At 43.6% G+C, this 144,179-nt stretch overlaps 1 protein-coding gene across 2 annotated transcripts; it reads right to left on the minus strand.

The window, feature by feature from the left end:
• Nucleotides 1-4,084: 4,084 nt before the first annotated feature.
• Nucleotides 4,085-86,338, minus strand: LOC149435358 (ovostatin-like). Of its 2 annotated transcripts, none has more exons than XM_089662739.1 (36): nt 86,211-86,338; nt 72,552-72,735; nt 68,523-68,679; nt 67,406-67,458; nt 66,485-66,505; nt 64,851-65,019; nt 63,177-63,261; nt 61,317-61,443; nt 58,898-59,006; nt 58,655-58,770; nt 57,689-57,847; nt 54,584-54,814; nt 53,702-53,759; nt 52,275-52,417; nt 51,347-51,496; nt 49,417-49,587; nt 46,570-46,672; nt 42,712-42,841; nt 39,762-39,993; nt 36,259-36,382; nt 35,733-35,851; nt 35,606-35,657; nt 34,704-34,790; nt 30,743-30,919; nt 30,400-30,475; nt 27,157-27,310; nt 25,568-25,639; nt 23,253-23,415; nt 18,116-18,375; nt 17,801-18,016; nt 17,134-17,258; nt 14,111-14,201; nt 11,499-11,570; nt 9,457-9,562; nt 7,079-7,138; nt 4,085-4,278 (listed from the first exon to the last, which is right to left on the minus strand). In XM_089662739.1, the coding sequence occupies exons 1-35, from the start codon at nt 86,285-86,287 to the stop codon at nt 7,089-7,091; spliced, it is 4,419 nt and encodes a 1,472-aa protein (XP_089518865.1). In that variant the 5' UTR covers nt 86,288-86,338; the 3' UTR covers nt 4,085-4,278; nt 7,079-7,088. The 2 variants fall into 2 exon arrangements, with proteins under 2 accessions (XP_089518865.1, XP_089518863.1); XM_089662737.1 differs by having other exon boundaries at nt 42,712-42,844.
• Between the last annotated feature and the right edge of the window lie 57,841 nt (nt 86,339-144,179).

The following is a 144,179-nucleotide window of genomic DNA, read 5'->3' on the forward strand; positions in this document are numbered from 1 at the left end:
GAGGAATAGTGCCCCATCATTGGTGTCAGTGGGAGGAATAGTGCCCTATCATTGGTGTCAGTGGGAGGAATAGTGCCCCATCATTGGTATTAGTTGAAGGAATAGTGCCCCATCATTGGTGTCAGTAGGAGGAATAGTGCCCCATCATTGGTGTCAGTGGGAGGAATAGTGCCCCATCATTGGTATTAGTGGGAGGAATATTGCCACATCTCTGGTGTCAGTGGGAGGAATAGTGCCCCATCATTGGTATCAGTGGGAGAAATAGTACCCCATCATTGGTGTCAGTGGGAGGAATAGTGACCCATCATTGGTGTCAGTTGGAGGAATAGTGACCCATCATTGGTATTAGTGGGAGAAATAGTACCCCATCATTGGTGTTAGTTGAAGGAATAGTGCCCAATCATTGGTATTGGTGGGAGGGATAGTGCCCCTCCCTCCTAGAGTGTAAGCTCGAAAGAGCAGGGGCCTTGAATCCATCGTGTTCTGTTTTGTTACGGTATTGTCTCATGTACTGTCCCCCACTATAATGTACAGCACTGAGCAAACCTTTTAGCGCTATATAAATACTGTATAATAATAATCTCTGATGTTGGTGGAAGGAATAGTGCTCCATCATTGGTGTCGGTGGGAGGAATAGGGCCCCATCATTGGTGTCGGTGGGAGGAATAGGGCCCCATCATTGGTGTCGGTGGGAGGAATAGGGCCCCATCATTGGTGTCGGTGGGAGGAATAGGGCCCCATCATTGGTGTCGGTGGGAGGAATAGGGCCCCATCATTGGTGTCGGTGGGAGGAATAGGGCCCCATCATTGGTGTCGGTGGGAGGAATAGGGCCCCATCATTGGTGTCGGTGGGAAGTGTGTCCCATCATTGGTATTAGTGGGAGAAATAGTACCCCATCATTGGTATTAGTTGAAGGAATAGTGCCCAATCATGGCAAGCAAAGAGCCACATCCAGCCCACAGTTTGAAGACCCCTGGACTATACTGAGGCTAATAAAACAATGGCTTAAAAAAGGATATATGTTTACCTTTGGGAACATGTTCCACCCATTTTTAGGGTGGAACATGCAACAATTTCCCATAGCCACAGCCTGCCACCCCCTCCCCCTCCCTCAGTCAGATAGTACAGAGAGAAGTCTTCCACCGTGGTAGTTCAATGAAGCTTCCTGTAAGAATCATCTCTTCTTGCTCGAACATCCTGTGAAGTCTTTTATACTCAAATACCTGCCTTTCAGATTTTTTTTTTTTTTTTTTTTTTTTTTTAAAACCACAGCCGATGGACCACAAGATTGCCAACTATATCAGGTCAAGGGCTGATACAAGCACTCAAGTTGAGGACCCCATGGATTATTGGTTGTTGAGACTGACACATACTGTTAGAAGTACTGGCCAGAGTTTTGACGTTCTCTGCAGCCAGTCTTCTGTCAGAGAGGGTCTTCCACACAGCAGCAGGTTTTGCTGCAAAGAGGAGTATCCTCCTGTCCCCTGACAATGTGGGCCAACACTAATTAAACCAGTTCCAGATTACTAATGATAATTTCTTTAGGGCTGTTCTGACCATCTGGCACTTTGGGTGCCACACAATGTTTTTGATACTAGACCAAAATTTGTAATGTTTGCTGCAGGATAAATCTTGCATTGCACCTTAAAGTTTGCAGCCTCTTCCAGTGTCCAAATATTATAATACCACTCAATGGTTCTGCAGCTCTGCTTCATCTGACAAATTTCTTCAGGGTAAATCAGCCATTTTGCCTCAAAACTTGCAGCCTATTTCAGTCCTGCGGCACACAAATATTTATGACTATTGTCTTTCAGATAATACACTGAACTGTTTCAAGTTAAAACCTGCCTGGTCTCTCCCTCTTATATTGCAGCTTAACCAAGCTGCTTACATACTGTCCAGCCACTGTACAATATTTGGTATTCTCCAATGATACGCTTCAATTTCCATTTTAAGATGCCTCATCGTTCCCTCATTTTTCAGCCTGACCAATGAAAAATGTTTGTGGCTATTGGCAAATTTTATATTGCCTGGGGGGGAAAAAAAAAAAACACACACACACACACACACACACACACACACACACACACACACAAAACACCACACAACAAACAAAAAACAGACCAGTCTGTTTGCTGCCTAATCCAGTGCTCGCATACTGCCCAGACGCTAGCCAATTTCTGCCAAGCACATGCCTGAAGTCCATATTTTGGTTATTTGGGGGGTTGGAAGAGTTCCTTGCTGTGTAGGGGGGGGGGGGGGGGAGGGGTAGTAGAGGATGAGGCTGTGGAGAGAAAGGCTGTAGGGGATGAGCGTGAAGGGGGGGGGGGGGGGGGGTAGAGAATAAGCCTATGTGGGATTGTGAAGGGGGGTTAAAAGGACCTGAACACTTGTGAATGGCCAACGGGTGTGATGTGAAGGATTGAGATGTAAAGGGGTTGTTTTTTTTTTTTTTCCAAGTGTAGGGGGGACAGAGGACACTGATGTAGGAACGCTATTGTTATAGAAGGGGGTGTGATATGAAGGATCATGTGATTCAGACCTCTGCTGAAAGAAATTTTTCAATGATCGGACCGCCATAATTTTTAATTCAATACCCCTGCTATGGCTTTTAGATCTGTTGTGGCTGCCACTTTCACTGATGGATTTAAAATTAAAAAAAAAATTATATAGATTTTTTTTTTTTTTTTTATTTTTTAATTTTAAATCCAAGTGTCTCAACTAAAACTACCTAAAGAGGTCTTCCCTTTCCATGCCAAGTTAAAATAAATCAGATTGATGTGCTGCCAGGCCAAGCTTAAGTGTAAAGGTTAGAACACACATTACTGTACATATCAGATTCAGCCATCCCAACTTTCTGAACCTGGAGCTCACAAATGAAGCTTTATATCAAATAACCTAACAAGTTTACCATAGTAATTGAGCTGAACATGCATACAATTACATACAGCAAGAGGCAGTCTTTATTCTGCTTCTATGCAGAAGTGACCCTGTAACAAAGTAATTTTTTAATCCATGTAATCTTTATATCATTGTTTTGCACTGCCGTTCTGTGAGCCAGAACTGATAAAATTGCCAAGCCCAAAGTGAAAGCTTCAGCTGACCAAGAAATCTTTGTGTAAAACTATGGGCCCATCATTAAAAATATGCACTGCAGCATTTAATTCTAAATGCATCTGTACTTAGAGTCCCTGGAAAAGTCACACAAATATTTGGTTGAACCTGCCAATGAAGTTCACCCAATCCAACTTTCTGTGACGGGTTAGCAATGAATTTAGAGCACAGTTACCGCTCATGTAGGCTGCGCCTGCTGGCACTACAGTGGGGTGAAAAGAGGAGACCTTTAGCTTCTAATTCATTGCGGTCAATCCATAAAGCAGTGGCCAGGACGAGCCATAGCCAGGCAATGTCTCTGCAGCTCATCAGAGGAGGGTTTCAGCAACAGTATATGGGAGGGGAACATGGTTTTTTTTTTTTTTTTCTTGTATACCGAGGATTTGGCTGTTAGGGAAGGTAAGTTTGTTTTTTTTCTCCTTTACTTGCTTCATGAGGCTTGTGTATCACATAAAAGGGCTCCTGTATAACCTAGACAAGTCTCAAATCCAGGTATTAAAGGGCCCTTTCGTACTTGCCTTCTACCCAGAGCAACCTGCTTTCCAAGTCCCAACCAAGTCACCGATTACTTAATGTTGTATTTTGGCGCAGTTAGGGTGGTTCAGTGGGTGGTGGCAATCTGGAAGCGGAGCAGAATTGGGGTTTGTGTATTAAAGCATGTTTAGCTTGTACTTTAGATCAAATTTGTAAGAATTTAGATGACACTTGAAAAGATCTCACTGCTGCTCCTGACCTTCAGTTGTCCTCCTCTGACCTACAACTGGCCCTCTAAAAGAAATCAACAAGAATGCAAAAGCATCTTGGTGCTGCTTAGAGGGGGAAAAAAAAAAAAATGCATTTCTGAAATAAAGATTTATCATTTTATGAATAAGATTGTAGAACTGCTTGACAGCCTGTTTAGGTGGTGCCTTTCAAATAGAAACTCACTTAATTCACTTAACTTAATTTAAATAACACAACACAAGAGGCTGAAGTACGGCTGATTTTATTTTCAGATATTTATACAAGTTGCACTCAGGTAAAAATATAATGCGAATACCAAATCTAGCAACATGGTACAGACATCATGAGCAGCGTACAGGCAGTAACAGTTATCAGGCAATGTCATTCTGAAACCAATTCCAGGATCCTCGTATAAGAGTAGGAGGAGTTCTTGTTAGCTTCTGTGAGGGAGAGAAAAAAAATAGTATTAATGGTCAGAGCAATATGCATCCACACGTGTCATAACCACAATATAAAAGGAGGAACGGGGCTAAATCAATGGGCTGCTTCACATAGAGACTATCCTCAAGTTTGTTACAGACTGTCAGGAAAGTCATGCTCAAGCCGATGCCCAAAAGGAATGCCCATGCTCAAGAGAATGCTCACATTCACACGCTCACATTAGCGTGCCCAAAAGGAATACGTAGAACCGTTCATAGAACTGTGCACAGTATTAGGACCCTGCATGCATCTACACAAGCCTGTGCACATGCTTGTTTGATGGACTTGGTGCCCAGTGATCCATTTAAAGCCTTACAGAATTCAGGTTAATTGCCGAGTGGTTGCGGCCTTCTTCTGCCTACAACCTGGTCCTGTGTTCACCTGTATCCTGACCCAACTCTTTGATCTTGCTTGCTCCTGAACTTCTTTTGCTGACTGACTTGTGGCCTGACCTTGCTTCCTGCCTGCTGTTCCAATCTTCTGCTCGCTTGACGCTGGCCTTGCTCTCACTCTGCTCCTGGTTCCCCACTCTGTACTCCTGCTGCCTGGTTGTTGCTGACCTCTGCCTACACATTCAAGGTCCAGTATCTGCCTGCTGCCAACTCATTTGTTTCATCTCTGCATCTGCTACCAACATAATTCGAACCAGATCTCCTACAGGCACCAGTGCCACTTTCCCCTGTGGATCACCCAGTCATCCCCAGGGGAAACAGTACAAGAGGTGTAAGGGCGGTCCTCTCATCAACTCAGCCTCAACAGGTATGCGACAGAGTTCTAGCAGTAATGGTATAAGACATCCACTGAACTAAAAAAAATTCATCCCTAGTACCATTTTCACAGTAAAGGGTAAGCAATGGCACAATTTTACAGTCTAACTTGACTAGAGTGCATGGTTTGGGGGTTGTCATCTTCTACATTACTGCCTAGTGAGTCCCTGACCTGGAACAAGCATATGCCGGACACCTGATCTGCGCATGCATGCTCTTGGTCAGTGGTCTTATTAGTGAAAGATGGATTTAAGTGACTATACCCATCAGGTTATGTTAAAGTTACAAAGTACAAGCATCTAGGAGGTTCCTAAACATACCTTTCACTGTTCTATTCTACCCAAAGAAGGGCTGTTCTGATCAGGCAAAGTAGCCAAAGTTCTACCACTTCCAGATTGTGCCAAAGATTGCCTGCCTTCCCATTTTTATTGGCCTAAATCAGTACCACTGGCTGCATCACTGGCCCACTGGGGGTATTTTATTTTTGACTACTAAAGCAGTAGAAATACTTTAACTGCGTCATGGACTTTTGCATCTCCATCTTTGACTTTCCCCTCCTAATGAAGCCACCAGAGATACTGGAGCATCCTAAAAGCCTATGGGGCACACACTACACATGCACAATAGGGCATCATCAGCGTGGTGGCTGCAAGAACCCAGAAAAAAAAAAAAAGGACTCCTGAGGATATCAGCAAAGCAAAAGGGCATGCAGGACCTGGGCATGTGGTGGCTTTCAGTGGCTTATCAACTAAGTTGACCATCAGCTAAGAGTTAGTTACATGTAAAATTACCCTGGTGGTAAAGGGTGAAGTTCCCCATTTAAAGAAACTCTGGGCAAATTTTTTTTCTCCCATGCAGTGGGGTTGTGCCCTCACTGCATGGGTTAATAGCTTGTTTTTTGTCTAGAGCAGGGGTAGGCAACCTAAGAGCCACAAAACTACAAGTTCCATCATGCCTCTGCAAGTCATAGCTGTAACTGTCAGTTTTGTAATCTTTGCAACGCCTCATGGAAAATGTAGTTCAACAGCTAGAGAGCCGCAGGTTGCCTATCCCTGGTCTAGGGGATTGCAGAGTGAAAATATACTTGTCTAATCTGCAGATCTGAGCACAAGACTGGACCCCACTGCTCTGGCCTCCCCTGCGCACTAGCAGTCTGGTGAATGGACTGTTCCTGAAATCATCACATAGCCTCCAAATACTAGGATGGCAGGAACAGTCCATCGCTGGACATGGGGAAGCGTGGTTTTCTGGTGAATTAAAGAATTAGGTGAGTAGAGCCTTTCAGTGCACCCCTAGACAAAATGAGCAGTTAACTCATGCAGTGCCGGTACAGCCCACTTCATGGGGGAAAAAAAATAAATAAATAAAAACTTTTATGAAGTTCTTCAAGCTCGAAGCACAGTCCATGGGACCAACCATGCTAGTTCCCCCTGTAGTGATAACTGAATCCCCCCCCCCCCCAATAAGTCATATGTCTTCTATTCATAGATTAATTTTGATATATAGAAAATATACTTTTACAAGTACTGGTAGTCCTGTCTAGTGATAGGCTGGTTCAAAACTCTGGACTGATGTCTGGCATATACACAGGAATGAAAAAATCAGAAGCTGCAAATAACCAATCTATAGAGAATCACAGAATTCATAGAAACAGGCATGGCTGAATGGCAGTACTCTGCAGATCAGATGTTAGGCAAGTCAGCTACTGGAGGATCGTCAACAGACCCCCAATTCTGAGCATCGATTCACTGGTATCCTACATGACAGGACGACAAAGTATGACCAAAAGGCGCAAGAGCGGTTTGCCTTAAAACGGCTAATTAACTGTATCCCCTTAGGCCACAACGAATACCGATTTATGCCACATGTTGCCCAATAATTGATACCAAATTATGTCCCCTTTGCCCTTAAAACTAAACTGAATTGTGCCCCAATTTTTTTTTTAAACAGTATATCCAACCATTTATGTTATTTGTTAAAAAGCATGACTTACCATATTGTTTTTATTGATGTTTTACACAGGGGTGCTCATATTCAGCATAGCCATTCTCGTCTGAGGAAGAGAAGATAGATTAAGATGGAATGAAGACAATGTAGAAGACTGTTAAAAGTAACACACAAGGGTCAGTCTTAATGGTGGACATCCAGGAGGTAGACATCCAGCTGAAATCAGTTTTATATATTTTTAGTCTCTGTATTTATGACCTCGGAAATAATAATTAAGAAGTGTAGAAAGAAAAAAAGAAAAAAAAAAAAAAAAAAAAAAAGTTTGCTTGAAACTCTAATGGTTAGCCTTGGTTCACACTAGTGCGCCTGGCCATGCAATTCGACAACTCCAAATTGCATAACAAGTCGCACTCGATTTGTGCTTATGGAACCGTTCAAAATCTGTGCCACTCCGCAAAGTCTTCGTCTCACCGACTTGAAAAAAAGGTTTCTGCATTATTTTTGGCATAGACCTCTGTGCATGAAGTCAGACAAGTGAAGTAGTGCGATTTCAAAGCTGCATTCAGTGTGAACCAAGGCTAATGGAGTCAAACTGAGGTTTTATTTGACTGTAGCGGTTAGAAAATTCAAATGTCACGGTAGAATTTTGCCCATTCAAAAGCAAAAATTTCCAAACTGTGAATGCAGTCTTCGTTTAGGAAAAATCAAATATGGTCATGAAACCCTTTACCACCACTGGGATTCTATGGAAATTGTCAAGTAGGAAACCCACGCAGCTTCCAAATATATTTAAAACCGTTATGCAATAGGTTTGCTTGTCAAGACCGTTTCAGTATACACAACCAATGGTATGAAACATAAATAAAATCCACTGGAGGGTCCAGCACACATGACCACTGTAGAAAAATAAATGTATAAATATAGCGATTCCATACATCTTTTGAATCTTCACTAAAGAGATATTTTATTCTATGCATAGTTTCATGCCATTTGTTATGTATACTGAAAGTTATGCAATATGCTGGATTGTTAAGGGTCTTTTCAGAAGGGTGATCCCGATCGAATGGTGGGCATACAAGAACTTGGGTTTTGGAGGAAGAAAAAAAATAAATAAAGAAAAAAAAAGAAAAAAAAAAAAAAAAGGAAAAAAGAAAGAAAAGAAAAGAAAAGAAAAGAAAAGAAAAAAGAAAAAGAAAAGAAAAAGGAAGAAAAGAAAAAAAAAAGGAAAAAAAGGAAAGAAAAAAGGAAAGAAAAGAAAAAAAGAAAAAGAAAGAAAAAGGAAAGGAAAAAAGAAAAAAAGAGAAAAAGACGACCTGTCTAAACCGAGCAGAAAAAAAAAAAAAAAAAAAAAAAAAAAAAAAAAGCAGTTGGTTGCAAACAGACTGGCTGTCCTTATTTACACCTAACCACCCATAGAGCAGAGCAGGCTATGTCCATGTCCGCTCCACATAAACTGAGTGGACACAGACCTGCCATCCACCTGTTCTGCTCAGCAGGGAGATCAGCAAACAGATCCCCTGCTGAGCAAAGCAGATTCCACCATATGTGAAAAAGGGGCTTAAGACGGTTTTTAGGATTTGTGGAAGTTGGGTGGGTTTCCCATTTTATGGAAAGGATACATGTATTAAACATATTTTATTTGGTTGCAAATTCATTTTTTGTTGCATGTGTTGAGCTTGTTGACAACCTCTCCAGTCTGTGGAAATGTAAGAGTTATATCTGAACCAATCCCTGCAGATGGATGTGATGGGGTGGACTGACCATTTGCAAACTCTGGCACTGCCTGAGGGCCCGGGGTCAAAAGGGGGCCCCATGAGATGCCCCTGGTACCTTTTTCATAGGCTTTTTTGAGTTTGGGCAAGGACACAGGGGCCCCATGATTCCCATATTGCCCAGGGGCCCCATGAGTTGTCAGTCCACCCATGGGATGTGAGCAACATTTTATTCCACATGGCTATGCAGTGTGGCAGAGATCATAAACCACAAGACCTAGCTGAACTGAGTTACATATTCTTAAGCAAATCAACCGCCATGTTTACATCATTCCCTGCTAAAGGCAAATAGACTGTGCACTCTGCAAGTGCAGTTGCTCCAGAGCTTCGTGAATAAGCAGAAGCTCTGCTGACCTCCATCATCCAATCACATGCAAGCAAAAGTTGTTTTTTTTTCTTGCATGTGATTGGGTATTCTTGGCAAAAGGGAAGCTTCATCTCATTTACTAAGCTCTGGAGCAACTGCATTTGCAGAGTGCACAGTATTTGCCTTTAGTAAATCAACCAAGGATTTAAATAGATTTAGCCCTCTACCCAAAGTTCCCAGTTATCTTGAGAAAGGAGGAATAAAGGTGGATGTTTTCAGGAGCAGCATTAGTATCTGAATTGAAATCAGAGCTCTGGTCTCATCTCTAGGTCTGATGGGGATTACCTGGTTCATAGAAGCCAAACACCATGGCGGAGCTCCTCTTCACATTCAGCACCCTCTCACCCATTAAAACTCTAAATGAGAAGGTGATAGGCTTGTCCTTTCTGACCTGAAAGATGGAAGGAATAAACAATGGATGGTTACCAAATACAGTGTTTACCAAAGGGACAGAGCCGTCTCTGGTTTATGGCTCTTTCCATCTTGTTCGCTCTCATCAGTGCAAGTTTAATAAAAATTGTAAAAGAGAATGGATCAAAGCGCAGTAAAGAATCATCCGTATGAGGAAAAAAATAGTACATATGCCTGAACACCCCACTGCTGCTGTGTTAGAACATATAGTGAACCAATAGCTTAACAAAAAGGAACAGCGCTGTGGGAGTGGCTACAGTTGAACCTCGCTGGGAGGTGTACCTTTATTGTAATACCGGTTGGTATGAATCAAAAGGCATGCCTGGGCCAGGATGGATGGCCCATCCGCTCAGATATGGATGGTAGACAAGGGGTTCTCCTGTCACTGGTGATGGACCAGGTGATCATGGCGTCCAGGAAACACGTCACCGTGGTCTACAGAGAAAGTGGGAGGGAGGATCCAACATTGGAACTCAAGTTAAGGTGGAGGCCGGTAACCTGGACAATGCGTTTCACACTCATGCGCCCTGTCAAGTTCACTTTTAATAAAGCTTTGTGCTGCTGCAGGCTAAAAAAGGTACAATTTTTTTTGTGCTCCCCAGTTTGACAACTAGCTAGCAAGTTTCCAAAAACTGTTGCTGCATGGGGGTAGACTAATCACGCAACTGCCATAGAGGCCCGATTACCCTTAAAATATTCACAGGTACACCATTCCCATAAGTCTGCAATTTGTTTAGAAAGTTTGGAGATACCGGATCTAGCCAGTATACTGCCCTTTAGACTTTCTGGTGGCCGCACTGTGGTCAATGTGAGTAGAAAATGCTTTGGTGTCAAACGGGAGTAAATGTTTCATCATTCGTAGGAGTGGGACAAATAGTGCCCCCTTGCTGGCGGCTGTTGGAGGCAGTCTGCCCCCTCGGTGGTGAAGTTAGAAACCAATTGGCTACCATGCACAGCAGCACCAGATTTGCACTCTCCAGCTTTAGACGTGCCCACCCTCTGACCATCTTCTGGAGCACGTCTGGCAACCCATGTAATGCTGCAGAAAGTTGCCACTTTATGCCGTTTATTTTAACCATTTGGGTCCTGGGCTTTGTTTAAAAATGGCACCTGCCCATCCCCTGGCACTATGCTGAAACCACCACCTGTGAGTAACAGCCAGCCGGGGTCCAGCACTAAACTCAGGAGCCGAAACCATGAGCTGCTTGACCTCTGGTGAAATGTTGCGTTTACATTCGCTTCTACAGCATGCACATAAGATCTATAGAAACATCATAGTATTTGTATCAGGAGATGAAGGGAGTTAGTCTCTGGAAAATGCGTTGGCCTACTCCACCAAGGGTCTACCGTCACTTTGGACAGTCATTAAGGACTCTGTCTGTTTTTATCCCCCTTTGGTTTGTGAGTATGCATTTTTATGCTTCCTAATAAATTCTTGGTTTACCAAGTTAATGCACGAAGAGGGTGTGTCCTGTTTTGCTTTTGTTCAGCAATAGATCATTGCTATAGAAACCAGTTGCTGGCTCAGCTGCATTGGTGGTCTAGATTTGGTCTCCACCGAGAGTTTCCCCCATGAAGGTATAAGGTTTACACTAATGGGACTTAACCATAGATGTGTTTTCAGAGGCATTTAACAGGTGGTGGGGAGGAGAATATATATCTCTCGCCTTTTCACACGTTTTAACCCCACACCATACTGTGGCCCCATTTGCCTAAAAGGGTTGCATTCAGCAGCAGTACTGCCCCCCCTAAACTAGACAGGGGTATATTTGTTTCTGTGACCCCAAAGCCAATGGTCATGACTGCCCCACATGTATAAAGAGAGGGTCCAATACCTCCAGAAAACCAGATAGCATACAGAAGTGTGGGACAGTGGACTGAATTCAAGAAATTGAGAAAAATGACTTATTACTCACAGATAGAAGATAGATTTCAAGTTCTCCCTTTGCGTTCTCCTCAGATTTGGAAATTATTTTATTCTTCTCCAACTTGAAAAAGAGAAAAAAAAAAAAAAAGTTAATCCTGTGCACCACAACCTTCATTTTACACTTACAGAATATGCAGACTAGAGTAAAGCTCAACTGAACGTTCAGTGTTAAAAAAAAAAAAAAAAAAATAAAATTAATTAAAAAAATTAATAGACATTCATATCATTCCATCACATATCACAGCAATAAAAGGAGTATTCCTCATTTAAGGCCAGTGGGCAGACCCATGCGAATCCAGAGTAGCGATTCGCTGGCGAGTAGGCCCTGATGAAGTCATGTGACGCATGGCGTAACGCGTGGGAGGAGCTGGGCGTTGATGCTGCAAGGATGCTGAATTGCAGTTGCACAAGGGATTTAAAGGTGCTCACCAGCCTCCTCACCAGCTGTCAAACACTCAGATCACTTTTCAGAAAAACAGTAGTGCTTGCTGCACTTGTGAATGAGCCCTTCGATGCATTCAGCAGCAGCACCCTTAGAACTCGTAAAATCCTGTGGTTGAGTGGAAGTTTAACTGCCCCCAATCCCTACCCCTTTTAGCTGCTATACAGATGCCACAGCAGGAATGAAACCCCATGTTTTTGGTGGGTGCTACCACCTGCCAATCACAATTCATTTAAGTAAAAGAGGGGCCACTCTGAAAGCGCCCCGCAACTGCATGCTTCTGTGGGGTCCAAGTGGTTACAGCAGGTGGTGAGAAAGCAACAGCGCAGCCTGCTTTAACCCCATCTTTGCAAGTGCCCTGCAACCTTGTGCAGTACAGCAGAGTGGATTCATTCAGTTGAATGGGTCATGCTTGGCAGGTGCTTCATCCAAATAACTCCTGCTGCATCGTGTACCAGGGGCGGACTGACAACTCATGGGGCCCCCGGGCAATAGGGGATCATGGGGCCCCTGTGTCCTTGCCCAAACTCAAAAAAGCCTATGAAAAAAGGTACCAGGGGCATCTCATGGGGCCCCCTACTGACCCCGGGCCCTGCCGAGTTTCCAAATGGTCAGTCCGCCCCTGATGTGTACAGCCCTGGTCACTGCAGTCAAAATGGGTGCAGTTGGGGTGGGGGTGGTAAAACATCTCAACTATGGGGTTTTACCACCTCACCCCCCACTGAAAATTTTAAATGACCCACTTACTGTTCTGGGCCCCCTCCCTATAAAGTGGCTTCCACATTGCAACCATACCGCAGCACAGCAGTGAGGTACCTGCAGCTTTGCTGTGCTTTTTCATTGACTTCTATTATGGATCTTGCAGGTGTGGTCAAAAGTGCACCAAAAAATTCTATTGTGTAGGTTTGGTGCACTTTCTGAAAGTGCATCTGAACAATGGCGTACTGTCCGTGATATTATTACTTTCTCTTTTATTTGTGCTAACATATAATTTTTAGAACAAGCTTTCGGGGTATGTCTCCTTAAAAAGGGTCCAAGCAGTACTATTTCAAAGTTTTAGCAGCTAAAACTATCAAAAATATATACACCTTAATTTTGTAAAAAATAACAGATGTTGTGCCGGATAAATAGAACATGTCGTGCTTTAAAACTGCGCATGCTCGTGGAATGGCACCAAAATTACAATACTTAAAATATCCATAGGCAACATTTAAAAACTTCTACAGGTTCTCAGTTTAGAATTAGAGGAATTCTGGTGCTAGATGGGGCAGGGGCGGACTGACAAATCATGGGGCCCCCGAGCAATAGGGGGCCCCTGTGTCCTTGCCCAAAAACTCAAAAAAGCCTATGAAAAAGGTACCAGGGGCATCTCATGGGGCCCCGGGCAATGCCAGTTTCCAAATGGTCAGTCCGCCCCTGGGCAGGGGGCGCTGGCAAAAAAAAAAAAAAAAAAAAAAAGAAAATTCAAGGGATAGTGTAAAAAAAAAAAAAAAAAATATACAAACTTTCACTTAGAGGTGAAATTTGGGGTCTCTCCCTACCTTTAAAAAGGAAAAAGAAAAAAAAAATTGATCTTTGCTAAAAATAAATGGTTTATTTTACCAGAAGTGACGCCATGATGTTGCTCTGGTTCTCCTAGGCAAAAGATGGGCGGAGGCCATCTTTCCTTTGCTCATCTCTATGCCCTGCTGCTGTTAACTCCAAATAGTTTCCTGAAGCTACCAATATCAGTCTCGTAAGTCTGGGAACCACTGGAATGTGGCGGCTTCTAAAAGTGATCCAGCGGCGAATCCGCCACTTGGATAACTTAACAGAAAGACTGGTGCCCGATGGAAATATTTAATTCGTAATTATGCCATCTAGCTGCAGTCATAACCCTGGTATTAGATGTCAAAGTAACGATGTATTTTCCCAGTTTCGCCAGCAATAAGCAGTTTTAAGCGAAAAAAAAACACACACACACATATTAAAATGTTAGCATTCTCTAACAATTTACCTTTGACAGCCACATGCGGAAGAAAAAAAAATACAAAAATTTACAGATTTAATGTTAGAACGTTCCACCTTAAGGTGACATTGTTTTCAGCTAAAGAGATACAGACCTACCCAGCTAATGTCAGCAGGAAAAAAAAAAAAAAAAAAACACAAACACCACTTGCCTCTCTCAAAGACCACAAATCTGCATGGTATCCAGACAGAATTCTTGATTTAAAAAGTGTCATGCCAGAGGCATTGTGGGATCCTTGATATCTATAAGCAAACAGAAAAAAAAAAAAAAAAAATATATAAACCAAAAAACACACCACAACTACTTACATTTTATTTCCCTAAAAAGATAAAAACCATGAACCACTTCACTGTGGTGCTTTGTTTACAGTGTTGCATGACCATGCAGTTACCAGTTAAATTATATATCACTCTTCACACAAATGGAGCTCTCTTGGTGAGATTTGATCACCATTGAGTGATTCTATTTTTTAGAATATAAAAAATAAAAGATCTAAAATTTAAATATCAAATCACAATATTTAAATCACAATCTTTTACTTTCTGCTATAAAATAGATCCAAAAATAAAAATTGTACCAGATATATACAGCTTAAAATCTCAGGGATCCCACTAAGGAAGTCACATTTCACATCTATAGTGACAAAACGTGTAAGGGCGGGACCCTGGATGATGTCATGATGCTTATTTGAAGTTGGAGATGTGGTAACCTGTAGCAGTTTTGAGGGGCGATATTGCACAAGATTGCCAAATCTGAGTTTTTATATTAAAATTTTTATATATTTATATATATATATATTAATATATATTATATTATAATATATATATTATATTATATTATATTATAATATATATATATTATATTATATTATAATATATATATATTATATTATATTATAATATATATAATATATATTATATTATATTATATATATAAATAAAATATTTATTTTTTTAAATTCTATAGTTATCTGGTGCAATTCACTTTTAATGCAAGCGTGCTTTATCCTTTATACAAAGGTCTTTCATGAACTGAATATATGTACAATTTCACAGTTTTTGTTTGCATGGTGTGGAGCAGAGTTGGTGATTATTAAGTTGGAGACTCATCAGCTGTACCCAAAAATTTAACATGGTCCGTCAAAAAGGGGCAAAAAGCGCAGTATGACTGAACACTACTCTGGAGGTCAGTAAAAGGAAGGCGAGAGCACACCTGGTGGTGGTTTATGCACACAGCACTGCTGAATATGGAAGATGCCATTTAAAGGGCAAAAAGGACATTACTTTAGAATTGTGGAGGGCATTAGGTTTTGATTTTGCTTTTACTTATCTCTGGCAGTACCACAAGTTTTAGATTTATAGTGATTTGATGCTAGCGCTGCACTATTTGTATCTGCCCATCTTAATCATTATGACACAATCCCTGGAATCTATAACCCCCGGTTCACATATATGCGGCCCTGCAGGCCGCGTTTTGCGTGGGCACAGAGCCCATTCATTTGAATGGACTTTCGTGCCCCAGGACACGCAGGGAAGAAGTCTGCATTTCTTCTGAAAACACAGCCTGCACGGGAACCTCGGTTCCCGATATGGCTGAGTTTTCCAGTGTGTGTGGTGTGCCATTAACGGCACCTGCCCGCGGGTCTGCATTCCTCTGTGCAGGTGGTGCTGTTGCACGGATTTTCGTGCGGATCCACAGCCGCACCACCAGCACAGATGTCAACCTAGCCTAAAATCTGGTGGACAGATTTTTGCAAAAGTGTTTCATGCAATCTTAAAGTGGTGCAGCACAAGCCAAAACCAGTCTAGAACTTGTACCTGAATTTGGAGCATGCTGCACCATTTTTTTCACGTGCAGGCAAGACTTTTGGTAAAATCTGTCCGCGTCAGTTTCTCTACGCACCAAAAGAAATTGTCTTTATCAGCTCCACTTTTGTAAGACATGAACTGCCTGTATTTTATTTTGAATTTGGTGTAATCATTGCACCACACTGTACAAGGGGCACATTTTAGAACGAAATGAATTTGGTTCACGATTCGCTGCGAGAACCAAAAAAGGGTTGCAGACTTGGAGCAATACATTAACAAGAGGGATGAACACCAAAAAAGTGTTGAAGCAACTTTATTGAATCATTCTCCCCTCCATGGGAATGGAGTATGTACAGACCAAACTTTGTTTTAGCCTTGGTAGTTTTGTGTAGGGAATGGTTAAAACCCTTCAATGGTTATATTACGCTGCCCAAGTTCCAACAGGCAGATCTCTTTATTTTCCTGTCCTGGAGACGCAATGGAAGGAAGAAAAAAAAAAAAAGAGGTAGGCTATGGTAAAGGGGGTGTACATATTGCAATACTATTGGAATGAATATCCTTTCCAGTGTGGGTAAGGGTTCAACCTTTTGTTTCCAATGAAAAAAAGTCACCCTCTGTCCTGGCGACCACTCACACTGAAACTTTATGGGAGTTGGGAATGCTGTTCATTTTTTTTTTTTTTTTATCTTCATTCCCTCCAAAGTTTGATTCTTGCTAGGCACACGTCACATATTCCAAGGTGCGTCATCTGCAAGACAGTGGCCGGAGGATGGAGCTGGTCATCAGGAGGCCAGCTGTTTGTACTGAACAGTTGGTTCCTATGCCACGGTCTCCGCTTCTGAAATAAGATGGTTCAGAGGGGAGTATCCAAGCAGGCCAATACTGGATTTTCCAGGCATGCAAGAATGTTTGAATATAACCCATCCTAAAAAAAGGTAAGAGGGTAATAAAACCTGGGAAAAGGGGGTGGGGATGGGTGTTAGCAAGTTCCTCTTTAGGTCTCTTGACTTGGGTTTCATCTGGCTCAGCTGTTGGACCTGGGGGCTCATCTATGCTAGGGTACTTAGGCTTCCCTACTGTCTTGCAAATTTCCAACAGATTGTTATATTTAATTTGGGCAGCAGAAAACACCTTTACCCCAGCATGCAAATTGTGCTTCTCTTATTTCCTCATGGTTATTTTGGGGGGGGGGGGGGGGGGGGGGAAAGTCAGGTCCCAGTTGAAGGAGATAGATATATAGATATCCCCATCCATCTTGATGTGTACTCCGCAGCAGCTGTTCTACAACCCCCAGGAGATCCTGAACCATCTTTGTTTTACTACCATAATTGGATTACCCTGAAAGGAAAAAAAGGGGATTACATACCCAAGAGTGACAGTCATGTTGAAGACCTTTACCACTCCATTCACGCAATTATCCGAGGTGGTGGATACGCTTAGGGAGTAAGCAGAATCTTCTTTTGGTATTGGGACAAAGTATTTGACGGTGGTCTGCAGGTTTTAAAAAAAAAATAATAAAATAAAAAAATAAATAAAAGTTACTAGAAAAGTTATAAGAGAATAGTTAGTTAACCAGTCCATGTAGGTTATAAAAGACTTGCCAAAAGCAGCCAAATTGACGGATTTCAGAAATTGAATTGTTTGGTAACATTTTATAAATTTTACTTGCTTAAAATAAGGATTCAGTTTTTTGGAAGAAACCTCCCCCCACCCCATTTATTTTTTTAAAAATTAAACGAAAAAAAAAAAAAAAAAATTGTCTTGTGCTTTCCATTGTATTTTTTGATTAATTCTATTTAATTGTTTATAGGTCTTATTCTGACCTTTTTGCTTACCATGAAAATAGGTAAACAGTAAAAATAAAAAAAAACCAAACATAACAAAAACCAAAACACCATTTAAGCCCAATGCACCCTCATTTTCATTTCTGCATTGCATTTTGACTAAATGTTGCAATTTGGGCAAAATATTGCTGTGATTTTCCATCACCTCAAACCTCAGTAAGAGTTACTAAACCTGTTTCTTTGTATTACCTGGGCCAGAAACCACCCAATTCCTTCAACGTCTAAGCTGTAGTCACCACTAGCTTCTGGCAAATTCTGTCTCTGTACCAGCAGCCGGTTTTCAGGAGTGATGTTAAGGGTACCAACATCTCCATTGCCGCCTTTGACCACAACAGTTTGCTGTGAATTTGGAGTGTACAACAATTTTGCAAAGCCACTGAGAGCCTGGAGGGCGACAACTGTGTCCTGAGAGAGAGACGGATTGTTAACAAAGATATGGAAACTTAAATGCACAGTTTACCCCCCGCACAGCTTTTTTGGACTTCCAAAACGTTCCATAATTACCTGTGTAGATGAGAACCCTCCATTGGAGTTCTGCCGGCGAACGAGCCATAGGGCTGTCTGAGCCATTACTGACAGGTCTCTTTGAGCGGACGATGATTTTGTGGTCCCCGCTTCAGGATTTTTTAATTGCTTGATCTCTTCTGTCATGCTTAGCAACATATAAGATGCGAGTTCCACCTCGGCTGGGGCGTATATAGGCAAGAAAAATGGAACTGGTCGTAACACAGGCATGTCTTCTCTTTCCCAGTGTATTGTGCCGTCTGGAAAGAAAATGTCATTGTAAATTTAAAGACAATCGGGATGTAAAAGGGACATTTATATAAATTAGTGTGGGCTCATTCACACTGATGCAATGCAGCACATACTGTAGAACCCTCCTAGTTAGGCTGGTAGGTAAATGTAGTTTTTATCTCCACTGTAGAAAGTGGAATGGTTGATCAGTTAGGTCTGATTGGGATCCCTGAGCTCAGAGTTGATTGCTTCCTCCTGCCTCTGGAAGAAGCTTCCAGAGCATAGCAAGGGAGATTCAAATGATCAATAATTTATCGTTCCCTGGTCAAACCCTGAAAGGAAGTTTCCAGAAGGTGCTCAGGCTTCCTGCATATTGATCACTTCCTCAGCCAGATTATTCTCTTCTTGTCGAGGAGGCTTCCAGTCTCCTGGGGATGTTGCCCCGGGCTATCACCAGAGACACGAGAGATTGCTGCTTGGACCTCAGTGGTGGTTTGGCTGAGGGCCTGAAAAGAATTACCAAAGAAGAACCCTTGCCAAAGGGCACTTGTCTGAATTCCGGACCAAAAGAGGGATCCTCCTTTCCTTCACAAAGGATTTGGCTGAAGATGCCGAGTAGAAGATAGCAACTGGGACGCAGAGTAGACATCACTAGGATTGATAGTTGGGCAAGTGCCAGAGAGAAACCAGTTGGCAGAGGTTGCTTTATGGACTATTACAGGGCAGTCAACATCCTAGCCGTACCTTGCCTCCCCCAGAGAAGCTGCTCTTGGAAAGAGTAGAGGAAAGTTTTCTTCTACTGTGATTGCTTGTTTTGGAGAATCCCATGACCCCTAACCTCTCTCCTGTTAAAGTTCTTCAGCAATAAACTCTAAAAAAGTATCCTCTAGACTAGAGCCTGAATTGATAGTGTGCATGGGTGACCAGCAGCCTCCATTATTCGAGAGACCCTGCATCTTCAGCAGCCCCTTTGTGGAGGAGGAATACAATACCGCGTGTTAATGTGATTTACATTAAAGCAACTCATTCAAAATTAAACCACAAATGAACCAAATATGGTAAATTAACCATTTCTGGCACAGCACCACAACGCACGTCAGTAAGGTAACATGGGTGCGCCTCTCAGAATGAATGGCACCAATGCATGTAACATGGGGCAACATATGTTACATGCATTGGTGCCATTCATTCTGATAACATGCATTTTACCGCAATAAGATGTTCTAATAGTACATTAATGTGAATGGGTCCTTAACTTGACAGTCAAACATTTCCTGCAGGCGAATCTTCCTAGTGCAATGCATTTAAAGTGACTGATTGGTTCACCACCAGTGAATGTTTGATGGACGCGACATTCACAGCTTTAGAATAGGACCAGAATATAATGCTTCATTGTTTTTGCCGTTTTTGTCTATTTGCAGGACTTCAACCATTTGCCCTCTTTGAAGCTCCGTAAGCTGACATGACTCCATACTACTAGAAGCACATACAGTGAATGGTGCATGTGAGGCTTCCCACCTGTTAGCTAGGGGTCTCACATAACAGAGGAAGCAATAGAAGGTTCCATCACTTCCGCTTTTAATGTGAAACATGTGGTCACTTTCACACCTGCAATCACACACCTCACATCATGTAGGGTTTCCATTTTAGTCTAACCCATATATATATATATATATATATATATATATATATATATATATATATATATATATATATATCTATCTATATATCTATATATCTATATCTATCTATCTATATCTATATATTCCAGTCCCACTGGGCAGCCAGCTAGACTGACAATTTGGAAGATAATCTAATGGTAGGTTGTAACGTACATGTAAGATTTGAGTAGCTGAGATGTGATCTGTAGAAATATGACAATGTAGGTTTAGCTTCAGTCCACGTTATAATATAAGATGTGTTCAGATGCTAATTGGTGACCATATGTCTGACTTAATTCTGAAGGGACAGAGCATCCTCTAGACTGGAGGCGACACCTGGATGCCAATAAGATTTGTCACCTTCTGGAAATGTGGAAGGAAAAGGTTCTAGACAGTTTGGCTTCATGACAGCAGGAGACCAGAAGTGGTTCTGATGTGTTTGGGAGCTTTGACGTATATACACAGATCAAAAGGAATATATTTAATCTCTCATGAAAGCTAAAATATTAGTTGCAGAGAGATGAAAATACTTCCTTCTGATTGGACACACTTTAGGCTACATCTGCATGTAAAACTATTTGTAGCCTCTGTAGAATCCCAGAGAAACACAGAAAAACGGTTATATAGCGCCTGATTGAGACAGCTGAACAGTGATTGGTACTGTCACGATCGGACTGATGCGCTGGTGTCGGAAACGCAGTCCCTAACTTCAAACCGTTCCTGGTCCAATCGACTTTGGGCACTTCAGTACCCAGAATGTCCTGTGGGCTGGTACAGGAACACCACCCAGAGTTGACTGGCCAAGGGCTAATGTCCAGCCTACGTCCATATTTCAATAAATTGAGGACCCTGAGATATGGACGGTGTGATTCGTAGGTAGCCAGTTATATTGACTGGCGGATTGCAGACTGACTTGCTCCAGTCACAGGATAAAAAAAAGTTTTGTTTTTATTCCCTTTTATTTTATAGTCAATAGCCAATTGTGTGTCTTTTTGCATTTTCTGTAATGGTTTTTTCTTTGTACATATTTTATGCACTGCCCACTTTCGGGATATTAAATCATAAAATTAATAAGTGACTTCTGGGTACTTAAGCTCGGGCTCATATCTGCAGAGAGATTGAATTGTATTGCAGTGTCTTTATATGCTCGGTCAAATTCATTGCCAATCTATATGCAGTTGCACTGCGTGTTGGCAGATTGCAAAGGTAACAGATCTGCCAGACAGTTTTATGCGCAGACTGGCCTGCTGGGCCACCACACATACACCGATCTCTGTTGGGTGGTGGCAAGCTACCATTTGTGGTGTGTCTGGTGTGAGGGTGTGTGGACAGTGGAAGAGGGATTAACACTGTGGTTCTAGCTTGTAGGATAGCTGGAGGAAGAGTGTGCAGATTGCTAGGCTGCTCCTCAACCCTTAGTGTGCATTAGATTGTATATAAGATTCGTATCTGCCTGTGTGGTCAGCCAGCTGGATTGGAGTGGAGTCTCCCTCTAGTGGTGGCCAGAGGTAGTGCGGGCTGTGAAAGTATATCACGGCCGGTCTTCTATACACACACACACACACACACACACACACACACACAGATTAAGTCCCCTTATTCCCTCTTACCCAAAGTCACGGCTGCACCTTGGTTAGCTAGTCGCTGTGGGCGTGTGGAGTGGATCCATGACATAGGTCTATGTAACATTATGTGGGGATCCTTTACCCATCGGAAGTCTAATTTAAAGTGGTTGTAAAGGCTAATTTTTTTTTTACCTTAATGCCATTAAGTTAAAAAGCTTTTACATGTTGCTCTCCCCCCAGTATAAATTACCTAAGCCCAGTCTCCATCCAGCGCTGTGCTCTTCCTCCTCACTGGACTCAATGAGAGCAGTGGGAGTCATTGGCTCCTGCCAGTCAAATCCAGTGACGAGGGAGCCAATAGTATGTCAATAGAGGCTGTCATGTTTCACATGACTGTCTTTTACCTTTAAGTGTTTTGTATTTTTGTCTCTGCTCCTCCCTTTCCTCTGGTTTAGTTCATGCTGAATAGATAGCCCAACCTTTTTCCCAGTAATGCATTTCAGCTTCAAACCTCATGTCATGAAGTAGATCACATTATGATCTTTGAGAGAATCTTACAACAATGAACATGGCATAGATCAGTTTATGGAATAAACTTCACAAGATCTACAAGGTGTCATCTGATAGAGTCACTGCCTGTGTCATTCAACTAAGATTGGAGTTATCGCCATCTCATCACAACTATAAGTTACAGAGATCACACTTTCAATGCTTAGATTGGAGAGACAGAACAGAGGCGCACAGCCCAGCTTAGGATCGAGCCTGCACAATAGCTCACATAGCTTGCTGTGGGGGCACTTGGAAGGCAGAAGGAGCCAGGAGCGCTGGCAAGGGACACCAGAAGAGGAGGCTTGAGGCTGATCTATGTGAAACCATTGCAGCTATGTTTGTCATAAGGAATAAAACACACAGTTTACAATCCCTTAAAGTCTATTTTAGGCAGTCAGGGTGTGTGAATGTGACTATAGGAGAGACTACATACAACGTGCAAGTGTCTGGATGCCCATAAGTGTTTTGAATGGCCTCTAGGCTAGCCTTCTAATCTGACACCGACCCCATGCATGGGGAAATGTGTGTTCAAGGTGAAAAATATGGGCAGGAAGCCCTTAACCACTCTGGTGTGTAGAGTACATTGCTGCAGGCTCACTGTTTGAAGCTGACCCATAAAAGGGAGTGTGTTTCTGGGGTCACTTTAAGAGTTCATATTTTCTAGTTTAACTAGTTAGCAACTTCCAAATCGCTTTTAGATGTTAAGGTTGCCATTTTCACTGGCCAAAAGCAGGCTTAAAGACCTCCCCCCCCCCCCCACCTTGTAATTTGTTTAATTTTGCCATAGGTGCATGTACCCACATGGCAGTTCCCAGCTGCTCACCACTTAGTTTTACAATAGCTTGCCTATTAACCTTACAAATGGCAAGAATTGAGTAACAAGCAGTCAAACCCACAGATTTCAATTGGAACTAGGCATGGACCAAACCCACCCATCCCTAGTGGTTTTTGAGAGTGCAATGAGTTTTAAAAGGCTCTTGAGAGTTTGTAAAAACTTTTTTTTTTGCAAAGTTTTAACCTAGGCAAATCGTGAATGTCACCAAAATCACTGCCAACCCCTAGCTATTAAATGCTGAAAGAACAGTTTTGAGGTTTTTGGTTCTATACCAATTAAAAAATGTATATAAATACCTTTAGTTATGGCTTTCTGCATGAGTCTGGCCAGCAGAGGTTCACTATATTCTTTAAGACCGGCCAATGTCAAAGCGTAGAGCATGAGGACTTCATTATTAATTTTTTGTGGTGTGGTTGATGCATTCTTTACACACTCCATAGCCCCTGCCAACAGAGTTTTCTGGAAAACAATGGAACATAATTATACACACAAAAGGCCATCAGCCACTAAAAGTTCAGTGCAGAAGGCAAAATATGATTTATGATCTGCAATGGAGGACATCTAGATCAACCAAACTAAAAAGGGTATCTAATGGCTTTGGATAGAGTAGGTTTACAAGCCCTGTTGTCTCTCCTCCGGAGACTAGGAACATTTTGACAGAAGGAGAGAGTGTCTGAGATGAGCTTAGGAGCCTGCTGCTTCTCTTTTCACTGTCCAGCCACAGGCTGGTGGTGGAGACAAGACCTACACGTGCTTCTCGTAGTGCATTTTCCAAAAAATTAAATACACCCACACGGATTTGCAGATATAGGTGCAATGCACAGGCTCCAACAGACTATTCCTCGAGCCGCAGGTCCATCCCGAGGAACGGATCTTCCAGCAAAGGGCTGGAGAAAGCATCAATGAATGAAGTTTAAATTTGTTTTTTTTTGTTTGTTTTTTTAGTTTTGAGTAAAGTGGCAAGGGATTAGAAGCCCTGGGTGCTTCTGCTGTCTGTGTACTCAGAGTGAATCTCCCCATTTGTCCTATTTATGGTTATCACCTAAAGTGAAAAGAAATTCCAAGTTTGGAAGATTTCCCCTCTATACCTGTTCTGATGACCACTCCTAAGTGGGTACTAGCTCTATTGACCGACTAGCAGGGATTTCCTTTGCTTCCTGTTCTCCATCTACAACAGGAAATTAAAGGGAAATCTCCCCAATGGGAGATAGAGGGAAGTTGACAAGGATTATAACCCACTCGCACTATCCAAAATGAATTCTTACGGGGAAAAAAAAAAGGAAGGGAGTGGGGAAGAAAATAAAGAACGTTTCACCAATGAAAGGGTCTGTAAATTTTTTGTTACACCTACCTGCTCTAGTATTTCACAGAGCTGCCCCAAACCTCCTACTAGGGTCCCACACTGGAGCCCTTTGCTCCTATCCTTTGTGCCCCACCATAGGTAGCTGCTTCCTATTGGGGCACACCTGCAGGCTCACTCCCAAGCCTCCCCATGTAATCTGTATACACCAACATTGAGTAGTCCATGTGACTAATAACGAGTGGTAAATTACAACCCACTGCCTCTTACATGACCACTAACCAGCTAGACACCACAGGAGTATGAGGTTTCCCTTCAGACAAGCTGGGAAAGAGCTGGGTCATGTGACTGTATATCGATTAGGACAAAAAAGGTACTAAAAAAAGGGGGTTTTTTATGTTTTTTTTTTTTAAATGACTGAACCATCTACATACAGAAAGAGAAGGGATAATGTAAATTAAACAGTAGTCAAGGCGAGATATAACAAGTGATCCTAAACACACTATTGTAACTCCCTCCTCAATCGGCCGACCTCATCGCAGGCTATCCCCTCTTCAGACTGTCATGAATGCTGCTGCCAGTCTCACCCACCTTACTAACCATTCCGTATCTGCCATCCCTCTCTGCCAATCCCTCCACTCAGTGCCCTCCATCCCTCTCTGCCAATCCCTCCACTGGCTTTCCATTGCCCAAAGGATAAAATTCAAAAAACATTAACATATAAAGCAATTTATAACTCTGCCCCAAATTACATCACCAATCTGGTCTCCAAATATCACCCAGTCTCCTCCGCTCCTCGCACGACCTCCTGCTCTCTAGCTCCCTTATTTCCTCCTCCCATGCTAGTTTCCAGAGCTTCCCCCATCCTCTGGAACGCTCTACACCAATTTATCAGACTAAATCGACTACTCTGCTCACTTTTAGGCGATCTCTGAAAACCTCTCTTCAGGTCAGGCTATCCTGCTCTCCACTAATAATGGAATCTTCTACTCCTACCAGTCCATCCCCCATAGTTACTACCTTTCGTACCACTAGCCCCTCCCTCTTGGATTGTAAGCTCCAAGGAGTAGGGCCCTCCTAGCCCTCTTGTATTGAACTGTATGGTCTCCCATTATATTGTAAAGCGCGGAGCAAACTGTTGGCGCTATATAAATCCTGAATCTGAATAATAATTCACTTTAATGCAGTAAAAAAAAAAATAATGTCTTGCATTTACAACCGCTAACTTTTTATTCTCCCTAAAAATCAAGTCAATTATCTGCTCTTGACATGTGGCTGGCCTTCTCTGCTTTGGATTGGATAGACTCTTACCCCCAAGCTGTAATCGGTTTCGAGAAGTGCAATGGCAAGGTAAGCTGTGAAATAAAGATCGTTATCTGTATCCTGTGAAAAAAAAAAAAAAAATATTAGGAAAAAGGATTGTTAAAAATGGTTCTCATCTACAGTGAGAGCATATGCAAATACATATATACAGTATATAAACAGACTGCATTTAAAATTTTGTTTTCAGCCTTAAACTGGGGAGGTACAGCCTACAATTAACAAAGCTTAAAAAAAAAAAAAATTGTCCTCACCCACCCCCACCCCTCCATTCTAACTCCAGTACTAGCTATCCTGTAAAGGAAGATGCTTATAATTGCCTATTCTCAGGACGCTGTGGCCTGGTCACATAATTAGCAGCAGCTTCAGTGAGGGACAGTTGACAACAGATATCCCATAGCAAGTCTGTGGGCGATATCGCTGCCCTGGCATTCCTCATGCTGTCGGCAATCTCTCCTCTCCTCTAAAGCCGGCTGCTGGAGAGATTATGTGACTGGACCAAGTTTAGACATCTTCCTTTCACAGGGTATTTAGAATAGGAGGTAGAAGTTAAGGGAACAGTTCAAGTTTAGTACAAATTCCACTTTTTTTGTTTTTAAAAGTACCCAAAATGCTCCATAGGCAACGCCTAAAAGCCTTTCAGTTTACAGTTCATTATGAATAATGATTGCCCCATTATATGGGGGAGCTTTATTTTTTTTTAAATGGTATACAACTTTTTTTTTTTCCTTTTTTTTTTTTTTTTATTTGTCGCAATGGGGCCCAACAAGCCCAAAAGGTACTAAAATATTGGACATGCACTTTTTTGAATGCTGCTCTCTGAAACTCGTGGCAAGTGTGCTCTGGTGCATGGTGTGTTATTGTAACAGTGCATTGGGGTGTCATTCAAAATGGAAGGAAATGTACTGCACCATGGTATGCATGTTTGGTTAAGGCGCAATAACAGCTTAAAGCCCAAACGTTTTCCTATGCAGTGGGGCTGACTGCTTGTTATGTCAAGGGGCGATGAGAAACCCTATACTCACCAGATCATCTGCTCCAGTGGCAAACAGCGCTCCCCCACGATCCACTGGTGGACTGCTCCCCATGTCTATGGACTTGATGAAGTCAGGAATAGTCCACTGCTCAAGACCATGAAGGGGGGGGGTGGAGTTGAGGTGCCACAGGGACAGTCTTGTGTGGGGATGAATGGAGGATCAGGTAAGTAGATCTTTTCTCCTGCCCCCCTAGGTAAAAACTATCCATTAACCCTTTGCCATGCAGTGGGGCTGTGCCCACACTGCAGATTTTTTTTTCCCGTCCAGAGTTGGGCTTTAACCGTAATGCAACAGTTTTAATTGGACCTAAACTGACCTCATTTTGGATCTAAATATTTAGAACTGCAGTGCCCCATCCATACACTAACTTTTACACTTTCCAAGATAGTTCTCACTTTCACACAAAGCACACTTAACCGATTCAGTCAGTTTCTCTAAGACATTGCAGAGAAGTCAAAATAAGTTCCCAAAATGTGTTTGTTGGTTAGCGATCTTTCGCAAATTGCTTTAAGCAGATTGGTGGAAAGCAGATGTTTGTCTGACCTGGACTGTGAACATTCTTCCTTTGGGTTTAAAGCAGCCATTGTCCAGCCTCTGAGTGTTCTCCAACCAGATGAGGGTCTGCTGCTGTTTGGTTTCATCAATCTTTATGTATCTCTTGGCTTTCTCAAAGACCTTAAAGGTGTACACACTCAGCCTGCAAGAACAACAAGGTTACAGCGTTACGTGGAAAGAATAAACCAATGTATTCAATGATTTTGACAAGCGGCTCTGTAATAGAACGGGTGAATCTCGCTGTGAGTTGTGAACGGGTGAGAAGACTGGCAGAGGGTGCTGGGGATAGGACAGGTTTCAGTATAGGTGTTACGATTGTAGCATGAACCTCCCTGGCGGTCTAACTAATCAATACTTTTGAGTGTCAAAGCGGTACATTGTGTTTCATAGAAAATTTGTTTTATATTGTAGGCCTGTAATTCTTAGGAATAACTCCCTTAAATCTGTCCAAACAAGAGTCTAGTAAACATCCCGGGCATGATATAGTTTGAAACACAAAATCATAAATTATAATACAATTAAAAATATAGTAATATATTCAATAATGTAATTAAACCAAACCAAAAACACTGAAATTTTAAATAGAGCGCCAAGTTCACACATCACTGAGCTCAGTTGCAGAATCGTTTTCAGTGTCTGATGAGGAATTTCCCCCACGAATCACTCAATTCTGCAAGTGGTTCTGATTTACTATCGCTGTTCTCTAGCCGGTCTAAAATCGCTTTTGACAAAAAAAAAAAAAGGAAAAAGAAAAAGACGCTTTTTGGATGCCATGGAGGGGGTTAGATAAGCGTTAACCTCCCTGGCAGTATGATTATTTCAGATTTTTGGTGCTAAAAGAGGTACCTTTTTTTTGCATGGAAATTTGGCATTTTTTATTGTAGGCCTGTAATTTTTAGGAATAACTCACTGAAATCTGTCCGAACAAGAGTCTAGTAAACATTCCAGGTAGGATAAAACTTGAAACACGAAATCATAAAATTATAATATAATAAATAATCATAAAAAAAATAAATAATAAAATTCAATATAATCAAACCAAAAACACTGAAATGTGAAATATAGCGCCAAGTTCGCACATCACTGAGCAAAGTCGCAGAACCGTTTTCAGTGTCTGATGAGGAATTTCCCCCACGAATCATTATCACTCAATTCTGCAAGTGGTTCTGATTTACTATCGCTGTTCTCTAGCCGGTCTAAAACCGCTTTTGATCTAAAAAGGGACGCTTTTTGGACGCCATGGACGTTTCTCAGTTTTGAGACAGAAAGAATAGTAAAAATGCAGGCAGGGCGCCAGACAAAATTTAGGTGAAATGGTTTGTAATCTTAGTATTACATTACTGTATCATTGTATTGTGTGTATCAAACTTTGACTTTGAATCCCCCACCAGTTTCTCCCCCCCCCCCCCCGTACATCCCGACGCTTGCAGGGAAGGGAACCCAAAGATGGCAGCCGGTGGTACACAGCGGGAGGACCTTACGGGATCATGGGACAAGGTAAGGCTCGAGGGATCGCTGCAGTGTAATCCCAAGTGTTGCTTGGGGTTACCGCTTTTGGTACTGAAATTAACCCAGAGTCACACTCAGGATTACCGCCAGGAGGGTTAAAGTGAGGTTTTAGGGCAAGTTAAAAAATTTTTAGTACCCATTCGGTTTCCATGTTGCAGTAATGCGCACATTACCATAGGACACGTAACATGCTTTAGTGTGTTGAGGTGCCATTCAAAATGAATAGCACTGCATTACAGTAGGGCAGTGGTTCTCAACCTTCCTAATGCCGCAACCCTTTAATACAGTTCCTCATGTTGTGGTGACCCCAAACCAGGGGCGGACTAACCATTCGAGCACTAGGTCACTGCCCAAGGGCCCAGGGTCAGTAGGGGGCCCCATGAAATGCCTTTTTTTTTTTTTTTTTTTTTTTTTTTGAGTGTGGGCAAGGACATAGGGGCCCCATGATTCCCTATTGCACGGGGGCCCCATGAGTTGTCAGTATGCTCCTGCCCCCAACCATGAAATTATATTAGTTGCTACTTCATAACTAATTTTGCTACTATTATGAATTGTAATGTAAATATCTGATATGTAGGATGTATTTTCATTGTTCCAAATTGAACATAGTTAAATCATAGTGATTAATCACAAAAACAAAATTATAAAATTCATGAAGTGTCGTTTTACCTCCAATACTGCCGCTCTCAACACAGCAGCTGCTCAACATGTGTGACTGGTCCACATAAGTACATTATGGCGCCAACCCTGTCACATACAACTGTGTTTGTTCGGGGTATATGTGATGTGGTTGGCGCGATGTTGTATTCACACCAGGTACTCGTATGTGGGTGGACCCACCTGGAGACTGATGGAAACCGAGACACCGCTCCTCTAAGACCATCGGGAATATGTGTTTTCCGATGGTCTTAGGCAACTCCTGTGAAAGGGTCGTTGAGAACCGCTGCACTAAGGCAATGTGTTGAAGCATTCAATTACAAAAAAAAAAAAGTTGCATGTGCTTCTACTTCCCCCATATATGTTCTTAGGCTACGGCTGCTTTCTAAGAAAAAAACAGAGTAGAAAGGCCTGTCCCCTGCCAACATGCTACAGAGAAAGCTTTGTCAGATCTCTGAAGAATGTCCACTGCTTCCACACATAAAAACACTCATTGACGAGTCAGAGCTGAATGAAAAGCTCTAGTTCTGACTCAGCAAGGGGCATGTTGGACCTCAGCAGAGAGACCACCGCTTCTACAGTGAGCAAGGATCCTCCTCGGCAGCATGCTTGCAGGTAGCAAGCTTTTCTACCAAGGATGTGGCTATTAAAAACACTTTGTTTTGATGCAATTAGAAGTATTTAGCAGATTTAAAGTGATTCTAAAGGCTTAGTTTTTTACCTTTATGCTGCTGTCAATCACAGCCAGTGAGCCAATGAGGAGAGAGAGGGGGCATGGTCGAGCCGTGGCTCTGTGCGTGAATGGACACGCAGTGCAGTGGCTCAGGTGCGAGTCTGCTAGAGTGCCCCTATAGCGAGCGGCTTGTTCTGCAGGCATTTGGTAGGAGGGAGGGGGCCAGGAGCACCGGTGGGGGACCCCAGAAGAGGAGGATTGGGGCTGCTCTGTGCAAAACCACTGCACAGAGCAAGCAAGTATAACCATTTTAAAGTTGCCTTTCATATCACTTGGGCTTTACATGTCTGCATCTCACAAAGATTTCAGGTTCAACAGCTGAAAATCATTACCATGAATTGAGGTCATCGGCGGTGCGGAATATTTTATAACCTGGTCCACTGGAATATCCAAGTTGTCGATAATATCCTAGGTAGATTAGACAGAAGTTAAAGGATAAGTTCACCTTTTGGAACAAGTTATATGCTCCACACATATTGAGGGTGTAAAATGCTCCAGCAGCGGTCACCTCTCCCCTCCTCCCTGTGAAAGAGGATCTTTTCCCCACACCCACTGTCACCATTTGAGAAAAAAAAAAAAAAAAAAAAAAAAAAAAAAGTAGTAATCTGCAACAAAGTTTGTTAAAATCCCTGCAATGTACATAGATCACCCAGGAGGGGATTTTTGTTTCCTCACCCTCCGCTATGTACTGCTGTCCCTTCTCCAGGATGTCATTTGTTAGCTGGCCTGTGCTGTTCAGATAGTCAAGTGCATATATAGTGGGAGCCACTTTCGCCAGACTTTGTTCAGCGCATCCATAGGGCTTCTGGACCAAATCCTGAAGGTTTTTCAGTGGAAGTCCGAACACATCACCTAGACAGAGAATACATTGAGATCAGAGGAAAGTACGGCAAGATATCCAATTCAGAATTCAGGCCAACTGCATAGCAGTAATGACTCAATTGCAGTGTAGCATCCTTCCAGATAGGTTGCTAGAAAGGCTAGGTAAAATTAGTCTTGGGCTCTCCTGTCATCAGTGGAGCAGTGTGTGATTACTTTGGGCTGTTCTGGGATTCACTGGCTGCAGGTTTGATTGCTTCCCCCTGCCTTCTGGAGAATTCTAGAATGTAGTGGGCTAGAAGAGGCAAACACAGTCTGAATACATGTGGTTCCTGGCCAATCCCCAGGGGAGGATGCCCAGTAGGTGGCTAAGAGTGCAAAAAAAAAAAAAAAATACTGGTCCTTGTTCAGGAGGAGGAGGAGACGTTCCCAGTCTGAAAGGCTGCTGCCCTTCTGGGCAGTGCAGCTGAAGTTCTTACAGGAGCTCATAGGAGGTGCCAGCTATGCTAGAGCTGGGGGGCCTGTTTGCTGAAACTTGTTGGAACTCACGGAGGATCTGGTCTGGAGAGTATGGTGGATATTGGAAGAAAGCTTCCAAATATCCAGAGATATTGTAAGTACAGACCTGAGTAACATCCCAGTAACGGTGTGCTGCTACTATTCCTTGCTCATCAGGGTCAGAGCTTGCTCAGATTGGGACAGTTCCTATAGTACCTCAAGATTTACTTATTCTGGAGGGATTGAATTGTAGCACTACCCTCTTGAGGGTCACTGGATTTGTCTTGGGTCCCCCTAAGCTCTGCACAGCAAGGCAACACATTTTCCACACTTGCGCAGCATCCGTAAACTGCTCGAGTTGGTTTATAGTTTTTATTAAAGGTGTTAACTTGGATGGAGTCTAGGGATATATGGGATGCCCAAGGAACTGCAAACTTGAGTACAAAACGTCACAATACTGTACAAGAAAAAACAAAACCCAGTGGATCAAAAATAGCAACTCTTAAGGAGCACTGAAGTCCCATTGATTTACATCCACAGAACCAAAATTAATCCTTCTCTTCACCCAGCTGCACTGAGGGTATTGCTGGGCAAGGGATTCCAAGATCTGCCAGTTAAGTAGTCCCAGATGAGAACTAGTTGCATCTGATCTTACTCTCCCTTATCTGACCCAGAAGGTGTAGAAGTACTCAAACTGTCCTGTCAGCTTGGTAGGTTGAAACTGCTTTCTGGCCTTCCGCCAGTCTGGCTCCTTGCCAAAAACGATAGTCTTACCACCCTAGGAGACAGTGGAGATTCTTCTATCCAGCAACCAGCCTGCAGGTAGGATCCCCTCCCTGGGGCCCCCTCCCAGAGTGCACAATGCAGTCTTCCTCTCAGTCCATCTTCCTCCCCTGCTGCTCAGGCTCTGGAATGTTTAAGCCTTGTCCTTGGTCACCACGCCCGGCCTCCTGCTTGGGGATTGGCCAAGGTCCCGCAGACATGCATTTCTGGGCCTCCTCCCCTTCCAGAAAGTTCTCTAGGTTTCTGGAAGGGCTCCAGAAGCCCTGACCTGTGGGGCCTCCCACCCTGTCCTGAGGTGAACTCACTACCTCACTCCCAAGCAGACTCATCCCAGGCTGCTACCCAGCCTCTGTCTAAGGAAAAGCAATAAAGTCTATCTAGCTTACCTAGAGATTGTTACAGAATTACAAAGCTCTGCCAAAGTGAAGAGTGTCCTCATATTACTGTACAGGGTTTTTGGAGCATCCCATAGCTCCCCACACCTCATTCAAGTTCTATTTGCCATAAAGAATCAAAAACACCAACCCCTATACTGTCCATTGAGCCAAAAAGAACCTTGCTGTGTGCCTGGCTGCTCCACACTTGTTTGTGAGAAAAACCTGTGGCAATTAGTGGTCCTTATTGGGAAAGTGCTACAGCAGAAGGGACATTTTTACAGAAACTGGTAAGATTAATGGCCAATAGAGGCTAGACCAAACCTTGGGGTTCAAGTGTATCCCCCATCAATACAAGTCAGATGCCATTGTTATGTTCTAGTTCCTGCACCAGCCTACCAAACACAACCACAAATTGCTCTACAAAACTGAATAGTTTGTGACTGGTGATACAAAATTACAGACAGCACAATTGGTTCTACAATAAAAAGTTACCAGATTTTCGAAATTAAATTCAGGGATACCCTGACTGGTCCCACTTAACCACATTCCCCAAAAGAACACCACCCATTCGTAGCCACACCTGCAAATCACGACTACATTTTTTAATGGCATCAGATAATGGGTCAGTGACTTTCAGAACAAGAAGCAGATATTGAAAGGTGCAAGTACAATGAATTTAAAATAAGACACCAAGATAGGCATGCATAGTTTGGACAGATACCTTGAAGGTATCAAGGAAAAAAAGGAAAAAAAAACCCCCACACATGCAAATGGCTCCAGTAGAGCCATTTTAGGTTCAGCACTGCACAGTACAACTGATGAGTTGGCATCAGTGCAGTACACTACACCTCTGGGTGGCCAGGACAGACTCCTTTAAAAACCGGGAATATCCCTGGGAAATGGGAACATATAGTAAACATATTCAACAACAGCCAGACCATGCAGATGAGGACTGGATATTTACTTCCCAAGCCAGTACTAATAAAACATGTTGGACTGGAGGCCATTCAGACCCAGCGTCAGTCAATTATACCTGCACCCCATTCAAACCTAGGATCACTGTGCCTGGACATGGGATGTCTTCTGCCACCAAATTCCTATGTGGTTCCGAAAGGTCATGTGACCAAATGCCACACAAGGAAATAAATACTGGAAAACGTAAAGCTTCATGGAACTATTTCTGTGGGTTAAAGAAAATGTACTGGAAAAAAAACGTAAAAGCTTCATGGAACTATTTCTGTGGGTTAAAGAAAATGTTCTATGAAAAGGGCCAGTTTGTTTTGTGCCACCCCTCCCCCAGGCCAAAAAGGTTCCCAGTCATCTGAGACCATCTGACATTCTATACGAATTTAACTGGTTCTGCATAGTTTAGACCTTCTGCCTAGTTCTACTAGCATGGATCACCATGTAACTAGTTTTAAATGCCATCTATTAATCCTTTTAAGCTAGCCATCCACATAGCAACACCCTTTCTATAGACTAGTTTTGTTAGAATCGTATAGTGTAAAAAGGTAACTAATCTGTACATTGGCATAGTGGTTTAAAAGCTGAAAGACTATAAAATATTGGTTCAAAACCCATCCCTGTTAAAACAGTTTGCCCTCTTTTCATCCAAACTATCTAAAGTCATAACGGTTTCCCCATTGTGGATAAAATAAAGATGGGTTAAATTCGCTGGCAAGATTTTCTTCTCGTCATGTATCCCACTGGGGAGTTTCTCTACCTCCTGTCCTGTAGATGCAATAGGAAATGAAAGAAAATCTGTCCAAAATGATGCAAATGTACTGTTCTAAGGACAAATAAAGAGGGTGAAGTTCTCTAATAGATGCACAGACAACAATGAAAGCTTGGAAGTCTAATCCTTCTGTATTACATCCATTACTGAAAAAAATAAAAAAATAAAAAAAAAAATTGTAGTCTTTACATATATGTACTTAGTTAGGAAATTCAAGGCATGTTGAAGATTTCTTCAGGAAAATGTTCCCGATATGATGATAGGAGGTCGTTACATCATTGGGATGTGAGAGCCAATTCAATTAGTCAACTTCTACCAAGTAGTATCTACTCAGTTTGGCCATCCCTTTGAACCTATGCAGTGTTGTTGGAATGTAGTGAAGGAGTCCTATGAAAGAATCGTACAGCTATCAAAATCGACTTACCAACAGTAGTCACATAAGCCGAGATGGAATCAGGCACCACATTGCTTGGAAGGGTTATTTTGACTGGCAACAGCGACTTAATGCCAGCTAAAGATGGGGGGGAGGGAAGCAAAAAAGGTATTAGTTTTAAAACCTCGGGAAAGTAGCCAACAGCCAAAAACATTTTCAGTTTCATATGGTTGATGTAAATTGGAACACATACTGTTGTATCTCTCAAGGCAGGATTTCTCTGGTTCTGAAATGCCAAAGCCATTAAAAAGCAAAAAAATTGTGGTGTTACAACCCCAAATAGATCCCCGTTCGTACAGAGAAAAGGGGAAATTTAGTTGCCAGATTGTGACTTCTTCATTATGGTCTTATAGGCAGACAATCTACTTCAGGGAAATATTGCAGAGAGGCAAAATTTAGGAAACCAGAGATTTCTTAAAAAAAAAGTGTATCAATTTTGGATAGTGTTGATTTTTCAGAGATTTCTTAAAAAAAAAGTGTATCAATTTTGGATGGTGTTGATTTTTCTTGAGCAACAGCCAAGTGGAAGATGTATTACAGGATTTTGTGCAGTGCTATCAATTTACAGCACCTGTTCTCAGGAAGCTTGCAATTGGAGGTTCCCATCTCAAGTGCACACAGGTACAAGGACAAATTTAGACAGGAGCCAATTAAACCTACCAGCATGTCTCTGGTGTGTGGTGGGAAACCGGAGTACCCAGAGGAAAGCCACACAAGCACAGGGAGAACATGCTAACTCCATGCAGGTTAGTGTTCTGGCCTGTATTTCAACTGAGGATCCCAGTGTTGGAAGGCACTGGGAACCACTAAGCCACCATGAGATTGGACCTCCACACATACAATAAAAAACCAAGAAAGGAAGACCAAAAATGGGGGGTGTCTTTTTCACTTACGTTTCACATAGACTAGATCGCTCAAGGTTCGTTCTTGACCGATTCCTTCAGGCTAGTAAAGAACAAGTTAAAAAGTTTAAGAACACATTTGGAAAATATATGCATCTTACATCAGTACCAACCTTACCTCTACGGAAATGGTTTCAACAACAGTATCTTTGCGAGGAGTCTGGGAATCATCGTTGGGTCCGTCACATGACTGCCCAATAAAAGTGGTTTGGGCTGTCATTGTGAAGCTAAGCTCTCCTGCAGAGAAAGCAGAAATCGCGGTCAGCGGCACTCACAGTAAAATGTGAAGGTAGTACACATGCCTCGAGAAACAAAACGGAATGCACCTTTCCTGCACTGCGTTCTGTGACCTGGCTCTTAAGGAATGAGTTTAACGATCGCATGGACGGACCGAGTAAATGATAGCTCGATGGATTGGAGTTGGTATTTCAATAGGAACAGGGAAGCTCTGGAGAAATTCTTGATGTGAACATAGAAAAGGGGCTATAATGGGGATAGAGAGCAGGAGGTATTGAAAGGAGTGAAGGAGAATAGTTTGGGTGATCATTTTGAAATGAAACGGTTCTGTAGCTTGGGGGCAAAATATACACACACCAGACGACTGCAAGATGCATCTAAAGCTTAGAGATTGTTGCAATGCATACCGAGAACCTTTGACTGAACCTCCCAAGTAAAGGGGATTCTGTCTTTGGAGCACGCACAGGCATTCTGGGTTCCTTCCTTCAGTTCGGCAGTGAAAGAATCAGAAGGTTCCAAATTCACTTCTACCTGTCAGGGGCAAGACAAAAAAAGGACAGTGGAAATAGTGACAGTTATAGAGCTCAGAGATGCACTTAGACCTGGTCACCAAATTATTAATTTCAAAAACAATCTTCCTCTAAGATTATATATCTATGCAAGATAGATTGTTTATTTCAGGTACTTATATAGTGCAGTCAATATGCGCAGCGCTTTACATATATATTGTACATTCACATCAGTCCCTAACCCTCAAGGGGGGTACAATCTAAGGTCCCCAACTCACATCCATACATACACATACTAGGGACAATTTAGACAGGAGCCAATTAACTTACCAGCATGTCTTTGGAGTGTGGGAGGAAACCAGAGTACCCGGAGGAAACCCACGCAAGCACAGGGAGAACATGCAAACTCCAGGCAGGTGGTGCTGTAGTTGGGGTTTATGTAAATAAGGATGCAGCGCTATAATTATAAAAAGTGATGTGCAAGTGCTTTATGGGATACAATATAAAGTGGTCCGTCCAAATATGACGTGTTGATATAGTGTACAAATACGCAAAAAATTCAAATGAAATCAAAAGTGACTTTGATGGTTAATAAATATAAATCAAGTCCAATAAAGAAGTGATTCATATTGGTGAATTCTATGACTGGAAGCTGGTAATATGACTGCACTAACCAGAAGCGCAATATAAAAAGCACATTTGTGTATATAGTTATCCCGTCATGGTCATCTGGATGTGGATAGGGATGTAGAAAATCTGGCACACGTCAGCATACAAGGCGATTAGCAGACCTCTCACACAACCTCCAGGGACATCACGTCTGATATCGTTAACCATTGGATGGGAACACAGTGGGCATTTGGAGAACTCCACCTTGGGGGCTCGTTAAACAAGCCAAAGAGAATTCTTGATGGTACAGTATTTAATTTGGTATAGCAAAAATAGTAACTTCAGAATGCACTCACATCTGGCAAAACAGAAGATCGCCGCTGGCCTTCCTTGCAGCCTCTGCGGCATGACATCAACGGCTAGATTTTGAAAACGAGCACGAAACACGTTAGGGAGGAGCCTGGCTGTTGACGTCACACCGCAAGGAAAGCCGGCGGCCATCTTTCTTCTGTTTTGTCAGATACGAGTGCATTCTGAATTTACCAATTTCGCTATACGAAAAAATACTGCACTATCAAGAATTCTATTTTGTAGAGCGAAATTCATAAATTCAGAATTCACTCACATCTGGCAAAACAGAAGAAAGATGTCAGTGGGCCTTCCTTGCAGCCTCTGCGGTGTGACATCAACAGCCAGGCTCCTCCCTAACAAGTTTTGGGCTAGTTTTCAAAACCCAGCCGTTGACGTCATGCTGCAGATGCCGCAAGGAAGGCTGTCAGCCATCTCTTGTTTTGCCAGATGTGAGTGCATTCTGAAGTTACTATTTTCGCTATACCAAATAAATAACGAACCAAAGAGAATTCTTGATAGTACAGTATTTTTAACGAGCCCCCAAGGTGGAGTTATTCAAATGCCCACTGTGTTCCCATCCAATAGTCAACGATATCAGACGTGATGTCCCTGGGAGGTTGTGAGAGGTCTGCTAATGACCTTGTATGCCGACGTGTGCCAAATGATTTTCTACATCCAGATTACCATGATGGGATAACTATATACACAAATGCACTTTTATATTGCACTTCTGGTTACTGCAATCATATTACCAGCTTCCAGACATGCAATTCACCATATGAATCACTTCTTTATTAATAACCAAAGTCACGTGATTTCATTTGACTTTTTACGTATTTGTACACTACATCAATACGTCATATTTGGACGAACCACTTTATATTGTATCACACAAAGCGCTTGCACATGCTTCACTTGATAATTCTTGTAATGCTGCATTCTTGTTACATATCTATTCAGAGGGTTATAGGTTTCTCCTTGATGCAAGCCGCTTGTTACCTAGTGCTAGTTTACCTTGTTTTACTATATTTTGTCCATTGAATGGATACCTAAACAAGGCTTTAGGGAAGGCTTTTACAGGTAAATGTAAAATACAAATACCACGACACTGCCGCTGGGTGCCACCATGTTGGGTGTGATGTCAGCAGCTCCAGCACACTCAGTTATCATTCAAGTGACCCTCTTTATTACTACCCTTCGCTCCTCCCCCAGCAGCTACATAAATTATGCTGGGAGGCAAAGGGAGGGGTAGAGTAGCTGGGCCAGCAGAGATAGTAGTGCTAAGGAATTAACTCTTCTATATACTTTTTTTATACACTTGCAATGTGTCTGAACTTGCTAGAAAATCTGACTACTCTAGGGAAAAAAAAAGGGGAAACAAAATGCACATATTCAAAAAAATAGATTTTTCTGTGCTTTTACATGCAATTTTTTTTTTACATTTAAGTTGGTGACAGGGTTTCTTTTAAAGAGAACATTTCTGAATATACTTATTACTAGGCAAATGTAAAAACAGAACTTCAAAAACAAAACATTTTTGTCTGATTAGGGAGAAAAGGTTAAAACCTCAGTTATGGTTTTTTTCAGGCTCTTGGGGAAATTTCCCTTTACCCTCTGACCACAGATGGCATTTTTTCCAATGGAGAAAGATCTAAACCTAAAAAAGCATTCAACCCTTCCCTACAAAAACTATTAGGTCATACATGTTCCCTTTTTAACCAAAATAAGTGATAGGATTAGTCTAAATTTTATAGACACGTTTACTGTATTACAGAAACCCTGATGTGAGGTATTTTGAGAACACCTGGCTGGAAATGTTGCCAAGAGCAAAGGAATCATTGGGATTGATTTACTAAAGGCAAGGGGGCGGCTGCGCCCGGCAAGGGGGCGGCTGCGCCCGGCAAGGGGGCGGCTGCGCCCGGCAAGGGGGCGGCTGCGCCCGGCAAGGGGGCGGCTGCGCCCGGCAAGGGGGCGGCTGCGCCCGGCAAGGGGGCGGCTGCGCCCGGCAAGGGGGCGGCTGCGCCCGGCAAGGGGGCGGCTGCGCCCGGCAAGGGGGCGGCTGCGCCCGGCAAGGGGGCGGCTGCGCCCGGCAAGGGGGCGGCTGCGCCCGGCAAGCTTCACTTTCCAAAGAACACCCAATCACATGGAAAGAAAATAAACAGCATTTTTGCTTGCACATGATTGGACCGAGTTAGCAGAGCTTCCCCTCAATTACCAAGTTCTGGAGCAAATGTTGTAGCAGAGTGCACAGTATTTGCCGTTAGTAAATCCACCCCAATCATCAAATGTAGCTCCATATGTAAGGCCCAGTAGCACCTTTCCATGTACTTGCTTGCCATGTGCAAGGTTCCCCTTTGTGCTATTGACTTGTGCTTTAAATGCACTTAAAGATGCAAAAGAATTTGCCGGAGCAGTATAGTAGATCAGAAGCCACAGCTCACCTTGACACAATGATCCATATAGTTATGTACAACTCCTGTGAGGACCAAAGTCTCCCCTCTGATGATAGAGTAGGGCTTGGAGACCTCTATGAAGAACGGCAAAAATGTTGTATAGTTGGCTGAATATTTGGTCATCCCAAAACCTCCCTCACTGGACAGGCAGAATGCAGATCCTTGCCACTTAGTAATGGTGTCTGGGACAACCTCCGATAATGAAGCGTGGCCATCTTTACTGAAAGACAAGAAAGAAACACAATCATGTGGCAGTCTAAATATACTGGACTATTGAGTACCAAGGATGAACCCAAAAGGAATGCGTTATTGCCGGCACAACCCACTGGGGCCAGGTCATTACCTGCAGCTGTATGTACACAAAAAAAAAAAGGGACAGGAATGATCATATCAATGACATAAGGCCATATTGGACCAATGTCATTAACTCAATATGGCCGTTGGATATAGTAGGTCAATGTCATTGACCTACTATATCCATGTGGCCATATTAGATCAATGTCATTAACATACATGACATCAGTAACCTAATATTGATGTGGACCTAATATGACCACATGGCCATGACTCCATATAGGTCAATTTTTATTTGATCTATATGGAGTCATTGATGTGGACCCAATATGGCCATATTAGGTCCACATCAATGACTCCAAAAAAGGTCAATGATATCACACACCTCCATGCCACTTTGTGTAGGAGCTGAAGGGTGGGAAATGCCCTGGCCACCCCCGATTGGGCAGGTGTTGACCGTTTCACTCTGGGTTCAGCCAAACCTAAGCTCATCCTTATCCAATACATTTTTGCCGTACATGCAGATTTCCCCATGTTGAAAACAACTGCTGGTCTGCCAGAAATTCAGTGAACTCCCAACTTGAAAGCAAATAAATGTGGCCATTACCTCACTGGAATACCAACCAGTGTTGTCAGCTATGCCAGAGTTCTTCTTGGACTACAGAACTCTTATGCCCACCCTTGTCCACATGCATACCCTTTTTTTTTTCCTGCTGGGAAAGAAATCAAACACCACACAAAAAAAACCCAAAAAGTCTGATAGATCAAGGAAGGCTTAGAATTGCATTTTTCCTAGTGCCACTTGCTCTCCAGACCAGAAGTATGAAAGTGGCCGGCCGTTCCTGATGACAGTGTGACAAAACTAGCTGGGTGGGGTTTAACCACTTCACATCCAGACACTTTTACCCCCTTCCTGTCCAGGCCAATTTTCAGCTTTCAGTGCGGTCACACTTTGAATGACAAATTGCGCGGTCATGCAACACTGTACCCCACACACACACACACACACACACACACACACACACACACACACACACACACACACACACACACACACACACACACACACACACACACACACACACACACACACACACACACACACACACACACACACACACACACACACACACACACACACACACACACACACACACACACACACACACACACACACACACACACACACACACACACACACACACCATAGTGACTCTGTACTACTTGTGGGTGTTGAAGATTTATTTATTTTTTTTTTTTTTTAAAACACGGATTGCTTTTACACCCATAACGGCTGTAAAAGCAATCATTTCTCCTTCTCTGGCTGCATTTTGCAGCCATTGAGAAATACTGTGAGAGCGGTGATTGGTAATAGCTTGTCACATGGTACAAGGCTGTTGTGAATAGCCTTGTACCATGTGATCTCTGCTTACTACATGTGAAATCTGTGAATGATCACAATGTCAGAAGTGACATCTTGCTTACACCTATTCATGTGATCACTGATTGGCCAATCAAAGATCACATGATCGTGACCTCACACAGAGGTCCTGTACAGCGATCTGTGTTCGGAGGACACATCGGGCATCAATCGCGGTGCAGCACGCTCCCAGGAAGCGTGCACAGGCAATGGATGCGGGGCACATTTAGAAACGTCCTCCCGCATTGGCAGCACTCCCATCCAAAATGACAGGCACGGTTTATGAATGCCAACCCACCCCTGCACTGCCACCACCCAGCCGTTTATATACATGGGCCGGACGGGAAGTGGGAAGTGGTTAATACATCACTTCTGCTTTCATACTTCCGGCCTGTGGAGATCGGGTGATGTTGTCTTTACATAAATAGCATGTGCTCCCTTTAAATGGTATCCTCTATGCTCTAGTACAGGGGTGTCTGAAGGAGGACCAGGAGGGCGGCTACAGTCAGCGTTTGAAACCTTTTGATCACCCCTCTAACCCCTTCCTGCCCAGTGCCATTAGTATGGCGTCAGTGCTTTTTATTAGCTCTGATCACTGTATTGGCGTCACTGGGGATGTCAGTGACACCAAGTCAGTTTCCCCCCAGTGTCAGAATGCCCGCCGCAGTCCAGCTATAAATCTCTGCTATTACTAGTAAAAAGAAATAAAACCCAGTATATATACACTCCATTTGTAAATGCTATAACTTTCACGTAAACCAATTTACAGATATTGGGATTTTTTTTTGGCAAAGACATGTAGCAGAATACATTTGCCTAAAATTGATTTTTTTTTTTACTGGACATTTTTAAAAGAAAAAAAGTAAAATTTATTTTGGGTACAGAGTTTCGTGACCGCGCTATTGTCAGTTAAAGTAACGTAGCACCATAATGCAAAAAATGGACTGGAAAGGAAGGGGGGGGGGGGTGTAAATCAACTGGAGGGCAAATGGTTATTATCTACCTAAATTACATTACTAATTACATATCGAGTTTGCAGCTTAAATACTGAAATTTCTATTTAAAAAAAACTTTATGTAACTTTTGGAAATGTCAGTAAAAACTTGGCTGTGCCACTGAATTTCAGCCTGGTAGGTTGGCAACACGGACCGCACCATTTTTGGTTTTGAACAGAAGTGAAAATACAAGCCGTGTCGGCTTTCTATGAAGGATTTAGGTACTCACTTCACATTAACCAGGATCCACATGAAAGTGTCAGAGAAGTTCGTCCGAACGGTTTCAATCACAGCGCTTACACCACCCACTCCAGAAGACCGATCTGCTGCAAATTTGAGGCTAGCGCTTTGTGGTACCGCTCCTCAGGGAAAAAAAAATAAATAAATAAATCTGAGCATAAAATGTAACAAAAAAAAAAAAAAAACGACCTTTTACCTGCTTAATTGATGAAGTGGAAGGAAAATGATAAATGGTTTGATTTTTTTTGTGTGTAAATATCTGAAAAGTGTGTCGTGCCTGTATTCCGCCCCCTTTACTCGGATACCCCTAACTAAAATCTAATGGAACCAATTGCCTTCAGAAGTCACCTAATTAGTAAATATAGTCCACCTGTATTTAATTTTAGCTCATAAATACAGCTGTTCTGTAACGCCCTCAGAGGTTTGTTCGAGAAAGTTAGTGAGCAAACAGCATCATGAAGTCCAAGGAACACAGACAGGTCAGGGATAAAGTTGTGGAGAAAAGTTTAAAGCAGGGTTCGGTTATAAAAATTATATTCCAGGCTTTGAATATCTCACGGAGCACTGTTCAATCCATCATTCGAAAATGGAAAGAGTACGGCACAACTGCAAACCGACCAAGACATGGCCATCCATCTAAACTGACAGGCTGGGCAAGGGGAGCATTCATTAGAGAAGCAGCCAAGAGGCCCATGGGAACTCTGGAGGAGCTGCAGAGATCCACAACTCTCAGGTGGGAGCTGCAGAGATCCACAACTCTCAGGTGAAAGAATCTGTCCACAGGATAACCATTGCATGCCACAAATCTGGCCTTTATGGAAGAGTGGCAAGAAGAAAGCCATTGTTGAAAGAAAGCCATAAGTCGTCCCGTTTGCGAGAAGCCATGTGGGAGACACGTGGCAGAAGGTTTTTTATTTTACATTTTTTTTTAGAAGTATCTTTACTTTTAGATTTGGAGGGATACTATATATTTGTAATATCTTTTCTCCTTTTTTACCCTATGTATTTTATTTTAGATTACTACATTGCAGTTGTATTCATTTTTCGATTACATGTGGTATCTATGTGCAAGGTATGATATGCATATGTGGTCACTAGATGGTGTTTATACATAGTCACATGACATGGGATAGTATATACTTTGAGATTAGAACCATTTGATTTAATTGGACAAAATTATATTTAATGTATTCCATTTAGTTATACAGAGGCCAGGGGCGGACTGACCATTTGGAAACTCTGGCACTACCCGAGGTCAGTAGGGGGCCCCATGAGATGCCCCTGGTACCTTTTTCATAGGCTTTTTTGAGTTTGGGCAAGGACACAGGGGCCCCATGATCTCCTATTGCCCGGGGGCCCCATGAGTTGTCAGTCCACCCCTGACAGAGGCACAATCGCCAGGTATTGGAAAATTTTATGTTTACCATTTGTTGATTGGCCGTGTGGCGATTACATCAGAGTAAAAAGTACTTCTGGGGTTCTTTTGTCTTTAAATATGGCGATTGCTGACATTGCACGAATGATCTCTAGTCCCAGAGGACGTCATTCTTGGAGAAACATGTCAGGCGGAGTGTCTGTCAGCTGATGTGTGATGACATCATAGAGACACCGTGGCTGCTTTGTTTTGTTCCACTGCTTTCTTTGATCTCAACCGAATGCAAGTGCATTATTTTAGCTACAATAAACTTCTATTTTTTTTTAATGGGGTTCCACTATGAAGTTTCTCCTGTCTAAACCCTTCCATATATGACTGCAGAGAGCGGTTTTAGGTGGAGAAACCAGTTCCTGGTGTGAGCATGGCGTTATCCATCCACCCCCTCTAGATTTGTCAGTGACAGTGTGGAGCCTGGACACCATCTGCCCATTTGATCTCTATAGCTTGAGATAAATGTGGTTTGGTAAGGAGGCTTGCCTTTTTTCCGAGGAGAACAGCAGCACTTTTTCTTCACATTGGATTGGGGACTACATACATACCGTACAAATGAACATATACATGTGAATGTCAACTTGCACAGGTTTTATATATATTTTTTTATAGGATTTAATTTTAAGTAAACAGCGCATTTTACACGTGTTGCAATTATTGTATTCTGGTATTCAGGAAGTTAGTATCAGTAGTTCACTTTATATCCATTTATTCTCACACATTTTCATTACACCTGATATTGGGCTTAGTGCAGGATTTTTTCCTTTTTTTCATATGTAAAAGAAGGTGCTCTGGTCAGATGAGACCAAAATTATATTATACAGTATTTATATAGCGCCAAAGGGTTTGCTCAGTGCTGTACGTTAGCGTGGGGGACAGAACATGACAATACAATACACGAGGGGTTCGAGGGCCCTGCTCTTTCGAGCTTACAACCTAGGAGATTGAAATTTTTGGCCTGAAAGAAAAAAAAAAAAAAAAAAAAAAAAAAAAGTGGCAGAAAACACTGCACATCAGCCTGATGACACTATCCCCACCGTGAAACATGGTGGTGGCAGGATCATGTTGTGGGGATGCTTTTCTTCAGCAGGGACAGGGAATCTGGTCAGAGTTGATGGGAAGATGGATGGAGCCGAATACAGTGCAATCTTAGAAGAAAACCTGTTAAAGAGTCTGCAAAAGGCTTGAGACCGGGGTGGAGGTTAACCTTCCAGCAGGACAACGACCCAAAACATCCAGCCAGAGCTACAATGGAATGGTTTAGATCAAAGCAAAAGTCATGTGTCAGAATGGCCCAGTCACAGTCCAGACCTAAATCCAATGGAGAGTCTGTGGCAAGACTTAAAAATTGCTGTTCACAGACTCTCTCCATGCAATCTGACAGAACTTGAGCTATTTTGCAAAGAAAAATGGGCAAAATGTTCACTCTAGATGTGTAAAGCTGGTAGAGACATCCCCAAAAAAGACCTGCAGCTGTAATTGCAGCAAAAAGTGGCCCTACAAAGTATAGACTCCGGGGGGCTGAATACAAATGCCGCCAAAGTTTTCACAGATTTGTAAAAAGTTTTGAAAAACATTTATCATTTTCCTTCCACCACAATTATGTGCCACTTTGTGTCGGCCCATCACATAAAACACATTTACATCTTTGGTTGTAACATGACAAAATGTGGAAAATTTCAAGGGGTATGAATACTTTTTCAAGGCACTGTGTGCTATAGATATATATATGAAATGTAATTTATTTTTAATATAAGTTTCTCTCTCACTGCTTTATGGGCTGTGTAGTTCATCTTTGCAGATGAAAATGTAAACCGTGAACACACTGTATCCGCATCCCGGAAGGCAAGTACAGAGGGGTATAGGGGGGTGGGGAGGGTGTATGGTGTTCATTCATCAAAAAACAAACACTTTATATAAAATTGAGTGGTTTTACCTCCTTTTTTTAATCTGCACGTTTAGCAGCTTGTCTGGAGTACCGCTTTAAAGCTTGGTTTACATCTGTGGGGGTGGTGCCGCTGTGGATCCACACAAAAAACCGTGCGGACGCACCACCCGCACAAAGGAATGCGGACCCGTGGGCGGGTGCCAATTTTAATGGCATGCCGCCCGCACTGGAATACGCAACCGTACTGGGAAAAGAGGCTGCTGTGCGGGCTGCGTTTTCCAAAGAAGTGCAGGGACTTCCCTGCATGTCACGGGGCATGGGCGTCAAAAAAAAAAAAAAAAAAAAAAAAAAAAGGCTCTCGTGCCCACGCAAAAAACGCAGCCCACATATGTGAACCAGGGGTAATAAAACGTCACTTGTCTACAGAAGATGTACATTTATAGGACTGAAATCACATTGGTAGTGCACTCAACTGCCTTATTATGAGGAAATACCCATTTTGTTGGCGCTACAATTTTAGATTCAGGCTTTACCTTCTGCGAGTGGAATTGTGGGATACTTCGACTGCTCAGGATTGTTATCACAGACCTTTGGTTTTCTCACTTGGTCTCCTGTTGCAAAAATCAGTCCAACGTTCTGAAATATGAGGTGAAAAATAAAAAATAAGCATTTTGACAGACAAGGAAAAAAAAAAAAAAAAAAAAAAAAACACACACCACACACGTAACACTAATCCGCCATAAAATTATGACCACCCACCATGACCCCTTTAAGGCATGGAATCCACTAGACCTCTGAAGATATATCTGGCACCAAGCAGTCAGCAGCAGATCCTTTAAATCCTATAAGTGGTGTCATGTGGCCACCATGAATTGGAGTTTTTCCCAGCACATCCGACAGATGCTCCAATAAATTGAGATCTGGAGAACTTGGAGGTCAAGTCAACACCTTTTGTCCCTCAAAACTAATTCTTGAATTCAGACCAGGCCACCTTCTTCCATTGCTCCGTGGCCCAGTTCTGATGCTCACGTGCCCATTGTAGGCCCTTTTTGGCTGTGGACACGGATCAGCATGGGCACCCTGACAGGTCTGTAGTCCCATACACAACAAACTGCTGAAAAAGTGAATGCTGGTTCTGATAGGTGTCAGAACACACTGTGCATCCATTTGACCTCCGCAGACCAGGAAGATCCCACAAGAGCTGCAATTTTGAAGTTGTTCTGACCCAGTCATCTAGCCATTACAATTTGGCCCTTGTTAGAATATAAATGTTACGGCTGATCAGTGTTCAAGGATGTTCACCTAGCCATATGGAAAAACTGACTACTTTCCCAGAAGTCTAATTTTTTTTTTTTTTATTCTAAAAAAAAAAAAAAAAAAAAAAAAAAAAAAAAAAACAGTCAGCAGGGCTAAAAAGATTCATCATGAAGGTTAGACCGAAGCAGGGGGGGGGGGGGGGGGCCAGTAGGGGGCCCCCATGAGATGCCCCTGGCACCTTTCATAGGCTTTTTTGGGTGTGGTTGGAGTGTGGGCGAGGACACAGGGGCCCCATGATCCCCCATTACCCGGGGGCCCCATGAGTTAGCAGACATATCACACAGATGCATCTATGCATACACCCATGCAAAGGAAGGTCTTTGCATACAGATGCATGAACACCTATGCGGACAGTCGCTCCCACTTAAGTCTACTGGGACATGGTCCCAATTTGACAGATGTGGTTGTGTGTCCCCAAACCACGCACTGTCTCCCGCACAGCTATCAATTTGGTCCCAATTTACATGAATGGGACTGCCTTCACACCTTGTGCATCCCATGTGGGCAAGGTGGGCCTAAGGTCTCATACATAAGGATGGCGACTGAGATGGTATAAATTCTGGGAGTACAGATCTAAGTATTCCGGTTCACAGGGAGCCACAGGTCCTGCATACAGCCTGCCATACTCTTGTAAAATGTTAATGATTGTTTGCATCAGCATTTACTAGGGAACAATGCATCTCCCAAAACTTTCATATGCTACACACACGTACAGGTAAAAACCCAATGCAAAAAAGCACAGACATTTACAGGAGTATAAGTATTCACTTTTATGGCAGACTGTACATGTCACCTGCCGCTCCCCCAGAAAAATGCAGATCTAGAAATCCAGCTGATAACATGCAAGTGCTTCTGCATGTGATTCAGTTAACTTTTTTTTGCTTTAAATCAAGCTTAAAACCACTTATCTACCGGGCACTTTCACCCCCTTCCTACCAAGCCCAATTTTCAGCTTTCAGTGCTGTTGCACTTTGAGTGGCAATTGCACAGTTATGCAACACTGTACCCATATGAAATAATTTTTTTTCCCCCACACACAAAATAGAGCTCTTTTGGTGGTATTTAATCACCGCTGGGGGTTTTGCGCGGAAAAAAAAAAAAAAAGAAGAAGGAGTACCAGGGGCATCTCATGGGGCCCCCTACTGACCTCGGGCAGTGCCTAAGTTTCCAAATGGTCAGTCCGCCCCTGCATAGGACACAACTATAATAATAAAAACAATATATACAACAAAAAAAAACACCACCCCCCAAACAAACCATAGAACAGCATTTTTACCGACGATCCCCGCAGGATGGATCCGATCCATCCTGCAAGGATAGTCTGCTTGCTTTACAACTTACCTTTTCATGGAGCGTGTTCGGTGTCACCCCGTATAGGTTGCATGCTGATGATCCCTGCAGGATGGATCCAATCCATCATGCTCAATCCGCAGATCCGATCCATCCTGCGGAGATAGTCTGCTTTCTTTACAACTTACCTTTTCGTGGAGTGGGTCTGGTGTCACTCCGTATAGGTTGCATGCCGACGATCCCCGCAGGATGGATAGGATCTGCGGATTGGAAAGCATAAAAAAGGATCGGACTCCGATCCATTATGCTCAAGCCACAGATCCAAACCATTCTGCGGGGATCGTCGGCATGCAACCTATATGGAGTGACACCGGACCCGCTCCACGAAAAGGTAAGTTGTAAAGAAAGCAAACGATCCCTGCATGATGGATCGGATCTGTGGGGATCGTCGGAGGGGGTGTCACCAAGTGTTACCGCACCGGGTGACCCAAACCCTAGGGATGCTCCTGGGTGCAGGGGCAGTTTTGGGTAGGCAGCTGCCAATGCCTAGCCCCTGAGAAGCATGAGAATCTACCCTACAATCAAAAGGTCATTAAATGAGCGAGGGCTTTAGTGTGCAGACAGTTAAATACGGCCAATACCTTTTTTTTTTAGGGTGCAATTCCAGGGTAAAGATTTCCTTGAACTTTCTGATCTGCTCATGGTTACTCCAAGATTCTGTTACACATTACATTGGTCAGCTACAGGTCATTCGGCTTTATAAATATTCTCACCTTAAGATTTTGGTAGCTGTCACCTTCAGAGCCGCTGCTCACAGGTAAATAGTAGTTCCCGTTGTAGAAGACCAATTTGTTTGGATCTAGACACTGGGGCTCTGGATCCTCCACGTTAAAACCAGCAATATTGTAGCCCCCATAGTATCCGTAGGAAAATAAGCCATGGACCTGTTACACAGACATCACATTAGCTACAGACACAGGATCTAGTAAACCTTTTATGTTCAAAAAAGGTATTAAAAAGGACATCTTACAGCAAAAAAGTTTGTTTTATGTGGTTGCGGGAAGCATTGCAAGATATTCCTACCAGAGATTCCATTTTTACCCAACGGTCATTACAAAACGATAGTGTCATTCTTCCATGGTAGGTTGCCCATAATTTAGGCGAAACCAAATGTAAGTTGTGAGAGATCGATTCTTGTTGCTGCATCATGGAGGGGCAGGAACATGCAAAGGTTGATGCAGCTAGACCCACAACCTCTCCTACTTACCCAAGCCAGATCTTGATCCAGCGATTTGTATGAGAGCAGCTTCTCTGGGCTCTCTCCCTAGTTGCCAAATCACAGTTAGTGAGGAGCTAACACACACACACACACACACACACACACACACACACACACACTGTCCCCGTACAGAGCAGGCAATTTTTTTTACTTACGTTTTGTTAAAAAAAAAAAAAAAAAAAAAAAAAAAAGGATGGACTTTACATTTTTAGTAAAGCTACACTTTAAGGATATCCCTAAAATACATGCATGAGGCACTTAGTTTTTACCAGCCAAATAACCATCAGTTTTGTTTGGCCAGTTTTACGATCTAGGCATCCTTATCAGACAGGAAAAGTCAGACAACTCACCTATTTCTTAGTGCAGTTAATGAACACACACACGTTGCTTAAAGTAAACAGTTTGTAGTGGCTCTAAACCACCGCTAGCTGTCAACATACAACAGAATAGGAACTTGTGATTTTTTTTTTTCGTCCTAAATATAGGTATAGAACAGCTAGTATAAAGTTTCTGCTTTCAGCGAGACTGCTAGTTTGGCAACATGGTGGCTTAAATACGCACTCCTCTTAGTATCCAAAAGAGGAAAATGCAAGGGTGCTTGTTCTGACCCACTTATATGAATTTTTGGTGCTGTATTGAACTGTTAAGTTGCCTTGTTTGGGCCACTACAACTTGCTTACTTATGTAAAATTTAGTATCTCCATCTGTCCCCCCCCCCCCCTCCTGTCTCATTCTAGTCCTTTTAGCCCTACCTAGACCCTCTGTTTCCTCCATGTACCCTCAGTGTTAGTACTTCCGAGACAGGGTTTAGGAAATTCTTACATATTAAAATACAAAAAAAAAAACAAAAAAAAAAACAAAAAAAAAAAAAACCACACAACAAAAACTCCCAACCCCCCCCCCCATCCAACCAACCAAAGACTCCCCCCCCCCCCCATCCAAAAACTCCCAAACCCCCCCCCCATCCAACCAAAAAAAACCAACCACTCTGTACTGCAGTTAGCTGAAGTAAAATAGTGTGGGACTCAACTTCTGTTTCTTATTGGAAAGTTAAGCTGCCTGTGGATGGTGCCAAGTCAGCAGGAGAGATATCAACATCTAATGCAATATTTGAAACAGACGAGTGCTGAAAAGTAAGTACCGAGAAGGAAACCATGGCTTAAAACTGGTTTGCTGTGTCTAGCAGAGCAGCAGATGCATGGATTTGGCCTCTGACTGCTAAGTGTATTAAACCCTAGCTTTACCTCCAAAAAAAATTAAAATAAAATTTATATATATATTTTTTTTTTTTTTTTTTTAATGCTGCAAGCAGTAATTTCTCATTCACTACCACTGGAATGAAGGCCTGGAATTAGCAGCTGAAATGTACATTGAACCCGGCTAATCTCCTCCAAATTAAGCTAGCGGGCAAACAAACGACTTACATTTTCAGGTGAAAACCGCTCATAACTGTTAAGTAACAAGAGGCTGGAGTCAATCACTCTGAGCCCACAAATGGATTCTGGATCAGCTGAGAGTATAACTTCAACAGTGGATCCCGGCATTCCCTTTTCGGCTGCGAAAGCCATGTCAACCTACGTGGCAAAAAGCACAAGCAACATTACAGAAAAGCAAAAAACGTTTTTAATCAAATAAATCATAATACATTTTTCAATTAAATTTATTATTAGAAAAAAAAAATTCAGTTAGCTTTTTGCGGTGCCAACAAAATGTTCATACAAAAATGCAATAAAATATTTAAGAACACCAAAAATGTGCTACAATTTCAGCTATGATAATGATTTAAACTGTATTTACTCACAAAACAATCATGCAAATATATCAAAAGTGCAAAAAAAAAAAAAAAAAAAAAAAAAGTGTTTCAATCCAGCCCTTGTATTCCCAAAAAAAAAAAAAAGTCTAAAAACAAAGTAATCACCATGTGATCACTCTTCCACATTGAATGAAGAGTGTTCAAGTGGATTATGTTTGAACTTTTTTTTTTTTAGAACACAAGGGCTGGATTAAAATACATTTTTGCACATTTGATTGATATATGAACGATTTGAGGTTTACGATATTTAAAATTTTTTCACATATTGTAGCACATTTTAAGTGGTTTAAATGTTTAACTACATTTTGTATGAACATTTGTTATCAGCGCTGCTCAAAGTGAAGGGAGTTTTGTATTTCTTTGGGTGAATCACAGCATGTGCTAGCTGCTTAATACCTCATAGATCCAAAACAAAATGGAGTGGTGACATTCTAGTTTTCAAATATATATTAATTGAATATAACCTCAATATATAAAAATGTAGTAGTGTTAACATTATTGGCATAAAAAAAAAAAAAAAAAAAAAAAAAAAAATTTACTTTGTTTTTGAAGCAATTCTCTATTTTCAGATTGGTTGTCTCCACAACAAGCTCTCCCTTCAGGATGCAGTATACGACCAGGTTGGCACTGGGCGCCATGTCTGGGGATATAGGTAGGGCGATGGTCACAGAGCCATTCTTTGCTGTAAAGAAGAAAACAGCGTTCATTTACACACAGGTACCACATCGGCTTTATCACTTGGATTCAGATTCTAAAGTATGGTGCAGAACAAAATACCATTTTAGTGTTTAAAGTCTTGTTAACTATTGTATTAACCACTTGCCCTCCAAAAAGATTTACCCCCCTTCCTGACCCAGACACGTTTTGTGATACGGCGCTGCGTTACTCTGACAATTGCATGGTCATGCAACGCTGCACCCAAATGAAATTTATGTCCTTCCACCCCCAAAGCTTTCTTTCGGTGGCATTCGATCACCTCTGCGGTGTATTTTTTGCGCTATAAAAAAAAATAAAAAATCCTGCTACAAAATATTAACTTAAAAAATCCCAAAAACGTGTAAAATGAAATTTGTTTACGTGAAAGTTATGTAGTCTACAAATGGCGGTATAGATACACTGGAATTTTTTATATTATACTAGTAATGGCGGTGATCAGAGACTTATAGCGGGACTGCGGTGGGCAGACAAGGGGGGGGGGGGGGGGGACTAACTACCACCGACACCAATACAGTGATCAGAGCTAATAAAAAGCACTGACACTGTACTAATGCAATGGGCAGGAAGGGGTTAACATCTGGGGTGATCAAAGGGTTAACCGTGTGCCAATTTACATTATGTAATGTGTGCGCTTAACTAGGGAAACTTGCTGCTGTGCAGAGAAATACACAGCAGCATGTTTTGGCTGGCAGGAGAGAGACCAGTCTTGTTTACACACAGGTCTCTCCCCTGACAGTTTTACTTGCCGATCGCTGGGTGCCGGCGGAGAATCTCTGGCCGGGACACTGATTGACATCTGTAGCCACCAGTGGTGGCGCACATGCCACCTAGTCGGAAATGCCAATTTATATATGAACTGCACACGTAACTTTGCGCAGACCTGCAGCACTACTTCTGCTATAGGGCAGGGAAAAAGGAGGTTAAGAGAGACTGAAACAGCCCCCCCCCCCCCCCACCCACACATCCAGGTATGCATTTCTTAATTCAAAGTCTCTTCTGTTGCCCTCGGCCTCCTCCAAATTCCTTGTTTGCTGCTGTGATCTGACTTCCTGTTAGAGGGTGGCTGGCTATCTTCATCCTCCGTGGTCCCACTGTATGTGGGGGGGGGGGGGGGAAGAGGAGAGGTTCAGGAGCTCATGGAGGATGTTACAAGGAACCATGAATACAAAATTACAGGGCCCTTAGGTAGTAAATGTGTAAAGATTAAATTTTGGCGTCACTAAGCTTTCATACAACATAAAATACTTACAGTTGGTGAAATCAACATCTTGCTGTCCATTGTGAACAATGTTGGATTTTGCCAGAACCTAAGAAAAAAAAAAAAAAATAGTGCCTTTATTATTAACCACGTACAAAGATTGACCCCTTTGCTGGCACTACTTTTGTTCTAAAAATCATTTTAGATCTGGACGGACACACACACACACACACACACACACACACACACACACACACACACACACAATTCTAGGGCCTAAAGGATTTTAAAGCGTCACCCATTGACAACTTACAGTATTGTAGTTTGTTGCCATTTCACAGGCAAGACCAATTTTAAATCTTGACGTTTGGAATCTACTTTTAGAACATTTTATATTGAACCAAAATACGGGTTTAGAGTTTGTGTGCACTAAAATTAATGTAGTGTACTTTTCCTAAAAATTTGGATTTAACGGCAAATATAGCGCGACATAAAAAGTTGCAACAGCCATCAAGGGTCTCCAGGTTTCAGAAAATATATAATTTTTCTACGTTTCTAGCAGCATATGTGATGGATGGACGGAGCCATGGGATTTAGGAATTTGCACATAAGTGAGGCAAGTAACCATCAGTATGAGTAATTGCTGAATAAAAAGTTAGTTAATTTAAGAGGGGGGGGGGGGGGTGAGTGAAGTGGCCAACTTTAACCTCCTCCAAAAGAAAATAGAAAAGAAAAAAGAAAAAAGAAAAAAAAAAAAAAAAAAAAAAAAAGTGAACACAGTATTGTAAGTTAAACAGTTGTGAAATCTGTGGATTAGCACAGCAATACACATAGAAAGAAGGAGTTGACTTTTGAAGTGTAGCTACAGCATCTTTGCAAAATTCCACGTTTTCACAAGACGAAGGGTCCGTTTTTCTTTCCCATCATACTCACTTGATAATAGAGTGTGACTGAAGTTGCTCCTTTTCCGACACCATCCTGGCTCAGGATATACTGCACCTCAATATTGTGGCTCTTTCCACAGCTTAACTCTTCTTTGGGGCGCGCCACCTGCAGGAAACTACCCGATTGAGAGTAAAAACGGTAAGCGGTGTATTCAGTTGATGGATAGTCTGTGTCCCTCCAGTCAGCATAATAACATTGGTCGGAGTTCTTATAACTGAGCTGTAGATGCAAAAAAAGAAGATTCAGAAGCAGTAAAATAAAAAAATTGCATATCCAACAATTACACATCAGGGTACAACCATCCCTAGCAAACACTATGTGGTCACACTCTTGATTCTGTAACAGTTTTGTAGAACCATGAGGAGCTCTTCAAGGGTACCCAACATACAAAATTTCATTTTTGGACAGCGTATGGAAGGGTAAGTGAGCTTTTTATTATTGCTTGGTGTTCTCCATCTGCAGAGATTCACCTTCTCTATTGGTGACCGCTGACACAATTTTAAAGGAAAAAAAAGGCTAAGATTTTCAGTTATCACTGGAACAGATGGTCTTAATGAGGACATCTGTTGCAGTGACATCAGTGCTGGATTAAACTCTGTGGAGGCCCCTAGGTAGTCAAAACTGTGGACATCCCTCACCTCACAAGCCAATATTCTTCCAAGATCTGGACTTGGTGGAACTCACAAAAAGGGTTTGTTTCTGGAGGTTTCTCGTGTGTGCTCTAGTGGGATAACATTGAGCCAAGTAGTGTGCACGTTGGCCGCTAGATGGAGATGACCGTCACTATTGTACATTACACATATGTACCGTATTTTTCGCTCCATAAGACGCACTTTTTTCCCCCAAAAAAAAGGGGGGAAAAGGTCAGTGTGTCTTATGGAGCGAATATAAAGCAGCCGGTCCGGTATTTCTGCCGCCACCATGTCAGAATACCGGGCCGGCCGCTCAGCTGTTCTCTCCTGCAGGGCCTTACCTGTTCCTCGCTCCAGCGCTGCACAGTCTTCCCGCGCTGGCTTCTGTGACAGCCGGATGCCCACTGTGCATGTGCTGCGCTTTGTGAATGATCCGGTGTCTTCTGGGACACATGACAGGTCCCAGAAGGCGCCGGGCCATTCACAAAGCGCAGCGCTTCTCACGCATGTGCAGTGGGCACCCGGCTGTCACAGAAGCCGGGGCGGGAAGAAGAGGGAAGGAAAACTCCGCAGAAGTGGGAGCAGGTACCTGTCAAATTCAGGTACCCGCTCCCCCTCCCTCCCCAAAGGTCAGCAGTCTCCGGTCATCCCCTGTACTGTGTCCGCAGTCCCCGGTCATCCCCGGTACTGTGTCCGCAGTCCCCGGTCATCCCCGGTACTGTGTCCGCAGTCCATTGGTTCAGAATATTTTTTTTCTTGTTTTTCGCCTCTAAAACCTAGGTGCGTCTTATGGTCAGGTGCATCTTATGGAGCGAAAAATACGGTAGGTGGCACCAACTTTTTTTTATTAATTACACCTGAAAGAACTTTTAAGAAACACACTGAACCTGATCTCTTGTTTATGTACATTAAAGACTTTATAGTGAAAATACTGTATTCTTTGAGTGGATTCATTTTTTTCCTCTATCTTTTGTAAAACATTCAAAAAGCACAAAAAAAAAAAACCTTAAAAATGCAAAGTTCTTTCAAGATCAAGTCCGTATTATTTTGATAGTGTCGTGGGGCCCTTAAGCCAGTGCCTACGGTAATCCAACACTGAGCGATGTCTATCTAAAGCGGTCCATAGATGGGTAGAATTTCTAACAAAAAGAAAAAGAGGAACTAGAAAGTTTTAGTCAATGTTAGTCTTGGACTGCAGGGACGAAAAAATTAGAAGCAAGAGGGAACATCTCTCAAACCAACCAATTTCTAGCAGAGATTGTGGGTTTCATTTGGTAAAGTCCATTCAGTCAGGAGGGGAAAAAAGAAAAAAGAAAAAAAAAAAAAGCAGATGTTCGAGGCCAATTAAATCTTTCAATTAGTGTTCTGGAGAACTTTCATTAGAGAAAATGGGGAAAAGTTAAAGTTTTAATTAGAGCAAAAGTAACTTTAGGCACTGGAGGTTCTGCCGTTGCCAACCTGAAAAACATTTATTGGCTATATAAATAATAATAAAATGGTTAAATAGATCTAGCCATTTCTATCTATATACTATAGATCCCCTATTGAAAGTGTTGGCATGGCAGCCAAGCAACTTGCACTTAAAAGGATTGCAGTAGCGGCCATTAGTTTTCTGATAAATCCTTTAAGTTCGGGAGATCTTTTTCATCCCACGTTCTTCTATACCAGGGGTGTCCAAACTTTTTTCAAAGAGGGCCAGATTTCATGAAGTTAACATGCGTGAGGGCTGGCCATTTTGCAGCAAAAAAAAAAAAAAAAAAAAAAAAAAAAAAAAAAAAGTGAAATTACTCTCAATGATTTCCTTCAATGCCTGAGAAGGGAGCGCACCTTTGCCTTTCATCGGCCTCACGCATGCTCCAAAATGAGTCACATTGTATGCTGGACATTCCACGTCATCATGCCGATGTTGTGCTCCAGGGTGGACTCCGGACGCCATCTATGGATCTCGCACATGCCGGCCGGCTCCCTGTGAACATCCTGAGTCACATATGCCTAAGCCTTTCGTTTTCTTTCATCAGGTGTTTCTCATTATGTTCCTCAATAAATGTACCACATATTGCACTTATGCAGGCCATAGACTGTTTATTCTTTCGGACGGAAAAAAAAAAAAAAAAAAAAAAAAAAAAAAAAAACACGATCAACAATCAGCTGATTTTCACACTGTTAGTGGGGCAATGGTATCGGCAGATTTTCGCAGTTCCTCATTTCTTTTATCGGTCATGCTGAAAATTTGTGAAAAACAGCCGATTTTTGCAATCATTGGTGGCAACAGTTAGAGGCGCTTTTCTCCATTTTAGATATTGCTAAAGTACCTGTGGGGCCGTATTAAACCGGAACAGGGACCGCAATTGGCCCGCGGGCTGGACTTTGGCCATGCCTGTTCTATCCAAAAAAATTCAGCAAACACAACACTAGTGCTGGGAACTGTCCCGACACATGGCATATTCAGTCATTCGCTTACCCGGACAGTAAAGTTTTCTGCCACCATATCAGTTGTGTCGATCCCATACTGTATTTTTCCCTCAGAGTCAGTCTTCACGGTCTGAATAGGATTCTGATCGACCTCAATATCAACATCTCCATTAACAATTGGGTTGTTTTGCTCATCGCTTAGCTTTGCCTGAACACAAACAGGATGACACTTAGAACTGAAAACATATGAAGCCATATATCACAATTCAGAACAAAGTTTCTGAATTGACGAGAAAAAAAAAAAAAAAAAATTGAGGAGTATGGTTTATGTCACTATTTGCATTAAAATATGAATTTTCAGGACAAGCTTTTTAGGAATGTACCACCCTCAAAAAGGTTCAAAACTGTATCAATACAGTTTTAGCAGAATGTTAAAGCAGATTATCCCTCCCCCACCTGAGGGGGGGGGGGGGGGGGAGAGCACATGTTATTGTGCATTGTATTAAGACAGTCTATTTCAAAATGAGCTCCCAATGCACAAGAACGCAAAAAAAAAAAAAAAAAATGAATAAAAAAAAGGGCAGCATTTGTCATTGCAGTGCACCACACTGCAAGATCGTGCATTACCATACAGTGTGGTGCACTGTGACACGTGTGTTCGAAAAGTAATAGACTGGACTGCATAGAGAAAATTTGTGTTACAACCCTTGGAGTAGTTGTGTCCCTTGTATTTTTTCTGTATTACGGCTACAATCTTTCAAAATTCGCCAAAAATGGTGACAATTCACAGCAATTTCCTTATTTTTGCTGGAAAAAAAAAAAAAAAAAAAAAAAACTAATTTAAATCTCTCTAGATTTGAACACAAGCAGCAGTGCCCACATAAAGATCCTGTACAAGGATAAAGTAATTTGATTGCCAATCTTTGAAAAATTGGGCGTTTCCAGCAACACCCACACTAAAATGTCAGGATTGAGGTTTTAGGATCCTCTGCAGAGTCATGTAAGATTTACTCACCACAAGATGATAATTAATACCCCGTTTGTAGTACTGGTTCATGGAGTCATAGTCAAAGTTGAGCCTAGCTGGTTGGGTTGTGATCCATACATAATGGGAATTTTTGGTTTGGATTCCTATGACATAAGAAAAAAAAAAAAAATTAGATCCTGTATGGGGGAGGGGGGGAATAAAAAAAAAAAAAAAAAAAAAAAAAAAATCCACACAGCAAGACGCTTCTGTGAATATTTATGTGATAGTTACCAGTTTCAGCTTCAGTCACTACAATGTCCATTTGCATGGACATGCCGGTCAGTCCCACAAATTGTCCAGACAAATCAATGGAACCCTTGTAAGTACCATCAGAACCAAGCTGTGGGGGGAAAAAAAAAAAAAAAAAAAAAAAAAAAATTATATGTACAGTACAGATCTAACACCACCCTTTAAGGAAAGTCTCAAAAAGGATGACAAAGCTTGTTCAGAGTAACACATAATGATAGAGGCACCCTCTTTTGCACATATTGCCACTTTGGCCATTCAGGCCCCTTGCATCAAGATGGGCCAGACTTCTGATATTTCCATAGAGCGCCTCTATAGGCACAGCAGTTTGACATTTCAGATTTAACCCATACTCCGCACCATTTGAAGTATTCTCTCTACACCCATTTAACAAACCTATCCAACCTGACCCCCAATAGTGCGCCATCAAAGCCGACAAGGAACCTGTCTCTCGCTTTGTCACAACGGCCACGAAACACTATCGCCAGATTCTGGAAGACACTGTACGATTGCCACTAAAAATGGAGTGACCCAGGCGATGGTCATGCTGAACTGGAGGCAACCCTCCAGGATAAGGTGCCATAGTATACAAGAATTTGGCAACCCTGAAAGTATTTACTTCCAAAACTTTAACTCTACTAGAACCTTGTCCACATCTCCCCCCCCCCCCCCCCCGATTCACCCTTCATGAGAAGGCCCTTAGAACCTTTCCCTGCTTTCACCCTTTTCCTCATTCAGTTACCAGTAGATTAGCTGGCTCTATCTTGAACCCAGAGCTCTGGCTGGGAGGAGCCAGCTAGACGCAGCTTGGAATGTTTCACATGACTGTCATATGCCTTTAAGTGTTGTGTATTTTGTCTCTGCTCCTCCCTTTCCTCTGGTTTAGTTCATGCTGTATAGATCGCTCTACCCCTTTGTTAATTTCCCAGTAATGCACTTCAGCTTCAAGCCTCATGTCATGAAGCAGATCCCATTATGGTCTTTTGACCCATCCGATGTTCATTGTTGTGAAGTTTATTCCATAAACTGAGAGAATCTTACAAGATCTACAAGGTGTCGTCTGAATCGAGTCACTGCCTGCGTTATTCAACCAAGATTGGAGTTATTGCCATCTCATCGCAACTGTAAGTTAGAGAACACACTTTCAATGCGTAGATTGGAGAGACAGAACACTGCTGGCTTCTCCAAACTTTCCTTCTATTGAATTTTTGGGTTGTCACCATCTCCTTCATATACGCTACTGCATCTTCATGTACTACACACAGTACTGCATCTTCATGTACTACACACAGTAAAGCTCTACCCACTTAACCACTTCCTGACCGACGCATATAAACGGCCGGACGGTGGCAGTGCAGAGTCGGGTGGCACGCAGCACCACGATCCGGTGCCCGCTGTGTCCTCCGGACACAGTGAAACACCGATTGTCGGACGGGACCTCTGTACGAGGTCCCGATCATGTGATCACTGATTGGCCAATCAGTGATCACATGCAAAGTAGTAAGCAAGATGTCACTTGTGACATCATTGCTTACTACGTGTGAAATCTGTGAATGATCACAGAGGTCACATGGTACAAGGCTATTCACAACAGCCTTGTACCATGTGACAAGCTGTGACCAATCAGCTCACTCAGTACTTCTCAATGAGTGCAAGAATGCACACAGAGAAAGAGAAATGTTTGCCTTTACATCCTATATGGGTGTAAAAGCAATCAGTGTAAAAAAAAAAAAAAAAAATCTTCATCACCCCCCACAAGTAGTACAGTGTCACCATGGTGACACTGTACTGCTAGGGTGACAGTATATTAAAAAAAATGTAAAAAATAGTTTAAAAATTATAATTTTTGGTTATAATCCAATTTGGATTTTTTTTTTTTTACTAAAAAGATAACAGAATAAATTTTGGCAAAGATTTGTGATGAAATATTTGCTAAATTTTATTTATATATATATATATATATATATATATAAAAAAATTCTTGGACTTTCATTTACATAGCAAAAAAAAAATAAAAATCCCAGCGGTGAATAAATGCCACCAGAATAAAGCTCTGTCAAAAAAAATAAATAAATTTGGGTACAGTGTTGCATGACTGCGCAATTGTCATTCAAAGTGTGATAGCGCTGAAAGCTGAAAATTGCCCTGGTCAGGAAGGGGGTAAAAGTGTCCGGTCTGGAAGTGGTTGGGGGGGGAGAAAAAAAAAAAAAAAAAGGAGTGCAGCCAAAGCTCTTTTGGCTGTACTTCTCCTATGGATCACAGGAGTGCAGTTCATTCTGCACTCCTGTGACCCATAGTCAAAGCCAGAGTTTTCTATGAAATGATTGACCAGGAGCAGCAATAAGAGGGTTTAAATGAGCCACAGTGAAGGTCAAAATGCACATCATATGTAGGGTTTACTCACCTGTCCTGTGAGGTTGGAGCAGAGGGGTCCTGTCTCTTTGAAGCAGTTCTGGCGTCTGCCATAAAAACCAGGCTGTTTACAATAAAGCACAGCGACTGTGCCGGGCACTGGTTCACCATAGGTGTACCTGAAAGAAAGAAAACAGCAGTCAAGAGACATTGCTATCAGTTCTTTACTGACAATTCTAGGTATCTGTAGGCATTTTTGGTCTTATGGGTTTGGTCCAATAGTGAACATGGCAGGCTGAGTGCCCCTTTGCCAAGATGGGTTAAGGACTCACTCAACATTGTTGCTCCATATAGGTTTTTATCTTGCTGTGGTGCCATGCTATCAGATCCTTCATCTGATGTGGATTTATAGCAAGAGCCCCATTTTGCCTTGAAAACCTTTAGGAGGTTTTATGTCAAAAACAGACAAGACAGCAATTTATTTCAAGTGGCACTGGCAAGGACGGAACATAAAAGGGCCGAATTATATACCATTTGAATAGAAATGTTTTGTCCTGATAAAAGAATCTAATAAGTGAATGTGTTCTGCCTAAACTGACCCAACAATTACATAGAGCCGTCAGTACCCAAGGCCAACCTGTCACACTTAAAGCAGAACTATAGGCAACCCCCCCCCCCCCCCCCCCCATTTTGGATAGAGCAAGGGGGGGTGTTTATAACCCTCAGATTTTTTTTTTTTTAGGTCATCGGTGTTCTGTTCCATAGCAAAACAAGTATGAGGAAATCCCTGCAAATTAAAAAAGGGATTTCCTTGGGGACCCCTTGTCCCCATTGGAAGATTTCCCCTTTTATTACTCTTCTGGGGACAACTCAAAATTTTGGATTTTCCTTTACTTTCAAATTATGGTAAACAGGACAAAATAGAGAGGGTGGATCTCCCTAACTGGGGCACAGAAAGGAGGGGACCCTCCCCCCCCCCCACACACACATTCTGATCCCTCTCCACTGTCAAAAACTTAGGTTTTTTTTTTTTTAGGGCTCATGTACACTGAAGCCGATAAACTGTTTAGGAACTTTTCTGCATTTCTTCAGCAGCCCCTGAACTCTTCCTAATGTTTTCCTATATGTCCATGTATACATCATTTACAGGCAGTTGAGTTTACAATTTTTTTGAACACAGAAAACTTGTGTTCAGCAGTAGATTTTATCAGCGTTTCAAATACAAAATGCAGCTAAACGAGTTTATGGCCGTTTGCAACTTTTTTTTTTTTTTTTTTTTTTTTAACTCATCCATTTCCAGATGCTGTCCAGAGCCTCTTTTCATCATGAAAAATGCATGCAAAGCATTTTCCCCAGTACTCAAATGGACCTAGCACACCATATTTTTGAGGTTTCGCATGATGAATAAAAAAAAAAAAAAAAAAAAAAAAAAAAAAAAAAAAGGGAGGAGGAGCAGCTACCGGTCCTGCTGATGGGTTAAGGACCTTCTACAGCCCTGTCCAGCAATCCTAGAGTAACTGCCTGTCTCCTGGAATCTCCTTCATATTCTTGAGACTGTACTGGGAGACTCCAAACCTTCTGGCAATGACACGTATTGATGTGCCATCCTGGAGGATTTGGACTGCCTGTGCAACCTCTGTAGGGTTGAAGCATCACCTTTTGCATTTGGCTAGGGTCAGTGTCATTACTGGTAGCAGAACTAGTGAAAAAACAGCCAGAAAAGATGAGTAGGGGGACCCTGTAAAACCATTCAAGTTTTGGGGGTTGTCTCATTGTTGCCCATCTAGTACACCTGTTAAATTTCATTAACATTAAAGTATTGTTATAACCTTTGTGCCTACTAAAATATATTTCAATTAAAATTTTTGTGAACGGAGTTAAAACTTTACATGCTTTATAATAGATTACTTACGATGCAGAGACTTTTAAGTCCAAACTCTTTTGCAATATAGAGACTGTATCTGGGGCCTCAACTTTAACATCGAACCTGGGTTTCACTGAAAGGCACATGCACAAACATTTTTACCAGCACAAAGAACACAAATTATATTCAGTATTTGATTTCTCAGATTTCAAATATATCTAAAGCCAAAACCTAGTATTGGATGGACTAGGTAACTGTTCTAGGATTACCCAATGGAATGGCTATATTAGGTCAATGATGTCATGGGCTTCCCCACCCCCATGTGTACGTGCCACTGCAGAGCTTGAAGTAGCCCTCCTGCAGCTTATTTGTCTGGAACGAATAACCGACTTCCAGATACTGTTGATCGGCGTGGACCAAACTCAGAGCAAAACCCAAGCTCACCCCTAGTGGAGACATTAGAACTGGGGAAGCTACTTGGAAGGTCAGTTAAATTTAAAAAAAAAAAAAAAAAAAAAAAACCCACACCCCTTTCGTGAACATGCCCCAATATTAAAACTGCAGCTACTTTGAGTAGCAGCAACATTTCTTCAACATTACAGAATAATGTCAGCTGATTAGAGCCAACTACTGCTAGCTAAACCATGACCTGTATGATGGCCTAGAGCCTTCAGACTTGCTGTAGAGCACGTTGCCTGCTGGACGAATCTAGTCCACCAGACCATTTCATGTGGCCCTCGCACCTCTCCTGCAGTGGTGCACCCTTTCGTATCCACCCCCACCTTGTCTCAGCAGTAGAGAATAGAACAGAACACCTCCTACACTTCTCCATGCAGCCGCAGAGAGGCTGTTCTCTGCCTCCAACCCCTCCCATCTCAAGAATCGGCAACAGAAAAAAAAACTCCTCCTACAGAGCCTGCATCTCTGTGCAGCCGCAGAACCCTCTCCCTTGGTCTCGGCATTCAGCAGACTCTAGCCCTCCTCCAAATCCTTTACTTTCCAGCTCCGCCCTCAGATTCTTCTGGCGGCAGCACAAGGTAAGGGGGGGGGGGGGGGGGGGCGCACCATGATATAAAAAAAGGAGGGTGGGGAACTCCTGGCTTCTGATGGTGGGGGCTCTTGACATCTAGTCTTACAGATCCCTTGAAGATAAAGTATAAATGCTGATGCAGCCTCTAGAGCAGGGGTCTCCAAACTATGGCCCTAGCTGGTGAAGTACTATAAGTCCCATCATGCCTCTGGGAGTCTTCCCTGTGGCTGTCGAACTGCAAGTCCCATGAGGCCTTGCAAGACTAACAACTGGAGGACCATAGTTTGGATCACTTCAGATCAAGGTCTCCACACAGGGGACTGTCATGAATTATATGGTAGTTACTGTATTATTCCATTGTAAACCATTGTGACCATGAATACCTGGATTCTCTCTCGTAGAAACTGGTTGGGACACTTGCAATGGATGGGAATTTCACACACTAAAGTTTTAAAGCAGCTTCTGTAGAAACATCTGAGGAGACTTAATCCGCTCACAGCCACTAACACCTCCAGATCATGGCAGTCACCTCAAAAAGGTTTGTCAGTTGCCCTCCTGAAATGGACTAAGGGGAACCTGAAGCTTGCTGCTCTCTTCACAAGTACAGACCCAAAGACACAGAGGCCAGGATCCCACCAGAAATTGTAAAAGACCCACATAGGCAAATGTGTCATAAATTGTACAATAGTTACCATATTCTTCCACTGTAATATATTGTGACAAGGAATAACTGGATTTTCGCTCAGCAATAAAGCTGTAGGAACCAGGAGGAGCATCTTTGATCAACTTGAACTCCAATGACAACACCCCACGCTGCGTTTCTTGCTGAGACCATTGCTTGATCCTGGTCCTTGAAGGATCCTAAAGCAGAAGGTAATGTTAAGATTAGGAAAAGCCAGAGACTTTACTTTTTTATGCAGTGATGTAGGTTGTATGAACTCTAGAATGACCAGTATACATTATGTATATGAGCAAGCCAAATTATTAGTGAGCAATTTTATAATGGCTTGTGTCACTTTTGTACAGAAGATACCCAGCAAAGGTGCTGAGGCAACTAATACACATAGCCAAAGGCCAATGACATACTAGTCAAGCAAGTAGGGAGGACAGCCCTTGAACGTAAAAAGCCAATAGCAGCTCCCATATACCTATCCTGAGTTCCTGACAAGTTGCCTTTTAAAAGGATCACCAACAACCATATTCAAATTCCCTTAGGAAGAAGTCGGAAGTGACGAAACGCGTCAGTGTCGTGACGTCAGACGCAATACCGGAAGGAGCGGCGTGGCCATCTTTTGTTCTGATTTTGGCTGTGTTTATACTGGAAGAAGGACGGTTCCTTTGTCTAATGTAAGATGCTAATAAAATGTATGTATTGCCTTTATATACTACACCGAGTTATCCTTTCTACCTTACGAGGAACAGAAGAGATTGAAAGCGGATACATCTACAGGGAGGAAGGGAATATTACCTTGAAGTACAGGTTCCTTTGGAACCCCCTGGACCAAAGTTGTATATGAGTCTTCAGCTTCTGCCAAAGTAGAGTTTGTACTGTATGTAAGGCTATTTTTTTTTTTTTTTTTTTTAATATAAAGAGTAGGCAAGGGTTAGAACCCCATTCTGTCACGGTTTGATAGTTTTACTTAATTCGTCCTCCTGAGTAATATTATTGTGATAGAAATCAATAATTATAGTTCTCACTGGGGTTGGTAATGTGGAAAAAACTCTTCCAACAGCGACATCGAAGAGCAGGTTCTCCTGACTTTGCAAAGATTTCTTCTTACCGTTGCCTCTTGAGGATGGGAAGTTTAGGCTATAAAACACACCTGAATTGTCATTCTCTCCAGCGCCACTCCCTGCTCCTCGGTCATTCAGCTACAAAAGTTAAATGACATGGGCTTAAAGCTGTATTCCAGGTATGGAAATATTGCATAGTTACAGTTTGGACCAATGCAAACGCCATACCTGTTGGACCAATATGGAAGCCGACAGCCACTGTAGTAGTTGCCGCTGCTACAGAGATCACCTGTCTTCTGAATTGCCGACTGGTGTCATTTACAGAATGCTTTGTATTTTTCTCTATGAATGGAAAGCATGGGGAAGTGGTACAGCGACATTACAATCGCCACCTCATCCAGAAGAACACTTGACTTTGGGAGAAGTCAAAAGGGAAGAGTTTTTGGCCCATAGTGACCCAACTCCAGCTGACAGTTTCTCAACTGCATCAAACTACAGAGCAGTTGCAATATGGTTTCCGTGGGCAACTTTTTTCTTCCTGTGCTGTAAGCAATGCAATCGGGAAAGATTTTTAAAAGGCTACATTTCTTACCTGCAGGTAAATCATGGGGAACTGAAAAGAAAAAAAAATAAATAAATAAATGATTTGTAGGTATAGCTATAACAAACTGCATTAAAAAGTTAAATATATTGTTGGGATATAGCAATACAATCATATTGAAGTTTCATAAAATTGGCTTTGAAGTTTGGATGGTCTTCTAGGACTAAAAAGGGCTTCAATCCTATTACAGAAGGATGAACACATTATTAGTTTCCTGATAAAAGTACATATTGGGGGGGTTATTTTCCAAGGCCGAAGAGTGCAAAATCTAGTGCAACTCTGCAGAGAAACCAATTGGCTTCCAAATTTTATTGAACAAGTTGAAGTTAGAAGCGGATTGGCTACTATACACCACATTCTGGGTGCACCAGTTTTAGTTAAACTTCCCTCCCTCCAGTATGTTGTCCCATCTTCCTGGGTGCTCTTATTATCTGTGATCAAGGACAGGGTACCCCCTTGGCATATGGCCACCCGACACCACAGCTAGCAAGGAGATGGCTGCTTGGATAGCAAGCGTCTGTGCCCAGCGAAATGCAGAGGAAGTGAGGCGTATCAACTTCCCATCCCTCTGCATTGCTTTGTGCCTCAGGTAATTGCCGAGAGCCATAGACAGGCACTACAAAAGCAGAGCAGCCAACTCTTTGCTAGCAGTGGTGTCAGGCAATTGTGCACCAAGGAGGCGACAACCTGTCGTACATCAGAGCTGATGTTGAAGGATACCTGGGATCACGGCACAATAAACTACATGTCCCATCAGGAACTCAATAGTGATAGTTCTTTCAATCCTCGACTGACCTTACTGTAAAGTCCCTACAAACATTTGTTCATTTGAACACGGACAGAAAACCTGTGCATTTCCCCATGCAGGGCAGAATTTCAGAAGAAAAAAAAGTTTCCAGATTAGTCACTCACCTTTTCATTCACAGGCATAAGCCGAGAGTCGAGGCAGACAATCCGACAAAATACTGCAAGAAGAATGAACAAAATTTATACATATTTACCAGCAAAAGTGCACCCATTCCAACAACCAAGGTTGAGGTGGTAAGATCATGTGTGGGGACTGCAGGCATTAGTGGTGCTAGAGAAGGATGAGGCTCAGGGAATTGTACCTCAAGGGGGGGGGGGGGTACATCCTGTGAGCATTGAATGAAAGCAGCAAGGGCATGAGTGAAAGCTAGTGGAGGGAAAGCATACACACACTTGTTAAGAAAAAGGGGATAGGCATGGCACTAAGGGAAGTGGTGCAGCCATGGTAGTGAAAGGGGGTGATGGTATACAGGTGCAGGGTTAAGGGGGGGGGGTGCTGTGCTGGTGCAAACGTGTTAGTAAGAATGGAATAAAGTGGGCATAGGCACATTGGTGAGAGAGGAGGGTTAGATGTAGTGTGTCAGGTAATCTAGGCTCAGCAGGGCTAATGGTGGCATGGCAGGTACGTCAGAGCAATTTATTGTTTCAAGCCAAGGTACCATAATTCCTGTCCCAGCATCAGCCAGAGCCCATGAGGCTCCCCCAGGCACTCCCCGAGCCTGCTTGCAATAAATGGGGCTCCACATACTGATCTTTTAAAGCAGCTTCCAGAAGATCAGATCTGAGGAGAACACAGACATCTCCAGCTTGCCATTGTCACCTATGGCATTCCGAACTGTCCTTTTGGGATCAGCCAAGGGGAACCTGCAGCAACTGGTTCCTCCAGGGGAGTAGGGTCCAAGGTAAGCATTTTTTTTCTTCTTCCTAATGCTACTTTTTTGCACCATATTTTTACTTGGAGGATGAGAATGGCCTCAAAGAAAAGCAGGGCTTGCATAAAATCTCCACTTAAAAAAAAAAAAAAAAATCCCTTGTAGCAAATTGGATTCCCCACTGCGAGGACCTACCCTAGGTAATGCATGGTTTGTTCCTGGTTTGGTGCTCTGTAAGGAATGCTTGCACAAGGCCCAGCTTTATAGAAATCAAGGTGCCCATTTTTAGAGAGTCAACTCACTATGATGGCCCAGCCTGTGAAACTGTCAGATAACAATTGTAAGCTCACCGCTGTTGCCCGGCTGGTAAATGGGTTTGTCCATCTGGAAGATGCAGTTGGTTTTGGAGGGTTTAACGACTACGGTCCTACGCTCCAGGATTTTGGTCTCCTGCCCTGCTGCAGAAAGCAGTAGAGTTACTGGTACAGCGTCGGGTACATCTGGTATCTGGAGGACAAAAAGAAAAAAAAATGTTTTCCCCCTTTCACAAGAGTTCAACTAAGGTCCCAACTTGCTGCTTATAAAAAGCTTTACAATTCTTCATGAAGCAGAACCCTTACATCCGCAGTAGGTTTATTTAGAACATATGACAATACATCCAGTTGCAGCGGATAAAGGGTGTGGTATTGACAAAAGCTTATGTAGGGACAGACACCATTTGAATGGTTCTTACATGCGAGGAAAGAAAATTCATTACAAATAAAAGATGCTGTAAAAAGGGACCGTGCTCCATGGCAATTATTAACAATGGGCCCAGAGATACCTTTTAAGCTGTAGATTGCACAAGTTCACCTTTCCACCAAAAAATGAACATTTTATTTCAGAAAAAAATTAAAAAAATATGCGATTATGTTTTGTGTTAGGAGCCTATAAAGCACTGCGCCAGCGATCAGCAGATCACGAATGCCATGCAGGTCTTCTGTGCACTGTATCCGCTTGCTGGTACATACCATATGGGCAAGCCAATACTTTCCGAGAGGAAGAATCAACGAACTACCAGGAAGCTCCACAGTTCATTGAGAACTACAATCTGACAGCAGCTAAGGCTTTCAGGACTTTTAGTCCATTCATTCACAGAACTCCGTATGGGTGGAGCCACACACGGCCGCACTGCTTTTGAAGTGACAGTACAGGGAACTCATTGTGTCACGGGGGGGCAGCGGTTGCAGGATCCAGAACAGGTTGAATGTTTGACTCAAAATTTTTTTTTTTTCTTAGTTCATTTTTAAAGAAGTTCACCGTTTTGGGAAAACGTTCTAGGATGGATAGTGATAGATATAGATCCTAGAACGTTTCCCAAAAAGGTGAACTTCTAAAAGTAACTAAAAAATTAAAATAAATAAAAAATTTATATTTATATATTTTATTTTTTTTTATTTCATTTTTAAAGAAGCTCACCTTTTTGGGAAAACGTTCTAGGTTCCATATATATATATATATATATATATATCTCCATCCATCCTAGAACGTTTTCCCAAAAAGGTGAACTTCTTTAAAAATGAACTAAAAAAAAAATAAATAAAAATTTAAAAAAAAAAACCATGGGACAAATGGAATGGTTTGCTCATTGAAGCAGTGACTCCCTAACCACACCTTTTAATCATAGTATATGGTGTCAACACCCCAATTTTAATTGCCTTAGCACCTGCAACTGCTAAGCAACGATAAAAGTTCATAATGTGTGTGAAGAAACTCTGATGAGGAGTTATTAAAATTTGTGGGGTTTTTTTTAATGAGTTATGCTTACAAACCTTGGAAACAAGTATCAAATATCTGCAAGTACAATAAAGGGAAACCACCAAGAGTTGCCACCTCATCCCTTTAAAACCGAACACATTCATTGCACAGGTTCTAAGGCTCGTTAAAGGTGGTAATTAAACTCACTTAGGTTTGACTTAATAATAATAATAATAATAATATTATTATGGTTTTTGATAAATCTAAAACAAAAATCTCAAAATTGTATAATGTATGGCCAGCCTAACACTCTCAATTGTATCCAATTAGGCTCTTGCACTACATAGTTGAAGGTAAATCTAAAGGAAATTGGGCAGAAAAATCGTATAGTGTATGGCCAGCCTTATCTGCATGAAATCAGCCTTGGAACATGTGTCATTAAGATGTGTTCAATTTTAAGGGGATGAGGTGGCAACCCTAACCAAGAGTAGACTGTCTGCAGTCAATTAGACCTGAAGGTAGGACTTTACTCACTTTTGGATCTGGCCGACTTGCACATGTCGAGCTCAAACTAAAATGGTTTGTAAACCGATCGAAGTGACTGGCCTCAGGTGAGAGACAAATGAAACAAACCCTCCTAGATACAGTAAGCTGTACCCGTTTATCTGCAGTCATCACTGCATCTGTTCAAAGTGCTGAATTCATAAAGCGCTTTGAATTCAGGGGGCCAAGAGCTGAAATTACACACTGCAGAGCTCAGGGACTAGAGTTCTGTGAGGCGATTGGAGGGAAGATACACCCCCCTCCCTCCACACAGCTCACAGAAGCAGAGCTGAGGCTGTCAATCTGCTGGAGGTTCCTCCCGTCAAAGTTTCTCCTGTTAGGAAAACTTGTCAGAATGGATTCATGCTGATTGAGGAATGAAGCAGCGGACAGAAAAAACACTTAGTGTTCTTAATTGCGACAAGCAAACACTGTAGAGGGATGTGCTTTGTTCATATTTCATGTCTGAGATATGCAAGCACTTTAAAAAGCTTGATTGCTGGAGCTTACCACCCTCTGCCAACAAGTAGCTGTTGTGTTGGGCACTACTGAATGGGATTGACTGTTATATGGTCCCATGGATCATATGCTGTGCGGAGGAGAATAGGGATTACTCCGTTATAAAATGGTTCTTGACACTTTTCAGAATGTGGCACCATTCCTTTTTCAAGAAATGGACAACATATACTGACAGTAAATCTGGCCATAGATAGACCGGTTCAGCAGGGACTGGCCGAATGTCAATCCATTTATGGCCATTCCTGCTCAACAGAAGTTGATCTAAATCATTGGTTTCTGTCAATGTTGGAAAAAAAAAAAAAAAAAAAAAAAAAAAAAAAAAAAACTTCTCGAACAGCCTGCCGCAGCCAATTGACTGCACCCGCTGATCAGTGTATTCTGACAATGGAGGAGTGCTTCTGGCAGAATACAGAGGGGAGGATTCCTCTATCCATCTCACTTGTGTGGATGGGGAAAATCTGTAATAAATAAAAAAAATATACATCTGAAAAAAGAACCCCCCCCCCACACACACACACAAAAAAACACCCATCTATGGCCAGCCTTTGTCAGGTACATGGCGATCTGCACTGGGTGTTAAATAGCAAGTTAATGACACCCCAAATGTAATGCAGGTTCCCACACCACATTCTGGTATAAACAGGCCCTAGTAATCCAAGCTACTAAGAACCCATTCACAACAGAATGGCGCGGTGTGGGTAAACACTGCAGTTGCAATCTGGAGTGTCATTAACCCAATATTGACACCCACTGCAAACACGTTGCAAATGCAGTGGGTGCATGCACTACTTTTGGTGCAATTTCAGCCCATTCAAATGAACGGACTTTAAAAAAAAAAAAAAAAAAAAGAGAAGGAAGAAGGGAGGAGAGGGAGAGTGGCTGCCAGGGGCTGACTGACCATTTGGAAACTCGGGCACTGCCTGAGGGCCTGGGGTCAGTAAGGGGCCCCATGAGATGCCCCTGGTACCTTTTTCATAGGCTTTTTTGCGTTTGGGCAAGGAAACAGGGGCCACATGATCCCCTATTGCCCGGGGGCCCCCCATGAGTTGTCAGTCCGCCCCTGGTGGCTGCATTACTTTAATGGACAATTGAGCGGTCATGCAACGCTGCACCCAAATGAGATCACACCACACAGAACTCCACGTGAACAGAGCACATTCCTATGCCATTCCCAGTGTAAACCAGCCGTAAGCCTGAGTTTACACTACAGATTGCATATGAATCGCACAGGAACACTCACTGCATTCCTGCGCAATTTAGTGCAGTGCGATTGCTCCCCATTCATTTTGAATGGGCTCAAATCACACTAAAAGTAGTGCATGCACCAGTTTTTGGACACGCACGGCAAGCAGATTGCATGGTAGTTTTGTTCTGTGCAACCTGGTGCACCCAAGCAACCTGTATTTGGGGTGTCGTTAACATGGCACTGACACCCACTGCAGATTGCATGGGTGCAGGAAACCCACAAGGATTACAGGGGCTAGGAAACTGGCCTACCATGTTGGTGGAGATTTGATGGAGTACCAATAGTGCTGCCATATAAAAAAAGGAAACTTACAAGTCTGCAGTTGAGATCTTACCTTGTAGTCAACACACTGGAAGTATGTAGGAGAAGAGACATTTTCTTCAATTATGGTTGTGTTCTGTCCATCATATTGCAGTTTCAAACTTAAATCCAATTTCTCTTCATTGCCCACAAAGTTCACACAGACCCTTCCGGTCTGGCCACCGTTCAAGGAGGCTGGTGTGCTCAGGACATATTGGCTATAAAAACACAAAGGGAATGAGATATATTTTAGTAAGAACAATGTTCCACTGCCACAGGGGTTATGGCTAACAAAAATAAATAAATAAATTAGAACTTGTATTGAAGTCAAAAAATACACCAAGCATCAAATAGCATAACATTTCTGGAGTTTTTAATGAACCTTCCTCATATCTGTACAAGGAATGATCGATGCTCAGGTCTATCTTTGACCCTGAGAGCAAGGGGAATCATACATGAAATCTTTTATACAAATAAGAACTTTTTTTGTGTGTGGTGTGAAATGAATGAGGGTTTTGTGTGCATTTTGACTGGTTAAGCACTTGCCCTCCAGACCAGGCCCTTTTTTTTGCTGCATTACTTTGACAATTGCGCGGTCATGCAATGCTGCACCCAAGTGAAATTCACGTCGCCCCAATAGAGTTTGCCACCAACATCCCCAGTGACACCAATGCAGTGATCAGTGCTAATACAAAGCACTGACACTGTACTAATGGCACTTGGCAGAAAGGGGTTAACTTTTAGGCAAAGGATTAACTGTGCCTTTTACTGGCTAGACATGCTGCTTTGTATTTCTCTGCTGGGCAGTTAGAAAGGTGTTAATAGTTTACATAAGCCCACTAGAGCAACTTTCAGCGCAGACGACTGAACTTCTAAAGCAGTTCCAAACTGCAGCCCTTTGCTTGCCTTGATCTGGCCCTTGAGGTGCCATTCCTTCCACTGACCCCCAATGATGGGGGATGCCATTCCTTCCACTGACTCCCCTCCCAACGATGGGGGTGCCATTTCTACAGAACCCCCCCCCCCCCCCCCCCGATGAGGGCACCTTTCCTTCCAGAGACCAACAAGGGCGCCATTCCTTCCACTGACTCCAATGATTTCTCCCCCCAATACCTAAGACGGGGCATACTTTTCTCCCACTGGGCACAGTGTGCCCCCCCGCAGGGCTCGATTACACGTGGAGATTTGTCCCTAGCAAGACACCTATAAACAGATCAGCAATCCATATACAACTTACATCACCTACAGAGACGCTTGAGGCATTGTCTCGAGGGCAACCAGAGGCCTTGTGTCCTCTAAGACCAATGTTTAGTTGGGATTAACTCCACTTTAAAGGTCTGTTGGATACAGTGACCCCCTGCTACAACTAACTGAAAAGCCCTCAAGTGCCCTGCAGAAATAGGTGACTGAAACACAGGAGGAGTGTTGCCCCTAGCAACACCTATAAACAATGCTTATTACAGCCTATAGGAGGTTGAGGCCTAGTGTCTATAGCAACCAGAAGCCTTAGCTATAGTAGAGATGTAGCTCAGTAATCCCGGGAAGGTGTGTGAATTGCTGCCGACAGAAAGCTTTCCCTGGAGGCCCAGCTTCCTGAGTAAACATGTGCTGTTGCCCCTAGCAACAGTGAGCTGGTTTCAGTTTTGACAGCAGGGAGGTGTCAGCACATTTACCACCCATTTTTTTTTTTCTTTTTACTCTCCATGGCCATTCGGGTGAATGTCAGGTGAAAGCAGAGTTGTTTTGAACCCAATGTACTCAGATGGCAATACCCACTTCCAGCGGTGGACAAGACAGTCTAATGAAATAATGGCTGGGACTGAAATCAGAGAGACAGGCAGTGAAGTGAATGTAAATTGTGTGAGGAGACCCGCCGTGTATCCAGAAAGCCTTCTCTATGTGCAGTGGGGAGATGGAAGTTGGAAGGTGTAATGGCGATAAAAACCTTCTGCGCCATTAACCCTTTCGCTGCCACCATCATGTGGCCTACATCATCACCGGGGTGGGGTTGATTGAACATTGTCCCCCAAATCACTTGTGCAACCCCCCCCCCCCAGGACATTCCCACTCTTCCACACACCCCGCCATGTTTCCCAGGCCCTCTCATCTATGGACCCTGGACTAGCATGGTGGGTGCCGACAGGTAGAGGGGAGGGAGACTAGAGAACATCAATTCAATGATCTCTACTAATCAGCAAGAGCCCAGAAGGCCAACTCCACCTTTTTGCACCATGTTAAGGTGTAACACGGTACAATGGGCCGCCCCCCACCCACCCAAACAGTAAGTTCTCCACTGCAGCCACCACTTTTTAGTCAATGCAGCCATGCCACAGCAGAAGGATTTGTAGGGCTCAATGGAACACAAGTCTGCTGATCACCACATTTGTAGTTCATGACAGTTCCTCCACCTCAGCAAGGGCTCTTTCAGACAGGTGGTAATGTTTACCACCCTCTGAAAAACGATGCAAGGTAGATATCACTCTTCAGAGAGCCAAAGTCAGTTCTTTTGCAGGGAGATCAATAATAGCTTCTTACAATAAGGTCCACAGAGGCTTTGGTATCTAGTATGGCTACCTTTCACCGGTGGGGGGGGGGGGGGGTTTCTTTGTATGGTCTGTTAAAATTTTCCTTCAGGCCCTGCAAAGCCACCTGTTTTTGTTTTAGTTCTTATTTTGTACTGTATAAAAAAATACATGTGATTTTTCTCTTTTTTTTTTTTTTTTTTTTAAACGCCTAAGAAAAAAAAAAAATTATTTTCTTCCATTCAAAAAAATGGATGCTAACGGATCCGGACAATAATGCATCCGTTTACATCTACTAGTCCATAGAAATACATGGGTGTCTGTTTTTCATCCGTAAACGGACAGAACACCCATGTGAAAGGGGCCTAAAATTTTCTTTTTTTTTTCTATCCAACAACAATTTTAGGCCCCTTTCACATGGGCGTTCTGTCAGTTTACAGATGAAACAGACACCCATGTATTTCTATGGGCTAGCGGATGTATATGGATGATCTGCTTACATCCGTGAACACCCTAATTTTTTTTTTTTTTTTTTTTTTTTTTGAGAAGAAAAAAAAAGTATGCCCATGCTAAAAACATAGAAGGTGGTGATCTAACAAACCATGCTAAGAAAAATAAATAAAAAGCTTGAGATGTGTAGGGCAGGAATGGAGGATGACAGCGGGCAGTACGCATGGAAGCGCTCAGGGGGCATGACAGCGGGCAGTACGCATGGAAGCGCTCAGGGGGCATGACAGCGGGCAGTACGCATGGAAGCGCTCAGGGGGCATGACAGCGGGCAGTACGCATGGAAGCGCTCAGGGGGCATGACAGCGGGCAGTACGCATGGAAGCGCTCAGGGGGCATGACAGCGGGCAGTACGCATGGAAGCGCTCAGGGGGCATGACAGCGGGCAGTACGCATGGAAGCGCTCAGGGGGCATGACAGCGGGCAGTACGCATGGAAGCGCTCAGGGGGCATGACAGCGGGCAGTACGCATGGAAGCGCTCAGGGGGCATGACAGCGGGCAGTACGCATGGAAGCGCTCAGGGGGCATGACAGCGGGCAGTACGCATGGAAGCGCTCAGGGGGCATGACAGCGGGCAGTACGCATGGAAGCGCTCAGGGGGCATGACAGCGGGCAGTACGCATGGAAGCGCTCAGGGGGCATGACAGCGGGCAGTACGCATGGAAGCGCTCAGGGGGCATGACAGCGGGCAGTACGCATGGAAGCGCTCAGGGGGCATGACAGCGGGCAGTACGCATGGAAGCGCTCAGGGGGCATGACAGCGGGCAGTACGCATGGAAGCGCTCAGGGGGCATGACAGCGGGCAGTACGCATGGAAGCGCTCAGGGGGCATGACAGCGGGCAGTACGCATGGAAGCGCTCAGGGGGCATGACAGCGGGCAGTACGCATGGAAGCGCTCAGGGGGCATGACAGCGGGCAGTACGCATGGAAGCGCTCAGGGGGCATGACAGCGGGAGTACGCATGGAAGCGCTCAGGGGGGCATGACAGCGGGCAGTACGTGAAGGACAGATGTGTGGAGGCAGGAAGCATGTGCAGAAGGTATTACAGAGGACAGCATATACATGAAAGGAGTGCAGAGGGTATGACATGGACATTATGTCTAGCAGGAGAAAGTATGGGGGACATGACATGGGGCAGAGGGTAGGACGTACAGAAGAATACTTCTAAGCTGTGTACAACGCCATTGACACAAGGTTTTCAATCCAAGTCAGCAGATCTCTACACTGGTATCCAGCCTCAAACTGCAACCCAGCACATTCAATATCATTTAAAAAGAAAAAAACAGGACGCAGGTTCCCAGCCATTTCCCTCAAGTAGACAGGCAGGAAAAAAGAAAAAAAGATGGATGTTGGGAAATTTCAGCCCATCAGTCACAAGAAGTTAGACCTGCAAAACAGGAAGCCTGGGTGGGGAGGAAAACAGCCAACAGCCTGGGCCGGGACTGATAATAACAGGAACAGAATTAGCAAGAACCGCAGGATTAGTGTAATACACCGACAGAGTGCAGGCATCACTGCACAGCATCCATGACAGGTGGATAATAAAATACACACACGACAGTTGTAGATCTATACTGAGAAACGCCAGGATCTACAGTCCTACCATGACAGGTTTACTAAAAGGGCAACAAACTATTTTTGCAACATTTTATATGCAAGTGGCCTTTGTGGGAAGATTTAAAAATCATAAGTGAACCCTCCCCTTGCAAACACATTCATTTTAAAATTAAAAAATAAATTTTTTTTTTTCCCCTAGAAACAAACACTATAAGGCTCTATGCGCAATATGGGTTTTGCACCTAGAAGCTATTAGCATTTTTTCTGCTGCTAGAAGCTAAAGAGTGTTAGCCTATGTGTCTATATACACTACTTTAGGCTATAGTATTTGAAAAGAAAAAAAAAAAAAAAAGTGTGAACCTAAAAAAGGCACCCCATTCTCTGTTAGCTGCATAGAAAGCTAGGGGGGGGGGGGGGTAGCAGAAAAAGCAGCAGACTGAACTTCCTAGTGAATAGGATATGTATGCATGCCCCGAGAGGGAGGGAGGACGCATGTCAGCAGAAGCGAGATTATTGTAGGAGAGCAGCCTGAGCTCCCAGTGTAGCTAGAGAACTGACCAAGCTGTACTCATGCCTAGTGTGGTCAGTTATTAGGAAAGCAGAGGGACTGGCAGGAACACCAGGGATTTAACACACAGAACAGGAGACTTTCATACAAGTACATTATACAACAGGCACATATCAGGAATTTGAAGTGTTGGGTTTACATATACTTTCATCCACAAGTGCACATAGGTACTGCACAGACGCTGGCCTTATACTAATAGAATTTCAATTCAAACATTTTTCACTGTAATTTGTTCGGTTTTCAGATTAGTGGGGTCAAATCTGAATTCATTTTGACCATAGAGATGAGAAAATTCAGAGGAGCTGGATAGAATTTTCTTCCAGAATGCAAAAATTTGTAGCAGCGAATGCATCTTTCCTTCAGAAAATTACACTTATTCCAAAATCAATCTAAATTTGGAAGCATAGTCACCAAGTCAAAACGTAATGAGAATTTTCATATGAAATGTTTGAAAGTTTACCAGCGTATGGTCAGCTTTAGCTTCATACACCGCTTAAATAAAGCTCTAAAATCAGTATTTTCCAACTTAAAAAGGGCCACATATGTAACTACAAGTGTTGTTAAGGGCCGAATCTAAACCAACAGCTCTGCTATACCCAGTCCAGGATGTACCAATCTTCACAGCAGTGCCAGGACAAGCAATGGCAGCCAAGAAGGTGGCTGGTGACGTCTGATGGCTGTGTCTGCCCTGCACTTGTCTGTCCCAGTATTAGGTGCACCTTGCTCTCCACTTGCAGTGCAGTTGAGGTTTGATAGCTGAGCGGTGTACAGGACATCCAGTGGTATGGCGATCTGAGATTGGAGACAGCCTCATCTATCATCCCACACATCTCATCGCACCATCACCAAATCTTCCCCTATATGCTATGCACATCTGGTGAGTGCGCAATTTTATTACTTCCAAGCACAAGCATCTGAATTCTGGGATCATAAAATTAATATCCTCATTTATGAACTTTTATTAGCGCTGCACTTATTTACAGGCAATGCCAATGTGCACACCCCCATTTTAGCCGAAGAAAAAAAACATACATACATACGGGGGGGGGGGGGGGGAATATGATCTCCATGTATATTACATCAGTGGTTCATATAGTGAACTTTGTGTACAGCTATTCACCCTGAGATGTAAGCAGATTGAACTTTTGCATTAGATAATGATCAGTGAAAGTTTGTGTTGAGAAAAAAAAAAAAAAAAACACACACCCCAAAAAGCAGGGAAATAACCATGTCAGATAGAATTATCTTTCAGAGCTCAGATGTTTTCCTGTCCTGAATGATGGTGGAATGCAGAGAGCGAAACATTCCAAACCTTTACATGATCATGCAGAAAATCATAATTAAACCGGATGGAACATTTTAAGTACCAATTCAGATCCTCCTAAATATGGAATCCGCCTCGTCACAACAATCTTCTGTAAGCACCAGTCAGACTTGCCTATATCATATTACTAATACCTTCAGGTATCAACAATACGTAAAAAACAAAAACAGCATCCTTAAAGCTGTATTAAACCCACAAATGTTATATTACAGCTTTCCAATCAGATGTGGTGGCTGCATTAGTTTTTTTTAGGCTCCCCCACCTGGTTTCACCTGGCGATTTGGCCATTAACACCTCCTGTATCCACCCTGGATGAATTGGAGGAAGGCGCACCGCAGCACCCGCCACCCTGGAGGAAGGCGCACCGCAGCACCCGCCACCCTGGAGGAAGGCGCACCGCAGCACCCGCCACCCTGGAGGAAGGCGCACCGCAGCACCCGCCACCCTGGAGGAAGGCGCACCGCAGCACCCGCCACCCTGGAGGAAGGCGCACCGCAGCACCCGCCACCCTGGAGGAAGGCGCACCGCAGCACCCGCCACCCTGGAGGAAGGCGCACCGCAGCACCCGCCACCCTGGAGGAAGGCGCACCGCAGCAACGTTGGTCTAGGGGAGGGGGAATATTAAATGTACTAGCAAATTTATATACACACACTAAAATTGAAGCCAAAACACCACCTAATACTATAAACAGTTACAGCAAAGGTTTTACATAAATAAAAGCCGATTATTGTAAGCACCCCTGTCAGTGGTAAATGGTTTGTCTCATCCCTGCAAATTAATACATTTGGAAGAGAGCTTTTAAATATTATCCTATACTGATAAAACGGTCTCATCCTAATAAGCAGTTGGGGTGGGCCAGCTTTTAACTTTTGACCAAGAACGTCAAGATTTCTCACCTCTGAGCCCACCTTCGAGTTTTTGGAAGTTAGTCGGTCGTCAAGACTGTCCCTTCATATTTCCTTTACTACGAATAAAATGGTTTTTAAAATCATCCTTACCACCCCGGAGTTTTGCTATTGGCCCATTCATGTGATGGAGGTTCCCCGTAACCAATGATCTCCCTTCAGCAAACATTGAGTGCAGCACCAAACCCTGAATCAGTTTGGCTTTCAGGGGGTTAAGCGGGAGAAAATCCACTAACCCGACACCTACCTAAGGCCCTACAATGAATTCACACCCCATCCTGCACTGGAAGCATAGGAAATCTGGAAGTACAGTGCCAAAACCACACCGTGCCAAGATTCTGCCAGAGGAAACTGACACCCATCTGATAACATGACATCCACCTGACAACATACCAGCAGAGAACAATGTGGCAGCAATTGTTGGAGGTTTAAATCCCGGCAAAGCCTCGTCTAGCATTCCCAGAAACTATAAACAGAAGCTAATCCCTGTATGGGAACAGATGACATAACACCGAGACATTGGGCCAAGTCTTCCTAGGAAACCCCCTTGTTCAGTATTCAACGGAATGCATCTCGGTTGATGAAGAGTTTAACGATTTACAGTACAGCAGGAATTGCAGCTCTTGCTACTGCAATTCAGAGAGGTAGACATTCAACATCTCACTTTTTATTCGTCTGTTCCCCAGAACACATGCAGTACCTTCTCCCTTCTTCCGATGTGCTGTGTAAAGCCAGCCGAGGTTAGAGGCCACCTCTCCGACAACGCTGCTAGCAAGGAGACAGCGGCTTTGGCAGTGCATTTCTCCATCTCCAACACTTGCCTGGAATATTGAGGTTTACAAGTAAGCCCTTCTCCCTGAATTCCAGTTGAATGGCTTGTCTTAGGTAATGGTTTGGAAATGGAGAAAGTTATGTTTGTGAAAGCAGTCGTCTCCTTGCTAGCTGCATTGTCGGATGGCTGTGGAAGAAGGACACCTTTTTTATTTGTTTTTAAATTCACTAGGTTTGCACGCCCTTTTGTTTTGGAACGATTTGTATTTTGCCCTCTTTTACATACTCCGCTCATTGCTTCTGAATCCAGGGCAGGAGGGCGAGTTACCAAGAATGCAGTACTTTTAGGGTGGAGGGGGCTCCACACTGGGAGTATGCCAATGCTCCATTTTCCATCAACCTGAATGACAGGAGTGACGGCAACATCACTCTCGTCAGGTAGATCAGCCCCAAACTCGTACAGTCCTTTTAGTGGCAAGTAGAGGACCTGGCTTGTTCGCAGCAGATAAATGCACAAACGTTCTTTAGGCAATTTGAGAAGAACTGCAAGCACTGATGTGAACTGCGACATTGACAACCATAGAATCCTGTTTCGGATGCAGAGAAAAAAAAAAAAAAAAAAAAAAAAAAGCACACCACCACACTGAAACGCATGTAGTGTGAACTGGCCCTGATGCTGCTGTGCACATGTTAAGAGCCTTGTCACACTCACCTCTTGCGTAACCCAAGACTTCTGGAGCTCCACCCACCAGCCAATGAGGAGTGACGTGTCCGCGCACGTCACCCCTCCCATCCACTGTGAGGATCTCAATCCGCTTAGGCCTGCTGTGTAGCTGGTGAATGAGGGTGAGCGGGTCCTCATGTCTAAGGCCTCACAAAGCCTAGAGCTGCCCCTGTCTAATCTATGTACTCCTAGCACCCATCACGGAGGGTGCTACACTAGTGATGCCACCAATGCAAGGGCATTGATGCAGCAGAATATTTCCCCCCCTTCTAGCGACACCGCCAACACGGGGCCCGTTTCCCCCCCCCTTCCAGCGACACCGCCAACACGGGGCCCATTTCCCCCCCCCCTTCCAGCGACACCGCCAACACAGGGCCCATTCTTCCCCCCCCTTCCAGCGACACCGCCAACACGGGGCCCATTTTTCCCCCCTTCAAGCGACACCGCCAACACGGGGCCCATTTTTCCCCCCCTTCAAGCGACACCGCCAACACGGGGCCCATTTTTCCCCCCTTCCAGCGACACCGCCAACACAGGGACCATTTTCCCCCCTTCCAGCGACACCGCCAACACAGGGACCATTTTTCCCCCCTTCCAGCGACACCGCCAACACAGGGACCATTTTTCCCCCCTTCCAGCGACACCGCCAACACAGGGACCATTTTTCCCCCCTTCCAGCGACACCAACACAAGGACATTTTTTCCTTCACGGCAATGCAATAACATTCCCCCCTCCCCCCCTTTTTGCTACTGTAAGCCCCATATGTTACTGCAGGGCAGTATTGTGCATGGTCATTAATCGCTTCAGTTGACTGCAATGAGCCCCATGTCAGCAGATGCTGCATCTATTATATACACGTTGGTGCTGCCCAGCCGATAGGAATGAGCAGCTTGACATCTTTGCCCTGATAACATTGTCACAGTCCTGACCAGGACAATAGTTTTTTTTTTTGTGACCCAACGTTCTTGTTACGAGAAGAATGTTCGGTCACACACCATTTCATCCATTGTTCAACTTCACACCAGTTGGCTTTGTATTACTGGACACGGCATATAGTTCTCTGCAGCACCCAGGCACATACTGCAGCTGTGTAAATATGCGCAACTCCAAGCACCCCCTAATAGACAAAAGAGATTTAAAGAGGAACTTCTGCTTCATCAAGGATTTATGTTGGTCTATCCAGGCCTAAAATTTACACAGCCCCGCCATACAGTACAGCCCAGTTTGTGACTTGATCTTTCTCCGCTGAAGGTGACAGCAAGGTCCCATCCCCGTCTGTAGCTCAACAGTGAATGAGTTGCGGAATCCCGATGAGCCACCTCTGCTCAGTCCTCTCAGCACATGTGCCTGCAGAACATTGATTGGCTGCAAGCACTGCCCTCCTTCTCCCAATCTGCCGATGTACAGACACTAATGGGCCCATTTATACATTAAAAAAAAAAATAATAATAATTAGCTGTGCGAATGTCTTAGCATTTGAACCAATAGGCCCTCTAATGCAGGGGTGTCAAACTCAATGTAATTGCCAGTTGCAACAGCAGTATGGTTGCCAAGTGTACCTGTAAGACTAGATGTCCAGAGCACCCCACCCTTGCATCTAAAGTCAAGAGCAACCCCACCACCACCTAAAGTCAAGAGCAACCCCACCACCACCTAAAGTCAAGAGCAACCCCACCACCACCTAAAGTCAAGAGCAACCCCACCACCACCTAAAGTCAAGAGCAACCCCACCACCACCTAAAGTCAAGAGCAACCCCACCACCACCTAAAGTCAAGAGCAACCCCACCACCACCTAAAGTCAAGAGCAACCCCACCACCACCTAAAGTCAAGAGCAACCCCACCACCACCTAAAGTCAAGAGCAACCCCACCACCTGATTGTCCTATGAGGCTGCATAAACTCTGACCCTCTGTCTGGACAGTGTTGATTGGCCCTGTGCTGATCACATGCACTCCAAGGGGGGGAAAAAAAAAAAAAAAAAAAAAAAAGGGCCCAGAAATGTTCTTCCAAAGGATAGGCAGTTGGAAGCCATAGTCCCCAGGGCCAATTACACTGAGCCCTGGATCACACTGATGCGTTGCAGAATTCACAGCATTTTCATTACTAGTTCCGCGCCGCATCAGAATCTCACCCCGCGGACCGCTGCGGGTGTGTATGTCAAGTTAACAACTTTCCAAAATCAGTCTGCAAAACGCGGTGCAATGTGCAGAATCAGATCACATAGAGGCGAATACCCGTGCAATCTGATTCTAGTGCGGACAAAAAAAAAAAAAAAAAAAAAAAAAAAGTCCTGCACCTTTTGATACAGATGCTGTGCAATTAGAGCCTTACAAAGTGTATGTCTCCAGTCGCACCGCACACAAATGGCATGCGATTTGCAGAGGAATGCGGTGCGGTTCCTGTGTGAATCACATGCAATATAACGCACCACAAATATGTGAACCCGGGCTTAGGCTGAATTCACAGCGACTGGAACTAAAGTGCAGGGAAATGGTTGTACACTTTAGGGCCAATTCACACTACGTGGGGCCACAGACATTGTACCACGTGTTAAACCCATCTATCGCCGCAGGGAAACAATGCTTTCCCGTGTGTTGCATTTATACTACAATGCTGCGGTAAAATGGAGACTTGCTGCACTTTATTGCAGTGCACCGGGCTGCACCGCACTGCAATGTTGGGCAGCGCAGAACATGGTGGTGCTCTGTGCCGGGTGACACTGCAGTGAATGAAGCATATGTTCTGTACACTTGAAATAAAGCTTGTAGAAAACAACACTAACAAAACATAGCCATGTGATGTGCTGAATTGTGGGCCACACTGCCCCCTAGCACAGCCAGCAACGTGAAGTGCGCCATCTGGGCTGCGTTGTTTGGATTCACCTTTAGCCCGGGTTCACACTGATGCGGTACGGAATTTGCAGCGTTTTTAGTGCGAACTCCGCACCAGAATCGCACCCCGTTCATGTGAACCGGTGCGGGTGTGTATGATAAGTTAACACCCTGAAAGTGCTCCGCAAAACGCAGTGCGATGTGCAGAATCAGATCTCATAGGTGTGAAAACCCGTGCAATCTGATTCTAGTACAGACCAAAATAAAAGGGTCCTACACGTTTTCGGTGCGGTGCGATTAGAGCCATACAAAATGTACGACTCCAATCGCACCGCACACAAATCGCATGTGATTGGCAGAGGAATGCGGTGCGGTTCCTGCGCAAATGACGTGATATACCGCACCAGATATACTTGAACCCAGTCTGAGGGCCAGCTCACACTACAAAAATGCATTCCAGATGGTTTTTTGCTTATAGTTCACACCACATGCAGTTCCGGTGCAGTTTGCCATGTTTTAGTACATTTCTGTGCAGAAACAAAACAAAACACACAAAAAACACAAAACAAAACCCCACACACAACATGTTATGCTTTTTTTTCTGCACCGGAAACTGACTGCACTGGTGTGAACTAGGGCCATTGGATTGCATGAAAAACACTGCGCATGCATTTTTGATAAAAAAAAAAAAAGAAAAAAAAAAAAAAAAAAAATTTAAAAAAGGGCGCAGAAAGGTTCTTCCAAATGATGGGCAGTTGGAAGACATAGTCCCCAGGGCCAATTACATTGAGCCCCAGATCACACTGATGCATTGATCACACTAAATGCAAATTGAACTGCATCTAGTGTGAACTAGCCTAACACTTTTGGGGTTTTTTTTGGTTTTTTTTTTAAAGTGTCCTGTTACACCGCTGCATTGATCTGCGTAGCATTAAAATGTAACATGAATGCATGTTTAAACACATTTTAAGGTGAATTCACAATGACTTGTGCTAAAAATGCATGTACTTAGATTTTCACTTTAGCACACTTGTAAAATGTAAGCACATGGACAAAAAAAAATAAATAAATAAAATAAATTCTTTTTTTATTTTGGTGTGTGTCTATGCGCTTATATTTTACAAGTGTGCTAAAATGCAGATCAACATGCATTAAAATGTATATTCATTTTCCTTTCCCGGAAATTATAATATAAAAAAAAATTAATTGCTGGGAAAGGAAAATGAATGTACATTTTAATGCGTGTTGATCTGCATTTTAGCACACTAAAATATAAGCGCATATAAACAAAAAAAAAAAAAAAAAAATATATAAAAAAAAAGTTTTTTTTTTAATATATATATATATATATATATATATATATATATATTCCCCTGTTTATAATTGCTGGGAAAAGGAAAATGAATATATATTTTAATACATGTTTTTCTGCATTTTAACCCACTTCTAAAATATAAGCACATAGACAAAAAAAAAAAAAAAATCTCTCTATTTTTTTTTAAATTAATAATTTGCTAGGAAAGGAAAAATGAATCTACATTTCCATCCATTTTAATGCACTTGTAAAATATAAGTAAATGCATGGACACCTAAAAAATTGTTTGTTACGTGTCCTGTTCACACTACAGCACTGTGTCGACCTGCCTTGGGTTGCATTAAAATGCATACAAGTTGCAATTTATTGCAATGTAGTATTGCAGTGTAAACAGGACAAATAAACAATTGTTGTTTTGGTTTTTTTGGTGTCCACGCATGCACTTAAAATTTCACAAGTGCACCAAAACACAGATCAACACAAGTCAACGCGCACTAAAAATGCAACTAAAATGCATGGATATGAACATTCATCTTCCCTTCCTAGCACAAGTCAGTGGGAATTCTTAAGATGAAACATGCCTAAAAGTAGTAGAAAAAAAAAAATAAAATAAAAAGGAGGACAGAAATCCTGCACTACTGTTTGATCTGAGAAGGTAACTCACAGCTTTGCTCTCCCTCCAGCAAGGAAGCCCAGGAGCAGCACCCAGGCACACAAGAGGCACTTCTCCCTCCAGTACATGGTGTCAGCAGAAGACAGGCAATCTCTGCACTGACATCTGATTATGTAGTGACACCCTGGGCTGGGTCTGCCCTCATTTGCATTGTTTCCTCATGTGATTAATATCAGGTAGGAAGGAGACCTGGGAGTGGTGCAGAAATACACAAGCCTGCCAGATTCCCCGGCTGCAAGACCTATACTTAGGATGGAGCGGCTTGTTAGACTTCATAGTTAAAGGGCTCATCAACAGGAAACTGAAGTTTATCTGTTTGTATGTCGTGTGATTAACTCCCTCATGACATAAAGTACAACAAACCTTAAAGTGGTTCTAAAGGCTCAAAGTTTTTGGGGGTTTTTTTTACCTTAAAGTGTTACTAAATCCTGGACCCTGCATTCACTATATCTGGTCTCCCCAGACCCTGCATTCACTATATCTGGTCTCCCCGGACCCTGCATTCACTATATCTGGTCTCCCCGGACCCTGCATTCACTATATCTGCTCTCCCCGGACCCTGCATTCACTATATCCGGTCTCCCCGGACCCTGCATTCACTATATCTGCTCTCCCCGGACCCTGCAGTCACTATATCTGCTCCCCCAGGACCCCGCATTCACTATATCTGCTCTCCCCGGACCCCGCATTCACTATATCTGCTCTCCCCGGACCCCGCATTCACTATATCTGCTCCCCCAGGACCCTGCATTCACTATATCTGGTCTCCCCGGACCCTGCATTCACTATATCTGGTCTCCCCGGACCCTGCATTCACTATATCTGCTCTCCCCGGACCCTGCATTCACTATATCTGCTCTCCCCGGACCCTGCATTTACTATATCTGCTCCCCCCGGAACCCCTCATTCACTATATCTGGTCTCCCCGGACCCTGCATTCACTATATCTGGTCTCCCCGGACTCTGCATTCACTATATCTGCTCCCCCCGGACCCTGCATTCACTATATCTGCTCCCCCAGGACCCTGCATTCACTATATCTGGTCTCCCCGGACCCTGCATTCACTATATCTGCTCTCCCCGGACCCTGCATTCACTATATCTGCTCTCCCCGGACCCTGCATTTACTATATCTGCTCCCCCCGGAACCCCTCATTCACTATATCTGGTCTCCCCGGACCCTGCATTCACTATATCTGGTCTCCCCGGACTCTGCATTCACTATATCTGCTCCCCCCGGACCCTGCATTCACTATATCTGCTCCCCCAGGACCCTGCATTCACTATATCCGGTCTCCCCGGACCCTGCATTCACTATATCCGCTCTCCCCGGACCCTGCATTCACTATATCCGGTCTCCCTGGACCCTGCATTCACTATATCCGCTCCCCCTGGACTCTGTATTCACTATATCTGCTCTCCCCGGACCCCGCATTCACTATATCCGCTCTCCCCGGACCCTGCATTCACTATATCCGCTCTCCCAGGACCCTGCATTCACTATATTTGCTCCCCCCGGACCCTGCATTCACTATATCTGCTCCCCCAGGACCCCGCATTCACTATATCTGGTCTCCCCGGACCCTGCATTCACTATATCTGCTCCCCCTGGACCCCGCATTCACTATATCTGCTCCCCCAGGACCCTGCATTCACTATATCTGGTCTCCCCGGACCCTGCATTCACTATATCTGGTCTCCCCGGACCCTGCATTCACTATATCCGCTCTCCCCGGACCCTGCATTCACTATATCTGCTCCCCCCGGACCCCTCATTCACTATATCTGGTCTCCCCGGACCCTGCATTCACTATATCTGGTCTCCCCGGACTCTGCATTCATTATATCTGCTCCCCCCGGACCCCGCATTCACTATATCTGCTCCCCCCGGACCCTGCATTCACTATATCCGGTCCCCCCGGACCCTGCATTCACTATATCCGGTCTCCCCGGACCCTGCATTCACTATATCCGGTCTCCCCGGACCCTGCATTTACTATATCTGGTCTCCTCGGACCCTGCATTCACTATATCTGCTCCCCCAGGACCCTGCATTCACTATATCTGCTCCCCCAGGACCCTGCATTCACTATATCCGGTCTCCCCGGACCCTGCATTCACTATATCCGGTCTCCCCGGACCCTGCATTCACTATATCTGATCTCCCCGGACCCTGCATTTACTATATCTGCTCCCCCCGGACCCTGCATTCACTATATCTGGTCTCCCCGGACCCTGCATTCACTATATCTGCTCCCCCCGGACCCCGCATTCACTATATCTGCTCCCCCAGGACCCTGCATTCACTATATCTGCTCCCCCCGGACCCTGCATTCACTATATCTGCTCCCCCCGGACCCTGCATTCACTATATCTGGTCTCCCCGGACCCTGCATTCACTATATCTGCTCTCCCCGGACCCTGCATTCACTATAACTGGTCTCCCCGGACCCTGCATTCACTATATCTGCTCCCCCCGGACCCTGCATTCACTATATCTGCTCCCCCTGGACCCTGCATTCACTATATCCGGTCTCCCCGCACCCTGCATTTACTATATCTGGTCTCCTCAGACCCTGCATTCACTATATCTGCTCCCCCTGGACCCTGCATTCACTATATCTGCTCCCCCAGGACCCTGCATTCACTATATCCGGTCTCCCCGGACCCTGCATTTACTATATCTGCTCCCCCCGGACCCTGCATTCACTATATCTGGTCTCCCCGGACCCTGCATTCACTATATCTGCTCCCCCCGGACCCCGCATTCACTATATCCGGTCTCCCAGGACCCCGCATTCACTATATCTGCTCCCCCCGGACCCTGCATTCACTATATCTGCTCCCCCAGGACCCTGCATTCACTATAACTGGTCTCCCCGGACCCTGCATTCACTATATCTGCTCCCCCCGGAACCTGCATTCACTATATCCGGTCTCCCCGCACCCTGCATTTACTATATCTGGTCTCCTCAGACCCTGCATTCACTATATCTGCTCCCCCCGGACCCTGCATTCACTATATCTGCTCCCCCTGGACCCTGCATTCACTATATCCGGTCTCCCCGCACCCTGCATTTACTATATCTGGTCTCCTCAGACCCTGCATTCACTATATCTGCTCCCCCTGGACCCTGCATTCACTATATCTGCTCCCCCAGGACCCTGCATTCACTATATCCGGTCTCCCCGGACCCTGCATTTACTATATCTGGTCTCCTCAGACCCTGCATTCACTATATCTGCTCCCCCTGGACCCTGCATTCACTATATCTGCTCCCCCAGGACCCTGCATTCACTATATCTGGTCTCCCCGGACCCTGCATTCACTATATCTGCTCCCCCCGGACCCCGCATTCACTATATCCGGTCTCTCAGGACCCCGCATTCACTATATCTGCTCCCCCCGGACCCTGCATTCACTATATCTGCTCCCCCAGGACCCTGCATTCACTATAACTGGTCTCCCCGGACCCTGCATTCACTATATCTGCTCCCCCCGGACCCTGCATTCACTATATCTGCTCCCCCCGGACCCTGCATTAACTATATCCGGTCTCCCCGCACCCTGCATTTACTATATCTGGTCTCCTCAGACCCTGCATTCACTATATCTGCTCCCCCCGGATCCTGCATTCACTATATCTGGTCTCCCCGGACCCTGCATTCACTATATCTGCTCCCCCGGACCCCGCATTCACTATATCTGCTCCCCCAGGACCCCGCATTCACTATATCTGCTCCCCCCGGACCCTGCATTCACTATATCTGCTCCCCCAGGACCCCGCATTCACTATATCTGCTCCCCCCGGACCCTGCATTCACTATATCTGCTCCCCCAGGACCCTGCATTCACTATATCCGCTCTCCCCGGACCCTGCATTCACTATAACTGGTCTGCCCGGACCCTGCATTCACTATATCTGCTCCCCCCGGACCCTGCATTCACTATATCTGTTCCCCCAGGACCCTGCATTCACTATATCTGCTCTCCCCGGACCCCTCATTCACTATATCCGCTCTCCCCGGACCCCGCATTCACTATAACTGGTCTCCCCACACCCTGCATTCACTATATCTGGTCTCCCCGGACCCTGCATTCACTATAACTGGTCTCCCCGGACCCTGCATTCACTATATCCGGTCTCCCCGGACCCCGCATTCACTATATCCGGTCTCCCCGGACCCTGCATTCACTATATCCGGTCTCCCCGGACCCTGCATTCACTATATCCTTTCTCCCTGGACCCTGCATTCACTATATCCGCTCTCCCCGGACCCTGCATTCACTATATCCGGTCTCCCTGGACCCTGCATTCACTATATCTGGTCTCCCCGGACCCCGCATTCACTATATCCGGTCTCCCTGGACTCTGCATTCACTATATCCGCTCTCCCCAGACCCTGCATTCACTATATCCGGTCTCCCTGGACCCTGCATTCACTATATCTGGTCTCCCCGGACCCTGCATTCACTATATCTGGTCTCCCCAGACCCTGCATTCACTATATCCGGTCTCCCTGGACCCTGCATTCACTATATCTGGTCTCCCCGGACCCTGCATTCACTATATCTGGTCTCACCGGACCCCGCATTCACTATATCCCGTCTCCCTGGACCCTGCATTCACTATATCTGGTCTCCCAGGACCCCGCATTCACTATATCTGGTCTCCCAGGACCTTGCATTCACTATATCCGCTCTCCCTGGACCCTGCATTCACTATATCTGGTCTCCCTGGACCCTGCATTCTCTATATCTGCTCTCTCAGTTTCCAGGCAGAAAGAACAGTAAAAATGCAGGCAGGGCGCCGGACAAAGCACTCGGGACAAAATGTATGTGAAATGGTTTGATACAGGAATGTTATACTATGTGATTTTAGTGTATTTAGTGAATGTCACTTTTTAAAATTTTTAAATTTCCCGCCTGTTCCGTCCCCCGTACGTCCCGACGTCGCAGGGGACGGAACCCGGAAGACGGATGTCGGCATCGACCGGAGGACATTACAGGGGACACTGCAGGAGGGACATCGCGGGAGCGCAGGACAAGGTAAGTGCAGAAGAGATCCCGGATCAGCGCTGCAGTGTATTCCCGAGTGTAGCTCGGGGTTACCGCTTGTGGTGCTGAAACTTTACCCCGAGCTACACTCGGGAATACCGCCAGGGGGGTTAAAGAGAAAGGTTATCAGGGATCATCTAAAGGTGCATAGATTATGAGACCGATTGGGGTAGAGAGATCCATAGGATGGGAGAAGCTCGGGAGAAGTCCTGGAGGCGGGCATGGGAGGAGAAACTAGAGAGCAGAAGGTCTCAGGAGGATCGAAGAGAGCAGTTTGGTTGATATTTTGAGACCAGGTTGGTGCATGTTATCCTTTCGGTGGAGGCCTGTAAAGCTGTGACTTAACCGCCTGTTTTACCACCCCCCACCACCTATGTGATCAAGGTCTAAGTGTAATAGTCGGGTAACCACAAACGTTTGGCCTTTCTGTACGGGTTCTGGCTGTAGATACATGCAGTATAAATAAATACGAGGATTAGTTACAGGTCTCTTCTGAAAGGGATTTCGTCTTTTCAAATGTAAGCTATAATCTCTGAGCAAACATGAAAACAAAAACCTTGTAAATCCACCATAGCAATTTATTCCCCTAATCTTCACTCCAAGGCTAAGCCGGCAACGAGGTTTAGTTATCTCGGTCCACAATTTGTACATATGGGGGTTGGTTTACTAAAGACAAATAGACTGTGTACTTTGCAAGTGCAGTTACTCCAGAGCAGGGGCGGACTGACAACTCATGGGGCCCCGGGTTATAGGGAATCATGGGGCCCCTGTGTCCTTGCCCAAACTCAAAAAAGCCTATGAAAAAGGTACCAGGGGCATCTCATGGGGCCCCCTACTGACCCCAGGCCCTCGGGCAGTGACCAAGTTTCCAAATGGTCAGTCCGCCCCTGGTCCAGAGTATTCTTTGCTAAGGGGAAGCTTCACTTAGCGAAGAATTCCCAATCACATGCAGGAAAATAAAAAACAGCATTTTTCGCTTGCGCATGATTGGTTGATGGAAGTCCCCTCATTTACTAAGCTCTGGAGCAACTGCACTTGCAGAGTGCACAGTCTGTTTGAGTTTAGTAAATGACCCCCATGGAATACAATCAGTGAGAAGGGGAGATACAGCCGAGCTAGTATGCAAGATATTATTTTTAAGCAGTTGGCCCCACTGCGCCGAATTGCATACATGTACGTGATCCGACCAGGGAGGGACTGATAACTCATGGGGCCCCTGGGCAATAGGGGATCATGAGGCCCCTGTGTCCTTGTCCAAACTCAAAAAAGCCACTGTCATACCCTCTGAGCTCTTCCATGCATACTGCCCACTGTCATACCCTCTGAGCTCATCCTTGACATACTGCCCGCGGTCATACCCTCTGAGCTCATCCTTCACATACTGCCCGCTGTCATACCCTCTGAGCTCATCCTTCACATACTGCCCGCTGTCATACCCTCTGAGCTCATCCTTCACATACTGCCCGCTGTCATACCCTCTGAGCTCATCCTTCACATACTGCCCAGTGTCATACCCTCTGAGCTCATCCTTCACATACTGCCCGCTGTCATACCCTCTGAGCTCATCCTTCACATACTGCCCACTGTCATACCCTCTGAGCTCATCCTTCACATACTGCCCACTGTCATACCCTCTGAGCTCTTCCATACGTACTGCCCGCTGTCATACCCTCTGAGCTCATCCTTCACATACTGCCCACTGTCATACCCTCTGAGCTCATCCTTCACATACTGCCCACTGTCATACCCTCTGAGCTCTTCCATACGTACTGCCCGCTGTCATACCCTCTGAGCTCATCCTTCACATACTGCCCACTGTCATACCCTCTGAGCTCATCCTTCACATACTGCCCACTGTCATACCCTCTGAGCTCTTCCATACGTACTGCCCGCTGTCATACCCTGAAGCTCTTCCATACGTACTGCCCGCTGTCATACCCCCTGACAGAGGCGGATTGACAACTCATGGGGCCCCTGGGCAATAGGGGATCATGGGGCCCCTGTGTCCTTGCCCAAACTCAAAAACTTGCCCAAACTGAAAAAGGTACCAGGGGCATCTCATGGGGCCCCCTGCTGACCCCTGGCCCTCGGGCAGTGCCCGAGTTTCCAAATGGTCAGTCCGCCCCTGGATCCGACTCGGGTAGGAGGTCATGCACGTGCGCCGCCCCGGCTCTGCTGCCATTCGCTTCAACACACGCCCTAAGTCGCTGATCACTGTCATTACTAGTATTATTATTATTATACAGTATTTATAAAGCGCCTATAGTTCGCTCAGCGCTGTACATTACAAAGGGGGACAGAACATGTGACAGAACAATACCAATACAATGCAAAACATGAGGGGATCGAGGGCCCTGCTCCTTGGAGCTTACAATCTAGGAGGGAGGGGGTGGTGGTACAGGAGGAGATAGCTGTGGGGGATGGAGTGGTAGGAAGAGTGGAGGAGGTCGGCAGGTTAGCAGGGGGTGGGGTAGGCTTCCCTGAAGAGTACTCTGAGCAAACATGAAAACAAAAACCTTGTAAATCCACCATAGCAATTTATTCCCCTAATCTTTACTCCAAGGCTAAGCCGGCAACGAGGTTTAGTTATCTCGGTCCACAATTTGTACATATGGGGGTTGGTTTACTAAAGACAAATAGACTGTGTACTTTTTAAGTGCAGTTACTCCAGAGCAGGGGCGGACTGACAACTCATGGGGCCCCCGGGTTATAGGGAATCATGGGGCCCCTGTGTCCTTGCCCAAACTCAAAAAAGCCTATGAAAAAGGTACCAGGGGCATCTCATGGGGCCCCCTACTGACCCCGGGCCCTCGGGCAGTGACCAAGTTTCCAAATGGTCAGTCCGCCCCTGGTCCAGAGTATTCTTTGCTAAGGGGAAGCTTCACTTAGCGAAGAATTCCCAATCACATGCAGGAAAATAAAAAACAGCATTTTTCGCTTGCGCATGATTGGTTGATGGAAGTCCCCTCATTTACTAAGCTCTGGAGCAACTGCACTTGCAGAGTGCACAGTCTGTTTGAGTTTAGTAAATGACCCCCATGGAATACAATCAGTGAGAAGGGGAGATACAGCCGAGCTAGTATGCAAGATATTATTTTTAAGCAGTTGGCCCCACTGCGCCGAATTGCATACTTGTACGTGATCCGACCAGGGAGGGACTGATAACTCATGGGGCCCCTGGGCAATAGGGGATCATGAGGCCCCTGTGTCCTTGTCCAAACTCAAAAAAGCCGCTGTCATACCCTCTGAGCTCTTCCATGCATACTGCCCACTGTCATACCCTCTGAGCTCATCCTTGACATACTGCCCGCTGTCATACCCTCTGAGCTCATCCTTCACATACTGCCCGCTGTCATACCCTCTGAGCTCATCCTTCACATACTGCCCGCTGTCATACCCTCTGAGCTCATCCTTCACATACTGCCCACTGTCATACCCTCTGAGCTCATCCTTCACATACTGCCCGCTGTCATACCCTCTGAGCTCATCCTTCACATACTGCCCGCTGTCATACCATCTGAGCTCATCCTTCACATACTGCCCGCTGTCATACCCTCTGAGCTCATCCTTCACATACTGCCCAGTGTCATACCCTCTGAGCTCATCCTTCACATACTGCCCGCTGTCATACCCTCTGAGCTCATCCTTCACATACTGCCCGCTGTCATACCCTCTGAGCTCATTCTTCACATACTGCCCACTGTCATACCCTCTGAGCTCATCCTTCACATACTGCCCACTGTCATACCCTCTGAGCTCTTCCATACGTACTGCCCGCTGTCATACCCTCTGAGCTCATCCTTCACATACTGCCCACTGTTATACCCTCTGAGCTCATCCTTCACATACTGCCCACTGTCATACCCTCTGAGCTCTTCCATACGTACTGCCCGCTGTCATACCCTCTGAGCTCATCCTTCACATACTGCCCACTGTCATACCCTCTGAGCTCATCCTTCACATACTGCCCACTGTCATACCCTCTGAGCTCTTCCATACGTACTGCCCGCTGTCATACCCTGAAGCTCTTCCATACGTACTGCCCGCTGTCATACCCCCTGACAGAGGCGGATTGACAACTCATGGGGCCCCTGGGCAATAGGGGATCATGGGGCCCCTGTGTCCTTGCCCAAACTCAAAAACTTGCCCAAACTGAAAAAGGTACCAGGGGCATCTCATGGGGCCCCCTGCTGACCCCTGGCCCTCGGGCAGTGCCCGAGTTTCCAAATGGTCAGTCCGCCCCTGGATCCGACTCGGGTAGGAGGTCATGCACGTGCGCCGCCCCGGCTCTGCTGCCATTCGCTTCAACACACGCCCTAAGTCGCTGATCACTGTCATTACTAGTATTATTATTATTATACAGTATTTATAAAGCGCCAATAGTTCGCTCAGCGCTGTACATTACAAAGGGGGACAGAACATGTGACAGAACAATACCAATACAATGCAAAACATGAGGGGATCGAGGGCCCTGCTCCTTGGAGCTTACAATCTAGGAGGGAGGGGGTGGTGGTACAGGAGGAGATAGCTGTGGGGGATGGAGTGGTAGGAAGAGTGGAGGAGGTCGGCAGGTTAGCAGGGGGTGGGGTAGGCTTCCCTGAAGAGTACTCTGAGCAAACATGAAAACAAAAACCTTGTAAATCCACCATAGCAATTTATTCCCCTAATCTTTACTCCAAGGCTAAGCCGGCAACGAGGTTTAGTTATCTCGGTCCACAATTTGTACATATGGGGGTTGGTTTACTAAAGACAAATAGACTGTGTACTTTGCAAGTGCAGTTACTCCAGAGCAGGGGCGGACTGACAACTCATGGGGCCCCCGGGTTATAGGGAATCATGGGGCCCCTGTGTCCTTGCCCAAACTCAAAAAAGCCTATGAAAAAGGTACCAGGGGCATCTCATGGGGCCCCCTACTGACCCCGGGCCCTCGGGCAGTGACCAAGTTTCCAAATGGTCAGTCCGCCCCTGGTCCAGAGTATTCTTTGCTAAGGGGAAGCTTCACTTAGCGAAGAATTCCCAATCACATGCAGGAAAATAAAAAACAGCATTTTTCGCTTGCGCATGATTGGTTGATGGAAGTCCCCTCATTTACTAAGCTCTGGAGCAACTGCACTTGCAGAGTGCACAGTCTGTTTGAGTTTAGTAAATGACCCCCATGGAATACAATCAGTGAGAAGGGGAGATACAGCCGAGCTAGTATGCAAGATATTATTTTTAAGCAGTTGGCCCCACTGCGCCGAATTGCATACATGTACGTGATCCGACCAGGGAGGGACTGATAACTCATGGGGCCCCTGGGCAATAGGGGATCATGAGGCCCCTGTGTCCTTGTCCAAACTCAAAAAAGCCGCTGTCATACCCTCTGAGCTCTTCCATGCATACTGCCCACTGTCATACCCTCTGAGCTCATCCTTGACATACTGCCCGCTGTCATACCCTCTGAGCTCATCCTTCACATACTGCCCGCTGTCATACCCTCTGAGCTCATCCTTCACATACTGCCCGCTGTCATACCCTCTGAGCTCATCCTTCACATACTGCCCACTGTCATACCCTCTGAGCTCATCCTTCACATACTGCCCGCTGTCATACCCTCTGAGCTCATCCTTCACATACTGCCCGCTGTCATACCATCTGAGCTCATCCTTCACATACTGCCCGCTGTCATACCCTCTGAGCTCATCCTTCACATACTGCCCAGTGTCATACCCTCTGAGCTCATCCTTCACATACTGCCCGCTGTCATACCCTCTGAGCTCATCCTTCACAATCTGCCCGCTGTCATACCCTCTGAGCTCATCCTTCACATACTGCCCACTGTCATACCCTCTGAGCTCATCCTTCACATACTGCCCACTGTCATACCCTCTGAGCTCTTCCATACGTACTGCCCGCTGTCATACCCTCTGAGCTCATCCTTCACATACTGCCCACTGTTATACCCTCTGAGCTCATCCTTCACATACTGCCCACTGTCATACCCTCTGAGCTCTTCCATACGTACTGCCCGCTGTCATACCCTCTGAGCTCATCCTTCACATACTGCCCACTGTCATACCCTCTGAGCTCATCCTTCACATACTGCCCACTGTCATACCCTCTGAGCTCTTCCATACGTACTGCCCGCTGTCATACCCTGAAGCTCTTCCATACGTACTGCCCGCTGTCATACCCCCTGACAGAGGCGGATTGACAACTCATGGGGCCCCTGGGCAATAGGGGATCATGGGGCCCCTGTGTCCTTGCCCAAACTCAAAAACTTGCCCAAACTGAAAAAGGTACCAGGGGCATCTCATGGGGCCCCCTGCTGACCCCTGGCCCTCGGGCAGTGCCCGAGTTTCCAAATGGTCAGTCCGCCCCTGGATCCGACTCGGGTAGGAGGTCATGCACGTGCGCCGCCCCGGCTCTGCTGCCATTCGCTTCAACACACGCCCTAAGTCGCTGATCACTGTCATTACTAGTATTATTATTATTATACAGTATTTATAAAGCGCCAATAGTTCGCTCAGCGCTGTACATTACAAAGGGGGAAAGAACATGTGACAGAACAATAACAATACAATGCAAAACATGAGGGAATCGAGGGCCCTGCTCTTTCGAGCTTACAATATAGGAGGGAGGGGATGGTGGCACAGGAGGAGATAGCTGTGGGGGATGGAGTGGTAGGAAGAGTGGAGGAGGTCGGCAGGTTAGCAGGGGGTGGGGTAGGCTTCCCTGAAGAGGTGGGTTTTCAGGGTGCGCCTAAAGGAGAGGAGAGTAGGTGATAATCTGATGGGTTGGGGCAGGGAGTTCCAGAGGATGGGTGACACCCTGGAGAAGTCCTGGAGGCGGGCATGGGAGGAGGTTAGGATTTTGAATTTGATCCGTTGCGCAATCGGAAGCCAGTGGAGGGATTGGCAGAGGGGGGTGGCGGAGATGGAGCGGTTGGAAAGGTGAATGAGTCTGGCAGCCGTATTCAGGATGGACTGAAGCGGGGATAGCCAGCGGCAAGGCAAGCCAGTGAGGAGGGAGTTGCAGTAGTCGAGTCGTGATATGATGAGGGAGTGGATGAGCTGTTTAGTGGTTTCTGGGGTTAGGAACGTGCGGATTTTGGCGATGTTGCGGAGGTGGAGTCTGCACGAGTTTCTTAAAGATTGGACTTGGGGCTGGAAGGATAGGTTGGAGTCCAGAATGACACCGAGTACTCTGGCCTGCGGGTTTGATGGTGGCGTTGTTGGATGTGATGGAGAAGTCAATGGGGGGGGCTCAGGCTGGGGGGAAGACAAGAAACTCAGTTTTGGAGAGGTTCAGTTTAAGGAAGTGGAGCGACATCCAGTCTGATATGTCGCTCAGTAGGTGTGTGATTCGGGCGGAGACCGAGGGGGTGAGGTGGGGGGTTGAGAGATAGATTTGTGTGTCGTCGGCATAGAGCTGGTAGTTGAAGCCATGAGAGTGTATGAGTTGGCCAACGGAGGAGGTGTAGATGGAGAAGAGAAGGGGCCCGAGGACAGAGCCTTGATGGACCCCAACAGAGAGGGGGAGTGAGGGGGAGGTGGTAGCATTATAGGTAAAGCTGAAAGAGCGTTGTGACAGGTAGGATGAGAGCCAGGAGAGAGCAGAATCTCTGAGGCCGAGGGAGTGTAGTATTTTGAGGAGGAGGGGGTGGTCAACTGTGTCGAAGGACGCAGAGAAGTCAAGGAGTAGGAGCACTGAATAGTGGCCATTAGCTTTGGTGGTTAGCAGGTCGTTGGAGAGTTTGAGTATCAAAAAATACATAAAATACATAAAAATTCCAGTATATATACCACGCAAACCAATTAATATGCACTTATTGGGATTTTTTTTACCAAAGATATGTAGCAGAGTACATTTTGGCCTAAATTTATGACAAATTAGATTTTTATATTTTTTTTATTGGATATGCTTTGTAGCAGAAAGTAAATATTTTTGTTTTAATATCAACATTTTTGGTATTTTTCCATTTACAGTTGCAAGAAAAAGTATGTGAACCCCTTGGGATTACGTGGAGTTTTGCATGAATTGGGCATAAAATGTGCTCTGAACAACATCTAAGTCACAACAATAGAAGAACACAGTCTGCTGAACATAATACTACACAAACATTAGATGTTGCCATGGTTTAATTGCACATAACATGTAAACATTCACAGTGCAGGGAGGAAAAAGTATGTGAACCTTTGGACTTAATAACTGGTTGACCCTCCTTTGGCAGCAATAACCTCAACCAAACGTTTCCTGTAGTTGCAGATCAGACCTGCACAACGATCTGGAGTCATTTTGGACCACAAAACTGTTTCAGTGTAGCAATATTCTTGGGATGTCTGGTGTGAATCGCTCTCTTAAGGTCATGCCACAGCATTTCAATGGGGTTGAGGTCAGGACTCTGACTGGGCCACTCCAGAAGGCGTATTCTGTGCTGTTGCAGCCATTGTTTTGTTGAATTACTTGTATGCTTTGGGTCATTGTCCTGTTGCATCACCCATCCTCTGCGGAGCTTCAGTTGGCAGACAGATGGTCGTACGTTTTCCTGCAAAATGTCTTGATAAACTCTGGAATTCATTTTCCCATCAATGACAACAATCCGTCCAGGCCCTGAGGCAGCAAAGCAGCCCCAAACCATGATGCTCCCTCCGCCATGTTTCACAGTGGGGATGAGGTTTTGATGTTGGTGTGCTGTGCCTTTTTTTCTCCACACATAGTGTTGTGTGTTCTTCCCAAACAACTCAATCTTGGTTTCATCTGTCCACAGTATATTTTGAAAGTAGTGCTGTGGAACATCCAGGTGCTCTTTTGCAAACTTCAAACGTGCTGCAATATTCTTTTTGGACAGCAATGGCTTCCTCCGTGGTGTCCTCCCATGTACTCCATTCTTGTTTAATGATTTCCTTATTGTAGATGTGTCAACAAAAATGTTAGCATGTGCCGGAGATTTCTGTAGGTCTTTAGCTGACACTCTGGGATTCTTCTTTACCTCATGCAGCATTCTGCGCTGTGCTCTTGCAGTCATTTTTACAGGACGACCACGCCTAGGGAGAGTAGCAACAGTGCTAAACTTTCTCCATTTGTAGACAGTCTGTCTTACCGTGGACACATGAACATCAAGGCTTTTGGAGATACTTTTGTAACCCTTTCCAGTTTCATGCAAGTCAACAATTCTTGATCGTAGGTCTTCTGAGAGCGCTTTTCTGTGAGGCATGGTTCACATCAGACAGTGCTTCTTGAAACCAGTAAACCCAAAACAGGTGTGTGTTTTTTAAGGGCAGGACAGCTGTCAGCAACACATCCAATATCATCACACTGATTGGAGTCAAGGTTGGCTCACTCCTGGCTCCAATTAGCTCTGGGAGAAGTCATTAAGCTAGGGCCTCACATACTTTTTCCTCCCTGCACTGTGAATGTTTACATGTTATGTGCAATTAAACCAGGGCAACATCTAATGTTTGTGTAGTATTATGTTCAGCAGACTGTGTTCTTCTATTGTTGTGACTTAGATGACGTTCAGAGCACATTTTATGCCCAATTCATGCAAACCTCCACGTAATCCCAAGGGGTTCACATACTTTTTCTTGCAACTGTATATAATAAAAAATTTAAAATCTAGTGGTGAGCAAAAGAAAGATCTATTTGTGTGAAAACAATTATATAAATTTAATTTGTGTACGGTGTTGCATGACCACGCAATTGCCAATTAAAGTAGCGCAGTGCCAAACAGCAAAAAATGGCCTGGTCAGGAAGGGGGTAAAATCTTCTGTAGCTTAAGTGGTTAAAGTGGATTATTCATGAAAATAGAAGGTCCGCTCTATTGAAAGCTCCCCCACCACCCACTTACAGCCACGTTGCCTGCAAAGGCAGTTCAAAAATAAATGTGTTAGTAGACAAAAGAAAAAAGTTCTTGCTTCCTCTCTGGTTTCTGGCGTGCCTCACTACTCTCTACTGGTATTGCTGGCAGGGGCACTGCCCGAGGGCTCAGGGTCATTAGGGGACCCCATGAAATGCCCCTGGTACCTTTTATAGGCTTTGTTGGGTGTGCTTTGAGAGTGGCCAAGGGCACAGGTGCGCCATGATCCCCTATTGCCCGGTGGCCCCATGATCCCCTATCCCATGAGTTGTCAGTCCGCCCCGATTGCTGGCCACTTGAAATCCTATGAGAATATGAGAATACACCACTGCCCATTGCAGGAATATATTTAGAGTGTTTGGCTATCTTAGGAGGCAGCACTGAGGCATGGTAAAGGGATGATGAAGTGTCCTACACCAATGCCAAGTATTTATTTTTTCTAATTTCATTGAAGGTTTGATTTAAACTGCATCTCTAGCCCTAAATTTGGAACGAGTAGGGAGTGATGAAGACCTCTGTCAATGTGTCCTGTTGAGAAGATTTCCCTTAAATTGCTATCCTAGTGAAACGGCATTACTTCAGGGGAAACCTCCAAAGTGGAGGAAGATCCTGATGACAGTAGTCACCAGAACAGGTGTCCTCGTTGGTGACATGGATTTTCCATCTCCTGGTTGATCTAACGTTTTATTATACAAACAAATGGCAACCACCCCAACCTATAACTAGCCTTTGCAGCAAGGAGCACATGGAAGGGCAACGCTTTGGTTTTTTTTTTGATGCCCTAACATCTCAGCTTAAGCAAAGGGTGCTGATCGGGCATGTGCCTGAAAACAGGAGTGTGCCTGTTCCCACTTTATGGAACATGCTAGGATGCCAGATGGGCTTCTGAAGACTCAACCTGACTCTAGATCATGGCTGACTGATCTTTTCTATTCTTACTGATCTGGCTTTGCTCTTAAACTGTGCTTGGAATTTACTCTTCTGTTGCTATGTTTGGCCTTCACGGGCCTCAAATCCTTGACTTTTCCCTTACTGAGAACCTTTTCTCATTGATAAGATCTTCAAAACTAGTGAAGTTCAATTTCAAGGACACAAGTTTATTGGCAGTGGGCTGATTTGGTGTAGGAATATGCAGTTCATACATACCCACTAATGATTGTTTGAACTTTTTTGTGTATTTCAGATTGCGTTTCTAAAAGAACCGATTGCTTGGTGCAGTGTTTCTTTTTAATATGCTCAGATCTTGCCTTCCTCAAGCTCAGCTTCCATCTCCAGTATGGTACCTCACTGTCTGCCAGCCAAAGCCTGCTTTGTGAACCTGCTTCCACTTGGTGTTGGTATCCTGCTGCCTGTCTGCTGGTGGCTCTGGTCTGCCCTGCTCCCATGATCCTGCTGTTGAATTGGGGTTCCATTTCAACCTCTTTTAGCACCCTGCTAGGTAGCTAAGCTAGTTGGTTGTTTTTTAGTTAGAGGCTAAGTAGCAGCCTGGTGTAGTAGTCAGAGGGGGTCAAATTGCAATCAGGGCTGAGAGGCTCTTCAGGCCAGCTCTCTGGAACTTCCCCCTGATCTAAAGACTTGGAGGAGTCTCTAGAATTCAGTGGGTGGTGATGAGGAGTGGCTGGTCTGCACTCTCAAAGGATCCTAACCAATGCCCAAGCAGAAAGCTTGGCATGGGATCAGGACAGCCCTTAAGAGTGACCAAGCCTGCTCAGCAGCAGGAGAGTTCGGGTGGAAGATGGAATGAACAGGATGAAGTGTGGCGCTTGGGAAGAGGCCTACCTGCAGGCAGAGGAGTTGGAAGGGAGGATCTCTCAGCTTCACCATCCTCTGAGAGAGGACAACCTGAGAAGCAGGGAAGGAGCCAGCTCAACGCAAGGCCTGAAGGCATCCACCAACGCACAAGATTGCAGGAGAGCTGAATGAGTAACCCCACACCCCCTGGGCTAGATAAGGGAAAGAGGCATTCGGTTGGGAAACCTGACTAGCCCTTCATTTGAGACTGCTTTCATTTAATGTGGCAGCTTCTGGGACCCCTTGGTCTGAGTAGGTACACAAGGAGAAGCTCATTTTAGCTCTCCAAGATGAGAAGAGAAAACCCTTCTAAGCACTTATTTATAGTTTCAGGAAGTTGTCGTCAGTTAAACAGTTCCTTGGGCATCCCATGTATCCCTCATCCCCATCCAAGTTTCAATCACCTAACAAATTCAAGGACTGTTTACTGTCTCCTATGTTCAAGGCTGGAAGGAAATGTGTGTTGCTTGGCTGTGCAGTACTATGGGGGGTCCCAAATCTTCAGCAACTCATAAGGGAGTAGTGCTACTCTCTGATGGTGCTTTTTGCAATTTGTCAGCTGACTTCACCAGCTGTGTTCCAGGTGAGTCCTCTACACTTGTTGCCGCCTATGTATCTTGCTGGTTTTGTTCTGCTGACTCTTTAAATTCCAGTTCCCTTGAGCAACTCTTCCTGCATCAAAGCACCACCTGTTACACTACCAGGGGAGCTTGGGCTGGAAAAGAAAAAGATACCATCTCAACAACTTGGTCCCCTACCAGTAACATGACGCGTGCTCTGGAGACAAATGCAAACCCTTGAATTTCCCATCACCTTCTTTCCTAGTGACAATGTTCACCAACATGTGGGGAAGTGGAGCATGTAATAAATACACAATGTCAGGTTGCAACCAAACTTGGAATTTGTATTAAACAGAATGCCAACCTTACAGAGATCCTGGCGGGAGAACACTACTGGGAAGATAACTCACAGTTCAATGCATTCAGATGTATAGGTAGAGATGTGCTGACAGAGTCTGTTTCAGAGGGTGAAGGGCTGCCTGGCTGGTCCAGCCTCAAGAGGGAAGCTCCTTTCAGGATAGCAAGTCCCTAATCTTTCTCTCCTCGTCAGGAACCTTTTCCTATTGCTAGTAACTTTCCCTAACATGCAGGGTATTTGACCCTACACTAGCCAGAAGCTCACCAAAACCTTGGTGCAGAGACTTAAATAGACCCCTCTGACCCAAGATGGCTGCTGAGGGTCCCATGAGTGCAGCGTAGCCTACCTGAACGCTACTCCATTGACCCAGGAAACCATTGAGAAATGTTGTTTTTTTTTTGGACTTCCTCTCCAGGCTGAGGTGCCACTCGGAATGACCACCTGCAGTAGAGAAAACAAACTGTACCTGTCTACAGACACAATAGGGGTTTCCTGATTAATATCCCTGCTTTGTCGTGCCCCTTAATATCTATGCATTTGTGATAGGGTTGGGCAAACATACAAATTGAATCTAAACTATTTGGCATTTGGGACATTGTTCTCCATGCATTTCATCACCTTCAAATGACCATTCCTTTTAGAAAGGCAAGTGATAGCTTTAGCATCTTTAGATGAATACTTATATTGAGGGATCCAGATGCAAAAAAAAAAGTGATGCACTTAATTCTGCTTTTTCAAACTAGTGGAGACACAAGTTACTGCAAGAAAGTGTCATCTTTGGAGTTTATGAGAGACATACAGTGTAACTGAAATATCCCTTCAGGCTGTACCAATCCTTTAACAGGCATCTCAGAGCAAAGCACGTGAGCTATCTAGCAAAGCATCTAGACTTCTGGAGGAACAATATAGTCAGTAGTGATTAATAAATTGTGAAACCTATACTCCCTTCTTCCTCTGAAGAACAAACCTTTCCAGAAGGTTCATGCAGGTTTGTTTTGATGCTGATATTGTTATGTTCAAGTTTGATGACCAAATTGTTGGACAGAATGTTCCCTGCCTCTGAGTATCTTTGGAAATATGGACTGTTTCTGGTTCAGAACCCACACAGAGAGCACATCAACAAGGAGGTTATCTAAGCCCCCTCAGTTTAGGCAATGCTTCCCATCAGCAAGCTTCATGGAAGTCTAACATTTTCTCCATCCAACTCTGGGCTAAATGTTAAAACTTAACAATGGACCCAGGCAGTAATACGCAAAAGAACAGTTCAGGCTCCAATACTTGCCTTCAATCCAGACCTATCTACTTGCATTGCCTTTTTCCCACCAGGGAATGTCCTCCAGAAGACTGAGCACATGCACTGAGTGTATAGCCTGTGATGGAGCATCACCTGTGGCATCACAGGCTAATCTCCATCACCTTCTAATCTCTCGACTCAACTACTGCAACTCCCTCCTCATTGGCTTACCTTTACATAGGCTATCCCCCCTCCAGTCCATCATGAATACTGCTGCCAGGCTCATCCACCTTACCAACCACTCACTGTCCTCCATCCCTCTCTGCCAATCCCTCCACTGGCCTCCATTCAGTGTCCTCCACCCTTCCCTGCCAATCCCTCCACTGGCCTCCATTCAGTGTCCTCCATCCCTCTCTGCCAATCCCTCCACTGGCCTTCATTCAGTGTCCTCCACCCCTCTCTGCCAATCCCTCCTCTGGCTTCCATTCAGTGTCCTCCTCCGCTCTCTGCCAATCCCTCCACTGGCTTCCACTTGCTCAACGAATAAATTTCAAAATACTAACAACTTAAAAAGCCATCCACAACTCTGCCCCCAGCTACATCACCAACCTGGTCTCAAAATATCAACCAAACTGCTCTCTTTGATCCTCCCAAGACCTTCTGTTCTCTAGTTCCCGTGTCACCTCCTTCCATGCTCTCCTCCAGGACTTCTCCTGAGCTTCTCCCATCCTATGGAACTCTCTACCCCAACCTCTCCGGCTGTCTCCTAATCTATCCACCTTTAGATGATCCCTGAATAGCTTTCTCTTTAAAGAAGTCTATCCTGCTTCTACCTAGTAAACACCATTTATTTCCTCCATCAGCTCCTCCCCCCACAACTGTTACCTTTTGTATCACTCAACCCTTCCTCCTAGATTGTAAGCTCTAACGAGCTGGGCCCTCTGTTTCCTTTTGTACCAAATGGTATTGTAACTGTTGTGACGGAAGTCACTTTGGGTGGGGGGCCCATGGAACCCAGCTCACTTTGGAGAGGTGAGGACACCCCTGTCTGAGCTCCCCATATCCCTATTATGTGTAAGTCACCCTGTGCCTGTTAGGGGTACAGGGTGATCTGTCCTAATATTGGGGTGGGGGGTTGTTGATTGTTTAATGCCATGTGGTTGCATCCCATTGTTCTATTGTGTGTCTTGCTTGGGAGCAAACTATTATGGGATGTATGCGTTTATGTGTATTAGCTTATTGGGGGGTATCTCCAGCAGCCCTCCCTCCTGATGGGACTGTCTGCTGGTGTGTCTCATGTTACTAAATGTAGATTGCCCTTCCCTGTGTCATTATGCAGGGAGGGGGGGGTTGTCTCCTGAGTGTATAAAAAGCCAGTTCGAGTTTCAAATAAAGGGTTCCATGTTCAGACAGACTGGTGTCTTCTAGTCTTGTTTGGTCGGCTGTGGTGTCTGTGGTCGGTGTTCGGACGGGAAAGCGGTAGTCTAACGGAAGTACCCAAGCGCAGACTGGGTCGGTTCCGTTACAACTGTAATGTCTATCTTCCTTTTTAAAGTGCTGAGCAAACTGTAGGCACTATATAAATCCTGTATAACAGATCTGATCCATCCTGCGGGGATCGTCGGCTTTCTTTACAACTTACCTTTTCGTGGAGCGGGTCTGGTGTCACCCCGTATAGGTTGCATGCCGACGATCCCCGCAGGATGGATGGGATCTGTGGATTGGGGAGCATAATGGATCGGAGTCCGATCCATTATGCTCAATCCGCAGATCTGATCCATTCTACGGAGATCGTCGGAGGGGGTGTCACCAAGTGTTGTCGCACCGGGTGACACCAACCCTAGGGACATCCCTGGCCTTGTGTACTCCAGCCTGTGAACCTGAGCCTACTCCTATGATCCTTGTGTTCCCCAGTCCGTATCCTGCTCCAGTGATCCCTGTGCACTCCTGCCAGCATCCAGTCTTCCTTCAACACCATGCCTTAATGCCTCTCCCTGGTTCACCTTTTAACCATTTCAATACCGGGCAATTTTACCCCTTCCTGCCCAGGCCATTTTTCACGTTTCAGCGCTTTCACACTTTGAATGACAATTGCGCGGTCATACAACATTGTACCCAAACTAAAATTTTATCATTTTCTTCACACAACTAGAGCTTTCTTTTGATGGTATTTAATCACCGCCGGGGTTTTTATTTTTTGCTAAATTAACAAAAAAAGACCAAAACTTTTGAAAAAAAAACACGTTTTTCTTTGTTTCTGTTATAAAAGTTTACAAATAAATAATTGTTCTTCATAAATTTAGGCCGAGATGTATTCTGCTACATGTCTTTGGTGAAAATAACCCAAATTAGGATGTATTATTTAGTTTGTAGGAAAGTTATAGAGTTCACAAACTATGGTATAGATCTGACTATTGATCAATCCTGAAGTACTGACAGCCAATCTAATTTCTTGAGGTCCAAGAATGTCAGAACAGTACAGATATCCTCCAAATGTCAGGACAGGACAGATATCCCCCAAATGTCAGAACAGTACAGATATCCCCCAAATGTCAGGACAGTACAGATATCCCCCAAATGTCAGGACAGTACAGATATCCCCCAAATGTCAGGACAGGACAGATATCCCCCAAATGTCAGAACAGTACAGATATCCCCCAAATGTCAGGACAGGACAGATATCCCCCAAATGTCAGAACAGTACAGATATCCCCCAAATGTCAGAACAGTACAGATATCCCCCAAATGTCAGGACAGTACAGATATCCCCCAAATGACCCCTTTTTGCAGAGTAGACAGTCCGACGTACTTCATAAGAGGCATGGCGAGTTTTTTGAAGTTGTATTTTTTTTGTCATAATTTTTCGGAAAATGAAAAAATTAAAAAAATTATTTTCACTATTTTTTTTTTACATACTGTCACCAGTGCAGTACAGCGTCATCATATAACTGGCATGGCGGTGAACAGGGACACTGACTGGTGACAGTATGAAAAAAAATATATATATATTTATTTATTTTTTTATTATTATTTTTAATTTTTTATTACATTTTTTTTATTTTTTTTAAGATTTTTTTTCATATTTCACTATGACCAAAGTAATACAATGTTACCATAGTAACATTGTACTACTTTGGGGAAGTGATCATTATTTATTTTTTTTTTTTTTTACACAATTTGCTTATAGCAAAGAATTACTTTGCTATAAGCAAGCATTTACCTGAATGACATCGATTCTATCAGGTTTTTTTTTTTTTTTGTGCTTAGCTGTGATTTGGTCACAGCTAATCACATGACATGTGCATGTGATTAGCTGTGACCATTCACAGCTAGGCACTAGTATACAATGGATGGCATGAATGAAGCCATCCATTGTATACAACTGTCATGTGACCTGCTGTGATTGGTCACAGCAGGTCACATGGTACCAGCAACGGGGGCCGGTACTCAGATCTGTCATTGGCCGTGTCCGAGGTACACGGCCGGTGACAGATCGCGGCGCTGCGCAGCTCTGCATTAGCGCAAACTGCGCATGTGTGGGAGCACGCCAAATGGCGTGCACCCGGAATGCCGAAGCACTTTTGAAGCCGCCAAACGGCCATTGGCCGGACGGCTAATGGTTAAAAAAAAAATAATAAATTCACATATTTTGGCAGGTAAAAAATTGTGTTTCCTATTTTTTTTTTTAGGAGCCTGAAAAGCATTGCAGATCACGTGTAATATCAGGCTCCTGAAGATTGTCAGTGAAAGCGGTCTGCTCATACCTCCGATACGGGCAGGCATTTACTTCAGTCCAGGCAGAATCAATGAACTGCAAGGATACTCACCAGCGCCCTCGTAGTTCATTGAAAACTACAAGTCATCAGCCGTAAAGGCTGTTGGTACTTGTAGTCTTTTCATACACAGAACTCTGTGAATGAATGATGTGGCCGTGTGGTCAGAGACCCACACGGCCGTGCTCTTTTCAAATTGTGACAGGGAGTGTGTGGGGGGATCAGCGGAAGAGCTGCAGGAGCAAGAACATGCCACATGTTCCACCCTACCCATATGGAAGAAAAATATATTTGAAATGCTATAATTTTGGCCATAGTCAATATATTTCAAAATATATTTAAAATATATATATATATACTGCATGGTGAAATACATTTTTATTACAAAATATATGAAAAATATTTTTAAAAATATATTTCAAATATACTGTATGTCTTTTTTGGAATGCATTTACAAATATATGTAAAAATATATGTTATCCCCTTTGCGCCAGTGCTTCCCAGCCCTTTAAGGGTTTCAGAAGCCAGGAGGCGGGGCGTGGTTGAGTCATTTGACCGCCGTGACACGACATCACAGCGGTCACATAATCGGGAAAGGTCCTGATCGAAAGAGGAGATCAGGACCTTTCTGTGAGTACCGGACATGTGTGCTGGGAGCATGCAGGGACCACGCTCTAAGCACATATGTCTTTTTTTAATAGAATGCAAATCTGCGGCCACTCGGCATCTAGGCCCAGATGGCGGGAGGCTGCACATTTGCTTTCGGCCGGCGCCAACAGGTTTAAATGACTTTTTTATATGTTAAAAAAAAATCTGAAGAATATATTTAAAAATATATATTTTTAAAAATATATATTTTTTAATATATGCTTCAGATATTTTTTTTTAACATATAAAAAAGTCATTTTAACATATATTTTTTTACATATAATTGTAAATGCATTCCAAAAATGCAGATCTGTATTTTTAAAGACATATTTTTTAAAAACTTTTTAATATATTTTGTAATAAAACTACATTTCAACATGCAGTATATATATATACAGGTGAAACTTAAAAATTAGAATATCGTGCAAAAGTTCATTTATTTCAGTGCTGCAACTTAAAAGGTGAAACTAATATATGAGATAGACTCATTACATGCAAAGCAAGATAGTTCAAGCCGTGATTTGTCATCATTGTGATGATTATGGCTTACAGCTCATGAAAACCCCAAATCCACAATCTCAGAAAATGAGAATATTGTGAAAAGGTGGAATATTCTCGGCTCAAAGTGTCCCACTCTAATCAGATAATTAAGCCATAACACCTGCAAAGGGTTCCTGAGCCTTTAAATGGTCTCTCAGTCTGGTTCAGTAGGAATCACAATCATGGGAAAGACTGCTGACCTGACACCATCATTGACACCCTCCATAAGGAGGAAAAACCTCAAAAGGTAATTGCAAAAGAAGTTGGATGTTCCCAAAGTGCTGTATCAAAGTACATTATTAGAAAGTTATGTGGAAGGAAAAAGTGTGGAAGAAAAGGGTGCACAAGCAGCAGACATGACCGCAGCCTGGAGAGGATTGTCAGGAAAAGGCCATTCAAAAGTGCTGGGGACTTTCACAAGGAGTGGACTGAGGCTGGAGTCAGTGCATCAAGAGCCACCACACACAGACGGATCCTGGACATGGGTTTCAAATTTTGTATTCCTCTTGGCAAGCCGCTCCTGAACAATAAAAACCATCAGAAGCGTCTTACCTGGGCTAAAGAAAAACAGACCTGGTCTGTTGCTCAGTGGTCCAAAGTTCTCTTTTCTGATGAGAGCAACTTTTGCATCTCATTTGGAAACCAAGGACCCAGAGTATGGAGGAAGAATGGAGAGGCACAAGGACCCCGAGTATGGAGGAAGAATGAAGAGGCCCAAGGACCCAGCGTATGGAGGAAGAATGGAGAGGCCCAAGGACCCCGAGCATGGAGGAAGAATGGAGAGGCCCAAGGACCCCGAGTATGGAGGAAGAATGGAGAGGCCCAAGGACCCCGAGTATGGAGGAAGAATGGAGAGGCACACACTGCAAGATGCTTGGAATCCAGTGTGAAGTTTCCACAGTCTGTGTTGATTTGGGGAGCCATGTCATCTGCTGGTGTTGGTCCACTGTACTTCATTAAGTCCAGGGTCAACGCAGCCGTCTACCAGGAGATTTTGGAGCACTTCATGCTTCCTTCCGCAGACAAGCTTTATGGGGATGTTGACTTCATTTTCCAGCAGGACTTGGCACCTCCCACACTGCCAAAAGCACCAAAACCTAGTTCAATGACCGTGGGATTACTGTGCTTGATTGGCCAGCAAACTCGCCTGACCTGAACCCCATAGAGAATCTATGGGGCATTGCCAAGAGAAAGATGAGAGACATGAGACCGAACAATGCAGAAGAGCTGAAGGCCGCTATTGAAGCATCCTGGTCTTCCATAACACCTCAGCAGTGCCACAGGCTGATAGCTTCCATGCCACGCCGCATTGAGGCAGTAATTGCTGCAAAAGGGGCCCAAACCAAGTACTGAGTACATATGCATGCTTCTACTTTTCAGAGGTCCGATATTGTTCTATGTACAATCCTTGTTTTATTGATTGCATGTAATATTCTAATTTTCTGAGATTGTGGATTTGGGGTTTTCATGAGCTGTAAGCCATAATCATCACAATGATGACAAATCACGGCTTGAACTATCTTGCTTTGCATGTAATGAGTCTATCTCATATATTAGTTTCACCTTTTAAGTTGCATTACCGAAATAAATGAACTTTTGCACCAATGTGTCCCTGTGAGTTCCAGCCAACTTATCATTATCATCACCTGTGCACTCCCAATGTGTGTTCCTCCTGTATGCCTCTGTGTGTTTCCCTACAGCTTTGTGTGTCCAGCACCCCACCACTGCAAAGGACTTCCACCTGCTCTCAGTATCTGTCTGCTCGGGTGAGTCAAAGGACCACAATCTGGGAATTGCCCACAGAGTAACATCTACACCTACTCTAGGAGCTCTGGTGAAGACCAGGATGTTCATTAGATGCTGCTCCTCTGACCTTCTCAGGGCTCTCACCATCAGTAATTGAGCAGGTATGCTGAACTACCGGTGCCCATGGGCGGACTGACAACTCATGGGGCCCCCCGGGCAATAGGGGATCATGGGGCCCCTGTGTCCTTGCCCACACTCAAAGCACACCCAAAAAAGCCTATAAAAGGTACCAGGGGCATTTCATGATACAGTGTGTTACTCTTACCTCTTGGGCAGGGGCGGACTAAAAATCATGGGGCCCCAGGACAATAGGGGATCATGGGGCCCCTGTATCCTTGCCCACACTCAAAGCACACCCAAAAAAGCCTATAAAAGGTACCATGGGCATTTCATGGTACAGTGTGTTACTCTTACCTCTTGGGCAGGGGTGGACTGACAACTTGTGGAGCCCCCGGGCAATAGGGGATCATGGGGCCCCTGTGTCCTTGCCCACACTCAAAGCACACCCAAAAAAGCCTATAAAAGATACAAGGGGTATTTCATGGGGCCCCCTACTGATCCTGGGCCCTCAGGCAGTGGCTGAGTACTCGAATGGTCAGTCCATCCCTGCCTGTGCCTAGAGTGTGGCTTTCGCCCTGGTCAGCCTGGGTCAAATTCCTCATCCATAACAGTATGCCTGAAATGACATGTCTGAGGTTCCACAGCCACCGGCAGATCCAAACGAGTGTCTCTTCCAAAGACCTTCTGCCCAGGAGGTCACCCAAGTTCAGATGGTGTGTCACCTCCATTTGGTTACCTGCCTCCTGGATGGAAGCCAAACCAAGTCACTACCAGCAGCCAATTCCCTATCAATGACACCATTTATATGGTGCAACTTGAGAAAATCCAAAAACTTCCTTATCCTATTAAATCATGTCAGGTATGACCTAACATTTGTCCAAAATAAATATTGTAATGAGGTTAGCATCTGTTGCAATCACGGTGATTATATTACATCTTTCGTAATTAGCACATTAAAAACGTTAATAATCTATTTATTTAAAGGTGAAGTACAGCCAAATCTCTTTTAGCCGTACTTCTCCTGTGCATCCCAGAAGTGCAGTTCGTTCTGCACTCCTGTGACCCATTTTCAGCCGACTGAAAGCCCACTGTCGGCTGACGTCACTCAGCCGATCCAGGGTCATGCCCATATGGAAGAAAAATATATTCTTCCCAAATATGTTGACATATATTTGAAATACTACAATTTTGGCCATATTTAATATATTTCAAAATATATTTCAATAAATATATATATATATATATATATATATATATATATATATATATTGCATGTTGAAATGCGGTTTTTATATATTACAAAATCTATGAAAAATATTTGTAAAAATATATTATTTTAAAATATATTCTTCAGATGTTTTTTTAACATATAAAAAAATTTAATTTAACATATATTTTTACATGTATTTGTAAATGCGTTCCAAAAATGTGAATTTGTAATTTTAAAGACATACAGTATATTTGAAAATGTATTTCTAAAAATATTTTTCATATATTTTGTAATAAAGACAAATTTCAACATACAGTATCTATCTATCTATCTATCTATCTATCTATCTATTATCTATCTATCTATTATCTATCTATCTATCTATCTATCTATCTATCTATCTATCTACAGTGGGGATCAAAAGTTTGGGCACCCCAGCTAAAAATTTGTATTAATGTGCATAAAGAAGCCAAGGAAAGATGGAAAAAGCTCCAAAAGGCATCAAATTACAGATTAGACATTCTTATAATATGTCAACAAAAGTTAGATTTTATTTCCATCATTTACACTTTCAAAATAACAGAAAAAAAAAAATGGCATCTGCAAAAGTTTGGGCACCCTGCAGAATTTATAGCATGCACTGCCTCCTTTGCAAAGCTGAGACCTGCCAGTGTCATGGATTGTTCTCAATCATCGTCTGGGAAGACCAGGTGATGTCAATCTCAAAGGTTTTAAATGCCCAGACTCATCTGACCTTGTCCCAACAATCAGCACCATGGGTTCTTCTAAGCAGTTGTCTAGAAAACTGAAACTGAAAATAGTTGAAGCTCACCAAGCTGGAGAAGGCTATAAGAAGATAGCAAAGCGTTTTCAGATGTCAATATCCTCTGTTCGGAATGTAATTAAGAAATGGCAGTCATCAGGAACAGTGGAAGTTAAAGCAACATCTGGAAGACCAAGAAAAATATCAGACAGAACAGCTCGCAGGATTGTGAGAAAAACAATTCAAAACCCACGTTTGACTGCACGATCCCTCCAGAAAGATCAGGCAGACAATGGAGTTGTGGTACACTATTCCACTATAAAGAGATACTTGTACAAATATGGTCTTCATGGAAGAGTCATCAAAAGAAAACCTCTTCTACGTCCTCACCACAAAAATCATCGTTTGAACTTTGCAAATGAACATATAGACAAGCCTGATGCATTTTGGAAACAAGTTCTGTGGACCGATGAGGTTAAAATTGAACTTTTTGGCCGGAATGAGCAAAGGTACGTTTGGAGAAGAAGGGGCACAGAATTTAATGAAAAGAACTTCTGTCCAACTGTTAAGCATGGGGTTGGATCAATCATGCTTTGGGGTTGTGTTGCAGCCAGTGGCACAGGGAACATCTCACGAGTAGAAGGAAAAATGGATTCAATAAAATTTCAGCAAATTGTGGATGGTAACTTGATGCCATCTGTGAAAAAGCTGAAGTTAAAGAGAGGATGGCTTCTACAAATGGATAATGATCCTAAACACACCTTGAAATCCACGGGGGATTACATCAATGGCGTAAACTGAAGGTTTTGCCATGGCCTTCACAATCTCCTGACCTCAACATAATTGAAAATCTATGGATAGACCTTAAAAGAGCAGTGCGTGACAGACAGCCCAGAAATCTCAAAGAACTGAAAGACGTTTGTAAGGAATAATGGGCAAAGATACCTCAAACAAGAATTGAAAGACTCTTGGCTGGCTACAAAAAGCGTTTACAAGCTGTGATACTTGCCAAAGGAGGCAGTGCATGCTATAAATTCTGCAGGGTGCCCAAACTTTTGCAGACGCCATTTTTTTGTTTTCTGTTATTTTGAAAGTGTAAATGATGGAAATAAAATCTAAATTTTGTTGACATATTATAAGAATGTCTAATCTATAATTTGATGCCTTTTGGAGATTTTTCCATCTTTCCTTGGCTTCTTTATGCACATTAATACAAATTTTTAGCTGGGGTGCCCAAACTTTCGATCCCCACTGTATCTATTTAAGAGGAGCCTCTTAAAGAAGAAGGTACAGGTCTGTGAGAGCCAGAAATCTGGCTTGTTTGTAGGTGACCAAATACTTATTTTCCACCATAATTTGCAAATAAATTCTTTCCAAATCAGCCAATGTGATTGTCTGGATTTTTTTTCTCATTTTGTCTCTCATAGTTGAGGTCTACCTATGATGCCAATTACAGGCCTCTCTCATCTTTGTAAGTGGGAGAACTTGTACAATTGGTGGCTGACTAAATACTTTTTTGCTCCACTGTATATATATATACATATATATACACAGACACACACACATATATATATACAAATTTCAACATACAATATATATATATATACACACACACACACTGTATGTTGAAATTTGTCTTTATTACAAAATATATGAAAAATATTTTAAAAAATATACTGTATGTCTTTAAAAATACAAATCTACATTCTTGGAATGCATTTACAAATATATGTAAAAATATATGTTAAAATTTATTTTATAATTTTGTTAAAAAAAAATCTGAAGAATATATTTAAAAAATATATATTTTTAAAAAATATTTTTCATATATTTTGTAATATATAAAAAACGCATTTCAACATGCATTGTGTGTGTATATATATATATGTATGTATGTATGTATGTATGTGTATATATATATATATATATTAAAATATATTGAATATTGCCAAATTGTAGTATTTCAAATATATTTTTCTTCCATGTAGTTGTGATTGCTGATTTCTCACACTTAGAGCCAGCGGGGGACAGATGCAGCATCGGACCAATGCTGCATCCACCGAGATAAGTATATATAGGGAAAAGAAAAAAGGTCCACACTTCTCTTTTAATAAGTACCCAGAATTAGTCACATTTGAGCTTATGCAAGAGACTGAATTGATTATGTTTTGCGTACTTTTCTCCAAGAGGTATTTGTGCTGCGTGTTGTTTTTTTGGCCTTACACAGGCGCTGAGGTATGTACTGTTTGGTAATGGGCTGTTTGTTTATGCGGCTTGAGCCGCTGTGTGCTGGTTGCAGGCAGCCCATGTCCTATGGGGATGCATGGACTCAAGCCACATAAACAAATAGCCCATTCACGGTGTACAAGCCTCAGTGCCTGTGTGAATGAGGCCATACTGTTGTACAATATAAGTGTAAGAAATGTCTAATCTGCACTCAAAACTAAAATATCATTTTAGGTTAAAGTAAAACTGAAGGCAACAATTTTTCTTTTTTTTTTCTTTTGGAAAGAGTGAAGAAGGAATTGAATATCTATCAGATTTTTATGGCTGCATGTGTCCCCGTTGGGGAGATTCTCACTTTCTGTGTGTCCTGGTTACCGTTATTACCAAAAGTGAAAGAAAATCCCATATTTTGAGTGGTCACCAGAATAGGAACAGAGGGGAAATCTTGAAATGGGGACGCTACCCACATGGAAGAAAAATGTATTTTAAATATATTTTTAAAATATTCTCCCCAAAAATATTGACATATATTTGAATACTACAATTTTGGCCGTATTCAATATATTTCAAAATATATTTCAATAAATACATATATATATATATATATATATATATATATATATATATATACAGGGTGATTGAAAAGTAACTCCCTATTTTAAACTATTTAGAAATTTTTTTATGAAGTTACTTTTTTCTCAATTCTTTAATGTATGGTTCTTAATCTATGACAATTAAATCTGCGATACCATAAAATGCCAAAAGGTATCTCACTATGCTGCAATATTGAAGACTTGATTTTTATGCAAGATGGTTCTCCTCCACATTTTGCTATTATTGTTCGTAAATGGCTGAATGAACATTTTCGTGGGAGATGGTTGGGTCGACGTGGTCCGCAGTCCGCATGAGTGGCCAGTCAGAAGCCATGATTTAACACCCTGCGACTTTTTTCTTTGGGTTGGTTGAAGGAACAAGTTTACTCTATGAAACCAAAGACTTTAGAAGAACTTGAAGGGCGACTACGAGAAGTTATTTCTGCCATCCCACGAGTTTCTGCGAATATCAGTTGATGCGATTCCCGAGCGGCTTCAGAAGCTGCAGGCGAATGCTGGTGCACATATCGAATTTTAAATAAAACTCCATGTTATGTGTGTTCTTCTCATATTCATTTTTTGTAAAAATAATGATTAAATAATAAATTATAAGATTTTTAAAATAAGGAGTTACTTTTCAATCACCCTGTATATATACTGTATGTTGAAATGCATTGTTATTTCAATAAATAAATTTTATATATATATATTACACACTGTATGTTGAAATGCATTTTTTTATATATTACAAAATATATGAAAAATATTTTTCAAAATACATTTTCAAATATACTGTACGTCTTTAAAAATACATATAATCTACATTTTTGGGATGCATTTACAAATATATGTAAAAATATATGTTAAAATTACTTTTTTATATGTTAAAAAAATCTGAAGAATATATTTAAAAAAAATATATTTGTAAAAATGTTTTTCATATATTTTGTAATATATAAAAACTCATTTCAACATATAGTGTATATATATACAGTGGGGATCGAAAGTTTGGGCACCCCAGCTAAAAATTTGTATTAATGTGCATAAAGAAGCCAAGGAAAGATGGAAAAATCTCCAAAAGGCATCAAATTACAGATTAGACATTCCTATAATATGTCAACAAAAGTTAGATTTTATTTCCATCATTTACACTTTCAATATAACAGAAAACAAAAAGATGGCGTCTGCAAAAGTTTGGGCACCCTGCAGAGTTAATATCTTGTACTGCCCCCTTTGGCAAGTATCACAGCTTGTAAACGCTTTTTGTAGCCAGCCAAGAGTCTTTCAATTCTTGTTTGAGGTATCTTTGCCCATTCTTCCTTACAAAAGTCTTCCAGTTCTTTGAGATTTCTGGGCTGTCTGTCACGCACGGCTCTTTTACGGTCTATCCATAGATTTTCAATTATGTTGAGGTCAGGAGATTGTGAAGGCCATGGCAAAACCTTCAGTTTACGCCTCTTGATGTAATCCCCCGTGGATTTCGAGGTGTGTTTAGGATCATTATCCATTTGTAGAAGCCATCCTCTCTTTAACTTCAGATTTTCACAGATGGCATCAAGTTACCATCAAAATTTGCTGAAATTTTATTGAATCCATTTTTCCTTCTACTCGTGAGATGTTCCCTGTGCCACTGGCTGCAACACAACCCCAAAGCATGATTGATCCAACCCCATGCTTAACAGTTGGACAGAGGTTCTTTTCATTAAATTCTGTGCCCCTTCTTCTCCAAACGTACCTTTGCTCATTCCGGCCAGAAAGTTCAATTTTAACCTCATCGGTCCACAGAACTTGTTTCCAAAATGCATCAGGCTTGTCTATATGTTCATTTGCAAAGTTCAAACGATGATTTTTGTGGTGAGGACGTAGAAGAGGTTTTCTTCTGATGACTCTTCCATGAAGACCATATTTGTACAAGTATCTCTTTATAGTGGAATAGTGTACCACAACTCCAGTGTCTGCCAGATCTTTCTGGAGGGATCGTGCAGTCAAACGTGGGTTTTGAATTGTTTTTCTCACAATCCTGCGAGCTGTTCTGTCTGATATTTTTCTTGGTCTTCCAGATCTTGCTTTAACTTCCACTGTTCCTGATGACTGCCATTTCTTAATTACATTCCGAACAGAGGATATTGACATCTAAAAACGCTTTGCTATCTTCTTATAGCCTTCTCCAGCTTTGTGAGCGTCAACTATTTTCAGTTTCAGTTTTCTAGACAACTGCTTAGAAGAACCCATGGTGCTGATTGTTGGGGCAAGGTCAGATGAGTCGGGGCATTTAAAACCTTTGAGATTGAAATCACCTGGTCTGCCCAGATGATGATTGAGAACAATCCATGACACTGGCAGGTCTCAGCTTGGCAAAGGGGGCAGTGCATGCTATAAATTCTGCAGGGTGCCCAAACTTTTGCAGACGCCATTTTTTTGTTTTCTGTTATTTTGAAAGTGTAAATGATGGAAATAAAATCTAACTTTTGTTGACATATTATAAGAATGTCGAATCTGTAATTTGATACCTTTTGGAGATTTTTCCATCTTTCCTTGTCTTCTTTATGTACATTAATACAAATTTTTAGCTGGGGTGCCCAAACTTTCGATCCCCACTGTATATATATATATATATTTTGAAATATATTAAATATGGTCAAAATTGCAGTATTTCAAATGTATGTCAATATATTTGGGAAGAATATTTTAAATATATATTTAAAATATATTTTTCTTCCATGTGGGTAGTTCTGGTGACTACCAGGGACTCCTAACTATGGACAGATTTCCTCTCACTTTCTGTTTTGGCTATGGGACAGGAAGTGAAGGGAAATTTCCCCAATGGGACACGGATGGCAAACAACTGGCAGTTGTGATAACTCTCCCTTACTGTATCCAAAATGAAAAAAAAATAGTTTTGCTTTAGTTCTTCTTTATTAGGTTTAAAGCCTGGAGTTTAAAGTCAATCTGTGTTTTTCCCTTGCAGAACAAAGCAGCGGAGTCACTTTATAGCAGCCCCCTGCAGCTGCATCTACTCAATCCCTTTTCTTTCCCTTTCTATCTTTTTGGCCACTGTGAGCAAACAGAAAAAGTCCAGTGTCAGCTGCGAGTCACGACTCTGATGATTCAAACTTCATAGCACTGTGAGAGAGAAAGAGAGATTGTTACCTCTACAGAGATAGTGGCCTGATCTGGAGACAGCTGCATCCTCAGAGGAACAACCCACATGGAAGAAAAATATATTTTAAATATATTTTTAAAAATTTCTTCTTAAATATATTGACATATATTTGAAATACAAACATTTTGGCCATATTCAATATGTTTCAAAACATATATATATATATATATATATATATATATATATATATATATATATATAGTGAAGGAAATGCGTATTTGATCCACTGCTGATTTTGAATGTTTGCCCCTCACAAAAAAATGATCGGTCTAAAAATTGAATGGTAGGTGTGCTGTAACACTGAGAGACAGAATAGCAGCAAAAAATTCAAAAGAAATGCATGTCTAATAAATGATGCACTGATTTGCATGTTCATGAGGGAAATAAGGATTTGATCCCCTATCATTCAGCAGGATTTCTGGCTACCAGGTGTCTTCATACAGGTAACAAGCTGAGATTAGAAGCAGTCTCTTAAAGGGAGTGCTGCTAATCTCATTGTGTTACCTGTATAAAAGACACCTGTCTACAGGAGCAATCAAACCATCAGATTCCAAACTCTCCACCATGGCAAAGACCAAAGAGCTGTCCGAGGATGTCAGGGACAAGATTGTAGACCTACACAAGGCTGGACTGGGCTACCAAACTATGGCCAAGCAGCTTGGTGAGAAGGTGACAACAGTTGGTGCAATCATTCACAAATGGAAGAAACACAAAACAACTGTCAGTCTCCCTAGGTCCGGTGCACCATGCAAGATCTCACCTCGTGGAGTGTCAATGATCATGAGAACAGTGAGGAATCATCCCAGAACTACACGTGAGGATCTTGTCAATGATCTCCAGGCAGCTGGGACCACAGTCACCAAGAAAACAATTGGTAACACACTACACCGACAAGGACTGAAATCCTGCAGTGCCTGCAAGGTCCCTCTGCTCAAGAAAGCACATGTCCAGGCCGTCTGAAGTTTGCCACTGAACATCTGAATGATGCAGAGGAGGACTGGGTGAAAGTGTTGTGATCAGATGAGACCAAAATCAAGCTCTTTGGCATCTCCAATCTCCAGACCTTAATCCGACTGAAAATCTGTGGAGGGAGCTGAAAGCTCAAGTTGCCAAATGTCAGCCACCAAACCTTAATGACTTGGAGAGGATCTGCCAAGAGGAGTGGGCCAAAATCCCTCCTGAGATGTGTGCAAAACTTGGTGGCCAACTACAGGAAACGTCTGACCTCTATGATTGCCAACAAGGGATTTGCCACCAAGTACTAAGTCATGTTTTGTGAAGGGGATCAAATCCTTATTTCCCTCATGAACATGCAGATCAGTCATCATTTGTTAGACACATTTCTGCTGAATTTGTTGTTGCTATTCTGTCTCTCAGTGTTACAATACACCGAACATTCGATTTTTAGACCGATCATTTCTTTGCGAGTGTGCACACATTCAAAATCAGAAGGGGATCAAATACTTATTTCCTTCACTGTATATATATACTGTATGTTGAAATGCATTTTTATTATAAATTATGTGAAAAATATATTTTTAAATACATTTTCAAATATACTGTATGTTTTTAAAAATACATTTAATCTTCATTTTTAGACTGCATTTACAAATGTATGTAAAAATAGATGTTAAAATGACTTTTTCAGATGTTAAAAAAAACAGAAGAATATATTTAAAAACAATATATTTAAAAAAATGTTTTCATATATTTTGCAATATATAAAAAAACGCATTTCAACGTGCAGTATATAAATGAATATATATATATATATATATATATATATATATATATATATATATATATATTGAATACGGCCGAAATTTTAGTACTTAAAAAATATGTCAATATATTTGGGAAGAAGATTTTTAAAAAATATTTTTCTTCCATGTGGGAAGACTGGGGCATCCACGCCCACAGAAACTGAGAGACCTACCCATCACCCGCCATCGTCCTGCCAGGATAGTGTAACCTGCTTCATCTAACACCATTAAGCCTCCAGGAGTGACCATCGGGAGGGGTGGACTTCTGGCCAAAAGACATCTACACAGCATCTGAGTGATGAAAGGCCTCTGGGTACCATTGTATACATTAAACCTGTTGCTTTCCAAAGGATTTGCTGCTGCCAGCACAGTTCTGACCAGAGGGGACTACATTTATTAGTACAAATATAAATAACCTTGCTTTGAGGGTGAGCTCTCCAATGTGCTTTTAAGGGCCTCACCGCTGGCCAATTTGTTAATTATTCCCTTTGCCAGTGTTACACAGGACCTGTACACAATAGGTAGGCCGTACTGTTGTCTGCACCAGGGGCGGACTGACCATTTGGAAAATCGGGCACTGCCCGAGGGCCTGGGGTCAGTAGGGGGCCCCATGAGATGCCCCTGGTACCTTTTTCATAGGCTTTTTTGAGTTTGGGCAAGGACACAGGGGCCCCATGATCCCCTATTGCCCGGGGGCCCCATGAGCTGTCAGTCCGCCCCTGGTCTGCACTATCATTTACCTTAGCTTAAGTTACGAAGGTTTTTACTTCAGTTATAATTGTTACTACTCTGTAAATGTTCATTTTTGATCGCCTCGTTCACTTTGGTAGGACTTTCCACAGCAAATTTATTTTGCTGCACTTATATTTATTCCTGCATTTGTTCAACTTTGTCATCATTGGATTTGTTAAATCAAATCTTTACATACAGGGATTCTTCTTAAATTTAGCTATTTTATTCATGACTGAGGGACACGCAGAATATCGAGGCTAATACTTAGCACCTAACCAATAAAACAACCACCCCCTCAAGCTCTCCCACCTGAAATAACCATGCAACTCTCCTTTTTTGTGTAAAACCGGCCAAAGCAGCCCATTTATTTCACATAACTCTTCCATAACACTTCATACAGTACAATCAAAATAATAACTGACAGTAATGATCCCAACCGGGTCCAAGGTCTTCGAAGGCACTGTTAATCACATAAATAACTTGGCTGTATCTGACACCCAATCAAAAAGGCCCCCAGCCGCTACACCACTGCCTCAGGGACAATACTACAGCTACATAGTCCCAGATACAGCCCATGAACTACCACCTTACCAACGTGACCTTATAATTGGGAAGGAACACTCATACCTACGATGGGCCCAACCCATAATCCACCAAATTGTCCACTTCAAAGACCAGTGACCCCCGCCAGCTGCCATGACGAAAACAAAAAAAAACGCAAGACAAGCACCCCCAAAACACATAATGCAAATCAATGAAAGAAAACAAAACAAACGAACCCACACAAAAACCAAAGGACAAGACAAACACAAAGTAGAAAAAAACAAAAGCAAGAAACATCAAAACAAAACAATGAAACAGGTCCAGGGAAAGAGGGTGGGAGAAACCACACCCATGCTGGCACAAGCTCAGACTGACTCCCAAGAAGTCCCAACCCTTCTCCTCATCCTGGAAAGACCACCCTCATACTCAAATACTCCAATCAGGTGAGTAACCACCCCCACCTAATGAATATACTCCCACCCTATTCAAATCTCCGCCTCGTCTGCAAGCCCCAGTCATGCTGGCCCTTCCCTTAGCTTTGCTCAATTCCAGGCCATGTACTTTACTAGTGGGAGGTGAGTTGTTGGGTCCAGCTATAGGGGTTCACCACTAGGAACTGGAGGTTCCCCTGGAAATTCATTGATACATGAGGATGAAACATCTGTGTATTTTCCCGGCTAGAGAGATATAGTATATCATTACTTGGCGCAGGTGGGGACTTTTTTGCGTATTTAAGCCTAAAACTATAAACAGCAGCTTTGATGCTTTGTGACTCATGTAGGCCAGTTATAGGCTGACCAGGGATGTGGTAATAGTGAAATAATAAGCTGATACATCTCTTCCAAGCAGAAAGTTATGTATTGGGAAGTAAAGTCATAAGCATCCTGTAAACTGAGAAAACAGGGGGACAGGCTAAAGAATTGTCTAAATACAAGAGGCATGTGTATTGAGTTTGGGTGTTTCCAGTGAAGGATACTGTTAAAACAAAGACATTTTAGACAATTGTAGGCTTCCAACCTTGTGACCACAATTTGGAGAAGGTTCTTTATGTTTCAGCATGACTGTGCCCCTCAACACAAGGCATAATCCATAAATACATAGTTTGATTATAAATCCCATCTCAGTCTTTGCAGATGACACCAAGCTGTGCCGTGGAATAACGTCCTTACAGGATGTCTCCAACTTACAAGCCGACCTCAATGCTCTGTGTAATTGGGGGACTATGGGGACAATGAGGTTTAATGTTGATGAATGTAAGGTTCTGCACTTGGGGGCTAAGAATATGCATGCATCATACATACTAGGGGGGGTACAATGGGGGGGGGTCAATGGTGGAGAAGGATCTGGGGGGGTCAATGGTGGAGTAGGATCTCGGGGGTCAATGGTGGAGCAGGATCTGGGGGGTCAATGGTGGAGAAGGATCTGGGGGTTCTGGTAGATCACAAGCTTAATAATGGCATGCAATGCCAAGCTGCGGGTTCTAAAGCGAGCAAAATCCCCTCTTCTATTATAAGAGGTATAGACTCCAGAGAGAGAGAGATATAATTTCCCCCCCCCCCCCCCCCAGGTACAAAACATTAGTAATACCTCATCTGGAATATGCAGTTCAGTTTTGGGCACCAATTCACCAAAAGAACATTGGGGAACTGGAGAAGGTACAGAGATGGGCAACCAAACTGATAAGAGGCATGGAGGAGATCAGCTATGAGGAAAGATTAGAGGAACTGAATTTATTCTCTCTTGACAAGAGGAGATTAAGGGGGGATATAATCTCCATGTATAATACATAAGGGGGGGATATGATCTCCATGTATAATACATAAGGGGGATATGATCTCCATGTATAATACATAAGGGGGATATGATCTCCATGTATAATACATAAGGGGGGATATGATCTCCATGTATAATACATAAGGGGGGGTATGATCTCCATGTATAATACATAAGGGGGGATATGATCTCCATGTATAATACATAAGGGGGATATGATCTCCATGTATAATACATAAGGGGGATATGATCACCATGTATAATACATAAGGGGGGATATGATCTCCATGTATAATACATAAGGGGGGATATGATCACCATGTATAATACATAAGGGGGGATATGATCTCCATGTATAATACATAAGGGGGGATATGATCACCATGTATAATACATAAGGGGGGATATGATCTCCATGTATAATACATAAGGGGGGATATGATCACCATGTATAATACATAAGGGGGGATATGATCACCATGTATAATACATAAGGGGGATATGATCTCCATGTATAATACATAAGGGGGGATATGATCTCCATGTATAATACATAAGGGGGATATGATCTCCATGTATAATACATAAGGGGGGATATGATCACCATGTATAATACATAAGGGGGATATGATCTCCATGTATAATACATAAGGGGGGATATGATCTCCATGTATAATATATAAGGGGGATATGATCTCCATGTATAATACATAAGGGGGATATGATCTCCATGTATAATACATAAGGGGGGATATGATCTCCATGTATAATACATAAGGGGGGATATGATCTCCATGTATAATACATAAGGGGGGATATGATCTCCATGTATAATACATAAGGGGGGATATGATCTCCATGTATAATACATAAGGGGGGGGGGGATATGATCTCCATGTATAATACATAAGGGGGGATATGATCTCTATGTATAATACATAAGGGGGGGATATGATCTCCATGTATAATACATAAGGGGGGATATGATCTCCATGTATAATACATAAGGGGGGATATGATCTCCATGTATAATACATAAGGGGGGATATGAGTCAGTAGAGCACGTCTTTGCAAAAGAAAGGCATATACAGTATATTAAGCCACAATGAGTTTGTTTTGTTTGGGTAGAGTAGGGAATGGTTAAAAACTCTGTCATTTTTATTATTGTCCCATTAGGGAGATTCCCTAATGTCATATCCAGTCTCAAAGACACAACAGGAATTTCTCCAGCGTGGGAAGAAATTTTCTTTTAGACAGCTATCATCAGAACACTGAAAAAGTTTGGATTTTTCTTCACTTTCTGACAATTATCACCTGGACATCAAGAGAGTGACCCTCTACCATCTACCCAAGGGGGCCACAACCAGCAATAAAAGACTGGTTGGTAAAATACCAGGCAATTTATATGCCAAAATTGTTGCACTCCTTAACATCTTAAGACAGCCTTTCTCAACCCTTTTAGAATGGTGGAACCCTTGAGATAATGTTCAGGTCCCCTGCTGGTGATTACTGTATCTGTGTCAGGAGAAAAGACGAGGAAGCCCGGGCAAATGCATCAATGCTCAAGATGGCCACACCAATTTGCACAAAAATGTGTACATGCGCATAGGCGGGCGGCACTTAATCGCGCATTCCTGTGCGCGAAAGCACACCAGCACACACAGGGCGCGATAATTGCCAACAATCAGTGGCCTTTATAAGGACTGCAACTCTGCTCAGTAATTGCTGGATTATCGTCAGCCCCTCAGTTCCAGTGTTCCTGTGTTTACTATTGATTACCCATTACCGACCCGGCTTGACCCTGACCTTGCTTTGCTTTCTTCCTGGCTCTCTACCTCCGCTTTGATCCTGACCTTACTCCTGTCTGCTGCTCCCTGTATGACCCCGGCTTGATCTTGACCTTACTCCTGTCTGCTGCTACTCTGTGTATGACCCCGGCTTGATCCTGACCTGGCTTCTGTCTGCTGTTCCGTATTGACCCTGGCTACTGACTACTCTACTCATACTCTGGGATCCACAAGTCCTCTGGAGAAATTCCTCCTGCATCCGGAGCACCCACCCACCACCCATCTTATCAGGCATCAGCCAGCAGCAACACCACTGGCAACCCATGCTTCTTTGGGCACTGAACCTCCTGTCTCCACCTCCAGGGGCGCACTGCACTCAGCCACAAGTGGAGCCCTATCTCTACTCCAGCCTCAGGTCAGGTACGAGACAATCTGCTGCTCATGGCATATTAGCGTGAACGGCATGTTATAAGGATAATTAAAAGAACAGAAAATGTGGCATACTTAGCATATTTGACACCCAGGCCTACCATATACAACAAAGTTATTTTCAGTAATGATGATGAAATTAAACTAATAACAGCCATGGACAGAAAAGAAATGCAGACAATGAAAATTGTAGTGGTCAGTGGAGAAATGCCTGCTCATGTGGATGACACGTTGATATGTGCTCCCTCAGTGAAGTTTACCCTTACATTGGTGGTCAGTGAAATGCCCACTTCAGGGGCGGACTGACCATTTGGAAACTCGGGCACTGCCCAAGGGCCCGGGGTCAGTAGGGGGCCCCATGAGATGCCCCTGGTACCTTTTTCATAGGTTTTTTTGAGTTTGGGCAAGGACACAGGGGCCCCATGATCCCCTATTGCCCGGGGGCCCCATTAGTTGTCAGTCCACCCCTGGCCCACTTAGATTGATGGTCAGTGGGAGAAGAGCTTCCTGTTACTCTGATGGTCAGTGGGAGAAAATCTGCTTACAGTACATTGGTGATTAGTGGCAATAAAGGTCCTTACATTGATTTTCAGTGAGAAGAATGCCCCTTACATTGGTGGTCAATGAAAAGATTGTTCCCTTACATTGATGATCAATGAAAAGAATGCTCCCTTACATTGGTAGCCAATGAGAAGAATACTCCTTCCATTGCTGGCCACTGGGAAGAAAGTGACTTAAATTGGTAGTCAATTAGAAGTATGATCCTTCCATTGATGGCCACTGGGAAGAAAGTGCATTAAATTGGTGGTCAATTAGAAGAATGCTCCTTCCATTGATGGCCACTGGGAAGAAAGTGCCTTAAATTGGTGGTCAATGAGAAGAATGCTTCTTATATTGATGGTCAGTGGGAATAATGCTCCTTATATTGGTGTTCAATGAGAAGAATGCCTCTTACATTGATGGTCAGTGGGAATAATGCTCCTTACATTGGTGGTCAATGAGAAGAATGCCTCTTACATTGATGGTCAGTGGGAATAATGCTCCTTACATTGGTGTTCAATGAGAAGAATGCCTCTTATATTGATGGTCAATATAGGAAGAATGCCCCTTACATTGGTGGTCAATGAGAAGAATGCCTCTTATATTGATGGTCAATATAGGAAGAATGCCCCTTACATTGGTGGTCAATGAGAAGAATGCCTCTTACATTGATGGTCAGTGGGAATGATGCTCCCTACATTGGTGTTCAATGAGAAGAATGCCCCTCATATTAATGGTCAGTGGGAAGAATGCCTCTTATGTTGGGGGTCAGTGGGAAGAATACTCCTGATGTTGGTGGTCAGTGAGAAGAATGCTCCTTACATTGGTGTTCATTGAGAAGAATACCCCTTACATTGGTGGTCAGTGGGAAGAATGCCTCTTATATTGATGGTCAATATAGGAAGAATGTCTCTTACATTGGTGGTCAATGAGAAGAATGCCTCTTACATTGATGGTCAGTGAGAATAATGCTCCTTACATTGGTGTTCATTGAGAAGAATGCCCCTCATATTAATGGTCAGTGGGAAGAATGCCTCTTATGTTGGGGGTCAGTGGGAAGAATACTCCTGATGTTGGTGGTCAGTGAGAAAAATGCTCCTTACATTGATGGGCCAGTGGGAAGAATGTTTGTTACATTGGTGGTCAATGAGAAAAAAGACCCCATACAGATAGTAAAAAAGATTATTAATGTCAGTGATTACTTTTGTAAGAAATCACTCATTGATCAAGGAACCTTCGATAAACCTTGGCTGAAAAATGCTGTCTTAACACATCAGTCTTGTCTCCTGTTTTGCTATTTGCAAACTGCAGCTTTCACAATTGTGTAGTTTCTCAGTTATATTACATAATCCATTTTGTGCTGGTTCATCCCTCTTCTGTGTTCTGCTGGCCCAGAGCCACCTATGCATGTTATGAAGGCAAAAAATAACATTGTGCAACCAAAATATCTGTGTCATGGAGCTTTCCACATGGAGTGAACTAGAAATAGAGTCTTCACACTGTGTAGGTGCTTCATAGCTACCAAATGTCCCTCATTGTAGGGGGCATGTCCACATTCAAGCCCAAAGCCCTCTGTCCCTCTTTACTCCATAACAGGGGCGGACTGACCATTTGGAAACTCGGGCACTTCCTGAGGGCCGGGGTCAGTAGGGGGCCCCATGAGATGCCCTTGGTACTTTTTTCATAGGCTTTTTTGAGTTTGAGCAAGGATACAGGGGCCCCATGATCCCCTATTGCCCGGGGGCCCCATGAGTTGTCAGTCCGCCCCTGCTCCATAATCATACTATTAGGGTTCATGTACACTGCAGCTGATAAACTCACGTTTAGGATCTGTTCTGTGTTTTTTTAGCAGCTCCTGAACTCTCCCTAATGTTTTCCGATGTGTCCACGTACACATCGTTTACAGTCATTTACAGGCAGTTGAGTTTACAGTTGTTTTTTTGAACATAGAAAACTTGCGTTCAGCAGTCAATTTTATCAGCGTTTCAAACGCAAAAATCTTCTAAACGCGGCAAAACGCGTTTAAAAGCATTTGCGTTCGAACATTTTTTTAACTCCAGTTCCCGATGCTGTCCTTTTTTCATCATGAAAAATGCATGTAAGCGTTTTCAAGGTACTCAGATGGACAAAACACTGAACAGGATATTCCTAGCAAGCTTGTCACACATTGTAATGACCAATTCACACCTCAGACCTCTCCCACCCTTGTAAACAAAAGATATGTTAATGACCATTCACACCTCAGACCTCTCCCACCCTTGGAAACAAAAGATATGTTAATGACCATTCACACCTCAGACCTCTCCCACCCTTGGAAACAAAAGATATGTTAATGACCATTCACACCTCAAATTCCTCATGGAGACCCCCTGCCAGGTGGCCTTAATGACTCCCTCCACCAGACACCTTTCCCCCCCCCTTGGAAACAAAAGAAATGTTAATGAACGTTCACACCTCAAATTCCTCATGAAGACCCCCTGCCAGGTGGCCTTAATGACTCCCTCCACCAGACACCTTTCCCACCCTTGGAAACAAAAGAAATGTTAAGGAGCAACTCACACCTAGCTAATGTCAACACATACTGCTGTCTCTGCTTCTACTCTCTGTATTTCTCTGAAATAGTTACCGTATTTGCCGGCGTATAAGACGACTGGGCGTATAAGACGACCCCCCTACTTTTCCTGCTAAAATTTAGTGTTTGAGCTATACTCGCCGTATAAGACTACCCCTCTTCCAATGCACACCAGTGGCAGGAATAGTGCCCCATCATTGGTATCAGTGGCAGGAATAGTGCCCCATCATTGGTATCAGTGGCAGGAATAGTGCCCCATCATTGGTATCAGTGGGAGGAATAGTGCCCCATCATTGGTATCAGTGGCAGGAATAGTGCCCCATCATTGGTATCAGTGGCAGGAATAGTGCCCCATCATTGGCATTAGTGGCAGGAATAGTGCCCCATCATTAGTGTCAGTGGGAGGTATAGTGCCCCATCATTGGTGTCAGTGGGAGGAATAGTGCCCCATCATTAGTATCAGTGGGGGGAATAGTGCCCCATCATTGGTATCAGTGGGGGGAATAGTGCCCCATCATTTGTGTCAGTGGGAGGAATGGTGTCCCAACATTGGTGTCAGTGGGAGGAATGGTGTCCCATCATTGGTGTCAGTGGGGGGTGGAATAGTGCCCCATCATTGGTGTCAGTGGGGGGGGGGGAATAGTGCCCCATCGTTGATGTCAGTGGGGGGGAGGAATAGTGCCCCATCGTTGGTGTCAGTGGGGGGGAGGAATAGTGCCCCATCGTTGGTGTCAGTGGGGGGGAGGAATAGTGCCCCATCGTTGGTGTCAGTGGGAGGAATAGTGCCCCATCGTTGGTGTCAGTGGGAGGAATAGTGCCCCATCATTGGTATCAGTATGAGGAATAGTGCCCCATCATTGGTATCAGTGGGAGGAATAGTGCTCCATCGTTGGTGTCAGTGGGAGGAATAGTGCCCCATCATTGGTATCAGTGGGAGGAATAGTGCTCCATCATTGGTATCAGTGACACCAATGATGGGGCACTATTCCTCCCACTGACACTTGCTGACCCTGTTCTCGTATGGTGCTGCTGCAGCCAGCATATGTGGTTGCAGCAGCACCTCTACACTGACCACTTACCTGCTGGTCCTGCACTCGATTTTCGCGGGGCCGCTCGGCTCCACCCCCTCGCCGGTGATTGGCCGCCTGTGTGCCTTTCCTGAGCTACAGTTCTGGCGGCCAATCACTGGTGAGGAGGCGGAGCCGAGCAGCCGCACGAACATCCAGTGGCCGAACTGAAGGCGCAGCCGCGCTTCCTGGACCGGATCGTCGTGGGACCAGAACCAGGTAAGAAACAGCCGCTGCCCACCCCTGTACTTAGTGTCCCTTCCATTGGGGGAAGGGGGGGGGCGGTGGCGGCAACGCGCCGCCCCCCTAAAAAGTGTCAGTATGCCGTATACCGGCGTATAAGACGACCCCCGACTTTTGAGAAGATTTTCAAGGGGTAAAAAGTCGTCTTATACGCCGGCAAATACGGTAATAATTTACCACTTTTCAGTGCTTTCTGGGCATTTGGGAGGTTCTCCTGTGCTTATCTTTAAAAAACACTTCTAAACGCAAACGTGCATAAACGCGGTATGCAAACGCGGCTAAACAGACGTTTTTTTAACCTACGTTTTCCAGCAGTCAGTTTCCATCATTCAGAAGTGCCCCGTTTACATGGAGCCTTAATCTGGATATATTTCTTTATGATAAATGTCCATCCTGTACGTGTGTTACATACTATTTTCATAAAGAAAAAGTTTTGATGTCCTCAATGTGATCAAATGGATGTTTTTTACACCTAAAAGCTGAACTTCAGGCAAACAGTTAAAAATGAAAATAAAATACACATAAGGGAGCTCCCAAGCCTGCCAGAAAAAATGCATCTCTGTCAATCCAGTTCTGAGATTTACACAGTTGTGCATCACAGAGCAGCCCTGTTTGTCAAAACAGGAGACTTGATATTCCTCTGCTGCAGTTTAGTAACATTTTATTCCTCCACCACCCTGTGAAGGCTGCAGGAGAAGCAGCAGACAAACGATCTCATCTCACTCTCACTTTGCCCTCACCTCTTTTGAGTAGCTTTTTGTGCTGCTTCTTCCTCTCTCAGTCTGAGCTCTGCTGTACAGACACTTATACTAGGTCAGATTCTGAAGCTTGCACTGTTTGCATTTAAAATAATACTTTTATTGGTGTATTCATGACTACAGAGCTACTTTAAAGTATAGCTAAAGGCAAAAGATTTTTTTTTTCGTTTTTAAAAACGCCAGTCAGATTTGTATTCTGTCTGTGCCCTCATTTATTTTCATCTCTGTCCCTGAAAATAAAAATAAAAAGAAATCCCAAATATTGATGTAGCGCCCTCTGAGTTTAGCAAGATAGGATTTGTTTTTGTCAGAGGTTTGCTAGAAGCCTGGGATGAGTCAGCCTGGGAGAGAAGCAATGAGGTTACTTCAGGGCAAGCTGGGAGGCTCTACAGGTCAGTGGTTCTGGAGCCTTCCCACCCTTCTAGTAACTGGAGGAACTTTCTAGAAGAGGGGAGGAGGAGAGGATGAAGCCTAGATTTGCATGTTTAAGGGAACTTGGCCAATCCTCAGGCAGGAGGCCAGGCATGGTGGCTAAGAGTAACCCTTAAATGTGAGAGAGCCAGTGCAGCAGGGTGGTGTTGGAATCGGGTGGAAGACAGACTGACGCAAAGGTGCTGAAGTGTGGAGCCTGGGAGGGGGCCCCAAGGAGGGGGGCCTACCTACAGGCTGGTGCTGGATGGAAGGACCCTGCATTCACTATATCTGGTCTACCACAGTACACAGAACATGGAAATGCAATTATTTTAGTAAATACAAACTGCTAAATACCTTTTCTCATCAGCAGTATATAGCAGTCTTGTGACTTCTATCAGTGTCCAGCAGAGCACTGGTTACAGCTTGTAGGAGGAGTTTTCTTTCTGCTCTAGGAGGATGCATAACCCTGACCTCTGCCTGGACATTGCTGATTGGCCCTGTGCTGATCACATGCACTCTCCCAAGAAAAAAAAACCTCTCTAGTAATATACACTAAACTGAGCAAGTGCAGAATGGCTAAGGGTTAAGTCTGTCTTATAAGGAGATAAGACGTGGACATTTGAACAAGAGGAGGAGCAGAGAAGACAGGATCAAATGGTCTTTTTACACATTGCAGAGGATTAACCACTTAGGTGAGTATAACAAGTATGCTTTACTGCATATACAGACTGGTTTTACTGTTGTGGTTTAGTAACACTTTAAATACTACCAAAAGAAAGCACTACCTGTCTCAAAAATTATGGAAAATTAATTTGAGTTCAGTGTTGCATAACCAAGTAATTATCAGTAAAACTATCACAACACTGAAAATTGAAAAATAGTGCGGTAAAGTGGTGCCCGTAGCGAAAAGAAATGAAAGAGAAGAATAGCTCAGGGCAGACATGAATAGGTGAAGAGGGGAAAAATTGACAGGAAAGGGTTAAGTTAAAGGGGAAGGGTTAAAACAGGAAGGTTACCTGATTGGTGATAGTAGCACGGGGTGGGATCATTGATGATTTTGGGGGAGTGTTGGGGGTCGGTCAATCCAGTGCTGGTTTAGCAGCTGAAGAGGAAACTTCCCACCCGCCCTCCTCTGGGGTGTTTTTTTTTGGGGGGTCTTTTTGTGCTTGATTGGTTTAGTTTTGGGGGCAGTTGTTGGTCTTGGGAGGTGGCAAATTGTTTTGAAGAAAAAGTGTATAGTTGGGACACATCTGTGGTATGGTGAGCCCGGGTGAATTCCAGTTAACCAGAGGTTTAACTGGAAGGTGGAGGTCTACACTGCGGAAGATGTGTCCTTGTCTCCGAGTCGGTGCGTTCCGGCTGGAGACTTAGTAGGAACATTAAGGTTAAGGTTCCACAGGGGGAGATCAATATTGTTTTGGGTGCCTGCCTAGACCAACAACTCATTTTGTAGGTTTATGTATGTTTCTGTTTGAAGGAATGTTTTCTGTGATTAAGTGTTCCTGCATGGCGACCACCTCCTGTTATCTCACATATATATTCTTATTATTATAGCCAAATTTCCCACCCTAACTCCTCCCACAGTTTTTACACTACATAGACAGTAATATACGGAAACGTGCGGATTGTTCCCGATTGGTGTGCTATTACTTTGTGGAACGTTTGGCCGAATGGTTCATGAAATATCAGCGTTTTTGTGGTGAAATTGGTCCCATAGGAATGAATGGCGGAATGTTCAAAACTAGAGTGGGAGCTGACAAAAGCTAGAGTGGGAGCTGAAAAATCAGGACATGATTTCTAAACTGCCATCACTTTCTCATTTTCAAGCCCACCTACACAAATCTTATATCAAAACGTTCAGCTATCCCTGCTGCCACTAAAAATGTCCACGGCTAAGCCATAGTCCTGATAGTTTTCACAATATGACCATTTGTTTGCAACTCACGCCGCCCATTGACATTCATTGAAACTCCACTCTAGCCACCTCAAATTTGAAGGGCAATTTCTAAACTGCGACTGTGCCTTCATTTTTAATATTTCAGAGACATACTATACATCAACATGTAGGTCTGGGTCTTGTGATTCTCACAATATAAAGCTCTTCATTGTAGGATTTACAATTTTTAAACTACAACCGTTTGAAGATGGCAACCGCCAGTGAAGTGAGCAAGTTGGAGCAGTTTGGTTTTAACCACTTTTCTCTGCCCTTGCTGTAGAGTGAGTTGCCATAGGATTCCAGGTGTGTGAGCAGGCAGTGGCAGTGACAAGCCACTCCACCCAGTTACTCTGCCCACTCCAGTTGTAGACTACTGGTGGAGGCAAGAACACTTCACACAATTTCCCCAGAAATTGTAGCTTTTCTAGTTTAAGTTGAATTGTTAATAAAAGGCTGTGAAGGCCATTTTTACTCCAACAATGTGTGGTCTCCTTTATTGGTGGAGGGAGTGTTTTTGAAAAGGGGGTTTTCGAGAAAGTTGGGTTAGTATGGTTTAGTGTGTTAGCATTTGCCAACACATCTCTTCTACACTAGTCATGAAGGTGATCTATACTCTAGTTAAAAGTGTATAACAACAGGTACTGGACATGGTGGTTAGCTTTGCAGCCTGTGAAAGCATCTAGCATTCAGATCAGCAAGTACCAGTATGTTGTAACACTTAAAGGGTTTGCAGTTTTTGATGCATAGAGTTTTTCTATCTGTGATACCTGATGGCCAAAAGTCTTAAATCCCAACCTCATTGCATTAAAAGGAGTACTGTAAAGGATAGAATACAGAAATAAAGAATTCAGAAAGAAAAACAAAGTGATGAGGAAGAGAATATTGTCATTCGAATAGGCAAGGGAGGAGGAGAGGAAAGAGGAAACAAACCGTAGATGGAGGGGAAGCCATGCAAGTTGGAAGCATTCTAACAGGAAGTTATAAATAAATAAATAAAAAAAATATATAAAAAAAAAAAAATTATTGGACTTTTAAAGTGTTATTTTTTTTTAAATTAAAATAAAAAATTACTCGCCTGCTCTGTGAAGTGCTATTGCACAGGGTGGCCCCGATCCTCTTCTTCTCAGTTCCTCCAGTGGTGATCCTGGCTCCTCTTCATCTAACCCCTGGTACACATACATGCGGCCGTGCGGGCCGCGATTTGCATGGGCACAAGAGCCCATTCCTTTGAATGGACTTCCGTGTCCTGGGACACGCAGGGAAGTAGTCCCTGCATTACTTGGGAAATTGCAGCTCGCACGTAACCGAGGTTCCCAGTACAGTTGCGATTTCCAGTGCAGGCGACGTGCCATTAGAATTAATGGCATCCGCCTGCGGGTCCCGCATTCCTCTGTGTGAGTGGTGCAGCTGCAGGTATTTGTGCGGGTCCCGCAGCGGCACCACCCACACAGATGTGAACCAAGCATTAGCGTGTCCCCATAGCAAGCCGTTTGCTAAGGGGGCACACGGTATCTGCTCGCTACTGAGCTGTGTGTCTATGGAGCCTCTGTGTGAAGAGGAAGAGAGGGGAGAAGAGATTAAGCTGTCCACAGTGCTGGATCTATTCTCCCCTTCTCTTCCCTTTCACAAACGGAAGGGGGAGGACAGAGGACTAGAAAATATTTTTTACCTTAATGCAAGAAATGCATTAGGGGGGGAAAAAACATTTTTAGCTTTAGTATCACTTTAGGGTAATGCTCCGATGGTAATGATCCAATTATTTGAATACTGTTAAAATGATTGTAGTTTTATTAAGTACCAAAAAAAATTAAAAACTCAAAACACATACTATACATAAGCATCATAGTGAATAAATATACCATGGTCAGGGGTCAGGCTCGGAGACCAGTAGCTATAGTAGTAGAAAGGCTCCCATCAACCAGCTGGATAAGTGCAGCAGCAGATCAGCCTGGAGGATGACACCGGCTCACCCGAGGTGCGGAGTCTAAAAACTAACCGGTGTTCACCAGAGCGCCTGATGGTGGAGATGGGTTTTGCTTCGGGCTAGTACCATGTTGTGGTCCTCAGGATTGTCCCACCAGGAGGGGAGCAAGCCAGGGTCCAGTATCAGATATAGCAGGTTGGGATCAAGCAGAAGTGTAGTCAGTAAACAAGTCGAAGGTCGGTAACAAGTGGTTGCAGGTTGGGATCAAGTAGAAGTGTAGTCAGTAAACAAGTCGAAGGTTGGTAACAAGTGGTTGCAGGTTGGGATCAAGTAGAAGTGTAGTCAGTAAACAAGTCAAAGGTCGGTAACAAGTGGTTGCAGGTTGGGATCAAGTAGAAGCGTAGTCAAACAACAAGCGAAAGGTCAACAATGACCTCAGTGGAGATATGGCCATGAGTAACAAGAGCAAGATATTGACTAAAGAGGGCACAATAATCTGGAAAACAGGACATGCAAAGGCTTGGCTAAAAAAGGAAATTCACAAGAGGAGCAAAGAGTTCAAGGTTTGTGAAAAACAAGGTTCAAGCCAGGATCATTCAAAGAATTGTCCAGGGAGCTGTCCAGAATCCCAGGTGGGCTCAACATGAAGAGACATCATCGGACACAGCAGAGGTTGCAGGTTCAGACCTGGGACCTGAAACATGAAAAACCTCCATTGTGAGCCCTAATGACTGTGTCAGATTAGTAATATGCTAGCACATAAATTTTAAAATTACAGGTTATACTGTGCAAAGTGTTTCAGAGATCCTGTCCACTTCTTCTGGTGAGAATTTTGGAGCCACCTCTCTACAATTAATAAACCTACAATTACCTACCTGAAGCCAAGCATTGTCTCTGCCACATTAGATGCATCCTATCAGAAAGTATTAAATATGTGGATCCTGGGGTACCATACTCCTTTAAAACTAGAATATTACTCATTCTAGCTGTAGGTGCTTTCATGAATTTCACTTCTCCAATACAGTAAAAGAGATCAAGTGTACTTATCCACTTCCCTTGAATGGGATTTTATTGCCACAACAGCCTTGTATTACAGATATGAAACAGGAACAATAAATAGCAATAGTCAACAATAAAAAAATAACAATTAATTATTATAACTTGGATCTTTGAAGGAGCCAAAATGAACATGCAATCAAAAAACTACAGTGGGGCAAAAAAGTATTTAGTCAGCCACCAATTGTGCAAGTTCTCCCACTTACAAAGATGGGAGAGGCCTGTAATTGGCATCATAGGTAGACCTCAACTATGAGAGACAAAATGAGAAAACAAATCCAGACAATCACATTGGCTGATTTGGAAAGAATTTACTTGCAAATTATGGTGGAAAATAAGCATTTGGTCACCTACAAACAAGCAAGATTTCTGGCTCTCACAGACCTGGACCTTCTTCTTTAAGAGGCTCCTCTGTCCTGCACTCATTACCTGTATCAATGGCACCTGTTTGAACTTGTTATCAGTATAAAAGACACCTGTCCACAACCTCAAACAGTCACACTCCAAACTCCACTATGGTGAAGACCAAAGAGCTGTCGAAGGACACCAGAAACAAAATTGTAGACCTGCACCAGGCTGGGAAGACTGAATCTGCAATAGGCAAGCAGCTTGGTGTGAACAAATCAACTGTGGGAGCAATAAATAGAAAATGGAAGACATACAAGACCACTGATAATCTCCCTCGATCTGGGGCTCCACGCAAGATCTCACCCTGTGGGGTCAAAATGATCACAAGAACGGTGAGCAAAAATCCCAGGACCACACAGGGGGACCTAGTGAAAGACCTACAGAGAGCTGGGATTAACGTAACAAAGGCTACCATCGGTAACACACTACGCTGCCAGGGACTCTGAAAGTCCGTGTTGCCCAGCGACAGCCCCAAAACATCACTGCTCTAGAGGAGATCTGCATGGAGGATGGGCCAACATACCAGCAACAGTGTGTGCCAACCTTGTGAAGACTTACAGGAAACGTTTGACCTCTGTCATTGCCAACAAAGGATATATAACAAAGTATTGAGATGAACTTTTGATATTCACCAAATACTTATTTTCCACCATAATTTGCAAATAAATTCTTTCCAAATCAGCCAATGTGATTGTCTGGATTTTTTTTTTTTCTCATTTTGTCTCTCATAGTTGAGGTCTACCTATGATGCCAATTACAGGCCTCTCTCATCTTTGTAAGTGGGAGAACTTGCACAATTGGTGGCTGACTAAATACTTTTTTGCCCCACTGTATATCTTTGGCCCAAATTCTGTTTTCTGATAGTCCTTCAGCTGCACTGCACAACCTCTGCGATGATTACAGAAACTTACCACAGAATACATAAAAAGCAATCCCAACTGGACCACACAAAGAGAGAGACCATACCTCAGATGGGTCCTCATCTTGACAAAAAATTGCCTACATAGTTACATAGTTAGTCTGGCTGAAAAAAGACAAAAGTCCATCCAATTCAACCATTAAAAAAAAAATGTATAATCCTACACCCACAGGTGATCCAGAGGAAGACAAAAAAACCCAGCAAAGCACGATCCAATTTGCTCCTGCAGGGAAAAAAAAATCCTTCCTGATCCACCGAGAGGCAATCGGATCAACTTTACCTATAAATGTTATATCCAGTTATATTCTGTGTATCCAAGAAACAATCCAGGACTTTCCTACAGCAATCCACTGAGCTGGCCTGAGCTACTGTATGTGCATAGGGGAGAGGGTGTGATATATTTATTTATTTTTCAACTTTAATTTTTTTTTTTACTTTGACAATTCTCCTATGTGATAGAACTGGCTGGTGACAGGTCCTGATTATAGAGACATCAGGTTTTTATTAGAACTCTACACTGCTTCTAAACTAATTGAGTACCTGGTGGTCAAAATCTGACAACGATGAACCCAAAAGTGCCTCCTGGGTTCACAACAAAGTAGGAAAATGCCACTGATGCTGATACTCCCTCTGTTCTACCATCCTGAATGCCACTCGCTTCCACCAGGGGTATTTTATTTACCACAAGGCAAACAAGGCACTTGCCTAAGGTGGCATTTTTCAGGAGGGGCAGCACCTCTCCACAGAAGAAGAGATGGAAGAAGGGACCTGCGCGCCATGGGAACCAGGCGGGATCTGAGAGAGGCTGCAGGCTGCCTGATGGTCTATGTAGAGCCTGACTCTTGTTCTTAGGGATGTCCGGAGCTGTGAAGATGAGTGTTTTTCTATCTATATAGAGTATGGGGGGGACAGGGGTGTTGCTGGTCAATGTTTGGCTCTCCCCACAGGACGAGAAAGGGGGGGGGGGGTGGTGTTGATCAGTGTCTATGAGGGCAGATGATTTTTGTGTTGCCTAGGGCATCACAAAACCAAAATACACCACTGGATTCCACATTTGTGCTCTGCACTGCCTCCTTAAAAATAGCACATTTGTTTTTTTCTTTCAGCAAGATCCGTTAGATCTGGAAAAAAAAAGTGAAAATGATGGAAGGCTCAGAAATAAAGTTTGGTATGACAAAAACTTTTAACCACTTGAGCACCTGAGGATTTACCCCCCTTAATGACCACGCCTCTTTTTGCTACTCGGCGCTACACTAATTCAACTGATAATTGCGCGGTCATGCAATTCTGCACCCAAACTAAATTTACGTCCTTTTTTTCACACAAATAGAGCTTTCTTGTAATTTGATCACCCGTGCGCTTTTTATTTTTCACGCTATAAACAAAAAAAGGCCAAAAATTTTGAAGAAAAACAATATTTTTTACTTTCAGCTATAAAAAATATATAGTAAACTCAAAGTTGGTTATAAATTTAGGCCAAAATGTATTCTGCTTCATGTTTTTGGTAAAAAAAATCCCAATAAGTGTATATTGATTGCTTTGTGTGGAAGTTATAGCGTCTACAAACTATGGTATAGATACTACAATTTACGCCATTTTTCTGCTATACAGCGCTGCGCTAGTTTAACAGACAATTGCGCGGTCATGCAATACGGTACATAAATGAAATTTACATCCTTTTTTTCCCCACAAATTGAGCTTTCTTTCGGTGGTATTTGATCGCCTGTGCGGTTTTTATTTTTTGCGCTATAAAAAAAAAGGCTGACAATTTTGAGGAAAAAACAACAATATTTTGGACTTTTTGCTATAAAACATGTCCAGTAAAAAAAAAAACTGCAAAAATCAAATTTAGTCATAAATTTCTGCCAAAATGCATTCTGCGACATGTCTTTGCTAAAAAAAAATCCCAATACGTGTAAATTAATTGGTTTACGTGAAAGTTATAGCGTTTACAAATGGCGGGAAAGATACTGGGATTTTTAATTTTTATTTATACTAATAATGGTGCCGATCAGCGACTTTTGGCGGCAATCAGCGACATATGGCGGCGACCAGCGACTGACATTTTGACACTGGGGGGGGAACTGACTTGGGGTCACTGACATCCCCAGTGACACCAATACAGTGATCAGTGAAAAAAAACCACTGAAACTGTACTAATGTCACTGGGGAGGAAGGGGTTAACATTTTTAGAATTTGCAGTGTAAGGGGAGTGTTTTACTAGGGGCGGGGTGTGTACTGGACGGGGGAGGGAGGGGGGAGCTGATCGAGGGAGAGAAACTCTGCAGCTTCTCACAAGCTGTCAGAGAACTGACACAGAACAGGGCTGTGTGTAAACAATGCAGCCCTGCTCTGTGTTAGCGATCACCGGCAATCGCGGGAAAACGGACGGTAAAAACCGGCCGTGACCCGTCGGCTGACACCCGCTGCTGACACCTGCGGGACAGGTAGGGCGGGCTCGCGCTCACCCCCTACCTGTTTTGAAGGCAGCCGTTTTAAAACGTGCTTTTGCCTACGAGCGCCGCCCTGCCACCGTTCCAGGTGTGGAATTTTAAATATAGTTACATTGGTCCTGCTTGGAATAATGTAACTATGTATATACAATACCTGTGGGATCCCTCTGGACCACATACGTCAAGTACAAGGACTGCGGGACAAATACGGACTGCCAGGCCTTGTCATGTGGCCCTTGCACCCAGTTTTGCAGTTGGAACAAAATGGAACTCCAATCTGCCACCTCCAGCTCTCACTGTTTGCTCCTGCTCCCCGCTGTCATTGTAGACACAGTAGCCTTCTGTGTTTGCAAGGGACAGCTTTCCTCTCAGCAGCTCCTGGAACTAACAGATTCCTGCATGTGGGGATCCATTTTTTTTTAATTACCGACATGTCAAGTTTACCTGCTCTGTCTAAAAGTTTTTCACAGAGTGTAGCAATTGTGCATACAGAGATGGACACAGTCACCCATCTTGCTAAGGATCCTCCATCTTGTATCTCTCTCTCCTCCACATCCCCCCTCCCTCTGTGTTGAGTGACATGTGGTCCCTGTTTGCTGAGTTCAAAAGGCATCAAGGCCCAGCAGAAGAGCTCATGGTTATAAACCCCAATTAGCCTGGCCCCCGTATGTCTGCGAGACTCTTGCTTGGAAAAGGATCGTAAAGCCATAAACCAAGTCCTTTACTGAGCTTCAAAGACATTCCAGATAAACCATAAAACAGACATCACATTCAAAATCCATTTTCCCCTATGATTTCATATCTTGGAATATGGAAGACTTACAAGGAGACCAGGCATATATTCAGATCGGTCACTTTAATACAAGTAGTCTGATATATTATACCCCAAGCTGACAGCTACAGGAGAGCAGAAAATGATATTACCTTAACCGTCTCAAGCAGGTATGTCATATTTCATATCTAGACGTTCAGCAGATGCTTCTGCATATTAATCTACTAGTGGCTAGGCTGCTATAGGCACTGAAGGTAAGTTATGGGTCATGATATAAGCTGGGAGGGATTTTGGTTCTAGCTGGGTTCTCCGTCCCCAACACCCTCCCCAAATGAGGCGATTGGTTCTCTGCTTCAAGGAGATACCCTGCTTAGTTCCTAGAAAAGCTGTTATGCTTGGAGCAGAAAGCTAAGCTAAGCTGAGTTGAGTTGAAGTTGAAGAAATCTCCCTTTTAACACCAGGAACCAACTTCGGGAGATAAGGCGCCCTTTTGCTCTGACACTTGAACGCTGCCTAAACCCAGGACTTTTGGCAAGTGCTTTATCTCTCTAAACTTCTTTCTGTTATCTCTTTGTTGTATTATTGCTCTCTGTATATTTATAAATATATATTGGCTACATCTTTTTCTGTAAATATTTTTATTGCACCCTTTTGACCTTTTAGTAATAAATCTTACTTTCTGAAAGTGTTGAACTGTTTCTAAAGCTCTTTAATGCAAACTAAGAATCCCTGCCTCTGAAGAGAGCTACTGTGTGTTTTTAAACGTCTTCATACATCTGTCTGCGGTGACATTGTGTATACAAACGATTATTCAAACATCATAGTGATATTGCTAATATTGCCGAATTTCCTCTTTCTCTGTACAAAAAGGAGGTGGTGGCAGTTTGAAGGGTTAATTGCATAATTAACCTGACCCAGTAACAATCGCTCCCAGGCTGCAGGTACACAGATTGTGGTCCATTTGCTGGAAAATCTTTGTGCAGAGTGCAGCTGGGCGTGGCATTGTTATGCACGTGACAGCGTGGTTTAGATTGGCTAGTCCTTCGGTCACGCGTTTGGTGAGAAGGGCAGGGGTCTGATGCCGCGATCGTCACACAGAGCAGCTCTGATCTTCTTCTGCTGGGGTCCCCCACCGACGATCTCCAGAATCTGAGAGAGAATGATCTCTCTGCAAGGTGAGGCAGAGCCACCTACACAGGGAGGTACTAGAGTCAGGCCAGGTAGGAGAGAGATGTGAGGAAGCTTTGGGGCGGGGGAGAGGTTTGGCGTTGAACACTGTGCATAGCGCACCCCTAAACCTTGCACTTTGTCCACAGCATAACCCTGAACCCTGCACTTTGTACACAGCACAACCCTGAACCCTGCATTCTGTACGTAGAGCACACCTAAACCCTGCATTTTGTACATAGCACAACCCTAAACCCTGCACTCTGTACACAGTACACCCCTGAACCCTGCATTCTGTACATAATGCACCACTAAACCCTGCACTCTGTACATAGTGCACCCCTGAACTCTGTACTCTGTACATAACGCACCCCTAAACCCTGCACTCTGTACATAGCACACCCCTGAATTCTGCACTCTGTACATAACGCAACCCTAAACCCTGCACTCATAGTGCACCCCTGAATTGTGCACTTTTTACATAACACACTCCTAAACCCAGCACTTTGTACATAGCGCACCCTTAAACCCTGCACACTGTACATAGTGCACCCCTGGATTCTGCACTCTGTACGTAACGCACTGCCAAACTCTGTACTCTGTACCTAACACACTCCTGAACCCTGCGCACTGTACATAGTGCACCCCTGGATTCTGCACTCTGTACATAATGCACTCCCAAACTCTGTACCTAACACACTTCTGAACCCTGCACACTGTACATAGCATACTCCAGATACAATGACCCCTTTTAGGACAACCATACTGCTGATGCAGCCCATAATGACATTGAGTTTGACACTCCTGCTCTAAAAGTTGGAATTCACTGTAGTAGGCAACACTAGACCAGTGATCTCCACTAGCTTACGGGTTCCATGCTGAGCGGCCGCCCTGCTGCCTTGTGAACACAGGAAGTCGCCCGCTCAGCGCGGGTGCCATTCCGAGAATGTTGTGCATTTTCCAAATGAATGCAAAGGGTTCTTTGATTGGATGAAGTGAAGAATGCAATATCATCACCCCACCTCTCCACTACTTCCAAATCCAAGAAGGCTTTGCATTCAGTGAAAAAATGCAAAACGTTC

This window comes from Staurois parvus, unplaced genomic scaffold (assembly GCF_062004578.1).
Source record: "Staurois parvus isolate SC_StPar_1 unplaced genomic scaffold, SC_StPar_1.0 ptg001530l, whole genome shotgun sequence".
In the NCBI taxonomy this organism is placed as follows: Eukaryota; Metazoa; Chordata; class Amphibia; order Anura; family Ranidae; genus Staurois; species Staurois parvus.

What these genes read in the sequence shown, in the direction of transcription:
- LOC149435358 (XM_089662737.1), bottom strand. Translation starts at nt 86,287, where the DNA reads ATGTACTGGAGGGAGAAGTGCCTCTTGTGTGCCTGGGTGCTGCTCCTG. An exon ending in AGCGGTTTTCACCTGAAAAT is followed by an intron (nt 49,588 to 51,346) that starts GTAAGTCGTTTG and finishes TCTGTGTAACAG; the next exon opens with GTCCATGGCTTATTTTCCTA. An exon ending in GGCTTATGTGACTACTGTTG is followed by an intron (nt 30,920 to 34,703) that starts GTAAGTCGATTT and finishes TTCTCTGTCTAG; the next exon opens with GTGATGTGTTCGGACTTCCA.